Here is a 104,258-nt window from a genome sequence, read left to right as displayed (position 1 = left end):
ATATAATGAAATTTTTTTTATTGATAAATAAATCGACTAATTATTAATAGACATAAAATTCGTCTTCATTTCATCATACTTCAAACACACTAAAAATAATTATAATTGTCTTAAATAAATTTCATATGAGCATTTATTAATCCATGGAGCATACCCAGTTTTTGACAAGAAGAAACGGATGTTAGACAAAATCCTTGCACACCATCTGAAGCTAAGGTCACCTTTGAGACCATTAAGGCAGATGTTGTTCGTCGTTCGTAAATCCAGATACAACTTAACTTACGACTGCAAAAATCAGGGTTTGTATGTTTGATGAGGTGGAAAATACGAAAACTCTTCAGATATGTTCTCCAAGAGATAGGGCCAAAGACGGATAGAGAAAATCGAATAAATATACTTCTGACTTTATCACCAATCTCAAGAGAGCAGATTCGACTCCTTCCTTGTGAAGGAGATTAAAAAATTGCAACATTGAAGAAATTTATTCACGATGAGTAGGGAATTTCAATATTTCAAATGTAATGAGTATTTACCTTATTTGCATTTGTACGAAGCACGGAATGATAAATTATTATTATTTATTACAAATTATGACGTCGTTATCGTTACATTGAAATAGTGAACATTATTAAGATAATTTATTTAAGTATTATAACGTATGTTTATAATAGTAAGTTAAATAAGTATGGGTAAATTTAAAAAAATACAATTAAAAAAACATTTTTTTAAATTATGGCCTGTAATAGAAGTCATAAGCAGAGAATCAAACAAATTTAAAAGTAAAAATGATACGATATACAAGTTATTAACATAAAATAAAACAAATATATTCAATAAATTATTATTGACACTATACATATACAATGAAAAGAGACATTTTTATACATAAATAAATATACTTATTAGCAGAATAGAATATGGATTGGCAATGCAGACAGAACTATCGAGAAAAGAGAGGCATATCATCTTTAGGTAGAATTATTTTCCATTCATTTTTCAATGACAAAAAGGCACACAAGGGATAAAGAAATCAAGGGTTCAGGTTATACTAATGATCCATATAGATTATACCTCACCAACTCCACCTTATAAATGGAATTGTGATTGAAATAATTTATTTCTGCCTGATATACATCAAGGAATCTGAAGGACTCTTTTAAAAGAAATAGACGAAGCAGAGTTGACTTAAGAAGAAAGTGACTTCAGAATTTAAACGAAAGAGTAGTAGATGGAGGATGAGAACTCTTTCTATTCCTCACTTGGGCTTTCAGTGAATTATTTTGTCTTTATATGGAACTCATTAGTTCTTATAGGAGAATAAGATTATTCCTTGGAAGATTTGGAGGAATTTATGTATTTTTGAACATGGAGGCAATGATTCACGAAGTCACTATCCCAGACATTGAAAAGAAAAGGGGATCTGCACAATGAACGATCCTTCCATTGAAGAAGATGAGATCCATTATGTGAGGCACACAGAGACCAGATCCCTTTAGCAGAACATGAAGAGAGGATCAGAAGGCATGTGGCTAGGATATCAAAATGGAAAATAGGAGCTCTTTGGGAAAATTGATTGATACAGATCCAATGAATTGCAATTCAGGAGGAGGGGAAACTTTTTTAAAGTGCTTGACTGATAAAATTAATTATACTCAATGACAATATTGCAATAAGGTAAGCGGCAAACAATAGTCTTTATTAGAGGGAGATGTTGTACAAGAATTATTAATAAATAATGAATAAAAAAAGAAGAAAGAAGAAAAAGGACAATCTACCAACTGTTTTCCTTTTCTAATCTCAAAACAGTATTTTATTTGACCAAACACGCCCATCCTTAATCATATAACACAACAATAAATAAGATAAATATTGCAGCCTTTAATATTTCGTTGTTATTTCTTAGATAAAAATATGTTTATTATATACACTGGCAAGAAAAAGTTTGGAAAAAAAAATACATTCTCGTAATTTTCATCAATGTTTATGACTTGATCAATATTTTTTATTTTAAGCCAATGAAAATTATTATGAAAAAAAATAGATCACTAAATATTTTTTTTATTTTTTGTCAGTAAAAATCCAGTTTTTTTTGGTCAGACTTAATTTCATATGTAATATTTCTCTCTGGCAAGTATGAGAGATTGGTAGTTAATCCCTTCAGAATGGTTATCATTCTAAACTGAAGACTTCTGGACAGAGATGAATTGGAAGGAAGTTTGTATTTCAACAAGACAACGACCCCAAAATTATATCCAATATCTGCAAAAACTTATCAGAAGAGAAAGAATCCTCTCACATCTTTGCTATTATCCAATGGCCAGTTCAATCTCCTGATTCAAACCCAATTGTGGGAGCACCTATACTGAAAATTTCTGGAAAAATGCCACATAAGTAAGTGGAACATTTTGAAGAATGTTTGTAATTATATCACACCTGCGTATCTTAAAAAACTAACAGCAAGAATGGCAAAAGTCGGTTAAGCAATTATAGCGGCAAAGGAATTATTTTTTAATGAAGCTAACATTTAAACAAAAATAATATGATTTTTACACATACATGTTTATACCCATATTTCTCTTCATTTTAATAGCTTAATCACTGTGCTACATGATAATAAAGTCATAGGTAGTGAGAAAAATAAGTATAGTCCAATTTATACAAACTTTTTCTTTTCAGCGTAGATACATCATGAATTATTATATACGGTGCACTCGGTGACTTGTTTCCTATATACAGACATTCAGACAGAAAAAAAGAAAAAATCTTTCCTTTATTAATGTTGATGTATAAAAAGATTAATAGGAATGCGATTTCCTTTTCTTTTTTTTGTGTATTTTTTTGTTATAAGTTTTAGATTTTTTGTGTGGGTTTGCCTTCACAGTGTATGTATGTGATTAATGATATAAAAATAAGTTGAAATATAGTTATACTTGGGTACAAAAAAAAGAAGAAAAAAGGTATTACATTTGTATTCTTTTAGAATGATATAATTATCCTCAATTTCTATTAGTAAAGGGGCAATAAATCGGAATCGGAGAATCGAGCGTTTATTTTTCTGGAATTAGAATCAGGATGGGGAAAATAATGTTTAATTTTGAATTCCGATTCTTATTTATTACTGGTATTTTACTATTTATAATATAAAAAATAACTCCTCCCAAAATTAAGGATTTTTTTCTTTTTTACGAAAAAAAAATAATATTTGAAATATAAATAAATTTTTTATTTAAAAAATTTAACTTTCTGTGAATAACTTTATACTTTTGAAATTTTTCTCCGAAAAATTTAACATTGAATTTTTTTTATTTCTTTATATTAGAAATTTAATTTTTGATTTTTTTTTTTCGAGAACAGCTGGTATTTTTTCAATTTTTTTTTCCAAAAAAATTAATATTTGAAAGTTTTTTCCAAAAGATTTTATATTTTGTGAGCAGTTATGAATTTTGGAAATTTTCTTCTAAAAAAATGTGAGTTGTTGAAATTTTTTTACATAAAAATTAATTTTTGAGTATAACAAAGGGTATTTCAATTTTTTTTTAATTTAATTTATTTTGGATTTTTGAAAAATATTTAAATATCAAATTGTATATTTGAAGTTTTTTAAAAAAATTTAAGATTTCAAAGTTTTTATCAAAAAATTTAATATTTGAAATCTAACTTTCAAATTTCAATTTTTGGATTTTTTTAAAGAGCAAAATGGTATTTTTAAGTTATAATAAAATATCAAAGAATCGGCATAGATATTTTTTTCACTAATTTTGATAAAAAAATTATTCTGATTAAGCCTTTCCAGGCTCCACAAATTACACCAGACCCTATAATAACAGTGGTATTTACAGGCTTTATAAAATATGTCATAAAAATGGGAGCGGGTTTTTAAGTTTATAATATGAACAAGATTTTTATTATCTAAAAATGCTACCATTACTAAAAGGTTGATCTTATCTCATTATACTTATTTATTATTTTCAATTGTTCATGAGTAAAATTTAAACAATACGTTTTATGAGGACATTTATTTAACAAAATCATCTGAAAATTGCTCTTGTTACAACTTTTATTCAATATGTGAGCCCTTAACTCTAATGTGCCTCAATACGAGGCCTCAATCCGTTGGAGAGTATGAATATGTAGTCAGACTTGAGCATGGCCCACTCCTTCTTGATATAAGTTTCAAGAGAGGAGTATCACCTCTCCTCTAGACATGTTTAAATAGAGTAGTCCAAGGAGTTCACGTCTGGACAGAAGGGAGGCCACATGTTGTGGTCTCAAATGTCCAGAAAGTTGTCTCTCAGGAAGGCCTAGGTCTTAGCTACGCGATGACGTGAATATCCGTCTTGAGTGAAAACAAAATTGTCCCAGAAATGAAATTTTCTCTGTCCCACGGTAGCACTTTCTTATCCGGAAGTCAGATGTAAGCATCTGCATTGAGCCACTTCTTCCTCTCCACAAAAATGGAAGTGTAAACTGCGCCTCTGCTAGACACTGGATTTTTGTTCTGAATACATAGCTTACTGAAGCTGAGACGTTATCTAGATGATCGGTTGTGATATAAGGCCTGTTCTGCTTCTTCACAATAGCATCAACGGTGGACATTTTTTCATCAGAAAGAAGCAAAACTTTGTTCGAATTTTTGTTGTCCTCCTCTGGGATTTTGGCCCAATATAATTCCTGATTGAAAATAATAAAATGTATGCCACTAGATCAGATCAACCCTGTATTTAATTCTTGAAGAGAGAACATTTAAGTATAAAGTAATAACTTGTGCGTGTGCACATAAAAGACAGAGAGTAAAAACGTGTATTTGTTGGACTCGGAGTACAATTTAAGATCCACATCGGAGTAACACCAGACTATATGTCCTTGCTATATAAGTAGTGGGATCTATGTTTGTTTCCTTCATCTCACTACTACTTACAGCTGATCTAAGAAAACAGCATGACAGCTAAGCTGCTTTCAGCCCCAAAGGTTCTTCAAATTGTCAGGGTGATTATATTTATTTTCAGTTTCTTTTATTTGTACATACCGGAAGAACACGTTTTAAACATCACTGGCTATATACATTAAAATTGAAATTATATTTTGTATATAAGACAATGAAATAACTCAATATATAATGGACAAGGGTCCATTTACAAAGTACATACCCATATTTTTGTCAGAGGAAGGTGTAATGCCCTGCTTCTTTATTCAAAATAGTATGGATTTGTCCTTCAAAATTTATTTTATTTGTCAAAATGAGTAAAAAAAGTTGTCTTGTCTAAAAAAATTTGAACTGTCAACTTTTTTTTTCTAAAAGAAACGTTTATTCCTACAATTTTCTTATGGCAGTTAGATGATAGTAAAAGGTGTTTTAATTAAGTAGTACCATATGTTTAGCTTCTGCTTTCTCCTCACACTTTTTTTCCTTACAAAGATATCAACTCTAGTCATAGCCTATTCGGACATTATTTTAACGTTTTTTTCTTATTCACTACTCCATAGATTGAAAGTAAAAAAATCGAAAGTTTTTTTCTTTATATAATTTATATATCGATATAATTTAAAAATATATAACACCTAATCTTATAGGCATACTACTCATACAATAAGTTAAATTAAATCTCATAAATCCTTATTTTTTCATGTCACTTGGATTTATATCGAATATTTTTTTACAATAAATGTGAGTTTATAATTAATACGTATTTAAAAATAAATAAGTTTTAGTTTGTGAATTAATTAAATAATATATAATGTATTTCAAAGTTCAACTATGGTTGTTATATGGAATATTTTTGAAAAAGTGGGTCATTTTGACCCTTAAGACAACAGGGGTACATAAAAAGTAAAGACTACGGAAGGGTTAAAGATAGAGACGCCATGGCCTATCTATTACGTGGCAACTATCACTAATATATACTTTTTAAATATATTCCTTTTTGGTCAATGAATTTTTGCGTCATACTCCATTTTGTTAGTAAAAACGGAGGGGCTTCAACGCTTATCGATCTACAAAAGAGAGGGGATTGGTCATAGATCATTATTTTTGTAAAAATACATTTTACTATTTACAACATATCTAAACTTGTTATTTCAAGTTCCACTTTCTAACATAATAAAAAAAGTTTTTATTTCATACGGAAAGTGCCGGACCAATCAATTTTATTTTAAAAGTCTCTTTTTTCTAAAAGGAGACTCCTAAATTAGCAATTTTGTATGTTCATGATACCCTTTAATCCCACATATGTCATTACTACAATTTATGATATTTGCATTCCTTTCATTTCCGTATTATGGAGATACTTCAAAGGCCGACTGTCAAAGATTTAAAAGAAATATTCTCTCAATGTCCTATTTATTATAATAAAAAAACCTGTCAATAACGATCAATGACATAATATAATATGATAAAAAAACCCTGATGGAAATGACTGCCCTTAAATATTATATATTTAATTTCAAAGGATTTTCCTTTCCTTAACCGTGGCATCGTCATTTAATACAAGAGGAATCAAATTCCCCACTCTTAGGCTCTATAGTAAGCAGGACTAAGTACAATAATATATATATATATGCAAATTCCCTTGATTCAGCTGACTATCTCTTCTCTTTTTAAATATTATGTATTAAAAATTTGTTAAAAAGAAGGAAATGACCGAGAGAAAAGTAAGAAAATTATAAAGGGCCCCTACATGCTTTCCAAAAGAAGAAAAGGAAAAAAAGAGGAAAAAGAGGAAGAGATGATCCAAGAGGGGAAACAAAATGGATGAAATAAGAAAAAAAATGAAGGAAAAATTGAAAACATTCTTTAACAAGATATTTTAGTATTTAATTTTTGTAAGAATTGCTAGAAACAAATAAATAAGATTTTGCCTCACTTCACAGAAGTAAACCACCATTCCGCGCACGCTTATTGATGAGAATGAGGAAAAGAGTCAATTTTGATGATGGAAGGAGCTGAGGAGGAAAAACAACAACAATAGTAATAAAAAAAAGGAGAGCACGCCTTGGCTCTTACTGTCTACAGTTTAAAAAAATATCTATATTATTGTTTAGTTGGTTTAAGTCCATGCTCATGATATGTGTGAGTACAGGATGGTAACTTTGTGCTAATAAATATATATGATTATACTATTGTTAATATAAGCCATACCACCTTTGGATAATTAATTAAAGTGGATTTATTAAGGTAGGACATTGGGTTTTTATATAGGTATATATACAAGGATAATTAAATAATTGACATTTGATATAATATCCTTTTGATTTTTTCTTCTTTTTTGGTGGATGTAAAAATAATTTATTCTTTCACAATTTTTAAATTGACTTATTACTTATTTTTAAAAATGCACGTAGACACATATTTACGAAGAACGACATTTTGTATTTCCCTGAATTTTTTTCCCTAATAGTCTTTGACCATTTTTAAATTGACTTATTAAATATTTATTTATGCAAATGCCCGAAAATGCGTTTTATTGTATAGACACGATTTTGTAGAGAATAATTTGTATTTTCATGAATTATTCCTTTCCCAAGAAAATAATTGTTATTTTTTTTTATTAAAAAATAAAAATAATCTTCTATGTCCACCTGTGGATGGGTAGGTCAGCAGCTCAAATGAGTGATTGAGTTGTTGTTTTTTAGACCAAACCTCCCGGGTGCGTGTATTTTTTTTTACCTTTATGATTTAGTTAGATACATATGGGGGTTGTCTCGTTCCTCTTATTATTTATGATGTCACAAATGTTAAAACAGCCTCTATTTTCAATGCGTCGTTTTCATTATTATAATATATATCAGTTTATGAATTGAATTAGTTTAGTATAACTTAAAGTATATTAAATACTGTAAAATAGTCTGTCATTATTCTTAATTTAGGCATATTTTTAGTATTTCTTAAATATTCTTATAAACATCGGATCCTTGATGATCATATGGATTGATTATGACGTTATTGAGGAAATATTTTTTTCTATGGGACGAGATTTAGTTCCAATTCCGGATGTTTCCTGAAAATTTAAGACGGAATATTGACATTTTGAGAACGTTACAAAATCTTTAATAAATGTAAGAGTTGTATAAAATTTGAGCTTAATGTGTGCAAAAATTGTGTATTTATAACAAGACCACAGTTTTTGTGTTTTTTTGTTATTGGTCTGGTAAATATAACATCATTCAAGTGCATTTTCAGTATATGTTAAAATATAAATGCTGGATTGTTAAAATGAATGATATATACATATAATTTTTTTTTCAACAGGGGGGGATATTTTTTTGTCTTTTTGGTTTTTTGATAAAAAAAATCCGAACATGAAATTTTTTAGAAAAAAAATTCAAAAATTCAAAGCTATTTACAAAAATTAAATTTTTAAAAAATAAAAATAAAAATCCATATCTATTCACAAAAAAATTAATTTTTTTGTTAAATAAAATTTCAAAACCCACATCTCTTCACCAATAAATTAAATTTTTTAGAATTTTTCTTCAAAAATCCACAGCTCTTCACAAAAAATTAAACTTTTTGGAAAGAAATTTCAAATATTAAGTTTTTTGGAAATAAATTTCTGAAATCTATAGCTATTCAAAAATATAACTTTTGTAGGGAAAAAATTAAAAAATCCACAGTTGACAAAAAAATTTATTTTCTGGAAAATTTTTTCAAAAATTAATTTTTTTTGGAATTTTTGTCAAAAATTCAATGCTATTGAAGAAAAAAAAAGTTTTTTTGGAAACAATTAAAAAAATCTACAATTTTACACAAAAAAAATTTCTCTGTAAGGTAAATATTTTGCAAACAAATTTGAAAAATTAAATTTTGTAGAAAGAAAATTCAAAAATTACCTTACCATAAATTTTTTTTTTTGAAAAGTAAAAATTCTTTAATTTGGGAGGGGGCTACAGCTCCTCCCTGTGGACGCCTCTGACCATGTACATATTTATCTGGACCGCTTAAAGATGTATCATATATTGAGTCATACGACTGAATGCTATTGTTCCACATTTTAACATTAACATTTTGTTTTGTTTTTGACTCCATTGTATGTACATTAAAACTACCAAAATGATAATGATGACAATCCTATTTATTTAGTATAATTAAGTGTCTCCAACCGTTGTTATATTTATGTATTGACCTAAACGCACATCCGGTGTGACATTTGTTTCAACGTTATCATCCTCAATTCATCAATTGACGAGAAAAATAACTATCATGGAGAGTTGTTTTTGTCTATGTATAAAAGTATTGTATCGGATACGAACGATTCTTCGACTGAACGAACTAAAAAATTGTTTTATTAAGATTTTAAAATTATTTAAAAAATATGGTGGAGTTAAAATCTCTATTGTTGATTTTTGGCCATGAAAATGTCCAAATTTCCAAAAGATGAAATTCTTCATTTTTCTCCAACAAAAAATATAGTATTTGAAATTTTTATATATTTGAAATTTCATGGTTCAAATATCTTTATAATATAATTTCTTGTGAACAAACTCTGGATTATTGGAAAAAAAAAAAAAAAAAATATTTGAAATTTAATTTTGTAATTTTTTTTAAAAATTTATTTTTGGAATTATTTTATGGATAAATATGAATTTTTGTTAAAAATTTTTTTACTTGCAAAAAAATTAATTTATTGTGAATAGCTATGGATTTATGAATTTGTTTTTCCTACAAAAATTATAACTTAAAGTTTTATTTTTAAAATTTTTGTCCAATTTTTTTTGTTAGAACGAAACAATATTTTTAGTCAATGGGAATAACGCAATTACTTCATGAACCTTTCTCAGTTGAGCTTAATCAACCTGTAACGACTCACTTGGGAATCCTTTATATTAGGGTGAGAAATAAATATATAATTACATAATTTACATTAAATCTATGATAAGTACTGTATATATTGCTCTCACTGATTGAATTTCTATTGGGCGAGTTACTGGGTACTGGAAAAGTCTTGCATCATGCTGCACTTCATTTTCATGTTAATGAAGTCTAATGAACTGTGACAGGGTAGACATCAAAGACAAATTTATTCAATACATATACAAGGACATTATTTGTGAACTTGATCGCCATTAGCCTTCTAGCGGGGAGGGAAGGGCGCGCACATATGTGCAATGTTGATGCTTTTGAGTCAAGAATCGCCTCTCCTCAAACCTCATTTACTTCTACCAGGATTGACCCCCTTTGATACGGTAGACCCGTCAACGATAAATTCAAGCATGGGCATGGCAGGGTTAGCATAAAAAAAGTTTTTGGCAGCTTTGGGGGTTAGCTTGACTGGCCTACCCCTTCTATGACGATCTTTGAGGCCATATACATTTTTATTAGATGAACTTTATTTTAAAATACTTTTTTGGATGATCTCCTATTATGAAAACCATATTTTGTGGATGATCTTTCTTAAATAGAAAATCATATATATATATATGTTTTTTATATTAATTTTTTTCTAAAAAATTCATCTTCCCCACTTATACCTCCCTGTAGTACTAAAGGGTAGTTTGTTTACTACAGTTCGGGAACCACCACTGGTATAGCTGATAACAGGGCGCCAATAGCTACTTTTTAGTGAGCTCAAGCCACTTCTAAAGTTTCTTTAGCACCCCCTCCAAATTTTTATCATATATATTTTCAAAATTAGCCTATTTATATAAGTAATTGTATTAAAATGTTGATCATTTTTGGGACTAATCCCCCCTTCCCCCAACCCACCCAATGATGAAAGCTGGTATCGCCTCTATTTGATAATGCCTACAATATGACTGTCGTTTTATCATAAAAAATAGACATTACTGTACATAGAAGTTGTATGTAACTTGTACAAACTTTCAACTTGTACACAAAACATAATTCATAAGTGGTGTGTCAATATTAAAACAACTTTTAAAAAATCAGGAAAAGGAGAAAATAACTATTTTTTTTGTATTTTAATTACAACCCAATATCTCCTTGACATATTTGAGTCAATTATAAACTTTTTATTCGAATTTTTGTATTAAGTTAAGATAACTAAGAATTTTAGCTATAGTTTAGAACCTTTCAAATATATAAAATCTACAAATTTCTCATTATTTTATTGAGACTATGAATTTTAGTTACTTTAAGTGCAATTTACGACACAACCAAAGGGTAAATGAGAAATAATTTGTTAATTTGTTCTTAGAAATTGACGATAATTTGAGGAAAAATATTCTCAATTCTTGAGTAGCAACATATATTAGACCCGAATATGTGTTAAATAAATGTTGTTCTTGCATAATACATTTGTATTTAGAAGGTACCAATATTTTTCTCCAACTATCCAAGAAATTATCTATATATGGAAGATGGTACTTGCAAAACAACCAAATTTGCTAATAATATACATTTGTTAATATAAATTGATGATTATTACTTGTTGAAGAATACTATTTTTGATATAAATCATTCTAGCTTGCATTTTTGTTGACGAGCCAGTTATATGATAATACTAAAGATTAAAATAGAAGGATAATACTACAATACAATACATAATGAATCAACCTGGTTGATGTCTGAGTCCTGATTTACATCAGACCTTCAGTAGTTGCTGCTGTATAAATACATGTTACGCAGACCTAGGACCAAGGTATGTCATGTATGGAATCATTCAACCTCTTCATGATGAAGAGTATAGAGAGAGTCGAGGGGGGGGGGGTAATTATTATTAACTTCTATTATAATAATATACATAGATCGACAACTACTTTTGTCCTTCATAGGTAATGAAGAAAAGGTCGTTTGAGGTATTTAATATTTTTATTATTATTACATCTATAAGAAAGATGTTTCTAAAATGTCACTCAAATGGTGGTTGATTATATACTCGTATGCACTTAATTATAAGCTTTGAACTTTGAATTGATTTAATTACTTGATATCCTAGTTTATAATATATGTACAGTACTAGGGTGCATCAATAATTTTTAAGGGTTTTTCTTACAAACGTTATTCTCTCAAATATTGATATTAACTAGTGATGCTGATTCTTTAATATTTTTAAAAATAGCTAAAAATCCCATTTTGCATTCAGGGGTGTCCAAAGGGTTATAAAATTATTTTTTTTTGAAAAAAATTCAAAAATCCACTGGGGATCACAAAAAATTTATATTTTTTGGAAAATAAATCAAATATTAAACTTTTTGGAGAATAAATTCAAAAATAAATAGTTATTCACAGAATATTAAATTTTTTGAAACAAAATTTCAAATACAAAATTTTCTAGTTTGGCTTCTCCCTTCTCCTGGACTTGGGCTAGTAGGGTATGGTGTGGAAGAAGGTCAATAGTGGCTCAATAGTCTGCAACGATCAGCAGATGGCTGCTTTAGAGGTGGGTTGGGAGTGACACTAGTATTTTTAAAAGACCCAAGAATGTGACCCTAGGGGAAATAATATTGAATAATTTTTTTATATAACGTGCTGTTTGGACAAAATTTATAATCTAATACACGTTGTTGGTTTTTTTTTCATAACTCTGCTAATTTTGGAGTGGGTAGTAACCAATTTTGATGGGACTGATATTTATAAATACCCTGTAGATAAAAATATTCCATGCACAATTTGGAATTTTGTGTCTTGTACTACTTGTTCTTTGTACGTATTAGAGTCCGAAACGTGTATGAGCTGATTTATAGCGGGTACAAGGTTATTGGACAAAGTTTGTCGCTTATTTCTCATATTGTGTTTCTTTAAGAAATCAACAATTTCTTTGAAAACATATTAATATATTAATTAATAAAATTGACTGAAGCAGCAGTTTTTTAAAAGTTCCTTAACCTGTCTCAACCCTCTTGATTAATTTTTTTGATCCTGACAATGAATGTAGTCTTTAAAAGGCATTTGACATCAATTTTAAATGTTATGATATTTGAAAAATATTTGGATAATTGATTGTCAAAAGAAAAAAAATGTTAGAACTTGTATAAAATCCCGGGATGTCCACACATCGGTCATCAATGAAATTAAAGGCCCTTGTCCTATAGAAATACAAATCAACAATCAACTCATAAATAATTAATCAGGAGAAAATATTGTCAAAATCTTGGGAAATGTGTTGTTTTATTTTTTTGGCCTGTTGTACTTATGTGGGATTATTTTTAATATTTTTTTCTAGGGTTGAAATGATAGGGGGAAAAAAATTGAGAAATGTATTTGCTAATATTTTTTTTTTTTTTTACAAATTATATTAATATTGTATATTCCATAAAATTTAAAACAGTGGTGTCCTAGTGTACGTGTCATCATGTCTTATTTATGTAGTTTTTGGATCCCACCCAACAGGGGGAACAATCATCCCCCTATCTGAAATTGACCGCCACTTTCAAAAACGATCTGCAGAGATATTGTTATAACGTTTCCATTAATTAACAACTCGTGTTGGATCCTACTTATAATTTTTGAGTTTAACCAAGTTCGATTTTCTAACTTCTGCGTGGATTCGACCTTGTTTTAGGACAATAAAATACCAATTTTTGAGTGTGGTAGAGTTCAAGTTTTTATAATTTTCACATGCAGTCAAACCTGGTCTAACGACCATCTGTTTTAAGCCTGTTACCACTAGTGATGTGTCGGTTGATTCAGTCTAGTTCCACTCGTCGGCCCTTGAAGAAAGTATAATTTTACTCCTCATGGCATCATTGAGGGTTTTTTTCGTTTTTTAATTATTTTGTTAGATAATAGAATAAAATCATATAGCTCGTTTAATATTGCATTATAATAAAAACATGAATATTTTTTGCAAGATATGTGCAATGCTCTTAATCTCATATATGTATCTTATTTGGTTTATAAACCATCGACATATTTTACCAAAAATTCCAAGGACTGGCAGTTTTAAAGATTTACGATATTAAGGATTGGTCCTAAGACTAACAGTCCAAGAACCAATATGATCGGTCTAAACACTAGACTCGATTGGACTGACTAAATAAGGAACAACACCACACTAGTTAACACACTAAGCAGACATATCCTGTTTTAAAATTTAGAATTTTTAGGAGATAGGAAACCTGGTTTAAGAGATCACCTGCACTAAGCGGTCACTTTTTCAGTTTTCCATACTATCTGAATGCTAAATACAAGCTTGATTGTGATAATGTTATAAGGGATCTCCTTTTTAATACACAATCAATTCCTTATATTTGAAATAAACCTTTTTTTTCTTGATTCAGGTTCAAGTTTGTCTTCGTGTTAACTATTCACATGAGTCATCCAACTCTAGACCCTTGCATAATAAATTATTTTATAATACATATGTCAGAAGATACTTATCAATTAATAAGTAATCTTTATCATTAAGATAAAATTTTTTACCCTTAACTGCAATCTGTCGTAATAGAGCGTTGTAATTTGACGTTAGCATGGTTGATATCGGTGATTTTGGGGGCTTAAACAAACAAATCTCTTATCATTAATATGAAATACAATGATGCACTATTGAATGTCAAAATGGGAGCAACAAATATAAAGACTTACACCTTATTGTCTATCAAAAATGTATCACTTAGCTAGTTATATTATATATCAGATCATAATATCTGTTAAAAATATTCTTTTACATTGTTGTTCAATCTTATTTCCATAGTATAGGAACAAATTAACTATTACAAAGGAAATAATAAGATATTTTGATATAATTATCCTACTTTTCTCGTCCCTAATATATAAATAAAATTAATTGTACATATCTGGCCATTTCATTGGGATTTTCAGTATCTATTACTTTTGATTTTATTCAACTATCCCTATTTATCATTGACATCAAGTAGTTTTCAATGCAATAGTTGAGGGATTTTTATTCATGAATCTATTTGATAAGTTTTATGTAGATTTAAAGGAAATTTGTACCTTTTATGTCGTAAATATATCAACCCTGAGCTACCAAGATGGTGTTATAGCCATCAATTATTATGCAATTTATGGTGTCAGTGAAAATGTTCTATTCCTTTTTTGAACTAAACTTGTAAAACAACACAACTGGTAAACGCCACCCCCTACATCACCACTATCAAACTTCGCCATCGATTTTATACATGAGTATTTTGGCATATATATTAGTGTTTGTTTCGGTCTAAAAATCTTAGACCGGTTTGAGGCCTTTATGATGTTTAGTGGACCGAGATAATTTGGTATAGATCGGTCCCAAAGGAATTTTTTGTCTAGAATGACTTGAGGTATAGATGAATTCTTGATGACGTCATGCTTGTTTAAAAATTGTGAACATCAGAACAATAAAGTCATATGAACGTTAATGTCATGTATAAATCGTACTTGTATAACTTATAAATCAGGATAAGGGGGAAAAATTGTTCATAGATTGAGACCGAAAAAAAAAAAAAAAAATAATAATAGTCGGGTAAAAGTTTTGAGACTAAAATGAACGAATTAAACGATAATGTTGCAAGAAGGAAATGCATTTAATATCGAAAATAATTTTATTAATATAATTTATATGATAACTAATCTTGAATGCGACCACCGTAGGTAGTAATAATGGCTTCCAGGGGGCAGCGGACTATCTGTATAAGGGGGGAGGGGGAATCAAATTGTTTATTCATTAAGTTTTTATAGATTTTGTCAAAACATTTGCACGACTCCGTATACTGAGAACGAAAAAAAAAACACATAAGACCGAACATAATAAATAATTCGGTCTTGGGTCGAGTCTCAACACTATTATGGATATAACATGGAATACTCTTATGTAGGTACATCCACTCTTTAAAGAATGAAGTAATGAAGGGAAGAAAATCGAACTTATTCGTGCACGAAAACAGCTGCTCCAACGATTTTTTAATATTTATTTTTATGTAACACAAGTGTACTATCGTACGTATGATTATCTTTTATAACAAACTTATACACCTCAGTTATTATGAAAGTAAACTTATTTATCTATGATTATATTTATATACAATGTACTCGTATATTAACAGTTTCCGGTATTTGAGCATTTCACCCTCAACTACGAAGTACATACAAAATTAGTGTTGAGACTCTGTCCAAAACCGAAATTTTTTTCAAAAATCCACAGTTGTTCACAAAAAATAATATTTTTCGGTAAAAAATTTAAATTTTTAAATTCAAATATTTAATTTAAAAAATCCAATCAATAGGTGTTCACAAAAAATTGAATTCTTTGTAAAAAAATTAAATTAAATTTCAAATATTAAATTATCTCGTAAAAAACAAAAATTCCTTTTTTTTTTTTAGGGGGGCTTCAGTCCATCCAGCCCACCGTCTGCAGACGCCCCTGAATATACACATATATATATAAACAGTTTCCGGTGTTTGAGCATTTCATTCTCAACTATGAAGTACATAAAGATGTAAATATTAGTGATGATGAGACTCGTTCCAAGACCGAAGAAAAAAAAGTTAAATAAAAAAATTAATTTTCAGGAAACAAATTTCAAATATTAAATTCCTAAAACTGGACTGCTCCGAATAAACAAGGATTGACACTACAATAGTAATCATTATCATATATGAAGAACCCTTGGACTGGGATTCATCAAATCCCTAAAAATTCCATCAATCCAATTTTTTCGTCATAATACCGACTGTACACTAGGTAACGATGTAGTTGCCTCCTATATACAATGTACATATATATGTTATTTCACATTCCATTAAGAAGATCGACCTTTGATCAGAGGTACATTCATATTTTATTTTTTTAAAAGGCATAATATAACAAAATATTTACAACTTGTCATAAACAAATCAAAAAAATAATATTATTAAAGATACTTTCTCATCGTGAAACAATGAATAATTCATAAATAGTTTTGTGTCAGTACTTTACTAACAAAAAAACTCATTTTTATGATATATATATACATATATTTTTGTCCACCCTATAATTAATTAAGGGGTTTTCCCTTTGACCTTTACAGAAATAACATATTTGTACATGTTGTAGTTTTAGTGCAGTTGCATAAATAAATTACGAAAAAGGGGATTTTGATCCTCTCGCTAAAAACGTCCTTTTTTACCATCCTCCATACACAGTTTCTTCATTAAAACACTTGTGGTTATTTTCCTAAAGTCAAGTCCACTTCATTTCCTACTATTAAAGAACCCATTTATTGATTTATGTCCTTTACATAGTGTTTTTAATGTACAAAACAGACTTATCAGGCATTAGTTTGAGCTGTACTGTTTTTAAGAATTAGCGGAGGAGTATTTTGAACTTCACGTAGCCTATACATCTAAAATATCTCAGATTATTTTTGCAACCTTGATTCTTCGATAACTTTCATATTCATCGACCTGGTGATAATTTGCTTCGTCCAAATTTGCAAATATCATGGGAAGTTAATCAACAAATATCTGTTAAAATATCACTGTGCAGCAAATAATTATGTTATTTGTAAGTGGATATTTTTATCAATAAAGCCGCAAAACTAATTTATTCTTCTATAATGAGACTAAATATCTATTGAGAACTAGTGTTCTGTGATGTTGTAATAAAAAATACAGAAGGGATCTGTGAACTTCAGTCTACTTCTATTAGAAAACATGAATGTAATATATCAATTTAAAAAAATTAGAGAGTTGGGAATTATATTTTAAATGACTTGTCAACATATCGGAATATTTATCTCGTGTAGATCTAAGATCCTCACACAAACAACTTAATTACTTTTATATATCCAAATATTTAGCATATTTTTTTTAGAGTTTATATTTTATTTAATAATTAATAACGGTTGAGTGATTGAAATTAATTCATATTTTGATATATAAAAAGATAAACAATTAGTTACAGGACAAAACAAACCTAAGAGGAAGAAGAGCTCTATCAAAAAGGCTAAACTGGACCTGAAGGCATTAAAGAAAGCAGTTTATGCCAATACCCTCAAGTCTATAAGGTGTCCTATACAAGATATCTCTGGGTTTCACACTAGACTATCCAGATAGCTATAAAAAAAGTGGATAGAAAGATACTTATGAGGATGGAGAGGCCACTTTTGACACCAGCAATGAAAGAAACCCATATCCTACATTGCGCAAGACTCTTTTGAATTAGTCTTTTTAGCTCCTTTGAACTCTTTTTTTTTATTTACACTTTGGGCCCCCTACAACCCTGATGCCGCCCCCTTAACGACATCTTTTAGGTGAATGTCGAGGAGAAGGCTTCCAAACACCGAGGCCCTCAGACCCACTATCCGCCAGTACTGATACTTTTTGACCGATAACTATATACGTAGCGGTTACCAGGCCTTCCACCGCCGTTAAGGTCGGCTACATTAAAGATTAAGAGAGCAAAGTCACACATCTATTAATATTATTAATTTGTTGAAATTCTATTGTTCATGAATAAATTATATCTTGTTGAATTTTAAAATTCAAATTGTTCAGATTTTAATGGGCCACTCGATATAAATCATGAGGGTTTAAGATCGTTCCAGGACTTTATACCGAAGCGGAACACATATTTTTATTGTTTGTTTTAAAAATTAAATTACTAATTTACAGATTGAATATAAATAATTTAGAGAGGCCAGTATTTGAATATTCTTTTGTTTGATTGCCATCTCTAATACAGAGTTAATTTTGAGAGATAAATAATTGTGTCTTGCTTTTCAGTCAACAGCCACATATTTGTTGAGGTTTTATTTGTATCCAATTTGAGGGAGAGGGGGGAATGGATCAGAGTAGTCCATTTGTGTGTATAGATTTGGCCTAATTCATTTTCATTATAAACAAAACAAAAGCTACCCATTATACAACTTGTTTTGCTCTTTATTATTTACCCCCCTCAAGACCTAAAAACCTTTTCTTGATTCTTTTTGATAATAATATCTAATGGTAAACATCATGTTTATACTCCTTTAAAGAAGGATGATTATGATATTGGGGTCATTGATAACATACAACCTACATTGCTTTGTCATTACATGCTTCTTCTTATTCTCTGGAAGAAGAAAAAGTAGCTGATCCCATTCAATTTGCTTGCTCTAGTTTTCCTTCATAATAAGGATTTGTAACATAAGTATGTTTGGAAGTAATAGAATTAGTAACTTGTACAGACAACCCTGTATTTGGCGGTAAGGCAAAGGAAGAAGTGACCACTTATTTAGGGTGACATCTTAAACCAAGTAGAAAATAGTGGATAAAATTTACGCTTCTAGGCAGTATTGACAAATGGTTAAGGATGTTAATGTTGGCTAAATTGTATATAAAATATATTTTTTCAAAAGTATATGCTGGTAGGAATACAATATGAATACTCTTATTAATTATTCCTCCCTGTTTTAAAAGTTCAAACGTATTAGTTATTAGTTAGTCATTATAAACTAAAATGTCTCATGACATATTTACAAAACAAAACATAATGAAACTTATAAATAGTTACTTGTACAATTCCCTTAAACAAGTTACAACTTGTACATACACCGCAACTTGTACAATACATATTATATAGAAAAAAAAATGATGTGAAAAATCTTGCCTCCTTAATAATTATACCCTAATACTAAGTATCAGGTTACTATGTATTAGACATAGGTACATGGTACAGCATCCATCTTTGTCACGGATGAACATCACTGTGGACAACCGCACATTTGTTCTTTGTTTTTGTATGTATGTTGTTAATGATGCCTTTAAAAGGACTTTGAACCTAATACACCGAGTGGTACATTAAAATCTGAATACTTTCAATTTATAACTTGAACAAAATATAGTTTATTAATTAACAATAGAATTTAAACAAAATTAATACTATAAATAGATGTGTGTTTGAGCTTTATTAATCATTAATGTAGCCGTCCTTAGCGGAAATTAGGGTTTTTAGGCGGACCCAAAGGCCTGGTAGCCACTGTGGATATACTCCTCTGTCATGATGTCCCAGTGCTGGATGGCAGTACCATTGAGGGCCTGCATGTTTGGATGACGGATATTGAAGGCCTTCCCCTCGGCATGCACCCAAATATGTAGTCGGTGAGGTTGTCGTCAGGGCTGTAAGGGTTGAAAGAACTCAAAGGTGTATTGCAACAGAGTTGATGTGTTTCTTACATTGTTGGTGTCAATAGTGGCCTCTCCACCCTCACAAGGCTCTTTCTACCCCTTTTTTTGATTGCTCACTGGATAGTCTGATATGAAAACCTGAGATCGCTTGCATGGCCCCAAATGGACTTGAGGGGATTAGCCTGGCCTGTTTTCTTGAACTCCTCTGGGTCCATTTTTGCCTTTTTTGACATGCCTTTCTTCCTCTCCAACCTTTTTGGACTTGCTGACGCAATAGACGGTGGTCATAGAGACGCCCAACTGCTTGGAGTGGTCGAATGGAAATTCATCGATCACATCATGATATAGGTAAGAATTACTCAGATGTCGATTCTCAATTCTACTCCAACCCCAACAAGGACTTACACATATAACTTCCGCAACCAATCCTTAGTATAACACTTTTCCTTTCACGCACTAGTGATTATTTTATACTTTGATGTTCTCTCTTTAAGAATAAAATAATAATTATGACAACTTTGGAAAATAAAGAACACTGTTCAGGTTGCCATTAAAAAAGTGCACGAATTTCTATTGTCATATATTTTTAAACCTAAAATGAAGACTATAGGTATATAAAAAAGGCGGGAGATACTTTTTGAATATGGTTGCAACCTGAACAAGACTTTTCATTTTCTGAAGCTCTTATCATTGTTATTAAATTCTTGAAATGGGAACATGTATAATCAAATATAAAGTAATAACTATGGGGTGTGTTCATGAAAGGCGTAGTGTCACAATGCGGAGGATTTGTTAAGGAATTATAAATGTAAGTCCTTGATGGATTTAGAATATCATTTAGGATCGAAATCCGAGTAATTCTGGTCTATATATCCTTGCTATGAAAGGAGTGGGATTTGTGTTTATTTACTTCATCTCACGACTGTTGTAGCTCTCCTCCAAAACATTCTCCAAATTGTTTGGATTTCCATATTAATTTTTCATTTGTATTATTTTTACATACCGGCAAGACATATTCTATGTATCACTACTGCTTATTGGTCGAATAACTTTTTCCCCTTATTGATAGAGGTGTATAAAATATGCCCTAGAAAGGGGGAGTTGCTTTTTCTAGTTAGGAATCTGAACATAGTTTTTTATTTTCCAAAAACTGTTAACATTATTATTTAATTCTTGAAGACAGAACATCTATCTATAAAGTAATAACAAGTTGGTGTGTTTATGAAAGATGTCGTTATAAGTGTAAGTCCTTGTTGGACTCAAAGAAGTATTGAACATCGACATCGGAGTAATTAATGTCAATATACTTGCTAAGTACGGAGTGAGGTTTGTGTTTTCTTTTCTTTATCTTATAGCTCCTTGCAGCTAATTGAATGAAGCTTTTCTCCTCCAAAACATTCTTCAAATGGTCTGGTTGACAATTTTAATTTCGGTTTCTTTTATTTGGACATGCCAGAAAGATATACTAACTTTATGGTATGAAATAAATCAGCTACACTATCTATAATCTATTATCTATAATAATATATATATATGTATGTGTGGTGATTGCATAAAAGAAAGCTGGTATAACTTTTCTCAATATTTCAACAGTATGATAAACTGAACCTGATAAAAATTGGTTATTTTTTAAAACTGATCATAAAAGATATTGAGACGTCCTGATTTGATTTAAGGTTCAAATACCACAAAATAAATTGACTAATTTGGTATATAATATGTTCATATAATAATTTAAACAAATATCATTCATATTAATAACTTATTCTACAGTTTTCACTGGATTTATATTGTATTTGGCTCTTTAAAAAGACCTATTCGGTTTTTGATTGAAGTTAAAAATTTATATTGCGTTTCTCTCTGTTTCATATAAAAAAATTCGAACCTTCTTTTGTGTTATCTCCACACCTATAATATATCAACATTTTTAAGATTCTTGGAATAAAGTTAAGTAAGAGTTCAACTTTCTGTTCCAAGAATAATCGCAAATACATATTGTAACCTTTTTGTACGTAATATTCACATTCAAAACGGAAGCTATTAAGTATCATTAAAAAGCTTTTCAAAAGCATAATTATTATGTATTTACTGCCTAAGTGCATATTATCGATGAATCACTTACATATTAATAGAATGAAAACATTTTATTATAACTACTCAAATGTATCTATGTACTGGGTGTAAATTTAATTTTGATTTTGTACATGCTCACACAACAATGAATCCTAATTCAAATGTTCCCTTAATAATAATTATTATTCAGATATTATAGTTCTTGATTTTAGCACATAAGTGTTTTTATGTTAACACACGAAAAATACGAGTGTGGTCATTCAATATGTTTTGTCCAAAATGGCTGAAACAGCTAGTCACATCTATCTAGCATCTGTTGACAGTTACTTATCAAAGTTTTAGCTATTTTGGATAATAAATATTTAATGACAGCTCGAACCTCAATTCTGTCCATTTTCACCAAAAACACTCAATCAAACAACTGTTGCATTGCAATTGTGCGTCCAAAATGGCTGAAACTTTTGGCGAGTAACTGCCAAGAGATGCTATATAGATGTGACTAGCTTTTATTTACAAGTGACGCCATCTTCACGTTGAGGTTGAAAACTTTTCAGACCACCCTCTTATAGTAAAACTAACAGTATTATAAATATATACTAGTGATGGGACGATTAATCGGAATCGGAGAATTAAGTGTAGATTTTTTTAAAAATAAGAATCGGGATCGGGAAAATAATTGTTAATTTGCAATTCCGACTCTTATTTATTACTTTTCAAAGTTATAAAAAAAAGAAAAAAAAACGTCTAATAAATTAAGGAATTTTTCCTTTTTAATAGAAAATTTAATATTTGAATTTGTTTTTTATAAATTTAAGTTAATTTTTCGATTTTTTTTTCTAAAAAATTCAATGTTTCAAATTTTTTGCATAAAAAAATTAATTTAATAGGAATACCTATGTTTTTTGGTAATTTTTGTCCAAAAAATTTAGTATTTTAATTATTTTTCAAAAAAATTATATCAAAAATTTCATGTTTGAATTTTTTTTTTTTTTTTTTTTTTTGAAAACAGCTTTGATTTTTATTTAGAATTTTTTTTAGTTTTTGTGAATAACTTGGAAACTTTCGAAATTTCTTTAGGAGTAGTTGTGGATTTTTGAAATTTTTTTAAACAACAATGTTTTATTTTTTTTCAAAAAACCAACCCAAAAAAAAAATATATATAAATATAATCCTGTGGGTGAAATTATTATCAAAAATAACATTTTTAACTATTATTTTCAATATTAAAGAATCAGAATCGGCATACGGAATTTTAAATACAGAATTGCATCGGAATCCTATAAATTGAATTTCATATCAACTAGTCCCCCCCTTCTTGATTTCCTCACATCTACATCATAACGTAAGTGTTAATACTAATTAGTAATGAACATTTATCACTGACTTTTACATCTTGTAATAGTAAGGACATAACCATGAAAACAACTCTAGAAATATGCAGATACGTTAGTCTACAATGTTAGTTGATGGAATGTATAATTTATACAATTTACAGGGAAAAGCTAAGACAAAGAAATGAGATATAATTGATTCAGTATAACACACGAAGGACGATGAAAATTGTCATTCTTAACATTTTTTTTCGGACTGATGATTATCATCGTTTGTTCCGGAACAAACGATTAACTTCACCAATTTATATGCAAACATGTTTATTAAGTAGATAAAAGTAGAGTGTAAGCTTAATTATGACAACATTTGACACATTTTTGTAGTGATATCTGAAATATTTACAGAGTGGGAACGACCCAAAACTTGCAGTAGTATTTAATTACAATTGAATTCCCATTTGTCTTACTTAGGAGATTTAATTGCACAACCAAACGACAGCTGAAACAAAAATAAACAAGTTTTCTTTTTATCCCGTGTCTCTAAGTGTAATAATGTCAGAGGAACAACAAAAAAAGCAACGTGTGTGCCATCTCCTCGTCGCCGGTGTCAGTTCCAAAAAGGCTGCAGAGACCGTTAGTATCTCCGTCCGGAATATCAAGCAGTCAATTATAATCCCATACAGGCAAGAATAATCAAAACTTCTGTAGTAAGAATATGGCTGACGTCTGCCCAGTCTCCATGTAGCCCTCCTTCAGCCCTGATCTGAACCCCTTGGACATTACAGTTTGGGGAGTCTTGGAGAATAGAGTCTGCCACACGTCTCAATCTAATTTTGATTCGCTCTAACCAGCCATCATGACAGCGTGGTGTGCTATGGACACGGTATTCATCGTCAAGAGCTGCCAATCTGTTTGATGGCGTGTCGAGACAGTTATTATTTCTAAAGAAGGGCATATTGAATAGAAATTAAATATAAATATATTATTTACAAATCACAAATGGGTTTTGGGTCGTCGTTTCTCGATTCCATACAAATCACGTGTTTTGTAATTTTTGTTTCACAACTTTGTATTCATTTAAGCCCATTGACCTCAATAAAAATGGCCTACAACCAGCCTATAAGTGTCGAACATACCTTACAAATATATTTAGTTCACCTATTCAAGTTTTGTACATTTCGGTGTACTTAAGTGAATAAGAAGCATTTTTATCGTGATGTTTCTCTGTGATTTTAGCAGTATAGGGATTCCAAAGATCCTCTCCTTCCAAGCTGTAACTGTTATATTGGAAACACAATTGAATGTTTATTAAAATATAGAGAGTAAGACTGCGGATTTGTTGCGAGTTATAATTGTAAATCCTTATTGGACTTTGAGTAGAATTGAGGATCGACATCTGAGTAGTTCTTGCCAATGCTATTGTTTAATTCTGTATCCCTCTTCTTTCTCATCAATGCTGCTGGTAGCTTATCTAATGAAAACCATTCTTCAAATTGTCAGGGTTAGAAACATTGATGTTCGGTTCCTTTTTTTTTAAGATACCCAAAATGCAACTGATTAACATTACTTTTGATAATATAGTTTCGCCACTTAGTGTATAGCTTTAGGAATGACTAACTTGGAAGAGACAACCTGGACAAGAACAAAATTTCTTTTGATATACTTAAGCTAATGTAATCTTTTTGACAACATTATGTACGTAACTAGATAATAAATAGCATTAAATACAAAGATGTAAAACTCTTAAGCAAAAATAAAATTAAAAAAAAGTTAGAAATAAAGTGACTTTATAATTCACTTATGAAGATTGAAGATGGGTATAAAAAGCATACACATGCCTACATAAGTATTACATAAATACAGAGTGTATTTTATATTGCAATGTAAAAGCAATCAGGAGCACAACATCTGAATCCAACAACAAAATTTGTTTTCTAACGTAATTTTCGTTGATTAAATTCCTTGATAATATGAAAAGGATATGAGAGTGGGACATTTTTCTTGAGGGGAAGGGTATTGCCCCCATTTCATACGTATCGAATATGATTCTTAGACATAAAAATGCATGTTGAATATCAGGATGGACCTACTATTATAAAGGTTGCTTCATAAATAATGTGAATGCTCAAACCACTGTATCATTTCTTCCTAATTTATATTTTAATCCTATTATATTCTATGTATTTTATATAAAATACATTTGTAACTTTTTATTGATACATAAAATACTTTAAGAAATCCAGGAAACAGTTGTCAAAAACAGACTATGCAAAGAAATAAAAAAATCATAAGCATTAGGGGTTTTAGTCTACATTGCGGATTTGATATAATGCGGAATATCTATGTTCCTAAAACCATGTTTTGTGGCACTCCCAGTAAATCTACATTAATAAAGCAAGGTGTGTCTGTCTATCGATGTGTTATTTTTGAATGTGCGATTAACATATTAAAACTGTGTGACTACTTGAGCTAAGAAATAACAATGTACCAACGAGTGTGTGTTCTAAAACTCAGCACGTCGTATTAAAATCGCAAATAAAGGATGGTAACATCTTCTACATTAATAAAAAATAGTTTCTCTGTACAGACCTAATTTTTGAGAGTGAACCTAATATCGTAGTATTACGTGCCTACTTGATTCACAATATAACAATGTAGACGCAACATGCGGGAGTAGCTAAAGCACAGCCCCTCATATTAAAATAGAAAAGAAAGATCCAAAAAATAAGGCAATGTGCGTCTGTCTGTGGAATACTCATTTTGGAGTTTGTATTAAACATTGTATAACTGCGTGACTATTTGATGATGTAAGAAAAAAAATGGAGACGCAATGAGTATGTCTAATGAAGCTCAGCACCTCATATTAAAATAGAAAAAAAAATCAAGGAATTGCGAGTGTGATAAAGCTAAAGAAAAGGGGAACACATCTTCTATATTAATAAAGCAAAGTTTGTATGTCTGTAGACGACTCATTTTGGAGTGTGCACTTAAATCGACTACTTAATCTAAAAAAAATATTTATGAAGCAACGAGCGTGTGTAATAAAGCTCATTCCGTCGTATTAAAGTAGAAAAGAAAAGAGGACTACATCTTTTATATTAATACAAAGGATGTCTGTCTTTTTGTCAGTTTGTCGACGCCTAATAAGTCTGAGCAATGCCGGGTTCTCATGGCAGTATTAATATAATAATTGCAGATTTTACTCTCCAATTTTCTTGTAAATGTATAAGATTGAAATATAGCAAAAAACAAAACAAAAACTACAATTTAGGAGAGATGATCTAAGGGAGAGTTCAAACGGAAAGTTTTTTTTTTTTTTTAATGTGTAATTTAATTCTTTATAAAGGCTTTTCTATTATTTTATCCTACAAAAAAAAAAAAAAAAAAAAAGAGTTGAATAATGTAAAAGTAAGTTTTTTTTTGTTTGTTTCATTAACCTTATTTTTGTTATAGGTGCCTATATACTTTACATTCTACTTCTTCGATCTTTTTATTTGCAATAAATTCATTTTCTCTACATATATCTACGTATCTATTATTTAAGTATACTCTATATATAGAACGTGCACGGTTTCCTCCTTTCTTTTTGTTTTTGACCAACTTAAGGCTATTTTTCGGATAGTAGAGAGTTGTATACAATAAGGGTTATGACTCAACTCCTCGTCTTTCATAAACACACGCACTAATCATTACTTTAAACTAGGATGTACCGTCCTCAAGAATTCAATAATAATCATAGCAGCTTTGGAAAATAAAAAAAGTCTATTCAGACTGCCACTAGAAGAAACCGCTCCCGCTTTTATGAAATATTTTATACACCTTTGATAATAGGGGATGAGGAAAGGAGGGATCTATGTAAAGGAAAAACTAAGTATAGCGATAAAATAGGAAATATGGCCTATGCGTGAGGTCTTTCTTCTTTTTTATTCATTATTTAATAAGTCGCGGTGAGTTAATAGCTCCCGCTAAAAGAATTTTCGCCTATCTTTGGGGTGATTTTTTTAAAAAATACATCATAAAATAAATATATACGAATTTAAACATAATCCCAATACTTTCCCTGCAATAATCCTATTTTCAATGTTGAAGGCTTTATAACAAATTCATTTTCTTCCTCCAAAATCATATCCCATCTCTAGGCATCAGCAAACTAAAAAATATAATCCTCAAGGTGGTGTGATAGTCTGTAGCTTGGGAGCGCAACATACATTTTTCACTGGGCTCTCCATATGATTACCAAACTTGGAGTTTAGTTGGTCCTTATTTAGAACTCAAGACTACATTCCTTTCCGGTCCAGTTCAGTCCTTCCTACATATCAGTCTTAAAGCATATAATGTTTTGTTCCTGATGACGTCACTCAACTTTTTTTTTTAATCAGTTCTAATACTGACAGTCCGAAGGAACGTTTCTAAGACTGGATGGGGCGAAATACATAAGGAATGACGCAACGCTAAATATACCACTATTTTATATATATAACCGCAAGAGGGTGCCACTCTCTGCTACTTTGTTTTCAAACTAATATATGTAAACAATGTTCAAACCCATTTTGACAAAGAAATGTGTTATGAGTAGTATTTTGTCTGTCCTAATTAGGACTGGACCGTGGTCTAGTCCAACTTGTTGGTTCTTAAATAAGTTGAAATTGATCCCTTATGATGTCATTGAGGGTTTTACCCTTTTTTTAATGATTCCATTCTATAATTAAATTATATAACGAAGTAGAAATATAGTATTTTGGCATTATGCTGAATTATAATCAAAACATTGTTATTTTTTTGCAAGATATGTGCAATGCCTTTAATTCATTTCTCATATATATTATTTACCTTAATAATCCATCGAAATTTGTAGAAAAAATTACAAGGACCGGTAAGACCGGTCCTAAGACTGTACTCGACCGAATAAATAAGATCGACACAGCTCGAGTGAGTGGAATTGTATTTCTCTAGTTAGACAGCACGTACCACATTGAGGAACCACTTTTTTAAACTATGTACGCACATCTAACAACCCTGGGTATCTCAAGTAAACAGATAAGTTTGAATAAAAAAACGTACATCCTTATTTATGGACTACGACTTTTTTCGTTATTTTTTTCAATATACTTTGTGTATTGATGAACCACCTGCATATTATTTAACATGTTGTATGTATATCTAACGGAAGGTAGTCCAATTTATTTCTAAATACGCATCGTTTTTTTTCCTGATTTTACAAATCATGACTCTTCTTGACTTATCATAACTTTTCCCTCATTGGTTTCTAGATATATAAATATTTATACTATTTACCAGTACCGGATGTACATTAATTATGACACACTGTAGATTATTGAAACATTACTATACAAAACAATACTTGATATTCTGACATATTATCGTTGTAGAAGTAACATAAAAGTCATGTTATATTCAATATGTAAGAACCCCTACTGCCTTCATACTAGCGCCCTTCAACGGTTCTATAAGTGACGAGCAAACCTAAAAAAACTGCTCAGGTTTTCTTCATTTCTATCAGTTATTCGTTCCATGAGAATGCTCAAATTAGGTGCACGTTTAACAGAGACTCAATACGCGCCCATACGCCGTAATAAAAAGGATTGCTATTAGGAAAAATTTGCAAAAAAATTATGGGTGATATTAGCATGATGGACATACTCTACAAGGTCCTTTCCTCCCATTCGGCAGCGTTTTATTCTAAGTACAGTAAGCCACAAGGAAATGTTTAATTCCTAACAAATATTGTATAATTTGGCATTGGCGCGCGTGCATTATGTCGAAGATCTGACACGTTGTTACCATTATTCTGCCATGCAACCTATTCTCTAAAAAGAAGCAGATAAAATAGCCCTAAATCAGTTAGTAGTAGTTAGGCAATTCTTCCAAACTCTTAGAATTATTATCAAATAATTGTTGAGACCTTTAATTACAATATTTTATTCAGAAACTGCTATTTTTATGAAAAAAAAGTGGACTATATCCAGATTTTTCTTATAATATCCGAAGTATATAAAAAACCAAAATTTTTGAACAGTTATCTTGATATATTTATTTTGAAATTCCTCATTTGGAGACACCTAGTATTTTATTAGACCCTGTTTTGACCAATAATTTTTACCTTATCGTTACACAAATGTGTTTTTTCTGGGGTCACTCATGAATTTTTTCCATATTAACTGTAAAAGCATGTGAAATGAACTTGAAAATAAACATTTAGAACAAACATGTTAGCCCCAGCTTACGATTTGTGTGAATATGAACTATAAATAGAAAAATCCTCAGTGGAGTTCTTCATTCTCATAAGTTTCTTTTGATAGTTCCAGGGGTGATCCGCAGAGTCTGTATCCCCCCCCCCTCCACTAAACCCTAAAAAAAATTTAAAAAATAGAATAATTTTTCCTTTTCACTAAAAAAATGTAACATAATTTGTGAAATTTTTTTCTAAAATTTTTAATTTTCTGTATATAGCTAAGGTTTTTTTCTAATTTTTCTTTAAAAAAATTAAGAACTTGAAATTTTTTGTCAAGAGTTGTGGATTTTTGAAAAAAAAAATTCCAAAATATATAATTTTTCAAATTTTTTTTCCAAAAAATTTAATATTTGAAATTTTTTCCCAAAAAAAAATATTTTTCGTGAACAGATTTCTATTTTTGAATATTTTTTCCGAAAACACTTAATATTTAAATTTTTGTGAAAACCTGTGGATTTCTGAATTTTTTTCTTTTCAAAAAATTCAGAAAACAATAATATATAACCCTGCAGACGACCCTCAGTTGATACCAAAAAATGGAAGAAAAAGCTAAACAGTTTAAAAGTTTATTTTTATTTACTCTGTATTTTTTCTAATAAAGATAGAACAGCAGAATAATGATAAATATTAATTATGATGAACTCATTTTAGAGGCATTACACATACTACCTCTAAAGAAAATCACTGTGAAAATTGTATGATAATGTAATTGACACCCCCCCCCGTATATTTTGTGTGTTACTTTTTTTTGTGGCACTTTTATTAAGAATGTTAACAGTTATCTACCTAGTACTTACTTAAGTCATAACTCTCTTTCTTCTTCGTCACATACATAAATATATAATATGACTTAAAAGCATAAAATAAAATTATATGCATCATTGAAGTAATTGTCATCATCATACTTAGTAGGGTTTTATCTCTCGGGATCCTATTTTCCCGGAATTTCTCAGGATTTTATACTTACCGGAAACACTACATAAGCTTCGTTTCATCTTTATAATTGTACATTCAAGCCTGTATTTAGAGGTCATCTGGTAGGGGAAACAGAAAAAGAAGCCAACGTCATGGAACTCAAAATGTCTAGAATAAAGACTGCATTATCTTTTCCCATAGGAGTCAGTTTTTCTTTTATGTGTATAATAACAGAAGGGAACATTTAGGGGGAGGGGGATTTTATACAAATGAATTGAAGACAATGATAGATTTTATCTATGAGCTCAGAATCCAAATATGATCACAGTTTTTCTCTCAATCATCTTAATTCTGAAATATCAGGGATAATATTATTTTGGGACGATTATCTTTCAGAGTCATTTTTACTCTTAAAACAATCCCCAAATTAAAAGTAGGATTTATAAAACTTATGTAAAAGTGTTTTTTATTGATTCTGTATCTTGTTCTAAACTCAATATATTTCCATTTCTAGACTGAAAAATGATGAAAAACTATTCTTTAGATTCTTATAACTTATTCATTATATTATAGAAATATATTCAATATATAATTTAAAAAAAGATATTTAAAAAAAAATTGCATCTACATAGATTTTTGATCCCAGATATTTCAGAATTTAAATGACTGAGAGAAAAACTGTGATCAGTTCTGGATTTTGTGCTCATAGATAAATTCCTTATTTGGCTTGAGTTCATTTGTACAAAAGGGGTGTTCTCCTTTATAATCAATAGGAGTCAAATAAGGGCTGAATATATTGAGTCCTTAACCTATTCTAAAATGTCAATATACAAATTTTAGGTCTTCCTCACATATAATTTTTTTATCACAAATTTCAATATATTTTTCTTTAGAAAAATATATTCATTTTCGAGCAAAAAACTCAATATTATATTCAGTGATATTGTTAAATGTGTTTATTTCCAAAGAATTTCCAACGAAAACTATATATAAATACAGATTATGAACTAAGGACTTTATGTTTATAAAAAAGAAGAATCCGTCCTCAAGTGGGAAAAAAAGAAGGGCAAAATAACGTCGAATAGGTACTTCCGTTCAGTGGCCTGGAACCATAGGGGCCATTACCTCCTCCACGTTTAATAAATTTTTATAGATATAGGAATAAAAAATGTTCACATTGCGTAAAAAAGTTTTAAATGTCAAATTTTTGGATTTTTTTTTTTCAATTTGTCTTCTATAAAAAAAGGTATTCATTTCAAATTATATTCCTTGCAAATTAAAAAGTTTTCTTTAAAAAAGGTAATAATTTAACTTTAATACTTCTTAAAAAGTTTTTGTCTCATTTAAAAAAAAAAATTTAGTTCTCAAATTTTACATTTATATATATAAACCATTATATAATTGTCAACATATATTCTATTTTGTATCAATTCTAAATTTGAAAACTGGATATGGTCTCTAAGTGAGGTGACACTTTTAAATAAGGTGACTGTTGAGCCCAGGTTTGACCTTATGTATATACATACCATGTTGACTTTAGCCCATAGAGTAGGTTGTGTATTTACCAATGATAAAACTTTGCTTTTTCGTTACTTACTCTTAAGTTTTGTTATTGATGTGTGTTCAGGTTACGAAATTCCATCCGGGGATTTAAAAAAAATAACTTAAGTACTATTTTTGATAATGATAAGATAAAAAATAATAGAAATTAAGAATTTATTGAGTGTCGATATGGGCAAAACGTATTAGGAAAATAACAGTTTTGTTATTAGAAAAGGAAACACCTGTTGGAACAATCGTTTTCTTTTCTTTTTTGTTAAGATATATCTCTCAATGATGATCTCCCGCCTACTTTTGCTGTTGTTTTAAAAAAAATCCAAAGTTATATATGTTTATACATACATGTTTTTCCCTTCATTATCATATAACAAACAGCTGATATTAACAAGTGTCTGAATTCAGTAATACCATATATCTCACTCCCGGATTCTCCTCGCGCTCTATTAAATGCTCACACCTAATTATGGTCAAGACTTGCTTACAATACTTTAATATCACGGTTTTTATCATTTAATTGCGGAATCTGGATATTTCTCGGGATCTCTGCGTCGGATATAACTTGCCGGTAAATGAGAAACTCTATTACCTTGTAGCATAGAATTGTTTCTATCTTTATTTTTTTGAAATTGTCATTTGTTGTTTCTTTTTATGAAGTACTTAACAACCAACTTCCTTGTTGGTGTTATTTTGTAGTTTATATATTAGAATGCGTCAATCATAATTCAGAACTTAATTGGAAATTCCGGTGTTTTAGTTCCCCCCTAAGAGTAACTCTTATTATCATCATTACTACAAATCCTTTTTTTCTTCCTTTGAAATACTAGATATAATAATAATTATATGTCTGTGTTATACAAATATATATATGTAGTATGTTAACGTAAAAGCAATCTTGAATATTTATCGAGAAAAGGAGTGACGTGCCTTACAACACAAAAACAGGCTAGAATGATTTTACTCAAAGCTGAACATGGATTACTTGCTTCTCGTAAGGATCAGACTGCAGTTAAAGGTGGTACAGATTTACCTGAACAACCCTGTATATTGAAAAATTAGAGCCTAACTATTAAGAAAATGTAAAAACAGATGGCACTATTCCCCTTTTTTGAAATTGAGTATGTCCATTCCTCCTTGTTTTATTAAGGAAAATTTTGTTGGGAGGAGGGAAGGCTCAGAAATTTGATCGTTTATGTTATTGGTGCTAGTACCGTTTAAACGCGTCAAAATCTCAGTACCTTTATTGTAATCGTACTCTGAGTAACACTAACCCATTCTTTGATAGTGAGTATATCTTCTCCTGGGGTGTCCGAAGGGGGTGGGATGGAGGGGCTATATACCCCTCCCCCCCCAAAAAAAAGAGAAGAAATTGTTGCTTTTTTACTAGAAAATTTTATATTTGAATTTTTTCCTATATTTCATGTATTTTGAATCTATATCGGTAAAAATAGTACTTTCAATAGTACTGACTCAGTATTAGTGCTAATTAAATAAAAATATTAAAAATTGAATTATGTTATCAAGGACCGAAATTTATAAGTTTTTATAAACTGAACCCGACCGAGACTGTTTTTGTTTTGTTTTTCAAATAAAAGAAAGGAAATTTGTGGTCTATGCCCCTGCCTTTCCATTGAAGAAATATATTTTATTCCATCTCACAACCTTTATTTCAAAAAGTTACAGGAAATAAATGCCCAAAATTATTTGGTACTATAACTATGTAAAAAAAATATATATATAACATTGAATGAGGGCATCAAAGACGGAACTTAATAAGTTTTTATGTATTGGACAGGACCGATACTCAACTAGACGAAACTATAGTCTTCATTCCTAAATAAGGACCGACGCAACACTAATTGCACATAATTACAAGAGTCGAATTTTTTTTTCATTTTTTCAAGTTTAATGTGAATTATCATTATATCCTTTGACATATTGTCGTCAATTTCTATCAACAAATTATTCTTATTAATCCTTTGTATATCCTGTAAATTGTATTTAAAGATACCACAATCGATTGTTAGAATAATAACAAAATGAGAAAGTGATTATATTTTATTTGAAAGGCCCTATCGGGGGCAATGTAAGTCCCACAATTCAAATAAAGGTTTTAAACTAAAGCTAAAAGTCATGTGTTCTCATAACTCATCCCATAAATTTGAATAGAAAGCTTATAATTGACTCAAATATTGGGCTGCATGTCGTTAGAATATAAAGTCAAAAAAAAAAAAAAAAAATTGGATTATTATCTTTTTTTCGATTTTTGTTTAACATTGTTTTTATATTGACGTATCAAATATATAGTTCTCTTTTTTATGCACATTTTCTTGATTATAAACTTGGTTGAAAGATTATATGTATATAAGATTTCCTAACTTAGTAATATATTACAATATATACGAGTATACATACATATATGTATATGCCAAGGATTGTGGTGGTTGCGGTAGTGAGAGAAACAAATCACTTTTCGATGGTTTTAAAAAGTTTCTCATATATACTTTGTGCTGTTGTTTATGGTGCATAGGTTGGGAGTGAGTCTTTGTATTTTGGAGAGGGCTAAACAACCAAGTTTTATTAGAATAAAGACCCTTTTTTTCATTCATATTAAGAAAAATAGTGAGTGTGAAAATGGACAAACAAATAAAAGAACATTTACCCTCTATTAAAAATATATCACTCAATTGCCCAGTTTTATTATATCTATAAAAATATTAAGTAATATTAAGTGCAGTTTTTAAGTGTTTTTTTTTCTTAAAGCCATTTGATGATGTTTTTCATCAATATTTATTAGAAATTTGTTCATTTTTGTAGTAAAAGAATTAACTATTTCACCTTCAAATATAATACAATTTATGATGTTGGAGGAAAGGCACTATTGTTGAAAAATTACAGCTTTATTGTTAAGGAAAGGGAAAAACAGTTGGTACACTTGTCCTTTTCTTTGAAATTGTGTATGCGCGTTCCTCGCTTGTTATATAAAGGACAATTTTGTTTGGGGAGGGGAGGCTCTGAAATTCGAAAGATTATGTTTTGGGTGCTGGTACCAATTAACTATAGTACCCGTATTACGAACAACATCACTCCATTTTTCGATGGTGGGTACATCTTTTTTAAGAGGGCTTTAATAACATTGATCTACCTTCAAGAATGATTACAAAACTGGCAGTTAATGTTAATAAGTGAATTCAATTAATAATATCATAGTTGTGGTGCGTTTTGTTGAGGTGTGTGAGCACGCCCGCAATTTCTTTCTTTTTCATTCTGTCAGACTTGTCAGGATGATTCGCCTTTAACATTTTTGCCTTGAATGTATTCGCCTTTTAACAATTTTTCCTTGTGACTTTTTCCATTTGTAACGCTTTTGTCTTGTGATATTTTCGCCTTCTCCCGTTCTTGCCTTGTACTGGTATGACTTGCAACGATTTTGCCTTGAGACTTTTTTGTGTTTGATACATATACTGTGTGTGTTTTTTAGATGGACCGTTAATTTGTAATTCGTACTATAAAGCAGGAATTTTCTTTTCCTTAGCGGTTTAACATTATGATTTAATTCCAAAGTGGTGAACATGCTTTTCTAAATAGATTCAATTATATTCAAAACATGTTTGAACGTTTTTGTTTGATTTTTTGCGGAGTTATAATTGTAAGTCCTTGTTGGACTCACTGTAGAATTGGGGATCGACATTAGAGTAATTCTTGCCAATGTCCTAGTTTATTCCCTTCTTCCCTCCACCCTCGTCACAGCTGATTGAAGCTGCTTTAATGAAATCTTATTCGCATTATTCTTTCTCTCCTCCAAAACATTTTTCAAATTGTTAGGGTGATCATGTTGATTTTCAGTTTCTTTTTATCTTAACATGCCCATTCTACACTGGAATTTCATCATTAATAATAATAGAGGAAGTGCTGCTTCTTCTTAGTTATATTGCCTTGGTTGTGGAATTGTTACTGTTGTATTCCAGCTTTGAGAAATTTGAAACAAAAGGTAAACAAGCAAGACAATCACAATTATTCAAAACTATGTTTCAAAGTATTTGGAAGGAATCGAAGAATATTATTGCTACTTTCTTTTGCGATGAATCATTGGCATTCATATGCAGTTAATTTTTTCATCAAAAGACTATGAAGTGTATTGAAATCTCTATTTACATCAAGGATTGTTCCAACACTTGCGAATGAACCGAAAAAAAAGAAGTTATTTGTGGGCCGAATCTCACCACTAGGTTATAGCCAACTTTTTATCTATTTGATGTTATTTGCATACAATATATATATACTTTAGAGTAGAAATTAAGACAGATCTTGGACCCGGATTGGAAGTACTCAGGTAAGGTATAAGTTTCCAATACTAGAAACCAAACTGGTTTCTAGTATTCGAACTTTTAAGTATAATAAAAAAAGGTTCAAGAGTTTTTCCGGGTCTTACAAATCTAATAGCATTGCTTAATCAATATATGTTAGATCTTGAATGTCACTTAATCCGGATTCTAATTTATATAAGTCCAAAAAGACTAAAAAATCGAGGCAAATATCCGTTTATTTTTGATATTGTATCAACAAATGTCCATATTTGCGTCTTAAGATCCAAACAGATCAAGCTTCTAGAAAATGTAGAATAGACCCGTCATATTTTTATTTACGTTAGAAGAATATATTTATTCTTCTAACGTAGATGTTGTTACATATTTATTGAAAGCTATGATGCAAGTTTATAGTCGAGTATGAAAACATTATTTGTGGAAATAGTGCTGATTCTATTTGCAAGTATATTTATGTTCGTAAATAATAAATAAGATAAAAATAAATTAAGACCAAGAAAGTGTAATGCACGTTTTTAAAAGAGATACGAGTAGATATTACAATATAGGTTTACCGGGTGCAGAAGTTAATTTGTCCGTACTCTCTTATTAATATGATGGAGTTGCTCCAATAGACATATAAGAACTGCAATTATTCCATCTGAGCGGGAAACACCTTCAAGTAAATATACAAAATATATATATAGAGTTGTAAAGATATGATTTTAAACGAGTGTGACACTTTTTGTAGTTGAATTCTGACCAGTTTTTTATACTTTTCAAAGCTAGTGTAGTTATTCTTTCTTTTTGGAAGATAGTGTATCTCTCTGTCAGACACACTTAATATTTAGATTAACTCAGAGGATTTGCTGGGTGTTATTATATGTGTAAGTCCTTATTGGACTTTGAGTAGAATTGAGAATCGAGATCAGAGTCCTTACTGCCTATGTCCTTGCACGATAAGGAGTAGGACTTGACCAGTCAGTATATATTTGTACATCATACAAGAGATTAATCTTTCATCTTTTACTTGTCCAGTATAGGTACACCTCATGGCGCAGTTGTTTTAGTAACTATAGTAAACTTAATTTAATTTTTTTGATCTTAAGCAGCATAATGTCCGTCCACCATATGATCAAATACATATTAAAAATTATTTCTTGCGGATTTCCTTACAATGGACCTCTCAAGATACGTCGCTACTAAGGAAAAAGTAGAATTTCTTTAGAAATATCTTGGAGTATATACCTCAGCCATCACTAAACGTAGTGATCATTTAAAAAGGCTATTGATTCATGCAAGGAATAGCCTTCATCAGAACAATTTGAAATTGTAGTAGAACAAGCTGTTCGCCGACTATAAGAAGCTCTTAATAAAGCTTACGAACGTTATGATACAATATGTGAGATCTGTCCAGACGAAAGCAATTCTTTAGAGGATAAATCACTCTCAATGTCATCGAAGATCAATTGTATAATCAGTGAAACAGATAAAGTAATCAAGCAAGGTGGAGAAACACTTATATCAGCTGTTTCAACTAACGCCTCCTATAGATCCCCTACCGCGAAATTCAGTAATCATCTCTTCTCTCTTACAATCTTTTAATTTTTAAAAGTACAATATCATTATTCGTTTAATTTCTATTTTACATACCAGAAAGTCATACTTTTTACAAGTATAAGTTTCTATCTTTGTCTAGGAGAGATCAAGAATCGAACTCATACACACTGATTTCAGTAGAATAACTTCTCCTTACCGCCTTGTCCACTATACTATGTCGCTCCACTTATTGTATTTGATTTTTTCATTATCTGAAGGATCTAAGAAGAACAATATCAGCCAACAAATGAGCTTTTCCATTCCCCCATATATTTAGATTTTTGGGAATCAAACAAAAATGAGTGCATGTCATATTAAAGGCTACGGATGTCTGATCTTGAGGACGGTGGCATGTTCTAACCCAAAAAAATCTTCACTACAGACCTTGTTCTAAACTACTGAATTCATTGTAGGATCTTTCGAAGAGGTTAAGGCTCAGAATAAGGCATCGAGATGGTCAGGTTATTTGTCTGATGCGTCTAATGACAAAAAGATGGGTCGATATTTCTTCAAGGACAAGGAACAAGTTGTTACCAAAGCCTACTTGCAAAATTTTGAGATCAAATGTTTTGATAAGATTGAATGCCAATTATCGAGAGTAAAGTTATGTATAATCTCGAGATAGTGCTACATCTCTCAAGGCTCCAAAGTTTGGTCTGGATAAATTTCCCTTTTTCTACGACAGTTTCTTCTGCCGCCATCACCCCGTGATTTCAATCCTCTGAACTACAGTGTATTGAGCATTTTTTAAGGCAAGACGTATTAAGACCTCTCCCTGCAATGTGCAGATGCTTAAGGATCATTGAAGTCAGATATATCAAAGGAATACATCTAGAAGAAATCTGACAGGTTTTGTTCGCATGTCATGGGTGATAAAAATTATGCACATTTTTTGTTAAAATAATTTAAAATGTTTTTAAACAAATAGTACACTAAAATTAAATTTCCAAATTTCGGGAATATTTCTTCCAGTACCTTGCATATTATTATTCACCATTTATCACAATATGGGACTCCACGAACTACATATTATTTATTAAGCCATAAATTATTTTTATTGTGTTGTCCTCTGCTATTTTTTTCAAGTACAAACATACACATTAGAACTAAATGGTATTGCAATTGTCCCTGATATTTTAAATGTATTTATACATATTAAAGAAATTATATAAATATGCATCTGTCGTTCCTTGAATTATTCTTAAAAATGCTTCGCATAATTTTACAATTCCCAATAGGCACTCTTCAGGTTTTGGTATCCCAAATTAAATGACCTGGCCATTTTTGTTTTTTGATGTCAATAATGGAGGAGGAGAGCCAGAGTGCGCTTTTCTTCAAATGTCGGCCTGGTAATTTTGCAAGCTCTCATATCAGATGGAAATAATAGAAAACCCAGTTTCTGTAGTAGTATATCCATTTAAGCCTTTCTTGCGTGCAATATTTTTTGCAGTTGGCCATATCTATAGTGTTCTTTATACTCCTAAGCTGTTATAATTATTATTTCATTCTTGACGAAAGACATCCAAGTATAAACTGCGTGTGCTCGTGTAAGACGGGGAGTAACACTCAGGGTTTGTTTGGAAGTTATGAGTGTAGCCCTTGTTGGACTGAGAGTAGAAGTGAGGATCAATATTGGAGTAATTCCATACTATATACTGCGTGAGATTTGTGTTTAGAATGTGTTGGGGGGTGGAAGGTGATGGTTGGTTTACTGCTACTCTAATATAACGTCCGAACGTCAGGGTTACCATGTTATTTTCCGGTTTCTTTTTTTTCCCTATCGAAAAAACTTAGAATTTACAACTCAAATTAAATTTTAAGTACCTCTATTTATCAATAGAATATTAATTTAGTAAAACTTTAATTTTCTTTCTTGCACAGTAATAGTTGTAACGTTGTATAGTTTTTAACGTTATAACGCATAAGATGTTATTTTGTCATACATTCTTCAAATTGTCAGTGTTGCCATATAATTTTTTTTTTTTTTTTTTTTTTTTTTTTTTTTACTTACCGATAATACTTAGAATTTCCAACTCTAATTACAGTAAAGTACCTCAATTTATCAAATGAATATGTGTTTAGTAAAACTTTAAATATCTTTCATGACCGAGAATAGTTTGCTATTATTCTTAATAATTCTGGCCTAATTAAAGTATTTATTATCCTTATGTAATTTGATGAAGATTGATTGATGATGATGTCACTGGCTGATTTCTATGATCAAGTTATTCAGCAAAGGTTGTTATATGGGACGGCTATTGCGTCCGATTAAAACACGTGCTTATGATTTGGGACGGGATGCCTCAATTTAAAGACCTCTACTACATCCCTGCTCAGTACTATAAATAGAAATTATGAAAAACATTCATCGCGTCACATTTATAGCCAAATTACGCATTAGGCATTGCATCAGACTTGTAAGTAATTAGTCATTCAAATAAAGTATAGAAACATAAATTCTTATTTATTATGTGCAAAGAGCTTGTGTATGTTGAAATTTGACCTAACCGAGATGAATTATGAATGAGTTTCAATATTCATAATTTAAAAAAAAAAAATCATTTCACCTTTTTGTAAATAGGATTTCCTTTATTGTGTTCCGGAATGCAAATATTTTCGTAACGGTTCCGCTACTAAAGTAGGTACCCATATTCTTGATACAAAAATGTTGTTAAGGGGCAATTAACGTGCATCACGGGCATCTGTGGGGTTTTTGTTATGGGTGGGAAATAGGAAGATAATTTTAATTTTGTTTTTTTATGATTTAAATAAGTCATAGGTGGCTCAACTTTTTATTTTAAAAATTAAATTTTTTTGTAAAAAAAAAAATTACTAAATATATATATTTTTTTTGAGGGGAAAGGGATGCAACCCCTCTACCCCACCCATTGTGGATGTTTCTGACTATTTCCGATAGTGCATCGAGCTTTTAACTAGGTGTTTATTTAGTAAGCGAGGACAAAACGAATTATAATTGAACGTGAATATATTTTTGTAACACGATGATGCTACTTAAATAAATTTTTAGAATGATTCGTTTTACCAAAATCTAAAGTTATTGCTTCTTGAAAAAAGAAAGACAAGACAAAATTGAACAGAATGAAGTAGGAACGAAATTTAACAGAATGAAAAGTAACAAAATGTAATTAGGATGAAAAGTAACATAACGAAAAGAAGGTGTAAACCAAAGTAATAGAACCAAAAAGGGTCGAAATATGACAAAAATTAGGAAAAAATTTTACCAAAATGTTATAAAGTGGGACGAAATGTGATGAAAACGAGACGAAATGAAGACGTGACGAAATGTGATGGAAACGAGACGAAAAGTAAGGAAATACAATGAAATAAAAATGATACAAATTGTGACGAAAAGGTGACAAAATTTAACTAAACGTGATAAAAATTAGGCAAAAAGTATTTAATGAAGAAGAAACAAGACGGAATTTAGCAAAACTTCATGAAAACGGGTAGGAATTTAACAACACGTGGTGAAAATGGTCCGAAAAGGTAAGGTAATGAAAGTTCATAAAAAGTAATATGCTGTGATGAAGAAAGAACGAAATGTAACGGAACGAAGAGGAAAAGTAATGAATCTAAACAAATCCTTGCGAAATTGACACAGAGAATAGAAAAAATTGTCTTTGAATAAACATATATATAAAAAGATAATAAAATTTTCTTTTATATTATAAAAAAAAAGTTATTAAATTTTTTATCTTCTGAACGAAATATTACAAAACGAATTGTGAAGAAAATGAGATGAATACAAAAATTGCTGATGAAAGTAAACACCTAACAAGGGCGTAGAGTATTAGGTTTAAATATATTAAGAATACATATTAGGTTTAAAGTAAAAAATTCTGAGCGTTTTTCGCTAGATGTCTTTAGTCAACTATATCCCATGATTAATAGATTGCATAAAAAAAGCTTAATGTATTCTTAAAGGTAATGTGTACGCTTTAGAAAAAATCCTTTACAGTTTTGTATTTGATGAAGCCAGTTTTGTGTTATCGCATTCCAAAATTGAAGTAAAATAAAAGAAAATATTCCATACATTCTTCAGTATGACTACAACTAAGGTCAAAGGGTGGAGAAGGCTGCCATTTTTATTTATTTTTTTGCTCTTTATGGACACAATGCAGTATCGTATGCAACAACAAAGTGGTGGTTCTAACGAGTCTGTTCTGGTTTGGACCGGCATATGAGCACTTATTAAAATTAACCAGGAACTGAAAATTGACCAGAAAAACGTTTGGAACCATCGTAATCGGATAATCCTAACAAAATTACTTTTATTGTCAAAATAAACCCAAAAAATGCTCAGAACTTTATACTTCACATATTATACGAATAAATCATGTCATGCCCCTTGATTTGACATGATGATTTTTCATTCAATTCCCTTCTCTATGAGTATGAAGTTTGATTAATTAATTATTATAGGGAAGAAACTGTCAGTGTTCCAATTAATTTATTCTTTATATCCTTTAATATGTGTATATATATTATATTAGGTATGTACCCGTTTGGTAGAATATATAATTATGGAAGCTCCTTTTGTTAGACTGCATTAGATGATTAAACCACTTGGAACCAATAGGATTTTTTTAAACAAATAGTTTTTTAATATATACATACTGGGTGTTCCAGAACTATTGCCCCTTGATTAAAATTCCTATACCTAGAGTTAATTTTAACCATTCCACCACGACTGATAAGTCGACAAACAACACTTTACCTATTTGAACGGAATTTTGATCTAGTATCAGTGGCGTCCGCAGGATCATATTTTTAGGGGGTTTTTATATTGGTTTTCCGGATTTTTTTTTGAAAAAAAAAAATGAAAAATTAAATTCTATATATTAAATTTAATTTGGAAAAATAATTCAAAAATCCAAAACAATTTAGAAAAAATGAAATGATTTGAAAAAAAAGAAATCAAAAATCTACAACTATTCACTCAAAAAGAACTTTTTTGAAAAAAAAATCAAATATTAAATTTTTTTGTAAAAACGTAAAATTCCTTCATTTGGATATTGCTACAGCCCTCCAGCCCACCCTTGCAGAAGCCCTTAAGTACTTTTTGGATAAAGATAAATAATTGTATCAAAATCCCTAAACTCCTACGGTCGGGGCCCTTTCAATACGATATCACCTAAGAGGTAACAACTTCTTGATGGTAATAGAGAATATTTGATGTGGAAGAAGAGTCACAAGGGCGCCCTCTATCAAGTCAAACCCGGACATGAAACACTAAAAGGAAGTCGAATTTCTGTCACAAAATCAAATTGCTCCTTGAGGTATAAAGTTTGTTTTGAGCATAAAGTATTCATATTTCATAACTTCTTATTCCTAATTATCGTTTTAAACTCTATTAAGTTTTTGTCGTGATACTGGCTCCGTGCATCTGCAGACAAGTCGTGGCGGACGTTAATCTGTCCCTATTAGGGACTATTGGTTATACAAGAATAGTCATTAGGGCGCCCTCTATCCAGTCAAAATATGATAGGCTCTACTTAGCTTTGAGCTTGGATTTTTCACATTTTGTAATGCTTTTAAACATAATCATCGTTTAAAATCCTATTGAGTTTTGTTGCAATACTAGCGCCATGCATCTGTAGACAAGTTACTATATATGAAGTGAAAAAAAAATAAAATTGTTTGTTCAAGATTGTGTTTATGTTGACACAGTACATATATGTTGTAAATTCATTCTTGTTTTCTTCGAACAAAAATACCGCATTGTCGTTAGACTATGAAAGGATCATTGTATATACTCTATAGTGACTTATATATATATATACAAGGTGATTCAGAATTAGCTTTTCCCTCACTTTAACGTTATTATATTAAGAGTATTATGTGTGTTGAGCTTTCCTTGCCCAAGTTATAAATATAGGATGGGGCTCTAGCTCACAGTACAAATGAAGTGCAAGAAGGGTGCAAGTAGGGAAGTGCCCTATTATTTATTTAAAATGATACACAAAAATAAACATGGTTGACTTTGCTACATTTTTCTGTCTTGATAAACTTGTTGGGTAATTTAAATTCTAATAAATCATTGTCCATATTATTGATCATTATCGGAGAAATTTGCTAAAACGATAAGTTCTTTAACGAAAAAAAAATTCAAATTTATTGGAATAGGTTTCCTGTTGCATCTGCTTTAATAAATTATTTCCTGTTTGTGAGGCCCAGACTTATAGATTGTCTATTATTTTTGTTCACGCAATCTTATCTAAGGACCAGAGGTAGTACCCGGCATGGTCTGGATTAATTAGGCGTTGGCTAAAAACATATTTTTCTTAAATATGTAGAAGATAATTACCAAAGAAATCCTCAATGTTACTTCAGGGGAGTCCTTAGGATAGTCGGTCCTTGGAATTTGTCATAAAAATGTCTATAAGGACTGTCAATTGTGACTGTACCGCAGTTCTCGATCCTAATCAAGGACACTAATCAACACTACTGAAATGATCATAAATTGTATGTATTAATATACATCAGAGACCAATAACAGAAAGAGCACCCTTGTTATTTATGCACAAGCCTACAATATTTCATTAATACGACTTCATTCAGTTTTTTTTATCAAAATATGTTTAAATGGTTTACATCACCGAGCCCTATATACTGAACTGTTTTCCTATATCCATTTAGACAAACAAACAAAAATTGCTTTAATAATATAGATCAATCTTAACATATTCGTCCAAAAAATTGTAGAGAAGTGTCTAGTTTCTCACAGCATAATGTGTAATTTACATTTTCATCTGGAGGATTCGACTTAACCAAGTGATTCTTCAATATTTATTGAACGTTTCATTTGGTAATATTAAATTATAATGTAATTCCGGAAAAATTATAATATGAAATAATTATACAATGTTATGTTATCAAAGTATCTCCACAAAAGAGACGCGTCTCTTTTGTGCGAAAAGCGTGCCAAATAATAAATATTTATCTATTATTTTTTAATAATCAAACGAAAATCTCATTATTTGTTAATCTTCAATATATTTGTATTTATTGAAGATAAAAGATAATATTACACATTATTTCTTTTTTTTATATTAAAAAGCACTAAAAATGATATTTTTCACAGAAAACATATTGTTTTTTCACATGCTAACAGTTCCTCTTTTATATTGGTTTTATTTATCTATTATGATTATTATTATAGAAGTGTAAAAAGGGTCGAAATTAAGGGTACTGTAAAATAATGTCATAATAAATATGTATTCGACTCTTAGGAACCATAGTTCTGCTGACATATATGTGGCGATAACATAAAAGCAAGCTGGGAAATATTTTCTCAATATGCGACAGTTTGAAACATTGATATGATTACTATACTTTATATTGATTTAGAAAAGTGATAAAGTTCTTAGGAGCCGTGGGTTTGAAGGTTAACTGAACCTGATAAAAATCGGTTATTTGGTAACACTGAGTGATAATAAAAGATACTGAGACGTCATGACGTCAAAATTATTTTTAAACAAGAGTGTATAAGTATTCATGTTGAGGGAATAACGAAAAGAAGAAAGGGATTAGTTGGTTAAGAACATGCCTCATCAACTGAAATTGATTATATTGATGATATCAAAATTTGATTTAAAGTTCAAATACCGCAAAATCAAATTGATTGCCCTTGCATATAATATGTTCATGTCAAAATTGAAAGAAATATCTATAATATTATAATAATATTGAACAGCTTTTCAGTGGTTTAATATTGTATATGAGGGGATCTAATTTTTCAAATCATTTGAATTTCAAATGATTTACAACTAATATTAATCATAATTATGATAGATATATTGATTTATTTTCTTGTCAATCCCATTTATTAAAAAGTTAAACATTACATAAAAGTAAATCATTTCACTATTATTTTAAATAACTCCTATATACATAATATTAATAAAGAATCGGAATTTTTCATAAAGATGGTATTGGGATCTGCTGAAATTTAATAGGAATACATATAGATTTATTTTTTTAAACATTTTAAAAATAATTTACACCAAAGTAAGGAGATCATTCTTCTTTCGGAGGGAAATGTTAACACCACGACGATCTATTAAAGAATGAACGGAGAAGAAGAAAAAGCAAAAGCACCGACCGTTTTTTCCTTTTATGATCGCTAAACTCTGTTTTTCTCTAGAAAAATCCTTTCATACCTATACTACCTCATTACATAATTTTTCCTGGGGGGTATTTAAGCTAAAACTGTGACCATTTTGACAGTGTTTTATTTTAAAAAGCATATTTTAGACAAGGGGTGTAACACAAAGAAGAAGAAATATCTTCAGCTGACAACCAAATACAGTTAGAGTTAGTATTTTAGTGTTTGTGATCTAGGTAACCCCGTGTGGAATAACCACGTGATGCAAGTATTTATGTAGATGCCCCTCCAAGTATTAATCAAGATAAATAGACTGTGCGTTCGATATATTTACTATCTTTTTTATATAACCAGGATTAAGCAATACTCAGGGCTTTTTATGATCCATAAAAGTTCGAGTATCAAACGCCAGTTAGAGTCTCGGATCTTTTCTTATACTATAAGCTGATTCATAGCTTATCTGGGTACTTGAGATCTGGGTCAAAATCTGTTCTATCTTGAAGAGAAAATACATTAATAAGTAAAGGGATATGTTTAAGCTAACAGGTGGATTTCGACACTTGGTACATAGCTTTGGCTGCTTTTTCCCTTAGAGTCTCTCTAACTATTATCAACTGTTTTTTTCCCTTATATATCTTTTTCGTTTTTGTGTAAGGAACGGTAGAGAGAGATAATGATCTAAATTATACATATTATGTGTAATTTGTAGTTTTGTCTGGTAGGAGGCTATTGTAATGATAGGATTCATTCAAAAAGGGGAAAAAATTCTCCTTAAGTCACACTGTTACTTTTATATTTTTTTACTGCAACATTTTATAGCTAAATGTATCGTCATAGTATGGTACATATACTACATTATAATATAAAGTACATGTTATAATAACGTTGTGTCGAATTAGTTGAACCTAACCGAGTCCGGGAAATGAAAAAAGAAAAAGAAAAAATGAAGAAGCTACTGATGTAGGATTTCAGTTTGAAAATCCTCAATACCATAACGCTATTTATTGAACTAAACTAATTCGATCCTTCATAAAAGTTCAATCAGGACCGGTCTTATAGAAAAAATTGGTAAAGAACGGTTCCCAACAAACAAAATAGGTCAGGATCGGTCTCATTTAAAATTCGGTCCAGAAGGATTCAATACGGACTGTTTGATGTACAAGAATAATTACTAGGACGCCCTCTATCCAGTCAAAACCTGATAAGGTCTGAAATTTTAAACACAAAGAGAAAGTCGAGTTACTGTAGAAACATTCAAATTACTTCGTGGCATCATTTTTTGGTGATATAGACTTTGTATTGATCAAGAATTTTTTACATTTCATTATAATTTCTGTCATATCCACTGTAGCAAATCCTATTGTGTATTGCCTTGATACTAGCCCCGTGCATCTACTGATAAGTCATGCCGTACATTAAACAGTTCCTATAGATGAGTTATTGTTCATTAAAAAAATATACCATTTGAAAATCGCACTCTTTTCGTAATTGATACCTGTAAATAATTTTTTATTTACCAAAGCTGTCACCCATATTCTTTTATTCTTGAAGATAAAGGAATAGGTATTTAATTATAATCATTAATGTGGGAAAGATGAAGAGTAAACCCGAGGATTTGTTGCGGAGTTATAAGTGCTAGTATTATTGGACTCGAAGAAGAGTTGAGGGCCGACGACATTTTGTTTTGTCAAAAAATTGCCAAATCGAATTTTGTGAAGTAAATTACAAAAAGAAAAAAACACTAATTTTGGAAAAAAGTAGTCAACAGCCTTTATTGGCATTGTAATAAGGAACAAAAAACTACAAAGATTTTTTCGTACTTGCAAAACAAAAAAAAATATGTATAATAATGTCGCGGAAAAAATAAGCCTTGATAATAACTAGCAAATATTACAAAAATTATGTAATAAAAAATTCTGGAAATTGAAAATACTTTAATTGAATTTGAGGATTGTTCAAAATACATCGTTTTGTGGAATTTTAAAAAAAATCGAAAATTGACATTTGATGAAAAAATGAGAGAGAAAAAAGAGAGAAAAAAATTGAACAAATTATTCAAAAAATGTCAGATATTTGAGTCAAACAAAATTTCATGCATCATATTTATATACAAACGAATCACCAGACAAATTTCTTCAAACTTTATTTTATCTATGAATCCAATATTCCATTGGAAATCCATTTTTTTGCACCTCCTACTAGTCTCCTTGATCTCCAAAATAACATTTTTTTTTGTTTTGGGTATAGAATAAGCCCTCTTTATATGACCCCCCCCCCCCCAAAAAAAAATGGCATCGTATCTTAGTTCTAAAGAGGCACTCATGGAAAATTTCAGCCACCTAGGTTCAACGGTCTGACGGTATGAGAACCCTGAAATGACACACTCAAAAACTCTATTTCATATATAGATGAGACATATGAAATGTCACGGATTCTTATATTATGGCAGGGGTTCTCAACATTGTTTTAGTGATGCACTACTTGTAAAATATTTATTTTTCCCAAGTACCCCTTTACTAGCACAAAGCATTTTTAGCTTCAGTGCCAGGGGTGCCCGCAGGATTCTATTTTTTTTGGGGGGGGGGATTATTTTTTCCCCAAAAAAATTTAGTTATAAAATTTTTTCAAAAAAAAAAAAAAAAAAAAATCAAAAAAATTTCAAAAATTTATAGCTATTCTAAAAAAATTAGTTTATTTTGAAAAAATTTCAAATGTAAAGCATATTTATAAAAATGTCAATTTGTAAATTTATTCAGGAAAACTAAATTTAATTTCAAATATAATATTTTTTGCAAAAAAAAATCAATTAAATTCTATATTAAAAAACAAAATTCCTCAATTGGGGGCTCCAGCTTACCCCTTCTGACACCACTTAGTTATTTACTTCTTGGTAAATATTCTTCCAAAATCTCAAATACCCCCTGGAGTACCTCCAAGTACCCCAAGGGGTACACGTAACCCCATTTGAGAACCAGTTTATCATGAAATAAGTAAAATCAAAAACCAATATTCCCATTTTATACAAGGTTTTACATTATTTTTTATTTCCTCACCCGTTTTTGATTTTGAAAAGTAGTTATTTAGATAAGAGCGTGAGTTTTTAGCAAGAAACAATGATTGTGGGTATAAATTTGATTAAATAAAGTAGAAACCAATGATTATTTTCTAAAACAACATATGTCAAAATGAATTTATTTTGCATGAATTGGAACCACCTTAAAACCGAATCTGTGATGAAAAAAAAAAAAAAAAATGTAAAACATAAAGATTCCTCTTAAGAAAAATCTCATTCTGACAAATTATGCAGCAGAGCAAAAAATTTAATATTTGAAATTTTTTTTAGTAGCTGTGGATTTGTAAAATTTTGTTTAAAAAAAAAAAAATATTTGAATTAATTTTTGAATTTTTTTTTTTTTTGTGAATAGCTATGGATTTTAGATTTTTTTTTTTTCATAAAAATTAATATTTTGTAAATAATTGTTAATTTTTGAAATTATTTCCAAAAAAATTACTTTTTTTTTAATAACTATAGATCTTTGAATTATTTTTGTTAATAACTATGGATTTTTGAATTTAAAAAAAAAAAAAACACCAAAAACCAAGCACTTCCATAATATAATCCTGTGGACGCCCCTGAATATACTGTATTAACCTGTCCCTCAGAACAATCTCAGCATTTCATTCGAGTCAAACCGATTCGATAATTATTGTTCGAATCGACACAACACTATATAATAATACATTTTCCAGCATATTTCAGCTATTTGTTAAAGGGGGAAAATGATGAAAAATAAAGATTATATATTCATAGACCATGAAATGAATGCTAATTCCTAATTAATTTATTCGTACATAGAAGGGGAAAATATTTGACTGCGTACTTCCAGATCAAATTGCGGATTTTAATTTTTTTATTATTCTTGTATTTTTGGAATTCATACTACATCTTACGCCTAATTAAATCTTCCTTAATTGCGTTTAAATATTGCATATTTTTAAAGAATAGATATTTGCTGCACCTTGCCCCTTTAATTAATGTTCATGTCCTATATTTGGATATACAATGAGGATTTTATTTTCAATGTTGTTTATAAACCTTGTATACACTTATTATTTTGATTCCCTTCGTTTATTCATGCTTGATTTTACTATTATTTTGCTTCATAACATGTAAGTAACTTGGCAGTGGTAAATAAGTATATACGGACGCAAAGACAAGTCAATTTACTTCCTATTCCACAGGTAAAGAAATCAGTGAGCATGTCTATTTGATAGTGAAACTATCTATGAATATATAACATACATTGTATATACATTTACTACTGTAGACATGCCATTCTAATAATATTGCTTTTAAAATGTAATAATCTGTCACAAAGTCACTGATCCGAAATCATTAATGTCCTCATAATTTACCTACAATTTACACATACAGCCGTTGTTATGGTAAATTACCACTAACATCGAAATTGGATCCTAATTCTTCTTGAATAAGCAAAGTGACCAAATAGTTTATAGGATTTATTTTCCAAGTGATTTATTAACACCCCAAAGAAAGTGTGAACAAGAATCAAGAAAAAATGTCCGATTTATCCTTTTTTATACAACATATTATATAATCGGTGTATTAAAAAGAAATCAATTATTTTTCCAATAGATGGTTTTAGTAATGTGTAATGATGAAACCCCTTTGTAGAATGGGTATGTTAAAAAAAAACCGAAATTCAACATGGAAACCCTGGTAATTTGAAGAAGAATTGTTTTGGAGGAGAGAAACAATAATGCTCATGAGGTTTCAATCAGCTGTGACAAGGGTGGAAGGAGAGACTGAAATAAACATTAGAGGGGATCCGCCAGATTCTATATATATTTTAGTTTTAGGATTTTTTTGTCAAAAAATCCTAAAGTTAATATTTTTGGGGAAAAAATTTCAAAAATCCAGAGCTATTCACAAAAAAATACAAAATAAAAATTTCATATATTAAATTTTTTGTAAAAAAATTTCAAAAATCTATAGCTATCCATTTAGTAAAAATTTCCAAAATTAAATTTTCTAGTAAAAAGCAAAAATTCTTTCATTTGGGGAGGGATTCACCTTCTGCGGACGCCCATCCATTATCAACAATTACACCAATAAATATCCCCAATTCTACTCTTAGTCCTACAAGGACTTACAATTATAACTCCACAACAAATCCTCACGGGTACGCTCCGTCTTTTATGAGTACACAGGAATGTTCGATCGATCAAGCTTAAAACTTAATTTGAATCCATTTAGGAAAGGAAGTTCACTACTCAGGAATTAAATAATAATGACAACTGCGAAGGAAAAGAAAATTCTTTCTTCAGATTAACAATTTAAAAAAAAAACGGGACAGCTAAAAACATCACAGGATTTACAGCAGTATTGATGACTCCCACCTCTCCATAAATTTAAATATTGAAGGCTTATATTCTGTCTCTTAGTAATCAGGGCTAACCTATTTTTTATTTTTTTATTTTTTTTTGTATTATCTCAGGTTTGGGGTTTTTACAAAAAATATGTGTTATTTTTTAAACTTAGTTTCCCCATGAAATTGATATGGATTTGAAAAATAGTGGTTAAAACTGTTGTGCGAGGACCGATTTTCAAGACTAATAAACATTTATAAGGGGATCAACGACAGTCTTTTTAAATATATGTATGCTCTAAATAAACAGTCGAATGATCTGTCATTCAGTTTTAATATTTGAACAACAACCCTCCCTCTCTTTGAATTTCCTACATATGATTATTTATCTTTCTTTTATTTAAAAAGTAGAGCAGCAAATAGGAAATATAACTTAATTACATACCTAAATGGAATATGTAATAACATCATGTCATCAAACATCTGGGGGATTCACAACACAACTGTTGACTATGTTCAGAGTCACTCAACTCATTTTTACCTACATACAAAAAACATAATATCATACTGTTCATCATTTCTGTCTTTTAATCTATAATTACATATTACAGAGTCCACATCCGAGCTTCCATAAAAAACAACAGCATGAATTGGGAAAAAATAATGATAGGAATAAAAACACTCGACTCATTCAGAGTAATTTGTTTAATATTAATAAAAATATGTAGTGTACAAGTTGCAACCAGAAAATTGGATGTATAATTTTAAATGAATGATTTACTGTACTGGGTGGCCCATTGAAATCTGAGCACTTACTTATTCAATAATGGATGAAGGCTGAGTGATTCAAATTGATTCATATACTAAAGGATAAACAATTAGTAACAAAAAAAAAAAAAAAAAACTGAGTTCTCTAGATTACGTACAAGTCGAGATAATAAAACCAGTTTAGGATTTCCAGACCCGAAACCATCCCCTGAGACAAAAACCTTGTCAAATTTGCCAAAAATGTAATAACGATTTTGAAATCAATATTGTTCATCGCTCTCAAAATATATATATTTTTTAAATAAAAAAGTTGGGGTTTGATAAAAAATAAACCACATAACTCATTCATAGTAATTAGTAAAATGTTAATAATATATATGTGGTGTGTCAACACAAACATAATTTTAAACACAAATCAAGAAAGTGAGTGTCATCATTCCCAATTTATTTTTGTACTTCATAAATATTAGGGTCTCTCATTTCCCAGGTAAACAATTCCTGATGTTGTGGGAAATCAGGAAAATAAAAGATCTTGTTCGTCAACTTTTGCTTCATAAATTTTGCATTTGCATCGCTTCCAAAGAATTGATCAGACTAATTTGGAGATAAAAATTTGTTAACAAATATAAAAATTGAAATCCAGACTCAATTTTGAGAAAAATCGTTTTAGCTTGCTTTTGTTTTGACAGGCCACAAATATAAAATAAAATAAGATATAAAATATATAAAAGCACTCCCTTTTGACAAAAATCCCACCAGTTTGTAGTTGTATTGTCTACGGGCCACATATTTAGTACTGTTCAATAGATATGAACTAATTATATCAATGTATTTTTATAATTAATTTTCTTGCCTTTCCAGATGTCCTCCTCAACCGCAACAACCCTTTCTTCATCCTCCACTTCCTCATCTTCCAATCATTACCGTCATCGCACCCCGCCCATAAAAAAGATCGTACTCAAAAGAAATTCATCTGCAGAGCTGGGATTCACGATCCGTGGAGGGGTTGAACATGGTCTCGGACACTATGTCTCAGGTGTAGATCCGGGAGGAGAGGCCCATTCTCGTGGACTACGCATTGGAGATCAAATCCTCTCTGTTTGTGGGCTACCCCTGGTTCGAACGACACACAAAGAAGTTGTGAGTCTCATTTCTGGGTAAGTGAAGTTTATATTGGGGATTCAGAGTGCTCCTTAATTATTTTATTTTTTTGCAACAAACTGTTGGGGATGCATCGTTCACAAATGTTTTTATGTTGATAAAAATAAAAATATAAAAAATTGAGCCATATTGATGAATGTTTAGAGGCTGTGTATAGCCATTTGGAAATCGACTTTCTGATGGACTAATGTTCATTCAAAATGGTGCAAATACTGCCCTTTGATAACTTTAAGATGTCAACTATATCATGAAACTTTATTTTATGGTTTGCCAAAATCAATTTGTGGAGTTTTTTGATGTTTTCCGTTATAATCACCTCATTTGGACGTCCAGAGCGTTCAGCATCACTGTTGCTTGTTCGGCTACGTTTGAAGTCAGCAAACCAACGTTCCACTGTTGCCTTTGATGTAACAGAGTCCGAATAACACTTATCCCGCCAAGTTTTTGCTGTGACGGTTGTTGTTTTTTTCATCAAAAAGCACTTCTTCATCAAAATACGAAATTCAGTTTTTCCATATTTGTCGAAATAAAAAAAATAGCGTCACTTAGAGCTCTGTAATTTGTAAACAAATCATCAGATTATCTTTAAATTTCGACACATGACGTATGTAGGATGTATTGTTCCAGAAATAATATTCATTTTTGTATTAGTAGTGCCATCTATATGTCAGTCTCAGGACTTATTTGGGGTCTACGGCTAGAAGGATGGGACAAGGGTATACCTGGAAATATTCAATATAAGTCAAAACTGAGCCATTAATTAAAGATAATTATTGTAAAGGAAATTTTTTTAAAGTAGTAGTATAGTTTTCCACTAAAATAATTATTTTTACTGAAAAAAATAAAAATATACACTCTGTACACATATTTAAAAAAAAATGCAAAATTGAATCTTTTTAAAATTTGCTATATTATTAGAAAAACAAATAAATCACACAATCAAATGTTTTTGACTCACATTATAAAGGAGTATATTCATAATACCCGGTTCATTTATTCCAAATAATTACCATTCGTCTCTACAACGGCCTCGATGCGAGGTTGGAATATTTGGTATACCCGGATAATTTCTGTTTTTGAAAAGCTGTATTAATCATCACGAATGACTGATTTTAGGACCTCCAAATTTGGTTACTTGGTAATGTTGAACTTGCTTTCGACTACGCTTCGCCAGATAGTAGTTATGTAGGTGAAGGTATGGGGTTGAGGGAATCCACTTTGACTTGACTTGGAAATTGACAGTTACAAAATTCCTATATTTTATTGGCAGTGTGCCCAGAAACATCGTTTTACTGCCATACAAAGTTCTCATTTAGGCTAATTGGTGAGAATCCATGATAAAATAACATTGCTCTGTACTCATATATACTCTCTACCCCAATTTTAGCTCCCAAACTAAATATGTGAGGAGTTATTACTCCAAGGCCACTTATTTTGCTTGTATTTTTTAGTGCAGGAACGATAGGACTTCTTTTCTTGATTTTGAAAGCCATCAGTCATTTTACCAGTTGTGGTGCTGATCAATAGTGAAAATCTTTCTGTCAGAAAAAATTTGACGATAGAAGTATTATGCTTCAAAAAACTAAAAATTGCATTAGACCCATGGAATCTTTATTTGATAGTTAGCGAAGTTAATAGATAAGGATTGAAGTATGCTCAAAATTTGAATTTCTAAGCTAAAACTCAAAAGTTTCAAAAAAAAAAAAAAAAAAAAATATTCAATTTTGACTAATTATTTTTAAAAAAAAAACAAGCATTTTTTTTTTGCCTTAGAAATGAACCAGGATTACAATTTCATAAATCAGAAAAGTATTACCACACAATAACCTAGTTGATATTTTTACTACATAAAATGGAGTAATTTCCAATAAACCTTGATTAAACTCCATCAAATGGTTTAAGAATAAAATATACTTAACTATTTGAATACTACTTGATGGCAATGAGAAACAGTGATGTTTGAATATAATCAAAGTAACTTTTTTGAGCGATTAGGGACAAAAAAAGTAGGATAACTAGCGAAAAATATCTTATTTTTTCAATTGTAGTAGTTATTTTTTTTTAAAGTATAGAAAATAACGAAAAATAACATACATATAAGGTTCGAGTATATAATAAAGATAGCCATTAGAGAGATACATTTTTTATAGACATAAAGGTTTAATACCTTCTATTTGTTGCTCCCATTTTTACTGACAATAGTTCACTATAATAGTCTACTTTTTAGACTGACATTGACGTCTCTACCTGGTAATGGTCTCTATAATGATTGATCTAGTTATAACATCAAGGGATGTATAAAATTTGTCCTAGAAAGCGGGAGCGGTTTTTCCTAGTTGACAATCTGAGCAGGGTGCTTCTATTTTCCAAAGCTGTTCTCATTATTATTTAATTATTGAGGAGGGAACCTTTATGTATAAAGTAATAACTAGTGACTGTGCTCATGAAAGATGCAGAATAACAACGAGGGTTTACTTGTCTGTTATAAGTGTAGTCCTAGTTGGACTCTGAGGTTAATTGAAGATCCACATTGGAGTAATTCCAGCCTATTTCTCTTTGCTATGAGAGTGGTCCCAGAAGTACACTACCCAACAAAGAAAGCACGAACAAAAGGAACATCATCTTCCTTCAGCTGTATACACTTAAAAAAAAGTTCTGGAGTTTTTTAAGAAAGTCATAAATTTCTGCTTTGCTGGTATGAAACTTTGCGATACACTCAATTTAAACTTTTTCACGACTCCTTTTTTTTTTTTTTTTTTTTTTTTTTTGCAACAATGTGAGCAAATGCATCTTACACACAGCTTTTTTATGTCAAAATTTTACGATAATATGCAAATTAATGTACTTTTTGAAATGTCTGCTAGTATGAGCAGTTTAAGTCGACGATCTACCAGTATCTCTTTGCGGATTTTCTTCACAATTTCGGGAGTCGTCAACACATTTTGGTCGGCCACTGCGATGCTCGTCTTAACAGCTTGTACGGCCTCGTTTAAACTCATCTAGCCAAGAGTTTCCTTTTGTAAACGAAGAAGCAGACTCACCCAGTGTAGAATTCATTTCAACTTTTATATTGGTTCGGCTGAGGCCTTCCAAATAAAATTATTTTATCCTACAAGGATAACTAATTTTCACAAATTCAATGACAACGATCATTATTGATGGCTCTCAAACAAATAGTAAAGAAAGTGGGTCCTTCATGCTTGAAACATATGTTTTATAGATTGTTTACTTTCTAATAGAGCAGGGGTGTCTGCAATTATATATATATATATTTTATTTTTTTTGGAATTTTGTTCCAAAAAATTCCGAAAATTAAATTTTTTTGGAATATAAAGATAAAAATTAAATTTCAAATATTAAATTTAATCGAAAAAAATTTCAAAAAACCATAACTATTCTCAAAAAAAAAAAAAAAAAAAAAAAAAAAAAAAAAATTCAAAAATCCACAGCTGATCATAAAAAACTAAATTTTTTGGGAAAAAAATCTCAAATATTTTATTTTTATAAAAAATTCAGAAAACCTCAGCTATTCACAAAAAATTAATTTCTTTAAAAATCTACAGCTGTTCATACAAAGGTAAATTTTTTGGAAATAAAATTTAAATATTTTATTTTAGGGAAAAAAATTTCTCAAATCTACAGCTGTTCTTAAAAATTAATTTTTTGAAAAATTTTAAAAATCCACAGCTGTTCATAAAAATCTATATTTTGTGGGTAAAAATTTGAAATATTTTATTTTTGGAAAAAAAAATTCTAAAATCCCCAGCTATTCACAAAAATATAAATTTTGTAGAAAAATAGAAGGAAATAATGTATTTGCTAGTAAAAAGCAAAAAAAAAGAGCTCCTACAGCTCACCCTTTGCAGACACTTTTGTACAGTGATTTTTTTTAGCATCTCCGCCATTTCTTGTTCAGTATTTCAAGGACCGCTTTCTTATAATTGGAGTGATATTTGTGTTTATTCCTTCCTCTCAATGCTGCTTGCAGCTGCGTTCCTTCCAAAAATTACTCAAATTGTCAGGATTGCTAAGTTCATCTTCGTTTTTTTCATTTTTACATACCATCAGGACATATTTTATGCATCACGGATTATAATTCACTAAACTACATAATTACCCGATTTCACTTTTGTTTTTGCCAATTGTGTACATTTATTGTGTATTACAATATATGTACATTGTACCTACGATATAATTAGATACATGCATTGTTCTTCCGGTCCTTGGAATGAGGAGGTTGAAAACAAGCCTTTTATGAATGGTGGTTGACAAGTTTTTTCACATTATGTGCAAAATGTTTCAAGCAAATCAGATATTACATATTTAAAAAATATGTATTATATATAAAGATATTACATGATTGCATCAACTAGGACTTAACATTATATACATTGTGCAATAAAATATTGTACGTATGTCCTGTTTTGTAGGTGTTTGAAAAGGTAATATAATTAATATAAATTCCGCACTGCAAAATAGTGTTGTGTAGATTTGAGTTAAACAAACATAAGTCGAATCTTTAAGAATATACTCAAGTCCATAAATTACAAACGGAAAAAGATAACAAGTTAATATTTAGAGTCGTAATCACAGGTGGCCAGGAGAGCCCTATAATTTTTTCAGTGCTAGTATTTATTGATCTATTAATGGTGAGTCATCTATAGTTTGAGTTGTATAAAATATGAACTACCTGTATGTTAAAAAAGAAACAGAAAAATGAATTTGGTAACCCTGATAATTTGAAGAATGTTTAGAAGGAGAGCAGCTTAGATGTCGTGATGTTTTATTAGATCAGTTATCAGGGAGTATGAGAGAAAGAAAATAAACGCAAATCCAAAGACATAGGCAGGAGTAACTCCAATATCGATCTTCAATTTGACTCTAAGTCCAACAACTTCCCAACAAATCCAAGTGTTACTTAGTGTTGTCTTTCCTTAGCAGTTCGAACACGCACTTGTGATTAATTTATATTATTGGAACAATGTTTTTAGTAGCAATCGACAGCTAATTATGAGTTCTACTTCATTTTTTATCGGAACATTTTAAAAAAACGACTCTTAACCTTGACTCTCATTAGCTCTTTGAGTAAATAATAACAGTTGGCCCGGTATAGTCGACACTCTATTATACTCAGAGTCCAACAAGGGTTTACACTTATAACGCCAGGGCAAATCTTAATTGTTACTCTACGCTATTCACAAGTACAAGTACTACTAATAACTTTTTACTTAGATGTCCTCTCCTTTATTAGAGTTAACAACTTTAGAAATATAAAATACTGTCCATGTTGCAACCCCGAAATTATCGAACTCGCTTTTGGTAATATTTTTTACAACTCTGACAATAGTATTGCTCTTTGTTCATATAAACCATAGTTTCAAGCTTTATTCAACTTCTTGCGAAACTCTCAGACCGTAAAAATAAAGGGATTAATAAATTTGTTCTACTTATGAAGATTGTTTACTAAACATTAATGCTTGAATTAAACAATCAAATTCATAAATTAGCAAATCATATTCATGCTCTAATTTACCTCATAAGTTTATATAATACAGGATGTATCAAATTCAAAATTATGGCTAGTCATTCATGATATTGTATTTCATTTTATGATTGGGTAATACTTATTTGTAATTGTGATGAGTAACATTTTCGGCATGAACTTCAGCTCATTTTCATCTACCCTCATTGATAAAATAATGACTAATTATTTAATTTTAAGATGTCTCTTTCCATCAAATCACTTACATAATAAACATTTGTTTGTAAAAAATTATATATTTTCTTGTCAATTGTCGATTTCTCTGCTTTTTTCTCCTTATCAGTCTTCTAAATGTTGATTGATTGAACAATTCCCAGCAATTGTTCAATATTAATTTTATTTTCGAACTACTACCAACCAAATATATATATTTTTTTGGTTGAAATGTTGCGATATATGACGTAGCCCTATGGTTTTTCGTTTGTTTTTTCTGATAAATATTCAATTTTATTAAGTTAGCAATTTGCAGAGCATCCCAAAGGATTAATCAGAATGATTTGTTACTAGAAATTGACGTATGTAAGTAAAAATTACGGTTTTTTTTCTATTGAAATCCCCGTTTCTCCGGGAATTATCGAGGTTATATGCCTGTGATAAATTCCCCTGATATTTTTTTTTACAATTTATGCCTTGCCAGGGATGCTATAAAATCCATCGACAATTATAAGCGATGCCCAATGAAGCATCAATATTTTTTTTACTGAATATACATATACTTTGTGATGAGAATCGTTAGCATTTGAACATGCTAAAAAAGAAACCGAAAATCAACAAGATAAGCCTGAGAATCTGAAGAATACTTTGGAGTATAGTTGCTTTACAGTCATGACGTTTAATTAGATCAGCTGCAAGCAGCTGTGACTAGGGGGAGGGGCATATAAAAATGGACAAAAATGACTCTGATCCTTAATTATACTCTTAAATTTAACAAGGGTTTACAATTATAACTCCGCAACAAATCTTCAAGGCTTTTTTCTGTCTTTTATGGGAACACGAAAATGTATTTCTTATATAATTGTATGTTGTTGAAAAGGAAGTTAACTCCTCAGGGATTAAACAGTCATTATAGCAGCTTAGAAAAAGAAAAGACAGCTCCAAAAGAATAACGAGGAAAAATATACTTAGAATGAGCATCATTTTCGCTTTCTTTTACTTTAACACACCGCCAGGACATTTTCTATGCATCACCAACGATAAACATGAATGCATATACTTAGTTATGAAAATCCTATTTAGAATGAGCATGTTAAAAAAAAAGCGAAAATCAATATGGTAACCCTGGCAATTTGAAAAATGTTTTGTAGGAGATAAATAATAAATCCCAGAAGGTTTCATTAGATCAGCTACAATTAGCTGTGACAAGGGAGGAAGGCGATAAGAAAATAAACAAGAAAATTTGCTAGAATTACTCCGCTATCGATCACCAATTTTACAGTGAGCCCAACAAGGACTTACAATTTTAACTACGCAACAAATCTTCAGGGTTACACTCTCCCTTTTATGAGCACACACGAATGTTGTGTTGTCAGGTTTTGAATATAACTGAATCTATTTAGGAAAGGATGTTCACTACACCAAAAAATGCTTAGGATGAGCAATTTTTTCGTTTTTTTATATTATTTTCACATACCAGCAGGACATGTTTAATGCATGACTAACTATTAGCTTCAATGCATATACAATACACATATTGCACAGAAAGGGATGTGCTTTTACCATTATTCAACATCCAGCTCCACCACAAATTAGATTGTATCATCACTTACTTAAGGAAATATATAATTTTCACAGTATTTATTTTTTAATGTCCCAACCTTTCCCGAGATGCTACTCAAAGACAATTTCCTGAGAAATGAGAACCCCTAGTATTGAAACCCTTGTACCTATGCATAAAGTATGTGAGTTGGTTATAAATAAGAGATTTTGCGCTAGAGATAAGAGAGAATCAAAGTATGAAGTCCTAAAACAAATTTGAAAGAGGCAACCAACCACCTTTCTCTTGCTTTTAAGAAGAGAAAAGGGATATTATACTGTATACATAGTCATAGATGTGTATAATGTATATAAAATGCCTACTGCATTTAAACAGAAGATGAGATGAAGGGAAATAACAAACTTTTAAAGAAAGAAGAAGGAAAAATAACCGCTTCATTTGTTCATTCTACAAAATGAGCCACTTTTTGGCAAATTTATGTATATACATGTATACAGTTTAGATGTACAAATTGTATTATTCAAGTAGGGGAGACAGTGAACAGTTTTGAAACTTTTTGTTGTTTGATCAATTATCTACTTGGAACTAGTGGGAACGAGATTCTTGCAATCCAATAATGACATAACTAGAGTTGTAAATCGATAGAGTTTTAGGTATGCTAAAAGAAAAGAAATAGAAAATTAAACCTGCTAACCCTGAGAATTTGAAGAGTATTTGGGATAAGAACAGCTTTCCTGACGTAACTTTTTATTAATTCACTGAGAGCAGCTACGACAGTAAGAAAATATGTACAAGTCTCACTTTGTATGAAGGGAGGACAAAGGCTAGAATTACTCTGTTCTTGATCCTCAATTATACTCTGAGTCTAACCATGACTTACACCTTTATAACTAGGTTTATAAATCGTATGCATTTTCGGTATGTAAAAAGAATCAACCGAAAATCAACCTGGTACCCCTGACAATTTGAAGAATGTTTTGGAGATGAGCAGCTTAGCTATAATTACGTTTTATTAGATAAGTACATTTATAACAAATCCCCTGTGTGACTCCACTATGAATAAGTATATATTCTCGTGATGATACTTTATAATTAGAACGAACAAACAGCTTTAGAAAATAAAATAAAAACTGCTGACAACAACCAAATTCCCACATTTAAAAAAGATGACTTAAATACCTAGAAATAAACAACAGCATTTGTATGGAACGACGTAGCTCAAGGTACAACGCACTCGGAGGAAATTATTCTTGAACTCAATGTACGTAGGTTTGTCCCCAGTTGTTTCAAAGAAGGAAATATACTAAATATATATGTATATGGACTTCAAATAAGATTTCTACGTCCAATGGAGTAAATGTAATACTATAATGTTTATTTAATCAGTGAAAGTCTATCTGACCTTTTCGAGGAATATATATGTATATATTCTGTGCTACCGGGGGGCAAAAAGACAACTTGGGAGATGTTTATATGATCTCAAGTGAACTGTCCTTTACGACTTTTTTGTTATATATTTTTTGTCGAAAAAATATTCAAAAGCATAAACCTATTTTGTTACCGGAACTAGTATGAAAACATTTGTCATGGGTACAACACTACTCCGAACTTGTTTGACTCCAAATACGCAAACACACCATAAAACCATGCTTGTATGTCTGCTATTGTTTGCATTATAATGTCGCATTTACTGGAAAAAATTCTGTTATCCCGGGAAACATTTATTATTTATTTTTGGAATTACTTCTCTTGAAATCCTGAGAAAACGGGATCCCGGGAATGTTACCCATATTTGCATTCCATTACAGATTCCTTGATTTGAACTGTAAATATATAAATAAATACTGAAATATAAGCAATAGGTAGGAGAACTACCTGAGTGGTTGCAACTCACCCCCTTTATAAATCGTCTTCCAATTTCTCAATTTTCTTCAGAATGAGGGAGTTTTGAATTTCGATGAACTTATCAAGTCAACTGATAACAAAAGAAGCAATAATTTAATTCATATTTTAGGACTGAATGCGCTCAATTTACCTTTTCTAATTTTTACGTACATAAATATGACTCTGATGTATACAAAATTTATTTTAAAATCCGTTTCAGTCCAATATCTCAAAGAAAAGGTTGACAAAAATGATTGATTTTATTTGACAACAATCAATATTTTATACAATTGTGATGTACATTTTGTGGCACGATCAATAAAAAGGCCCTCTTACAAATCTCCCACGTCTCCTATAATTTACATAATATTATTATATAAATGTTATATGTAAGTTTCCTTACAGTTGTCCTTGTTATGGTAATCCTTATTTGCATAAAAGCAATAAATAAGTAAATGGTAATAAAGTAATATAGAGTGGTAAAAAATATGACTTTAGACGAGCACGATACTTTTTGTATTTAACATCAAGATTCATAAAACTTTAAAACAAAGTTCAACCAGATTCATGGTCCTTGTAAAAAAAAAAAAAAAAAAAAAAAAAAAAAAAAACCCACGCAAGATGTTGTTTTTATAATACCACAGATGTCGTCAATTTATCCTTTTCTCTTTTCCCGCATGCAAATTTATTCCCTTAATATAACTCTTACATTGTTAATGCAGATAAAAGGGTGAATTCATAGTGAGTCATTTCATAAGTGTGTCATTTTTGCAATAAAAAAACTAAGTTTGGAATAAGAAAAGGAAATCCGGTTGTTGCGTGCGCTCTTTCTTCTTTTTTGTTCATTATTTAATAAGTCGTCTTTTTTGTTAGCTTCTCCCTCCAAAGTATGCATTATTCCCTATCTTTGGTGTAAATTGATTTAAAAATGCTTGATAAAATAATATATGAATTTAAATATAATTATAATAATATTTTCCCAGCACTAATGCTACTATTAATGTAGAAGGTTCTCCTCACTATATCAGTAGTAATTCATTTTTACCCCCCACCCCAAAAAAAAAAAATCATAGATCTGGCAGAATTTGCTGATTGTCTAATAATCTGATGATAGTTACTAGGGTCTTATATTAGTAATATCATATGTGTGTGAAGGGGAGTTGAATATTGGTCCTTCATTAGAATCGTGGGCCGCGGTCCTATCCAGTCCCACTTGTCGGTCCTTAAAGAAATGACAAAATCAATGACAAAAAAAAGACGTCTTTAATAATACGACTTTTTACAAATACTGATCACGTGGCCATTGGTGATTAGCTTTAAAGGTAACTATAGATAAAGTTATCAGAGACTCTGCTTAAAAAATGATAGAAAATCACTTAGAAAGTAATGATATAAAAAGTATAAATCTTACAAATATATGAGAAGGACTACATATTATGAATAATATTAGACACTCAAGAGAGTGGCCTTTATTATTCTAAATAAATATATATTTTAAAATAATAAAGTATTATTAAACTTTAGGGATATCTTTCTCCCTTCACTAAGTATATTCGAACGAAATATATTGTCAACGCGTTTATCTAATCTATACTAATAAATGAAAGTTTGTCTTTATGGATGAAATGTATGTTCGAATGGGCAACTAGTCATTTTTGATCTATAAAATATGTATATATGACGTCAATTTGTTGTTTTTGTCTGACATGTCGGGAGTGCATACTTTTTACTACTCATTAGTAGTGTTGTGTCTGTCTTTATATATTTGGTTCAGTCTTAGTACTGACCCTTAAGACTTTTGGTCCTTCGGACTGTCAGTAGTAGAACTGATTTTTAAAAAAAGTTAAGGAATGTCATCAAGGACCGAACTTTATAAGTTTTTAGTACGGATAAGCAGGACTGAATTGGACCTGACTGAGAGTTAACTGGACGGGACTGCAGTATTCAGTCCTATATACACAAGACTAAAAATGATTCTTTATCGATATAGTATGCACTACTATGTACAGGGAATAAATATATTCCTGCCATTAGATAATAAATTAAAATGAGTTGTCCAACAGTTGGAGAGAATGGCGTAGTTATTGCACCAACTACCCACTGATTTTAGGGCCTTAGTCCCTCTACTTTTTGGGGAATAGGCTGTGTTAGATACAATAAAGATTGCTATGTGAATATATTGATCTCTCAACATCTCCTTAAGCTCATGAATATTTGGATAAGTATATTAACAAAATGAAAAATATAAAATAAATATTATTTATGTGGCTAACCAAGATTGTACAATGTGCATTGTCCATAATTATGTATTATCTACGCAGTTTTGAAAGGATAAGAACCCAAAAGTGGAACTTTATGATGAAACAAATACGATGAATATTCTTTTACATTCTTTGCATATAAAAGGCGCAATAAAAAACATAGATTTCAATAACTTGTATCATATTTTAGGGTGGGATTTTGGAAGAGAAAAACACCATTATTAGATTAGAAAAGAAAAAGAAAAGGATGGTGTAAGTTGCTTTTTTGCTCACTCTTCAATAGATCGTCTTACTGCTGTTGACATCACTCTCTGAAAGAAGAGTTCCCGCCTACCTTTCTTGTATTTAAAAAATATATATATTATACAAATATATTACTATAGATACAATCAAAACTGTATTAAGCGGTCAGTCAACAGAAACTGAAAAAGTGACCACTTAGTGCAGGCTACCTCTTAAACCAGGCTTCTGATTTTGTAAAAATAATAAATTTAAAAACGAGATATGGTTGATTTGTCCGGTAACATACTTAAAACAGGTGGCAGTTAGGCCCAATTTGAATGTATATTTAAATAACACTAAAAAAAATTTACTGCTCCCTCCAATTTTATAGCCATACTGGAAGTTGTATAAAATATGACATGGAAAGCGGCAGTGGCACTTTCTAGTTGGCAATCTGAACAGGGTTTTTATTTTCCAAAGCTACTATCATTGTTATTTAATTCTGGAATAACTGGTGTGTGTGCTCATGAAAGATGCAAATTAACAATGAGGGTTTGATCAGGAGTGATAAGTCGGAGTAATTCTATAATAGTAATAGTTGAATATCAACTTTAAAAATTCTATAAGCAATATGATGAAAAGTGCAGTACTTGTTGAATGAAAACTTTATACTAAGCCTTAACAGTACCCCAAATTTATACTCACTATGGAAATTTTGATAAAGTTATACCAACTGATAACAAAAGAATTAATAATGCAAATCATATAAGCTGCAACAAAAATAATGACAAACAGAGCACATTATAACAAAAATATTGTTCCTTATAAAGAAGGAAAAACTTTTATCCCTCAATATCAGTTATTTTCCAATATCTCGAAAAAAAAGTTACACAAATAATATTGGTATTTTTGCATAATAATTTGTGTTATAATACACAATCGTGGTGATGCTAGCTTTCATTATTTGAGGTGAGGGATTAGGGCGACCCAAATAGGATCATCAACGTAATATAATGTTATAAATATGTTGATTAGATCCTCTTTTAAACAGATCCTCTAAAATTATTTTTTTATCTTTAAGTGAAATAATTTTTTGAAGTCATTCATGATGAAAGAAAAAAATAAATCAATTGATTACAAAAGTAAAATCGGGAAATGCGTGTGCTCTTTCTTCTTCTTTATTCATTACTTAATAAGTTGTGGGGTGTTGGCAGCTCTCTCTAAAGGAAGAATTCTTGCCTATCTTTGGTGTAAATTGTTTTAAAAATGCATGATAAAATAAATTGTATATGAATTTAAATATAATCACAATATTTTCACCTGCACTAATACTATTTTAAATGTAGAAGGTTCTCCACTTTATTATAGAAATTCATCCCCTCCCCAAATCATATAAGAGGCACCGGATACTAATAAGGGTCTTAATTCAGTGATATCAAATATGTCCCTCCCGATTTTTCCTTTCCCTCTTACAAAAATATAATCTTTCATTATAATACAACTCCATAGGGACTGTTTAACATCCAGCACGACTTGTCAGCAGATGCACGATGCTTGTTAATAAGATCTTTAAGCGATACTGATAACTGAAAATATTATGAAATGAGACGAATCCATGCTAAAAGTAAAGTTTATATCCCAAGAAAATGATGGCACGGAGTAATTGGAATTTTTTGACAGAAATTTGACCTCTTCTGAGTGTTTAAAATTTGAGATCCTGTCAGTTTTTGAATGTGGCCATCAAACAGTCTATATAAAATGTTTTCAATCAATGATAAAATGCATTATTATTTTAGGAGACGCCATCTTGCCGGCTCTTAGTTGATATTTTTACTACATATAATTGGCGAATTTCCAAATAAATCTTGATAAAACTTCATAAAATGGCTTTAACAGTAATAAAATATCATCATATAACAGGCAGCTGATATTAAAACGGGTCGTAATTGATTAATACCACAAGTCTTGCTGTAGGTTTCTCTTTGTGTTCTTACAAAAATCCCATCTCTACTCATGACTTATTGACGTATTGCCTGAAGAACCATCTGAAATGATGTTAAAAAGAAACATACTGAAAAAAAAAATTTGGAGCCAGCTTAACATTTATTTGAAAATAGTGTACTTTAGTATACATATATGTACAAGTTACATAAATGTCAATTTCTCGAAGTCTCAAAGTTATTGACAGGTATGAGTATTGAGTAACCAAACATATGACTATATATCGATGAAGAAATACTATCATACTACATAAGATGAAGGATGTCGTCATCTTTAAGGGATGAATAGGAGCAAGGGTTTTTTTTTTTTTTGACCTCATTCCTGTAATGTTTGTTTTTTTAATCAATAATATAATAAAAGAGGGCCTCTCCATTAAAAAGAAATCATGCTATGATGTAAAGCAACGCTTGACTTCCCATACGCACCCCTACGTTATAACATATTATCCATTGATATTGAAAATTTTCATAATAATTGATAAAAGATCATTATGAAATAATTTAAACATATGTATATTGTATGACAACCATCCTTAACCTTTAAAGATCAATCGAAGATATGATTGTAAATATATTAGGGTGCATCAAAGGGTCTTATGTTCTTGGAATTTCTTACCTAGTCTTTCAATTATGACACTTGGTGTTAGAAACAAATATTTCCCAAAAAATACGAAATTGGAGGTGGTCCTGGATGGCCACTGAGCGCATATACAGAGTAAAATAATGAAATCTGGTGCTTTTGATATATCTACTAAAAATTACTAATAGCATATGTACTATACAGGGTTGATCTTATCTAGTTGTACTTATTTTATTATTTTCAATCCGGAATGACATTGAGCTGTTTTGAAAGTTTTGCTCTTTTTGATGGAAACATTTTTACCATTGATGTCACTGTGAATAAGCAGAACAGCAGTTAAATTACAACATCCAAACAATGTTTCAGCTTCAGTGAGACATGCCTTTAGAACAAAAAAATCCAACCCGGAACCATGGTCTTGGGCGGTGGAGAGTCTGTACTCACATTTTTGTGGAAGGAAGGATTGGCTCAATGCAGATCCTAACCTGGAATTTCTGGATGAGAAAGTGCTATCTTGGGCCAAATAAAAGTTCGTGCACATCTTTATTTCCACTTAAGGGGGAGCTCCGTGTTATCACGCCACTAATAAGCATGCCTTCCTGAGAGACAACTTTCCGTACATTTGGGACCTCAACATGTAGCCGTCCTCCTCTCCAGACGCAAACCCCTTGGACTATTATATCTAGACATGTCTTGAAAAGAGGGTGTGTGCTATTCCTCAGAGGAGTTTCGAGTTCCAAGAGGCTTACATCAAGAAGGAGTGAAGTAAGCTCAAGTCTGACTAGAAAGCCAAGGTCTGCAAGGGATTTTGGCCTATTTTTGAGGCAATTATTAGAGCTGAGGGCTCAGACATTTAATAAATGTTTACCTTTGATAGGTCACAGAGCTAGGAGGACAAATATAATTCTACATTAAGTCGTAACAGTGGTTCTTCCTTGATATCATTCCACTAGGCTCCTTGGTATCCATCATATCCTTCCTCAGCTTTGCAACCCTTCGTCTGCCGATCTTTGTCATCTTTGAGACCTCATCGTTCTTAATATCTAGATTGTTGTTCACCAAAACCATCACAACAGCGTACCTGCGTTCTGCCTCTAAAATGTAAAATACTTGAAACCTTCTGTTGATGACTCCATGGCGGTGTTTTGGGTACAAAGTGAAGCGTTTATATATGTATATTTCACAACCCAAAAAAAACATTGCACAATTTTGTCATCATATATGCCAGATAAATCCGGAAATCTGAAGCGCTGTCATTCGTTGTTAAAACCTGTATAAATAATGGACATCAACAGAAAAATCAAACTGTCTTATTCTTTCTTATGACCCTGTCATGTTTCACATCAAATTAAATCCTTTGATGTGAATAACTCAAATATAAACATAATAGGTAAAAATACCAAATATAACAAGGTTCTAGGAAAAAATAAGATAGTTCATGATTTTTATCATATGGCCCCAGTACATATACATCAGTGTTTGGTTTCAGTCTGAATATCTTAAACCAGTCTAATACGGATATGGTTTTTAGCGGACCTAACTAATTCGATCGTTTTAAAGAAATTCGGTAAATAATTATTCCAATGAAAATTCCGAAAAAAATTGATCTTCATCGTTCTCATTTACAGTTCGGTCTAGTCCAATTCTATAGATGAGTTGTTGATGACATCAGTTGTATGAACATCCAATTAATGACATCATAAAAAGTGTTCCATAAATTTGCATATTTGTACAACTCAAAAGTCAAGATAAGGGAGAAAGTCGGTCCATAGATTGAGACCGAAAAAATCAATCTATGATTAAACTTTGGTCTGCACCGAAATATCGGTCTAGGAAAATCACTTAAGATTGAATAGAGTATCAATACTAATATATATATAAGCGCTGATTGGCTACCCAATACCACTTCTAATGTCGTTGATTTTGTGCATACATGTTTCCTTCGCCGTGTGTCACATTTGAGAGACTAGGTAGGAAAATCAATCAAAAATTTAAAAATTATTGTGCGTTCGATACATCCTAATATATATGTATTAATAATGCACGTTGTACAGTCTCTTAATAGAGCAGGCGTAATTGTGGTTGATAGTATATCACATTCGTACGTAACAAGAGGTTTGTAACGAGTCAAAGGAGTCCATTTCATCATATAATATACAATAGAGTCTCCGTTTTTGTGGTTAATATTACTATAAAAAACTTCTTCTGATGAAGACTATAAAAAAAAATGGTTAAATTGGCAAAGTTTAATACCTCTCAGATCAGCAAAGGTCATTTTAATTTAGACAAAAAATGGGATTTATGGGTGGAAATGGCCCATTTTTATGCATCTTATTGTATCTTTCCAAATTTGATACTAAGAGCAAATAATTGTATCTATATATTTTAATATTTGGTCTATTATTTACATATATTTTGTGTACCTTGTTTTTAATAATTGAGGGATCCAAGATGTGCTCAAAGATGAAAGGTTTCTCTGTTCCATCAATGATAATTTTCAAATCCTTTTTTTTTCAACGACTATCACTTCAACTATACTTAAATTTAAATAAAACAGGGAAATCGCTAAACACATCTTTGACCCCTTACAACAGGGATTCGCAACTGGTGGTTATCATGTTGGTATATTGAGCCTAAATTGTGTTTCTTGGGGAGGACTGACATGCACTTCCAATAATCTTGTGCTAAATAATATTTAGTGATATAAAACGTGTGTGTACATACTTTAGCTGACCCGCTTTTTTGCCATTAGTTATTCTGAAGAATAAATGTTTTTTTCTTAGCTGTTGTCATGATTATTTTTAGCTTCTGAGAAGTGAATTTCCTTTCCTAATACATTTAATTATACTCAAAACCTGATTGAACATTTGTGTGTGCTCATAAAAGATGGAGAGTCACCTTGGACTCAGAGTAGAACCGAGGATCGAAATTGGAGTAATTCTTGCTGATGCCCTTGTTTATTTCCTTCTCCCCTCCTCCCTTGTCACAGCTGATTGTAGCGGATCTAATGAAAAGTTATACTTCAAATTGTCAGGATTACCGTCTTGATTTTGGGGTTGTTTTTTTTTAACAAGCTAGAAATACAAACAATTTTCATCACTAGATATGTCCTCCTTTTTTAATAACATGCCTTTACATCCCTTTGCATTATCTCCACACTAAATTATTCACTAGTAAAATTGATCCAACGAACGATTGCCTTAATTTGATCCTATGAAGGTTAATAGAAATATAAAGTTAGATCATCATGTAATCAGGCTTGCTAGAATTTTCAATCAGATGTATTGTACCAACTGCGGGGCAAGATAGGCAGAATTTGGACAAAACACGCAACCACTCAAAGTCAATGACGTCACTATTACTAGAATGTGGAATTTAATGTATCGTACAAACTGCTGGGCAAGAACATAAATTTTTGAAAAACACGCAACCACTCATCCACTATGACGTCAATATTAAAACCATAGTGGAAGTCAAACATCAGTCGTAAACGCGTTATGTTATAACCTTATATTTTCCCTGAGATGAATGTGGTAAAAAATAAATATCGTACTAAACTCATTTTTGAACACTTAGATCAGATAATGATGATTGCCACAACCAGTTTAGATTCACTGGCAAATTACAGTCATTAGAAATATTATATGCATAAGTAAAAAAATTAATTTTATACTATTTACCGTCCAATTAAAATTAAACCCAATGTTTCATTATAGTTGTCTGCAAGATGATTTATTCTTCTCATACCACCCGAAAACAGTTGAGAAAAACCCTGCTTTAAATTATTAAACACAAGGTGTATATATAAATTGTACAATTTTGACTCTTAGCATCAAATTTGGAACAGTAATATTAATCACATTATTTCTTAATCTATTGTTAAAGCTACTAATTCAACACCTTAAAGGCTTTAGACCTTTATTTCTTAAACAATATTCATTAATATAACGAACTTCCTTCTTTACTGAAATTCGATTAACTACGACTGTGGGGACAGCTGCAACTTTTGACAAGTTGAATTGAAACACAATTTGTGTGTGGGGGGGGGGATACTGAGTTGTATGGTATTAAAATCAGTTCAAACATTAATAGACACGTAATTTTAGCAGCATCTTGTTCTGTATCTGAGTCAAACCATGTCCAAAGTAATCAAAAAGTTTAACAACTTTCCGGGTCTCTCCTATTCACAATGACAAAAATGTCCTTAATAGACGTAAATCATGAATTACATAATTCGATGCTTAATTATAATTATTATTATGTATAGACCTGCTTCATTGAGGTCAATATAAACCTACATTAAATATATTTTAAATGATATGTTTTTATATAAATAATAATTATTATAATTTTGTTTCAAATGAGATATGAGATAATGGGATTCTGGTTGTTACATATGTCATACCTCAGCAAAAAAGCAAGCTAGAATTATTTTTCTCAAAATTGAGTGTAGATTGTATTTGTCTTCTTAGACAAATGTTCATGAATTTAATAATATTCTGATTAACCATTTGGCTGTGATGTAAATTGTACTAAAAGTAGTCAAAATTGATCGCCACCATATAGAGAAGAAAAAAAAAATGACATATTTTATAGTTGAAAGGGACCATATCGAGATAAGTCTCTATAATCAAATATAGGTTCTAAAATTCTTGAGTATCTTAACTTATGGCAAATATTTGAATACGAAGCCTAAAACTGACTCAGATATGTTTGTGAAATAGTGAACGTTATGTATATGCTATGTATGACCGAGTTGCAAATTGTATAAGCAGATTGTACAAGTTACAACTTGTACAAAGCATACATATGAAGTAAAAATAAAATAGATTCAAATTTTCTACATTTCTTGATTTTTGTCATGGAACGTACATACAGTCCAGACGAGTGGCTCTCAAAATATGTGCACCGGTGCACTCCACAGCTTTTTCTGGTGCGTTGATGTAACATACCTACCTGAAACATATAATACTTGTTTCTAGTTTTACATGCCTCAAAAACCTTTCCTGTGGAGTCCAGTTATAAAAATCAAGCAATTATGTTGTTTAATTATGATTCCATTAAATGTGTTATTTTTTCTATTTATTTAATTTCATTATAGTATATCAGTCATATATTATATTGTATAGTGGGTCAGCATTTATTTGTCTTATTGAAAGTACGCTAAAACTGCACAAAGTTTAAGAAACACTTATCTAGACTAAGGTGAATATGAAACTATTTTATATTTTTCTGGGTCTAAACAATCAGACCTAAACCTCGGTTATTACCTCCTTGAATATAGGTTCAAATTGAACATTTTTTGTCTTTATTTGAAAATGGAAGAACGCCTTCTTTTTGTAATTGCAACTTAAACAGTGTTTTTTTTGTTTTTAATGTTCCCCTAATTGGTTAGATGGAGTTGCACTGATTAAGTATAAGTAAAAAATTTAGTATTACATTTACTCTATCTGACGTAGGAATCTTCTTTGAAGTCCAAATATTTAAAGTATATTTCCTTCTGTAGGAACGACCCAGACGCAAACCTACGCACATTGAGTTTAAGAGAATAGTTTCCCCCGAGTACGTTGTACATTGAGCTACGTCGTTCCATTTTATTTTCCAAATCTGTTATCATTACTCTTTTATTCTTCAAGAATAAACATTAATTATAAAATAATCACAAGCAGCTAATCTAATGCAACATCATGCCTTCGAAGCATTCTTCAAATTGCCAAGTTGATCCCCTTCATTTTTGTTCCTTTTTTTTTTAACATTCCAGTGAGTAATATTAGTTGAATCTTTAACCATGAAATTCGTTAAGTGTCATCAAGGACTACGTTGCTTTTTTCATAGTGTATTACTCCAATAAAAGAAAGACAATATAGTTCAAAAACAATTTGAAATGGTTTGCCCGTTCCTCCTAACGGTGGTCCACTCCAGAAATAAAATAATACATGGATCAAAATTACGCCATTATAAACCAAGCACCTTACTCGTCGTAATCCATTATGTTTAGTGAGAAATCAAGTTTCCTGTGGGATAATGGCAAGAAACTAGACTCAATCTTTAAACTTTTTGAGAAAACTAATAAGAAGAAACAAGTAGGCAAAATCGGCAGCTGACAAACAAAATTCTCGTTATAAAACATTCATATTAGTTTTTAGTGGGATAAATATCATAGATGTAAGGATTTTGAATTAGAAATAAAATATCGAATTACAGCTTCTCATATTTATTTTCTTTTTCTTTTTTGTCAAATTTTGTTAAGAGGCTTTTGATGATTATTTTGTTTTATGTATGGAATTTTTCAAGGACTTTTGTATTAATTACTACAAACATAGTTCCACCTGGATAATGAACAAGGGATAAAGGGGAAAAAATAATTAGTTATAATTTTATATCTATACCTATAAGGGTAATTTGCAATCGTCTACTAAAAAAGAGGCTTAGAATCAATAATCTTGACAAATTGCAGGGGTATCCGTAAATAGCCGTGGACTTTTAATTTTTTTTTTCACAAACTATATATATGAAATTTAATTTTAGAAACTTTTGTCTAAAGAATTTAATTTTTTTCCAAAAAAATTAATTTTTTGTCATCTTTAATAAAAATTATAATTAATATTTTTCCTTTTTGGGGAATAATTATATATAATTAATTTTAGTAATTGAATAAGTTTCAAGGCTACATTAATGATTTAGAAAGCTCTGACACACATCTATATAGAGTATGAATTTTCTTCAAATTCTATTGTGAATTAATAAATTATCTTGTTGATGTTTAAAATTCAAAGTGTTCAGATTTTAATAGCAATATTTCGAACCGTAGAACAAAATATAATCGTTTTCAAATATTAGACAGATTTTTTTGGTCACCTTATATGAACCGATTTTTTCGGTCTGTATTTATTGAGCAATTTTTTCCCCTAACCTGATTTATAAGTTCTACAAATAGGATTTCTACAACACATAATACTTCATATGACGTTATTTTGGGTAGTGTTATGTATATCCTTATTTTTTTTGGTCCAGTCCAGTTATAGAACTTTACCTCCTTGAAGGACCAACAACTGGGACAGGTCGATGTTCAACATTTTCAAACACATGCCACGAACTCAATCCAACCGAATTTTTTTGTAACACTGACCCGGACGGAAATTCTTTGAAGGACCGAATTAATTCGCTCCGCGAAAAGCCATAAAGGTCTCAGACCGGTCTAGAATTTTCTATCCAAAACCCAAAACTAATAACTTATTTTTTCCATTGTAAGAGTAAACTTATTGTCTACACTGTGAAAATAAAGGTTGTACAACATACCCTTAATACATATTAAGGTCAGATATATCATAAAATATGCATTAGACGAATATATTTATGATAGAGAGTAAGGGATTATGTTCCCATTTTGAATAGTGGACAATTTTCCTTCATACTAATAAAAAAAGGGTTTTTATTGTTGTAAAACTTGTTTGTTTCTGGCTTTCCCAAAATGGCCGACCTCCCCAACAATACTCACGTAACATAAAAAGGCTCTATTTACAAATTAATATCTCAACTAGCACAAAGAATGTAAGAACATGTCTATGTATGTTGGACCTAGGTACAATACCGTGCACCGTCACTTTCCCGAATGCCACTTTGTCGAACAGACTCTTTGGTGAAAAATGATTCATTCATCAATACTACGTAATTATGATTCTCAATCATACTACACACCAATTGTCAAAAACAAAATGATTAAATGATAATTGTAACATTTAAGTGTTGATTGATTCATTATATTATGAGGATGCTCCAAAAGTTGGATCGAACCGCCGTCAGAACTCTTTTAACAAAAATAATGACAACCGCCCAATAAATAAATTGGAAAGAGAAGATACGTTTAAGGAATAGAAGGAATCAATGATTCAATTTTCGATTTTTGGTTTCTCTTTTATAACATGCTCAAAGTACACACAATTTTTAACACTATTTGAGCACCTATGTACCTAGTCAAGTCCTGATCGACACTCCTCTATCCCGAAGTTTTGTCAGACTCTATAATTATCAAATATATTTGCGGCTATTTGTTTGTTCGGCAAATTGTTCTAGAAGCGTACAATAAATAGGGCTGGGCATTTCTGATAAAAGTTACTTATACATTACCTTTATACAAATATTCTTTATATAGGTACATATATATATATATATATAATGGGGCCCATTCATATATATGGAAAAGAAAAAGACAGAGAGGAAAGTTTGTTGAACGGTTAAGGATAAAACATCAACAGATATTATGTGTTTTTTCGTATTATGTAAGTACATACGTAGGGTAGACAAAGCACTTTTGGTTTTGGCTCCTTTACTCGGGGATAATTTGACTCAGGCACGCCTAAATTTGACACAACCAAAGGGAAAGAAATACATACAGGGTTTGGCAACAAAACGTGGACTGTTAATTAGTGTTAATTTTCTCATTAAGATAGAAATGTTTAGTGATAGTTTTTTGATATTCTGGTTCAGTCATTCTTTGTGCATAAACAAACTATAACAAATATTTCGTTGTATTGTTATCATGAGTAAGGAAAAAGCCAAAAAGCAGCTCATCCCAGATCTCCTAGATGCTGAAGTTGAGGTGGGGAGGTTTATGGACATTGAGCCTGGTTTTTGAGGTGGTCAAAATAGAAAATGTTGGAGAAGACCTCTGCAGGAATGCAGTAAGTTGAGAACATAATTTAAACAGGGACCCGGATTTCCTGTCCAGCTTGGAGAAAAAATATCAAGGAGGATTTCCCAAAATCGATGAATTGCCTTGCCAACGACTTCTCTGTCCATGCTAGGACCATCAGGAGGGTCTTGAAGGTTGACTTGGGATTCCCCCATATAAGAATACCCACGTCACCTTCAGACAGAGGTAATGAAGGCCAGGAGGCTCCAGAATCCACGTTTTACTGCCCAATACTTTAAAATAAGCGAAAGATGACCGAATGATTGAGCAAGTATATCAGCTGACAAAAGGGGTATAAAAGGACGTCACATTTGTTTGTTTCTCTTACATTAATAATATGTAGGCAATTGCAACTTCCTAGAAAAATTATATTCAACTATGATTGTGTAATAAAAAACAAACCAATGAAAGCATTTCCTTTAACTGAAGTTTAAATAATAAAACAATTATATAGGGACTGTTAAACGTCCGGCACGACTTGTATGCAGATGTACGGTGCTAGTATCGTGGCATAACTCAATAGGATTTTAAACGATAATTATGACTGAAGATGCTATGAAATGTGAAAAATGCAGGCTCAAAGCAAATTTTTTTGCATCAGAAAATGAAGAAAAACTTGAGCTCCTCTTAGTGTTTAAAATTTGAAATCCTTTCAGGTTTTGACTGGATAGAGAGCGCCTTAGTGGCTATTCTTATATATCAAACAGTTCCAATACAGCTTTTTTTGGAGACGCAATCTTGACAGATCAAAGTGAATATTTTTATTGTATAAAATGAACACATTTCCAATACATCTTAATTTAACTTCATTAAATTTTTGCCAACTCTGGACCAGATCGTAACTAAATAAAAATTGCTATGTTTGGTACTCGTATCTGTTTGTAACCTTTCCCTAGATGATATCCATTGCTGCAGACTGATGATTTGAATCTACTAAAGGCTTCTGAACTGATCTGCTAACTGTCAATTGGTAAAAAAAAAAAATATATGAGTTCGAGTGAGTTTGTTTAGAAGTTCTCCAATACATATATACTTTTTAAAATGTGAGATGAAGACAAAGTTATTCTAAATAATCCATGAGATGTATGTTAGAGCACTTAATGAAATTGAAATACTGAATACATATAAAATAAAAATAATTTATTCATCAAAAAAGAGTAAATACTAATTAATTCATTGCTATAGAGTAGTGGGGTTTGAAATTTAATTTAATTTTGTGAATGGCTTCCACGTTTCAAGAGTTGTTTCTAGGTATAAGCATGTAATCTGAAAATACCTGAAGTTAAAAGGTGTGTTGCTAGAACTTATAATTATACTTTCTAGCTATCATTTATTATTCAATCCTGTCTAGGAATGAAGAATACCCATAAAGGACCGATCCAAGATTTATAGTAATAGGGGATTAAAAAAAAAACCTAAGTCAGAAAAGTTATAGCTATAAAAAATCTCCCTCATAAGTTCTGTTTTTTAAGTTTGTCAAATATTAATTGTACCTATATTTATTTTTTTCAGACGTCGTAAAATAGAATTGGAAGTGAAGAGTGTGGGCCTAATACCTTGTAAAATTCGAAAAGGAGATCCAATAACATGGAAATCAGTGGTCGAAATACATCATCCTGACAAGACAGCAGTTCCTATTGTCGTAGATCTCCTCCAATCCGAAGGTACTCTGGGTTGCTCCATTTGTAAGGGACCTCCAGATAGACCTGGAGTTTTTGTACAGTCGATATCCAATAATGGAATTGCATGGAAATCAGGACTACGCATTGGAGATCAAATCCTCTGTTGCAATGGCGTTGAGTTCAATGAGTTTGATGACTTTAGCCGTGTTATTCGTGTTATGAAATCCTCAAAGTTACTTCACTTATTTGTACGAAAAAATTCTGGAAAAGATTTTTTAATCTCGGGTTCCTTAGGAAATGACTCCTCTGGATATGATTCTACGGATGAAAAGCCACAAATAAAGGAAGAAGAGGAGCCGGAAGAAAGTCGGCAGGATGTTGAGCTTGAAGCACTCAAGAAGGAGCGAAGGCGACTTGAACTTGTTCAAAAGGAAAGAGAAGAAATCCAGAGGCTTAAAGATGAGAGGAATGAACTGGAGAGACTCCGTCGACTCGAAAGTATTCGAATCGAAAGGGAGAAGCTCACGCTAGAGCAAGAAAAGTTGAAGATCCAAGCGGAGACTTTAGCCAAAGAAAAGGAAAAGTTTGAAATCGAAAAACATAATCAAATGAAACAACGACAGCATCAGCAGCAGCTGTTGAATCATCAACAACAATTACAATCCAATCAAAATCAACAACAAAAAACACCTACAATGTCTGCATCATTAGGTCAGTATCCTATACAAGACAACGGTCCTATCTTTGATCATTCAAAACTATCCGCACAAAGCAGCAATAGTTCTAATGCAACCCTTGTCAGTGCAATTCAAAGTGAAATCCAGCGGCGGACTCTTCGAAAATCCAGTAGCAATAAAGGTTATAGTGGTAGTAATAATCCTAGTGGTGGTGTTCCCCCTCCACCCCCACCCCACAAGAAAAAAGAATCGGTCATCAACAATCTTCAAAGCGAGAATCACGACAAACTGATTGAAGAGTTTCGCTCTGTTCATCGCAAAATGTTTAGTCAAAAAAGTCAACAATCTGAAAGTGAAATGGAAAAAGTGGAACAGCAAAAGAATGGTGATAACGGCAAAGTCAGCGATAAACTTCGTCATTTATCGGAAGAGGATGCTGGTCTTGACGTCATTGAATATACAGATTCTGACGATATAACTGTTCCAAACTTTCTTACCGATGAGTCCTCATCCAGCGGAGGGGAAGAAACCAAAGTGGGGCATTACACCAAAGGCAGCGGTAAAACACATTACCCTCTTCGGCAGAAGAATTCCGTCTCTAGCTCGTCGGGTTCTTCCTCAACATGCCCAGATATACCAGAGCCTGACTATTTTGATGACGATGATGAAGTGTACGTCGAAAATGGTGATTTGGGTGTGAATTCGTCAAGGAATCCAGCTCCTGCTCCAATCTCAACTCCTCGTTCGAAAAAGATGAATTCTTCTAGTAGTACCAAAAAAGTATACTATGATGACAAATCAAATAGAATAGTAATCGACATTTCCAAAGATTTGAATGGGTCTCCCCTATCCACCACTACTACCAACACCTCAAGACGCTTCAACTTCCACCCTCCAATACCATCTGGAGGAGGAGGAGGAGGGAATACCACAGAAACAAGGCATGTCAGATTTCGGCTAGATGACGACTATCCCCGCGAAGAATCCTCAGGTAGACTTGCTTCCAAGGATTACAGGGCTCTTAACAACATCAGCAATGGCGAGAAGAGAAGATCTCCTTCCTTACTCCCGGGCATACCCCCTCCACCACCACCACCACCCCCGCCTCCTCCCTCTCAGCATCAGCATCATCATCGACATGCAGACATCACAAGCGATTATTGTGATGGGACAGAGCTTTGATTTATATATACATACTTATGTCAAATATTATATCTATTAATTAATTATTCATATACTATATTAAATTTATAAAATATTCATCCTGTATTAATGATATAATCTTAATGGTAATAACTATTATCACATTACGCACGCGGTCGTCACATGACAAAAGAATGGAGTAATTCATGAAACGGCATATCCATAAAAATGTACTTTACATTTGGTCGTGGGCTGTCGACTTTTTAACTTATTTTCCCCTTGGTTTACTCTCGTAAATTGAATTTAAACCATTTTCTGGGTTGTTTTAAAAAAAAGATAGCGGTTGCTTGATACATAAAACGGCCTTTTTAACGGAAAAAAAGGAGAAAAAAATACTAGTAATAATTGTGATTTTCAAACTTTTACAATAAGTAATTAATCCTCCTTATCAAAATGAGGAGGTTCTCTGAATGGAAACTTTTATATTTTCAATTAGAGACCACTAAAAATTACAAACGTGCTTCTAAAATATATCAATTTGATTAATATGTAATGGAATTCTTCAGAATACATTTGGTATGTTCATAGAACACTTTCATTTTCAGAAAGAGAATTGTTGCAGTTTGAAAATTATAATTTGGTATAACTCAGAGGTCCAGGGGATTGGTGAGGTAATGGCCCCGATTTAGACTTACTTGGCAATATTCAAACAATTATTTAGGTGACCTAATTTTAAAAACCAGAAATGAAGTTTCAAATCAACAAAATGAATCCCAAAATTTATATTGAATTAGTTACTAATGTCCGGAAAAATTATCTTTTAATAATTATCAGATCCTACAAAAGATCAGTTTTACTATTTTTTTTTTTTAGTAAATTAATTTTGAATCCTTTTATTTGAAATAAAATGCATGGCCTTTGCTATTTATTTTTAATGACTTTTGTTTTAGACAATGAATTATTTGGTTGACCTTTTTTTCTAATCCCCTTTTTTTTTTCAAATGATAATCTACCCTGTGCAGTGTGCAACCTCCAATTTTATTTTTTACTATCAATCGTACGCCTATGGCAAATAGTCTCCTCTTAAAATGCTTTGCTACTTCTCCTGCCCGGAATAAATTTTCTTGTTAAAATTAATTTTGTTTTTTTTTTGTGTCAAAATTTAAAATTAATAATTCATTATGGTCGACCTTTTTTTTACGTCTTTTCTAAATCGTTAAGGTGTTGTTAAAAAGTAATGCACCCCCTTCCCCCCCAGAAGAACAATCCTATTTCCTACGCCTATGACAAACCTCTTTAAAATACACAAATTATTCAAGATGCTTACTTAGAGACAACGAATATGAATACAAAGTATCTTCCTCCTTGTGTGTAGTATAAAATGGCGGGCAATTTATGTAGTCCTTCTCTCGTATGTGTAAGACTTATAATAAATACGTTACTAAATTGGGCGTGTTTTTCAATCTTTTTTCGATGAAAACAGTGTCTCTGATCTAGAACTACTAGGGGGAAAGGGCTTTAAACAGAGTTGAGTCACCTGTTGACTGTAGTCATTTGACTTCACTGCTCACTATTACTCTATGCAACAGTATTTTTGCCTTCCGGCTAAACCCCACATTTATTATTGTTAAATAAGCCTTAAAACACAAAAATAACTATTAAAACCTTCAACTGTAATAGGCTTTTAGAGGCTTAAAATAACATTAAGTATTCCAATGGACTTATCTATATTTTATTTTATAAATTTTCCCTTGACCTTTTTTATTAAATATTCCATACGAAAATTAAAAATGAAACTAAAGAAATCAATGAAAAACGACCTTTTTTTTAACAGCAAATCTTTTGTAATATAAGATTTATTCTGTTGTTATTGTTAAGTATAATAGAAAGTAATTAAAAAATCTTTTGAATTCTTAAATATTGTAATTGTAATTACCTTGAATTTCCATCTATTTATTTATTTCAACCTGAAATATGGGTTTGAATCGTAACTATACTCTAAAAAACGTGATTAAAAAATAAAAAAAGATTTTAATGGCCAACCCTAATGGGGTTTAAGGTTTTAATATTTTTGTATGTTATAGCTGAAATAAAAATATTAAATGTTAGTTCCGTTTCAAGACCTTCATTTTGTTGCATAGTGTTACTTCTTGAGACGTTATAATCATGCCACTAAAACAATCAATGAAGGATAAATATTTTTATGAATTGAAATTGAGGACTAAAGCCAAAAAAACTCTGTTTCCATTCCTTCTCTGATATGCTGATTCCTTGCTTCTAGGTATCTTGAACAAAATTATATTCGAATGTTGATTTGCTCCTTCCTGTGACGTCCGTCTGATGTGTGAATAATTATTAATCACCTTTATCCGTACACATTATATTTAATTACATACATACATAATTATAACAATTAAGAAATTCGCTCAATGATGATTTTATTAGAAGATGAAAGTAAAGAGAGAAAAAACACATTTCACGCTTCATCAATGAAAACAAAAATTTATTTTTAAAATTTGCTTATGAAATTTTTATAGTTTTAATAATTATTAAAATAATCAATCATATTTTTCCTTTAAATTCTGACTTATTTAATGAATGAACTACAATCTACTTTTAAATGCATTTAACTTAACTTTGAGACCCGACAAGTGATTTGTTTTTATCATTTGTGTCCTGTCAACATAAAAGCAAGGTAGAATGATTATTCTATTTTGTGATTTTTAATTTCCATCAACAAATTATTCCTAGAAACTTTTTGTGTGCACGGCAAATTGCTCTTATAGTAGCCAAAATTGATTGCCACAATTGAAGAATAAGAAATTGATAGATTTTATTTTGAAGAGCCATATGGGCCTTTAGATAATATATATACTTTTCTTTCCACGAGGGTTGAAATAAAAATTTCAAAAATGCACAAATTCACCCGAATTGTTGGTGATACTGTACAGCCTTTTCACTGTGATTTTGAAGTTATAAAATTCATATTTTTGACTATATGAGTATAAAATTAATAGTATTTATTAGTTTTAAGAATAAAACATGCATTTTGGGCTGCACTTGGCCCACTGGCCGCCTGTTAACAGGGGTGTCTGCAGGATTATATATATATATAACTATTTTTTGGGGGAAGAGGGTTTGGTTTTTGGAATTTTTGGAAGATAAATGGAAAATTAAATTTAAAAAAAATTTAATTTCATAATATACATTTTTTTTAAATAAATTTCAAAAATCCAGAGCTTTTCACAAGAAATTTCATTTTTTGGGAAAAAATTTCTAAAATTAAATTTCAAATATAAAAATTTTAAGATGTATGGTGCCAGGCCTATTTTATTATCAAAGACGTCCACATGTTTTTTTTTGTTTGTGTGATGGGGGCTGACTTAAAAAATTTACGAAAAAAATTTGAAAAATTAATTTTCAAATATTACGTTTTTCTAGAAAAATTTCAAAAATCTTTAGCTATTCCCAAAAATTATTTCCTTGGAAAAAATTTCAAAAGTCTATAGCTATTCTAAAAAAATTCTAATATCGAAAGCCTTTCACAGACAATTAAATTTTTGGAAATTTTGCTTGAACAATTTAATTATTTTTCAAATATTACATTTTCTATTAAGAATAAGAAATTCCATAATTTAGGGGGGCTACACCCCTTGCAGACACCTTTGTTTAAGAATTCCTGGTTTAAAACTTTTGTTTGATTTATAAAACTTAATTTCCCACGATATGACCTGACATGCACTTCCCAAATCCATCAATTTATAATTATTTCATTAGTGAGTATGAATTTTGCTACTATGTTTATTTGCAATCTGAAGGATGAATCAGAATAATTGGATAAAAAACGTTTGTTCCCCTAATCCATACTAAACTTTGAGTATAAATCATTTTAGCATGCTTTTTATGTTGGTGGGCCACATATATGAATGGATCGTATTAAATAAAACTCTTTTATATTTCTGTTTCTATGATGTATGCGAGAGGAAATTAAATAAATAAGTATTATCATATTATTTGTAGATAAGTGAATATGCGCGCATTTTTATACATTGTAGAATACAACTCAACAAGCAAATAGGTCATGAACAACCTAATGAAAATATATTCTCTGCAAAGTGGTGTAACAATCTGTAGCTTATTGTGTAAACTAGTTGTTTAAAAATAAAGAGTTTTCACAGTGGCCTCTATATGAGTAACATACACCTATTTTTTTTTTTTTGTAAGGAGCACTATTATCATTAAGAGAGTTGTGTTATTTTGCCTTAAAAGGGCGCCACTCTCTGTCGTTTACAAACTAAAGTAACCACACCTCATTCTAAGTAGTTTGTAATATCTACCGTAGCCTGAATAAAAACCTGTGCCTGTCTTCAGTTGACAGCCTGCTTATTCTAGAGAAATTTTGTCATTTAAATTTTCATTTTTTTCTATTCCTGTCCTATAATTGCTCAACTTATAACCAATAAAAACACGAAAATGACGTAATTGACAAAGCAGATAGCCCTATAAAGTACTCCGGGTTATACTTGTGAGTAGTGTTATGTCCGTCTTTATTTAGGACTGAAGACTACAGTCTCTTCCAGTTCAGTCTCGGTCCGGTTCAGTCCTAACAAATTTATTTAGTTCGGTCCTTGATGACGTCAATCAACCTTATTTCTTCTTTGTTGAGTCAGTTCTAGAACTGATAGTCCTAAGGACCGACAGTCTTAAGGATCGGTCCTAAGACTGCACTAAATATATAAATACCGACACAATACTACTTGTAAGTAGTAAAAAGTATGCACTCCCGGCGTGTAAGACAAAAACAAAGTGACGTGAATTTGTATTATTATTTGACACGCACGGGGGGAATTTTTATGTGATTTTTATTCTATTTTTGCACGATTAAAAATGCGCGGATTTCCACTTCTCTAATTATATTACATGCAAACCACATATTTTATCCCTGTTACAATACTACATAATATATTGATTGTATAAAATAATAATTTTCATCTAAAATATTGAGTGCAATAAATATTTTTAGACAATGAATTTGTTATCGTATATTATTGTACGTAGTAACAAATTTTAACAAATATTTGTAACAAAGTGACTTAAAATCCATTAATTAACTTGTCGGAAATATTGTATGAGACACACAAATTACGTCCAATTTGTTGTACAAATACTATTTGTAGGAGATAGGTATGCAATAATTACTTCCATGAAGGGTCCCTCATATTATGTAGAGTTGTAATTCTAAAGCATTTGTCAGCTTTCAGTTTTTTTGTTTTTTTTTTTGTATTTGGTGCAACATGGAGAGTGTTCAGGAGCTTAGTTTTTTTTTCTGCAACTAATGACCTTTTTCAAGAGGAAATCCTACAAAAAAATCCTTAAATTGACTTTTTTTTGGGGGGGGGCTATTTTTATTACTGCAGAAGTGACTTTTTTTAAAATTCTCCTATTGGGTGGGGGCTAATGCCCCTCCAGCCCCCTACCCCCTCCTGCAGACGCATAATTGATGTAAAGCTATTAGTATAGGTGAAAAAAATATGAAAATTGAAGATTGTACTTTTCTTGTAATCTGAACAGGATTTTTTATTTTCCCAAGGAGTTATCATTATTTTTTTTAACCATAAAAACAGAGAACAAAAATAGTATGAAGATATCACTAGTCCATAAAAAGACGAAGAGTAATAATGAGGATTTGTTATGGAGGAGGTATAGGTGCAAATCTCACAAAAATATACAATGTATTAGATTTTCAAAATGGTGATGCTTATTCATCCCTTCTCCTAATTAGTGTTTTGAGCGTTGATTGACCGAATTGGAATTAGTTTCTTTAAACTATGATGATATTGTATTATTATATGAAGAACTAATTTACTAAATGTTTTTGTAAAAACGTTTTTTATTTTCCAAAAACTATTATGATTATGAATTTCTAAATATGAATTGAATTCGCAGAGAATAGGTGAGAGAGGATTTCTGTTACTAATCTGTAAGCTATTTTTGTTATTTTAAAAACAATGGATCAAAACAAAAATGTCGTGTTTTAATTTGACACTGCTTCATGAGAGGAAAAAAATACCGTATACCCAAAGCATTGGCTTGAAAAGTGATATGGGGACTCCGCTCTATAAAGCGAATAAAAAAAAGAGTAATATTAATTTGACAAAAGCCAATTATGGACACGATTTGTTAAGCCAAGGACTTTTCAGACCATATGTTATTCATTTGAAGTCAAAGAGTGGATGGGTTCAGTTGATTCAAGCTTGTTGGAGCTATATGAGACATATATAGACATAGATTGGAAATAATATTATCCACCGATATGTTAAAATAAAGGAACTGAAAATTAACCTGGTCACCCTGATAATTTGACAAATGTAAGTAGGAGAATTGCTGCATAGCCGTCATGACTTTTACTTAAATTATCTACGAGCATCTATGAGAGGAAAAAATAATCAAAAATTCCACTCCATGTAGAGCAAATGAATTATTCCGTCCTAAACAAGGACCAGAGGCGCCCGCAGAGTGTGGGTTGTACCTTAACCGTCCAAATTAAGGAATTTTTGTTTTCTACAAAAAATGTAATATTTATAAAAAAAATTCAAGAATTTTTTTTTTTTGTGAATAGCTGTGGGTTTTTGAATTTTATTTCAAAGAATTTAATATTTAAATTTTTTTTTTTCAAATAATATAATATTTAATTTTTGAAATTATTTTACAAAAAAAATAAACTATTCTGAATTTTATTTCGAAAAAATTAATTTTTTCGTGAACATTGAGCAGCTGTGGATTTTTGAATTTTGTTTCATATAAATTAATTTTTGAATTTTTTTTCAAATAATATAATATTTAATGTTTTAAATTATTTTCCAAAAAAAAATAAACTGTTTTAAATTTTTTTTCGAAAAAAGTAATTTTTTTGTGAACATTGAGCGGCTGTGGATTTTTGAATTACAAAAAATGTAATATTTATAAAAAAAATTCAAAAAATTAATTTTTTTGGGAGCAGCTGTGGATTTTTGAATTTTATTTAAAATTATTTAATATTTGAAATTTAATTTTTGAATTTTTTTTCAAATAATTTAATTTTTGAATTTTTTTTCAAATAATTTAATTTTTGAAATTTTTATCCAAAAATTGGATTTTAAAAAAATTTACCAATGAAATTTTTTGTGAATAGCTGTTGATTTTTAATTTTTTTTTTAATGTTAATCCTCCCCCTAAAAAAAAAATATATATATATATATATAATCCTGCGGACACCCCACACCCCTGAGGAAAGACTACTTATAACTCCCCAACAAATCATCAGTGTTAATCCCTGCGTTCATGTTGTTTACACTTTAAACTTCGATATTCTCTCCTCAATCATTTTAGAATAACAGCTTTAAAAAATAAAAAACATTGTTCAGGTTTCCAACAACAACAAAAACTCGAGGACACACCTCTCTCCTCCCCTATGAAATCGGATTTATACCCCTAAATGGTAATAATCAAAGTAAATTCATGTTGTCCAATAATATACACCACAAAAGATGTATTGATCATAATAACTATAATTACTCACTTCCGTTGAATTATAATTTTTGTGGATAAGAAAAAAAAAAGAAAAAGGATTTCCATGGGTTTCAAGAATATACTTCTACCACTCCCTCTCTTCCTGATCCTTCACGATAAGCCAATTATATATTATTTTCCCATGTAGCGCCATTATCTTTATGGCATCAAGGATATAATTTATTATTTGTTAATTAATATCATTATGCTTTATTGTAATGAAAATAAACAGATCTTTTAAAATATAAATGCGGGAATAATCATCAGAGGCTGCGCAAAAGGGAGGCCAGTTGTGCACATACTTTTTGAAAATTTATAATAACCTGTACAGGGCTCAGTAACCAAACATGGCCTTTATTACCTCTGTTAGAAGGTGGCCTGGGATCCTGGTGTATAGGAGCAATACCAAGTCGCCCTTCACGGCTCTCCTGATGGTCATAGCAACCACAGAGAAGTTGATGGTTAGGCGACTCATATATTTGGCGGTGTCCTTTTCGATTTTCTTCTCCAAGCGAGACAGGAACCCTGTATTCTTCTTATTATGGGGCCCTACATATCTTGCGCAATGGATATCTCTTCTCCGTTATTCTTCATTTTGGGCAGCTTGAGAACTAAGCTCCTGGAGTCCTTCACAATGGCGATGATCCTCGCCACCTCAACTTCAGCAGCTAGGAGAACTGAGATGCGCTGCCTTTTGGTTTTTCCCTCACTTTTGATAACAAAATGTATATTTTTAGTTTGTTTATGCAGAAAGGAAGGCTAAACCAGAATGTCAAAAAATAATCAATAAGCCTTCCTACATTAATGAGAACATTAATAAATTAATTAGCAGTCCGCGCTTTGCTTCTTAACCCTGTATAAAAGTTGCTGCAGTCTCACTACGTCATAAAGAAATTGCCCAATCGACGGCAAAAATATTGTTTCATTTTACAGTTTTTCAGTATGCTTAGCTGTCATGACGTTTTATTAAACTAACTTCCAATGTCTATGAGAGTAAGGAAATAAACATGGGCATAGGTAGGAATAAATCGATTGTCAATTCTACAATCATTCCAACAAGTATTTAGGATAATAACCAGAGCTTAAAATATTATGATCTGGCAGTATGCTATAAAAAGATAGCTAAAATTAATGTGGTCACCCTGACAAAATGAAGAATATTTGCGAGGAGAATAGATTATCTGTCATGACGCTTCATAAGATTAGCTGCGAGTAGTATTAAGCACAAATCCCACTCTGCATCTAGCAATGATATATGGAGGAATTACTCCGATGACGATCTTCAATTCTTCTCTGAGTCCAACAAGGACTTACACTTATAACTCTGCAATAAATCCTCAATATTACCCCTTTTCTTTCATGCACTAGTAGTGATTATTTTATAGATCTCTTCTCTCTTCAAGAATAAAAGAATAATGACCACAGCTTTAGAAGAAGGAAAATGCTGTTTAGGTTGCAACTAGAAAAATACTCTTTGATCATTATTTTAATCACTGATAATAACTCCATAGAAATAATTAGTGTTAAACCGGGTTACCACAGTTATTGTGCGTCTATATGTCTAATTTTATATATACAGGGTTGTAAGCGTTCCGCTATTTTGGCGTTCCTTTCAACGTTCCGTTCAATTTTATTTTCTTCGTTCAGCGTTTAGCCCTTATTTCCGTTCTGTTTCGTGTTCGAATCCACATTTCAATCATAAGGTAGTACCATATACACTTTACAACAGCAAATTGATGCAATATCAACAAGACTAGAAACACTCCAGGAACGCCCGCTACCTCACCAATTAAGTTCCACTGATCAACTAGACTAAATTACCAGACTCTGCGATGATGCCGGGAATCCTGCCATCAGACAAGAAGAGGATGCCCCTTATTGATTCAAAAAAAGCCTAAAAATCGGAGTACCAGGATGTCCTCAAGCAGGTGGTCTTATACTGTGGGCCTCACAACATACGAGAGCAGAATTTATTAATTTTAGGGGCACATTTGCTTACATTCACAAGTAAATGATTAGTCTCATGATTCCGAATTATTTAACTAATCCAAACTGAACGAGTTAAGCTAGAGTACTAGAAACTTTCATGTTCGATAAGAACCTTCAAAAAGTGCCCACTGCCACAAAGTAGGTCTCCAAAGCGTTCGTCTTTGCTTTATCAACCCTTTAAATCATATATAAAAAAACTAAAAAAATAGATATATCCTTTTATTTCTTGAATTTTTTGAAAGTACTATCAAAATGGAACACCAAAGTATGATTTTTAGCGTTCAACGTTCAGATTAAAAAAAAAATCCGTTCTGTTCATAGAACACATGCTCCATAGAACGCCGTTCAATTTTGTTTTCTGTTCACAAATATATAATATATATAAATTTATTCAAATATTAGCTTGTCTACATTTTCCTGTAATAAACAATTCCGATTAGCAGTCACAATATCGCCAACTTGTTACAGATGTACCTGAAATTGGAAGGCATCGAAAAGCAAACTTGGAAAGATTGGTAAATTTATCTAAATTATCCCTCCACCACTGGAGTGTTCGTCTACTAGGATGCATTTATGTAAGGTTTAGTCAGGGTATTACTAAAAGGTTTTCTAGACAGTATTTTATATCGTGGCTCTAGCTCTTTAATTAATTGACAAATTCCTGTTTACTTAACCACTGAAATGATTTCATGCCTCTTGTAATAAAATACCCTATATTTGTGTAATCTTTATACCCTTTAAAAATCATCGTCAAGATTTTGTTTAAATGTTGCAGATAATGATAATTGCCTTGTTGGGTCATTTTCACCTCTCTTTTTACCCCCACAGACTTGTTGGAATGATATCTACACAAATGAGTTGACATATTTGATATACTTCCACTTGCATAAACGATTTGTGAGGAACAATATTTACAGATGGTTATACTTTTGTTCACAACTTTTCCCCCATTTTCGCCATCTTTATAAGGAAATCCAAAGTGATCCTAAACTGCAGACTTAAAAACAGAGGAAATTATATTCCAGCCCATATCAAATCCATTACCTATAACTATTTGTTGGTGTATGATGCTTAAATGAAATCTTTTGAAAAAATACAATTTACTTCGAAGTAACTAATAAAATAGAAATTAATAATTATTTAATAGTGGTTGCCTGTATATTTAAGGCCCAATAGATATTCAATACACAAATAATTTATGTTCTATTTTGTAAAGAATAATAACGAACGCTTTTACTCCGATTTATTCATAAAAAATAAAGAATTATAAAATTAACCAAAATTTCATAATAAAAAAAATTAATATGTGATTATATATATCCACATCTCATCATGATACAGTTTCTTTGAAATTGATATCGTGTGCACTTTCATTGAAATTTATATTATATTCAGACAATTGTATAATAAGAAATTGTCACGAGAGACCCCATTTTATTTTGCAAAATATTCCTCAGGGAACAGGTTGTGCAAGGTGAACAGCTGGTCCCTAAGGGGGGATCAACTAAACTTAGAGACAAGTATTTAAATATCTTGCATAAGTCTACTGATAAGTGATAATTAGACTTAGGTTAGGATTTGTAAGCGAGCGCTGAATCGCTACCAAATTGCTCATATTGATTTTTTTTAGGAAAAATATGTATATGATGAAATCAGGGTTATGATCACATGATCGGATATGTGAGGGAGCCAGATTCCAACAAAAACCATTTAGAGGAAAGATAAATTGGGCACAAAATTAACTGCTGAATAATCTTCGTTGAATCTTGCAAAAAATGAGAAATACTTTAGAGCCAAAGTTGATAACGAGATGCCTCTGTCTAACAAAACTCCTAAAAATATCATCCTCTTCAAATTTTCTTCAACTACTAGTGTGGACATCTTGCAGTATGTTCAAGACTACCAATACTTATGACGGAAGAAAATCTTGTTTTGTCGATATAGTATGGCAAAATTTATGAAGAAAATATAAAACAACACTAGTTACTTTCAATTATTCTTATAAAACTGTATTTTTCTTTAAATGCTCATTTTGGCCAAAAAAAGTCGCATACAAATATTAAGTCTGATGATAATTATTATTCTGGGATCTAACCATTATATCTCAACGTTATACAGACAAAATATTCACGGAACATTTTATAGAATTCAATCTAAAAAACCTCTCAAATGTGTTCTTTTACTGTTAACTAAATGTTTATTAAATCAATATATTATCTATCTTTAAATATATTTACGAGAATTTCCTAAATTTAAGAACTTATGCAACCCTTGATTCCCTTTCTGAGAATAAGAAATTACTGGCCTCGATATTATTGTACATAAGTGAAATAGATTATTAAAAAAACCTTGTTACTTTCGAGAAAATTCCATGATTTCGGGATGGGTAATCAAAAATTCTGAGAAAATTGAAGAATAACTTTATGAAAAAAGTTATAAATGGATCAAATAATTTCAATACAGATAAAGACATCATGAATAAAATATATATTTTTTTATGTCAATACAAAAACAATCTTGAACAAAATCAATGAAATGATGATATTTACCAATTTATTGTTGTATATATTTCATTATTAATAATTACATTTGATTTGATTAATTTATTTCGATCAATTCATATTCAAATTTCTAGTATGGATTGATTTATTATCTAGGTACATTAACTATAGTTACTCGTAGTTCTGATATGGCCATGAATCAAATATATCTTCTTTATATATATATATATATAATTAATGAATAATATTCACAACTTTAAGTACAATTTGTGGGGCCTCCAAATCCTTGATCTAAATAATTTTACTAACAGAAACGTAAGATAATTAATTTAATTAAATTTGCAGATGTCTTCTGCAAAAAATTATCCTAACTTGCTTTTATGTTGAGGGATTCATTTTTATATTTAATAATAAAACACATTTCTTATCCTTTTTAAATAATTTATTAAGGATTATTGTAATCTTTCATAATATTTACATTCAATTTTAAATTCCTAGCAAAAGAATTAAGTTTGAAAAAACAACAAAACATAGGGCATTAAATATTGTTGAAATGGTGTGACTTGCACAATACATGGATCAAAATTTAGCGTAAATAATATCTCATAATAAAAATAAATAATATGTGTCTTTTGGTAGCAGTTAACACAGCATAAATAATATCTCCAAATATTTTTTTATTTTATATATTATGAAATATATATAAATCTATCTATGTCCTTTTTAGACTCCGAAATCGTGGGTTAGATGAACAATAAAATGTCTGTATTGATTCCAAAAAGGCTGTAGGTTATATAATATGTGATTTCCCGACCTATTTTGGCCAAAAACCTACTAGTGTAACATTAATCTTAGATGTGTGTTAATAAAAAAATACATATGATATATAAAGAAAATTGCCGAAGTATTTCTGAAAGACTTCAATTAATCTCGAATTGAATACATAATTAATCATCATTTATGTCTAAGATATCAATATTCTGACCGATGGTTTTACAACCAAATTTACTAAACATTCCATAGTCACTGTGCGGCCAATATGTTAGCTTGTTTAATAACTTAACCACTTGATCTGGAGGTTGACATCCCCTTTTAAGGAATTCCTCTTGAATACAGCTTCGAACATGTTGCCTTTCCAAGGGTAAGAACGGAATATAATAATCAATTATATTTGGATAATTATCATTTGCAATAGTTTTTCCTGCATTTATATTAAAAACGCCGGTAGTTATCATATCATCGAAGTCATTTCGGGAGATGTCCTCCCGTTTTGTTCTGTTTAAAATAGAATCGTAAACAAATTGGTTAATTTTATCAGTGCCTATCCCGCTTATTAGGATGAATATGGCTCGTCTAGCATTCACACGATCCTTTGACCCTCTTTGATAGTTAATACCAAATTTAATAGCATGAATGATAGAAGTAGGTAGATGATCGAATTCATCAAAAATAAACACGGATCTTGGATGTGTCATTTTTTCTTTAATCCATTCTACAAGTTTAGTAGGGGAACTGAATTCTTTATTATTTGAAAAATGAAGTGAAGGAAGAAATAGATGCACGTTCGAACTTTTCATTCCGAGTTCCGGGTAAATGGCTTCAACAATTAATTTAGCAACATAGCTTTTACCCGTTCCCACTCCTCCATGGAAGCTGAGAACGAAGGGATAGAAGGTAGGAGACTTGGAAGTAAGATGATCACTTATATCCTTTAGAATCTCCCCATCAATGAGATGCTGGCCAAAGACAAGCTTCTTCAAAGTGGAGTCCATAACAAAACCTACATTCCTGAAATTCCAGCAATCATCCACCATTGACATGTAGAAATCTTCGGATGCATTCATCCAATCTAAAAAAGAATGGGCATGGACCATCCACGAACATATTAAAAGGATCAACAATGGATAAATGATCATAGTTTATTAGATGTATGACGTACACGATGACGTCACGATTCTTTCAGGAATAAAAATTGCGCGATCGTGTGAATCTCATCTCTCAATTTTCTTATTTTTCATTTGTGGATATTCGATCCTCCAGTATAGCTAATTAATTCCCACCACGGGGATGGGGTGTCTCCCTTAATCCTAGTGTTGTAAATATGAGCATCTCTCTTATTCTCTCAGGTAAATTAATGGAGCATAATAATATAACTACATGAAAATTATTAACATTGATTATAGAATATGTGGCCATTAACACAAAAGAAATCTAGAATGTGTTTTCCCAAAGTTGAGCCTGTATTACACTTGTAGTCTCTTACAAATAATAAGTTTCAATTCTATCAACACTTTACTATTATTTACCATTGGGATGGGCCTCAAATTATACTTCAATAACCAAAATTGATCGTCACAACACTAAGAGTAGAATGAAAAATGGACGGATTTTATTTGAAAGTGGCCATATCAGGATCAATATTAGTCTCTTAAATGAAATACAGGTTCTAAACTACAGATAAAACTCTTGGGTATCTTAACTCATCCCATAAATTTAAATAATAAGCCTATAATGGACTCAATTATGTATATGAAGTATTGGGCTGTGTATAGGGGAGAGTGAGGATACGTGTTACAAAAATCTTTTTTTTAAACTATCTTAAGTATCACAATTTAAAATACAATTCAACGCCCGAGCAACCTAACATAGATAGTTACCTAATACAAATAATTACAAAGTATTTTTGATGTAGTGTAATAATTAATAGTCATTGTTTGGTGTTTTCGAAACTAACCAAAAGTAGGATACTTGATACAGGGTAGAAGGAGACATGGTACAACAGAAGGAAACTTGTAAAAACTGCAATTTGTTGTATTCAAGCATTTACTTTACTTTTTATTACGGTTTGCCAGCATAAAGTAAATACTTATAATTAGATATATAAGATAAACAAATAAAACATTTATAGAAGTAAACCATAGTTAATAATAAAATTTAAAATATATTTTTTTACTATTTACTGTGATTGATAATTCAATTATAACATGAAATTACACAAAAAGCAAAACATAATTTAATATATATATTAATACGATATATATATAGTACGAGTATATATAACAAAAATAGGGTGTAACAAGTCTCCTCCATAGTATTGTAATCAGAATAAATGATGTGAACTAAATATTGAAAATAATAATATATTACAAGTATATTAATTAATTGAACAACATGCTAAACTATGACATACAACTAAATGAAAAATTCATGTTTTATAATATAAATATATCTCAACAAACACTTACCTAAAATATTTACTTTCGTGTCAAAAATTTCAATGTCGAAATTCTCTTTAATTGTAAGCATTAGGCTTTAATTAGGGTTTAATATTGATTTGCTGAACAAAGGAAGACATTCAATTGTATAAAATCTGTGTGGTTATATAACTTTATATTTTAAAGTAATTGGAAGTGTAACATATCTCCTCTGCAACAAGTATCCTATTTATGTGCTCAAAAAATATATTGGATTTTCTCCTATCTTGATTTTTGTTCAAGACTATTTTTATGTTGACGCAATTGAAATAATTATTTTATTTACTTTTAGCTGAGTCCAATGATGAAACACCCTTATTTAAAACGATTGCCGATTTGATGGAAAGGGGTTGCCCTGTCCTGGTAGTCACTCAAAAGCCTTGGAACGGTCCATTGATCCCTCTAAAAAATCCCTTACATTTCTATATGCTCAACTTTGTATATCCTCAAAACTTAAATCACTACATTGCTGCTCTTCTATTTAAAGCGCCTCATTCTGCAGTGATCGTTGACTATTTCTACAAGGAAATATCCAGTACTCAATTTACTAAAATCCTTTCTACCTCATCAGAACTGGCATTTTCGAATCCTCCAGAGTATCCAGTTATATTAAGATGTCGAGGACCAATTTTTAATGATATGGACATAAATCATCTCAAAAGATGGACCAACAATGTGCAAATATATTAATTAGTTAAGGAGCAAAATGAATCATTGTGGCTGCTTTGAAAGATGGAAGTAATATTCAAAGAACTAAAATAAATTTATATCTATAAATGTTTGTTCAACGTTTTGAAATTCGGCCTATAGCCTATATAGATATATTTTTTAAATCATATGATAATTATCTGAATAATGAAATTGCTGTTCTAATTTATAAGTCATTCAAAATTGAGTATCAAGTCTAAAAAGCGAAAACTAATTTTTCTACTTCAAATGTATTTTTTTTTATGAATAATGAAATGAGATTTTATTGGCAATTAAGTGTATTTTACCCTTGCAATTGTAATTGTAAATTAAAGTATCTATTTACTTGAATTTGGAACAACATTTCCTTTTGAGCACTACCTCAAATCAATTATTTCCAGCATTTACCGATACATTAGCTTACTGAATCAAATTAAGCTTTAATAAACTATTAATTGTATATTGAATAAATGTTTATAGCAAATAAATTTGTATAGAGAAATTCGGACCTCGCAATTTTTTTTGGTGTTTTTTTGTGGTTCCTCTACAAGTTGTTAATTATATAAGAAGCAGATTGTAAATATTACAATTTCTTTGCTAATTACGCTTGATGATTTAATTACAACCTCTGTCATAGTTTAATACCAGCTATTAATTGAAGTCATCATTTGATTTTGATCTACAAATCTATATTTTATATACAGTTTTTATACATAAATGTTTGTATTGCATACACATTACTTGGCCCCCCAACAACATCGAGTTAAATATAATTGAGTGGATTGTATATGTGGTGTGTCAACATAACAACAATCTTGAACAAAAATAAAGTCAAGGAGAAAATCTCAACATATTGTTTTACCTCAATTGTACATACATCCGAATAATTAATAGACAAGTTTGAGTCAACTATGGCTTACTACTTAAATTTATGGGATGAGTTAAAATACCCAAGAATTTTAGCTATAGTTTAGAACCTGTATTTGATTTAAGAGACTTATATTGGCCCCGATATGGCCACTTTCAAAGAAAATCTGTCAATTTATCATTCTGCTATTGTGACAATTAATTTTGGATACTTTAAGTGGAATTTGCAGTACATTCAAAGGGTTTATAAGACTAATTTGTTAATATAAATTGGCTATAATTATTCCTAGGAGAATACAACTATAATCATGTTAGATTTCTTTTGTGTTGATGGCCACATATAATAGTTAATTTCTATCAATCACATGAACTTGCTAATTTGCCCCCGAATACATAAAATTAATTACTAACTTTCATTCAAAAAGTAATGTACCGAGTGTAGAAAAAGTAAAAAAGTAATGGGAACTTTTAAAAATACAGTTTTGAATAGGTGTTGTTGATTAAATCTTAAAGTTCCGATTCTTTTTGAATAGCTTAAATTGTAAACTTTTGATTGATGTACATGTTTTAAACAAAAATTCTGTATACGTCACGATGGAGGCTAGAAGAGCCATCATAGGCAATTTAATCCGGGCTAGGAGGACCACCTTGGACATCATGAGGGCATTAAACGTCAGCAAGGCGACAGTTTGTCGGGGCAGAAATCGTTTTGGCTGACGGTAACAAAGCCATAAAGGGAAGACCCACCAAAGTGAAGCCTGAAGACATTATGGAGGTCTTTAAAGTCAACCCAAAGATGAAGGTGTCAGAGTACGGCAGGAAGAAGAAGGTGCATCGGTCTACTGAGGGAAAGGCCGGAGGAAGGTCGCTTAGAAGAATTCAAAGACCACTCCGATCCTAACATCAAAAAGAACTCCGTATCCAGTGATGTCAACAACTTTTAAATGATCTGAAGCACAACAGCAACCGGGTAAATTTTTTCTCTGATAAAAAGATACTTACCCCGTCTTCAACAAGCAAACTGATTGAGGGATATGCGTTTGCAAGGCTGACAACAGCATCAGGAAAGTCACCAAGACCAAACATCCAGCCTCTGTGATGATGTTAGGGGGCTGTGGTATTAACTGGAGAAAAAATACCTCCAACTTGGTTTCCTATTTGATACCGGTTACCTGCAATCAACAACTTGATGGTGTTGAAGAAAAATGTGGTCCCATAGATGACCTAGACCATGAATAAGTTCATCAAGGCCACGTTCGTATTTCAGCAAGGCGGGGCTCCGGCTCATACTGCTAATATTGTACAAGAGTGGATGGGTAACAACATGAACTTCTTGTCCAAGAAACTTTGGCCCCCTCAGAGCTTAGATATGAGTGTTTTGAACTTTAGTTTGATTATTCTCCTTTGGAGTATCCGAATTTTTAATGGCTCAAAAACTGTGCAGCTTAATTTAAAGAGCGTACTAGTGTAACTATGTATATTGTACAACCCTGGTACCAAGGGTAATATAAATACAAGGTCATACACATGTACGACATATGTTTGACTTGCACCACGTCATAGTAGATGAGTTGTTGCATGTTTTTCCTACCCAGCAGCAGGTATTATACATAGAATTCAAAATTCTAGCCATAGTGACGTCATAGACTATAAGTAGTTGCGTGTCTTGTCAAAATCTACCTGTCTTGCCCAATAGTCAGTACAATACATCAGATTAAAAATTTCTTTTTTGCTTTTTGTTTACTGGTTATTTTGGTGACGTCACAGATTAGCCAATTTAGGAGGAAATTCGATAAAACAAATTGTATTAATATATAATATAGATTTTTATTGTCTCATCAGACAATACTATTAGTGTAAATTTTTACCTTTCGACAATTACGGGACTAAAATTATTTAAAAAAAAAAAATTAAAAGTTGTTTTTAAAAAAAAGAAAATAGGTCAAAACATAAATAATCAAAAAAATGTACACAAATAGGGGACATGTCATATATTTGTACAGGCTAACATAGCACAAATACACCTAGTACCACTAGAAGAAGACACAATTCTTGGAGTAATATGAAATAACATTTAACACTAGTTTGTAATACTAAACTTGGCTCCGTGGTGACATCATGAAAAAAAGTTGTGAGGTAACGTCAACTAGACGGTGTTGCAATTCTCTTATCGACACACTATATATATATATAGTAACCTTGGTATTTGGTTGTCAGCTGTCTATGTTCTGCTTCTTCTCTGCTAATCAGTATTATGAACGTTGATTGGTTGAATTATATCCTTTTAAGCTGTTAACAATTCTAAACAAATATGGAATAATAATTCTATAGAATTGCCTAACTATTACGAACTGATTTTGGGCCTTTTTCTGTTTCTTTTCGGAAGAAAGATTGCGTGATACAATAAAGGTAACGACATTGGGAATATATGGTCGTTACATATTTTTCTCACACAGAATGTCACTTTTCAACAAAGCATTATTGAGTGAAGCTCAATTGAGATCTTCTCAAAATTCTTGAAATACAGCTGTAAAACGAATCCTTATTTTTTGTAAGCGAATGTGAAGACTTACAACTTAAAATTTTTCTCTTTCCTGAATTAAATACCGAATTTCTTAAGAATTAAACTTTGATTCTGCGTCCCAAATTTCGACATCTTTCTCCTTCAACTTCTTCTTTAATTCCTGCTTCATAGACACTTAGTTGGATTTGTAGGTTGGTATTCATATCCTTTAGAAGTTTTACCACAGGATAAATATCTGTAAAACATATAAAGTAATAATTTTTTTAAAGATAAAGTAACTAATACAAAAACAAAATTACCATAATAAGAAGTTTCATCTTCTTTTGTTGACGAAATTAGATTCATATCCACTAAATCTATTTTTCTACTTTCGGAAGTAGAAGGTTCCAAATAAGGAGTAAGGTATGTATGATCCTAAAATTGTGGAAATCTTTTTTTTAACCTGAAATTTTATCTAAAAAAGTTGCTTAGCATTTTCGGAATGAAAATGGGCTTGTTGTAATTTTTGGTGAGCCTTAGAACTTTAGGTTTGAGATATTTAAACAATGTTGGAATGGCTTGAAAGTGAAGCCTTTTCTTTCCTTTCGAATTCTTTATGAATTGATTTTCTTACCAATGTTTAGAGCACAAACAAGAATTGTCCAATGGTTTCCAATTTTTTTTTTTTTTTCACTTTTAGGACCCATTGCTTGGAAATGAAAATAGTGTTATCCCCTCAGCTCCAAAGTGACTCCTGCAATCCACGGCACTACAAGAGGGCATACGAGGGACATTAAGGACCCTCAAGTGAGACTGGAATGGGGTCATCGATCCCACATAAGGACCAACCCAACACTAGTTCCAAACATGACTTCTGAGTTTAAACCGGAAACAGACCATACCTATAGTATAAAAGCAGAGGCCAAGACATGCTTGGAGCATTGAATTTTATTAAATCAAAGTGAAGGATACAGTCCATGATTACTGATTAGAAACATATAGTAGGAGAGAAACCCTAACATCAAAGGCCACCGTCAATTCCAAAAGAGATTCTTTGGATACAAGTGTGAAGGGCATAAATTACTTCCTAAAGAATAAACCGAACCAAAGGAACAAAGGGGAAAGATTAAATCCAAACCCTCCCAGGTCCAAGAAAGCCACTTTCATGCTCTTTATAAACCATCAATCGGATTGTCATCTTTGAGTCTGAGTGACTTAAAATGGTGGTCAAATTTATGAGTTCCATTCACATCGACCCTCTCCAGCACTTCGTGGGATCTTAAGAGGAGTCTGTCCAGACCAAGTGTTGTTACTTCTTGCTGTGTAAAGAATAAATAGCACTTAAGTGATTAAGGACTCTATTTTAAAGGGAAATATATCTGTAGGCGGTGACATTAGAAGCCAATCCCCAATCGTTATTACTGATTTGTTATATTCCCTCAAAAAATCAGCGATCATTTACGTTAAGTGAACCACTTTTGAGCAATTCCAAAACAAATGTATTTTGAAGTCTCTAGAGTGGACTTACAGAATGTGCAGTCTCTCTCTGTATCTTCGACTCTTGATTTGTTTATAAAAAGGGGTGAAGTAGCCATCCTGTAGAGGAGCCATGTCTTGTTTCCTTCAATCTAGAAGGATGTTCCATTAAGGGAATTAAGGTATTTCATAATATGGTATTGTTTTAGCAAAATTGTCGTATTATCATCAAAACGCGTAGAACGCTCAAAATACATCCAAACATTGAAAAATATTTGACGGTCTCTTATTTTTTCTAGGATTCTAACAGGGTTGCCAGATTAACTTTTTTTAAAGCAGTCTGGCCTTGAAGAATTATTTTTGTCCTTTTCTTACATTTTACAATTGAAATAAATCTGTATTTAAGAAACTTAACTGAATAGGTTCTGAGGCCCATTAAAATATTTTTGGTGGCAATGCAGCCCATTATATTAAAATATTAGACATCTCTGATCTTGTGCTTTTTGATTGAAATTTATATCGTATTCAGACAATCAAATTAAAATATGATAATTAATAATCCCAAGAGACTTAATTTAATTTAAAAATATACCTCAGCCAACAGGTTGGGCAGATAGACAGCTGGTCCCTAAGGTGGATCAAAATCTATCGCCACTACTATCCTGAGTATCAAGGCCCCTTTCGAATATATTATCATATACACCCGGCCTACAAGTTACGCTAGTGGACCACTTGTCCACAAGGGGATAAAAATCTATCGCCACCACTATGCTGAGTATCAAGGAACCCTTCTAATATATTATAATACACCCCGTATTGTACAAGTGAGCCATTAGTCCAAAAGTGGGATCATTACCCACCGCTTTCGCTTCCCTGAGCATCAAGGAACCCTTTCAATATCATATAATACGCCCCAGCCCATGGGTTGTGCAAGTGAACCACTGTTCGAACAGGCGGGTCATTAGCCACCACCACCGCTTCATTGAGCATTAAGAATCCCTTGTAATAGTCTTTTATAACCCTAGGATCACGGGTTGTGCAAGTGAACTTGTGCATGGAAATCCCCATCCCTCACAATCTCAGAAATCATAGGGGAGAGCAAATGGACAAGACATTCTTTTGATGTTGCAATGTGACAACAAGACAAATAACTTGGTTTATGGAGAGTGATTTGTTCAGACTGACAAGTACCAAGTATCTACCGTGGAAAAACAGATCCCCACTACGTCTTGGCTGTTGTGATCCATGAAGCAGAGAACATATATTATAGATTAGGGACAACAAATGAAGTATTAAAACAGCTTCAATTTAAGAAAGCAGTCTGAGCCTTGCAAAGAGTCATTCCTCAGTATTGATGGAAGTTCCAGACAGAAGGAAGTTACATTGCAACTGATCACATCAATTCTGTCGGATGGAAATAAACAAGGCTTTAAGGGGTGCATTTGCACAGACTCCAAACAAATAAGTTCATCTACAAAAAAAGGGAGACCTTCGTAATAGCAAATACCATAAAAGCACAACATGAAGCAAAAGTAGTTTATTTGGTGAATGTATTTATGTTTAGTATATATTTAGGTAACATTAGTTATGTTAGGTATGTTCAAAAGTATGATTTTTTGAAATTATTACATTTTATGTTGAAAAGTATACTAAAATAAGCTCTTTGTTTATGTCTATTCTGAACAAACTAATAATATTTATATGAAATATTTAACTGGTTAGTTCGAATGTTATGAAATAGGTTCAACAATTCTAAATAATTTTATTCTGAATAATACACCCCAGTTCATGGGATGTATTATTCAGAATTTTGTCTTTGTCAGTTTCGTATTCGTCTCGTCTTCGTCATGATTTTTATTAATTTTGGTTTTCGTCTTTAAAAAGTTTTGTTTACGAAATGATTTTGTACCGTCAGGCTTGACGAAGTTAACACTGCTAGAGACAGACTATATAAGTAATAAGAGGAATCCAGAAGGATTGAGAGAAATGATGAGGAGGAACGTGGAGAAATAAGACAATGAATCATTCCTAGGAACACATAATATATTATTACTTAGTACATACTACGCTAATATATGCGATGTTGTCAGAGTATGTATACTATCGAAGATAATAGATGTACTTTACATATATATACATACATGATGATATAAGAAAGGAATAAGATCAATAGTATCATATGTACATACATTGTCTACAGTGACCTTTATATAGAATTTGAGTAATCAGTGAATGGATATACTTTTACTACTGAATTGAGGAAAACATTTATTATTTTATAAAAAGTAACATTGATTATTCAACTCATTCATTGATATTTGAGAGAACCTTACACGTTTCATCACTTTAATAATTAGTATTTTGTACATATCTGGTGCTAAGTTTATACAGCTATCTTCAAACGCGTATTTTATTTACTATTGTATACTTGAGCAGTGTGTAATGAGAGAAAAAAAACACAGATTATTCGGATTAAGTTAATAGTTATACACACCGTACTTTTCACACACTTTTTGTTCCTATTAGTTTTAGTTCTAATTAATAAAGTACAATTTTTGATTAACATGGGCTGTACTAGATCCGAAATGGACTGCGTGGCTTCAAACTTTACCCAAACGTAGCTCTTTGATTGCAGAAAATAGCTTTGTGCGAGGCAAAAAAAAACAAACCCGAAAAACTATGTAGTTGAAAATGGGACATTTTAATCAATGTCTATATGTGTATAAATATTTTATCATTTAATGTAATTGGTATAACAGGTGAGAGGACAAGTTTCCTATTAATGATACAAGTGTAATGATTTTTAGTAATATATTTCATACAGAAAGTTTTATTCAGTACATAAATTAATTATTGTGGATCATTCTTCATCAAGAATATATTGAGAGAAAAACCAAATTAATGTTTCTTCACAAACAACTCCGCTTAAATTTAAGAGTTATAATTCGACTCACATTTCTATTTATCCAGGTAGGATTTTTGTTTAATTATATGTTAAAGTTTCAGTTTAACATATTTAACCATTAAAAAAAGTAAACCATTTTCTTATTTGTTTATGAAATTTCTTTATATATAACTAGGATGTACACATTTTATATATTTGCTAGCCTTGCTAACCCACGTGACATACATCCACGTACTATAGTAGACAATATATGTGTGTATTAGTGCCAGGTTTCGGTCTGGAAATCCTAGACCCGTCTGAGAGCGTTATATTTTTTGTTGAACCAAATTAGTTTGGTACAACAAAAAAGCTCGGTCTGGACGCGTCTCATATAAAAATTCAGTCTAGATTGGTCCATAGGAAAAATTTGGTCTAGTTCGATCCCAAAAAAAATCCGATCTAGACCTATTTTACAGATAAATTGTTTATAACATGACATCATATATTTTTTTTTCTAGAACAATAATGTTATACGAAGTTTAAACAGAAATAGCTCGAATTTATTTTGATCCCGCCGTCTCTTATATGTATATAGTATTTGTTCTAAAACTTATCGTGTACATTTGAGATTTTTTTGAAAAAAATAATGACGGTTGATCTAGAAAAAATGAAGCATTTTTTGCATCCCTATTTAATACATTTCTGAACTTCTTTTGGTTAGATATTAATTATGATTAATCTGTTAATCCCAT

General features: G+C 30.9%; 3 protein-coding genes and 1 long non-coding RNA gene across 5 annotated transcripts in view; 3 read left to right on the top strand and 1 right to left on the bottom strand.

Annotated features, from left to right (window-relative positions):
- The first annotated feature begins 7,036 nt into the window (after positions 1–7,036).
- LOC121115692 (uncharacterized) lies at positions 7,037–79,914 on the top strand. 2 transcript variants are annotated; one of them, XM_071887704.1, is made up of 4 exons: positions 7,037–7,171; positions 40,197–40,430; positions 53,161–53,456; positions 77,868–79,914. In XM_071887704.1, exons 2-4 carry the CDS (start codon positions 40,368–40,370, stop codon positions 79,834–79,836), a joined length of 2,328 nt encoding a protein of 775 aa, XP_071743805.1. In that variant the 5' UTR covers positions 7,037–7,171; positions 40,197–40,367; the 3' UTR covers positions 79,837–79,914. The 2 variants fall into 2 exon arrangements, with proteins under 2 accessions (XP_071743805.1, XP_040565740.1); XM_040709806.2 differs by lacking the exon at positions 40,197–40,430.
- Positions 79,915–92,255: 12,341 nt separating this feature from the next.
- LOC121115695 (torsin-1A) lies at positions 92,256–93,752 on the bottom strand. Its single transcript, XM_040709807.2, has one exon. It carries the CDS (start codon positions 93,749–93,751, stop codon positions 92,783–92,785), a length of 969 nt encoding a protein of 322 aa, XP_040565741.1. The 5' UTR covers position 93,752; the 3' UTR covers positions 92,256–92,782.
- Positions 93,753–93,782: 30 nt separating this feature from the next.
- Positions 93,783–96,278, top strand: LOC121115696 (uncharacterized). The gene is made up of 2 exons (XR_011779704.1): positions 93,783–93,961; positions 95,382–96,278. It is a non-coding gene; the product is annotated as an uncharacterized lncRNA (long non-coding RNA).
- A 7,160-nt stretch (positions 96,279–103,438) lies between these two features.
- Positions 103,439–104,258, top strand: part of LOC121116590 (beta-1,4-mannosyl-glycoprotein 4-beta-N-acetylglucosaminyltransferase) — a 14,714-nt gene continuing 13,894 nt past the window's right edge. Inside the window, exon 1 of the mRNA XM_040710854.2 lies at positions 103,439–103,592. Coding sequence (XP_040566788.1) covers positions 103,524–103,592 — 69 coding nt within the window. The 5' untranslated portion in view covers positions 103,439–103,523. The remainder of the gene's footprint in view (positions 103,593–104,258) is intronic.

The sequence above is a fragment of the Lepeophtheirus salmonis genome, chromosome 4 (assembly GCF_016086655.4).
Source record: "Lepeophtheirus salmonis chromosome 4, UVic_Lsal_1.4, whole genome shotgun sequence".
NCBI lineage: Eukaryota > Metazoa > Arthropoda > Copepoda > Siphonostomatoida > Caligidae > Lepeophtheirus > Lepeophtheirus salmonis.
Note: the sequence above shows the minus strand (reverse complement) of the source record. Positions and strands in the feature narration are given on the sequence as shown.

Coding starts and splice junctions, on each gene's coding strand:
- LOC121115692 (XM_071887704.1), top strand. CDS start 40,368: ATGAAAAACATTCATCGCGTCACATTTATAGCCAAATTACGCATTAGG. Junction 40,431..53,160: donor TTAGGCATTGCATCAGACTT/GTAAGTAATTAG, acceptor TTGCCTTTCCAG/ATGTCCTCCTCAACCGCAAC. Junction 53,457..77,867: donor GTTGTGAGTCTCATTTCTGG/GTAAGTGAAGTT, acceptor TATTTTTTTCAG/ACGTCGTAAAATAGAATTGG.
- LOC121115695 (XM_040709807.2), bottom strand. CDS start 93,751: ATGATCATTTATCCATTGTTGATCCTTTTAATATGTTCGTGGATGGTC.